At 32.8% G+C, this 144,179-nt stretch overlaps 17 protein-coding genes, 2 long non-coding RNA genes and 1 other non-coding gene across 22 annotated transcripts; 14 read left to right on the forward strand and 6 right to left on the reverse strand.

The window, feature by feature from the left end:
* The first annotated feature begins 367 nt into the window (after positions 1-367).
* Positions 368-474, forward strand: LOC125578717. Its single transcript, XR_007316800.1, has one exon. It is a non-coding gene; the product is annotated as a small nucleolar RNA R71 (small nucleolar RNA).
* A 9,307-nt stretch (positions 475-9,781) lies between these two features.
* LOC106367407 lies at positions 9,782-12,206 on the reverse strand. Its single transcript, XR_001273848.3, has 2 exons — positions 10,795-12,206; positions 9,782-10,201 (listed from the first exon to the last, which is right to left on the reverse strand). It is a non-coding gene; the product is annotated as an uncharacterized LOC106367407 (long non-coding RNA).
* Positions 12,207-13,715: 1,509 nt separating this feature from the next.
* On the forward strand, positions 13,716-14,153 carry BNAA09G54110D. The gene has a single exon (XM_013803035.1). The coding sequence runs from the start codon at positions 13,716-13,718 to the stop codon at positions 14,151-14,153; it is 438 nt and encodes a 145-aa protein (XP_013658489.1).
* Positions 14,154-17,812: 3,659 nt separating this feature from the next.
* On the forward strand, positions 17,813-20,854 carry BNAA09G54120D (O-fucosyltransferase 8). Its single transcript, XM_013807171.3, has 10 exons — positions 17,813-17,955; positions 18,228-18,630; positions 18,719-18,796; positions 18,878-19,054; positions 19,140-19,228; positions 19,308-19,425; positions 19,527-19,670; positions 19,751-20,076; positions 20,149-20,389; positions 20,458-20,854. The coding sequence occupies exons 2-10, from the start codon at positions 18,262-18,264 to the stop codon at positions 20,761-20,763; spliced, it is 1,848 nt and encodes a 615-aa protein (XP_013662625.1). The 5' UTR covers positions 17,813-17,955; positions 18,228-18,261; the 3' UTR covers positions 20,764-20,854.
* Positions 20,748-22,960, reverse strand: LOC106367409 (SAP30-binding protein). Its single transcript, XM_013807172.3, has 6 exons — positions 22,419-22,960; positions 21,948-22,149; positions 21,554-21,685; positions 21,342-21,436; positions 21,151-21,245; positions 20,748-20,988 (listed from the first exon to the last, which is right to left on the reverse strand). Exons 1-6 carry the CDS (start codon positions 22,788-22,790, stop codon positions 20,922-20,924), a joined length of 963 nt encoding a protein of 320 aa, XP_013662626.1. The 5' UTR covers positions 22,791-22,960; the 3' UTR covers positions 20,748-20,921.
* A 2,426-nt stretch (positions 22,961-25,386) lies between these two features.
* BNAA09G54140D (uncharacterized protein At2g34160) lies at positions 25,387-26,606 on the reverse strand. The gene is made up of 5 exons (XM_013804221.3): positions 26,385-26,606; positions 26,165-26,213; positions 25,942-26,004; positions 25,789-25,853; positions 25,387-25,671 (listed from the first exon to the last, which is right to left on the reverse strand). The coding sequence occupies exons 1-5, from the start codon at positions 26,502-26,504 to the stop codon at positions 25,576-25,578; spliced, it is 393 nt and encodes a 130-aa protein (XP_013659675.1). The 5' UTR covers positions 26,505-26,606; the 3' UTR covers positions 25,387-25,575.
* A 185-nt stretch (positions 26,607-26,791) lies between these two features.
* Positions 26,792-27,745, forward strand: LOC106367410 (peroxisome biogenesis protein 7-like). Its single transcript, NM_001316114.1, is given in 1 exon segment — positions 26,792-27,745. A coding segment is annotated over 1 exon segment (954 nt).
* A 10,760-nt stretch (positions 27,746-38,505) lies between these two features.
* LOC106363262 lies at positions 38,506-41,717 on the forward strand. The gene is made up of 2 exons (XM_048740090.1): positions 38,506-39,745; positions 39,837-41,717. The coding sequence occupies exons 1-2, from the start codon at positions 39,096-39,098 to the stop codon at positions 40,159-40,161; spliced, it is 975 nt and encodes a 324-aa protein (XP_048596047.1). The 5' UTR covers positions 38,506-39,095; the 3' UTR covers positions 40,162-41,717.
* Positions 41,579-42,844, forward strand: LOC106363263. Its single transcript, XM_048740489.1, has 3 exons — positions 41,579-41,635; positions 41,711-42,456; positions 42,529-42,844. The coding sequence occupies exons 1-3, from the start codon at positions 41,579-41,581 to the stop codon at positions 42,842-42,844; spliced, it is 1,119 nt and encodes a 372-aa protein (XP_048596446.1).
* Positions 42,845-46,254: 3,410 nt separating this feature from the next.
* LOC106367411 (protein BPS1, chloroplastic-like) lies at positions 46,255-47,732 on the forward strand. The gene is made up of 2 exons (XM_013807175.3): positions 46,255-46,427; positions 46,562-47,732. Exon 2 carries the CDS (start codon positions 46,567-46,569, stop codon positions 47,650-47,652), a length of 1,086 nt encoding a protein of 361 aa, XP_013662629.1. The 5' UTR covers positions 46,255-46,427; positions 46,562-46,566; the 3' UTR covers positions 47,653-47,732.
* Positions 47,733-64,066: 16,334 nt separating this feature from the next.
* LOC106364698 (dof zinc finger protein DOF1.5) lies at positions 64,067-65,075 on the forward strand. The gene has a single exon (XM_013804222.3). It carries the CDS (start codon positions 64,259-64,261, stop codon positions 64,784-64,786), a length of 528 nt encoding a protein of 175 aa, XP_013659676.1. The 5' UTR covers positions 64,067-64,258; the 3' UTR covers positions 64,787-65,075.
* Positions 65,076-68,831: 3,756 nt separating this feature from the next.
* LOC106367412 (26S proteasome non-ATPase regulatory subunit 11 homolog) lies at positions 68,832-70,868 on the reverse strand. 3 transcript variants are annotated; one of them, XM_013807176.2, is made up of 2 exons: positions 70,751-70,868; positions 68,832-70,315 (listed from the first exon to the last, which is right to left on the reverse strand). In XM_013807176.2, the coding sequence occupies exon 2, from the start codon at positions 70,303-70,305 to the stop codon at positions 69,046-69,048; it is 1,260 nt and encodes a 419-aa protein (XP_013662630.1). In that variant the 5' UTR covers positions 70,306-70,315; positions 70,751-70,868; the 3' UTR covers positions 68,832-69,045. The 3 variants fall into 3 exon arrangements, with proteins under 3 accessions (XP_013662630.1, XP_022548382.1, XP_022548383.1); XM_022692661.2 differs by having other exon boundaries at positions 70,694-70,803; XM_022692662.2 differs by having other exon boundaries at positions 70,560-70,761.
* An 830-nt stretch (positions 70,869-71,698) lies between these two features.
* LOC106364700 (pollen-specific protein-like At4g18596) lies at positions 71,699-73,037 on the reverse strand. The gene is made up of 2 exons (XM_013804223.2): positions 72,740-73,037; positions 71,699-72,187 (listed from the first exon to the last, which is right to left on the reverse strand). Exons 1-2 carry the CDS (start codon positions 72,906-72,908, stop codon positions 71,841-71,843), a joined length of 516 nt encoding a protein of 171 aa, XP_013659677.1. The 5' UTR covers positions 72,909-73,037; the 3' UTR covers positions 71,699-71,840.
* Positions 73,038-90,238: 17,201 nt separating this feature from the next.
* Positions 90,239-91,732, forward strand: LOC106364701 (ervatamin-B-like). Its single transcript, XM_013804224.3, has 2 exons — positions 90,239-90,791; positions 91,030-91,732. The coding sequence occupies exons 1-2, from the start codon at positions 90,347-90,349 to the stop codon at positions 91,614-91,616; spliced, it is 1,032 nt and encodes a 343-aa protein (XP_013659678.1). The 5' UTR covers positions 90,239-90,346; the 3' UTR covers positions 91,617-91,732.
* Positions 91,733-93,601: 1,869 nt separating this feature from the next.
* On the forward strand, positions 93,602-96,078 carry LOC125577931 (ervatamin-B-like). Its single transcript, XM_048740093.1, has 2 exons — positions 93,602-95,077; positions 95,169-96,078. The coding sequence occupies exons 1-2, from the start codon at positions 94,621-94,623 to the stop codon at positions 95,753-95,755; spliced, it is 1,044 nt and encodes a 347-aa protein (XP_048596050.1). The 5' UTR covers positions 93,602-94,620; the 3' UTR covers positions 95,756-96,078.
* A 172-nt stretch (positions 96,079-96,250) lies between these two features.
* LOC106364742 (ervatamin-B-like) lies at positions 96,251-100,183 on the forward strand. The gene is made up of 2 exons (XM_048740092.1): positions 96,251-97,955; positions 98,119-100,183. Exons 1-2 carry the CDS (start codon positions 97,490-97,492, stop codon positions 98,700-98,702), a joined length of 1,050 nt encoding a protein of 349 aa, XP_048596049.1. The 5' UTR covers positions 96,251-97,489; the 3' UTR covers positions 98,703-100,183.
* Positions 100,184-127,391: 27,208 nt separating this feature from the next.
* On the reverse strand, positions 127,392-128,682 carry LOC125577932. Its single transcript, XR_007316304.1, has 2 exons — positions 127,738-128,682; positions 127,392-127,675 (listed from the first exon to the last, which is right to left on the reverse strand). It is a non-coding gene; the product is annotated as an uncharacterized LOC125577932 (long non-coding RNA).
* Positions 128,683-130,642: 1,960 nt separating this feature from the next.
* LOC125578161 lies at positions 130,643-130,999 on the forward strand. The gene has a single exon (XM_048740490.1). The coding sequence runs from the start codon at positions 130,643-130,645 to the stop codon at positions 130,997-130,999; it is 357 nt and encodes a 118-aa protein (XP_048596447.1).
* Positions 131,000-137,730: 6,731 nt separating this feature from the next.
* On the forward strand, positions 137,731-139,195 carry LOC125577933 (ervatamin-B-like). The gene is made up of 2 exons (XM_048740094.1): positions 137,731-138,264; positions 138,504-139,195. Exons 1-2 carry the CDS (start codon positions 137,820-137,822, stop codon positions 139,088-139,090), a joined length of 1,032 nt encoding a protein of 343 aa, XP_048596051.1. The 5' UTR covers positions 137,731-137,819; the 3' UTR covers positions 139,091-139,195.
* Positions 139,196-142,392: 3,197 nt separating this feature from the next.
* On the forward strand, positions 142,393-143,939 carry LOC106364702 (ervatamin-B-like). The gene is made up of 2 exons (XM_013804225.3): positions 142,393-143,099; positions 143,191-143,939. Exons 1-2 carry the CDS (start codon positions 142,643-142,645, stop codon positions 143,775-143,777), a joined length of 1,044 nt encoding a protein of 347 aa, XP_013659679.2. The 5' UTR covers positions 142,393-142,642; the 3' UTR covers positions 143,778-143,939.
* Positions 143,940-144,179: the final 240 nt, after the last annotated feature.

Genomic DNA, 144,179 nt, shown 5'->3' on the forward strand with positions numbered 1-144,179 from the left:
ATCTGGTTGATTGTTCCCGTTAGCTGGAATAGCTTGCTGATTGCTCTGCGGTTGTCGCTTGTTCTGGTTCTGAATATGCCCTGCCGTAGCTTGCTCCATGCTGAAGACGTGCCCTTGGTTGTTTTTCAGTAGCTGATCAACCTTGGCAGTCAGCTCATCTATTTTCTGGGCGTCAGAACTGTTCCCTTTCATGGAGCAATCACTCTCCTCTTTCTTATTAGCTGAGCTAGCAGACATGTTCTCAATCAGCTTAAACGCTCCAGCAGTGGTTTGAGTCATGAAATCTCCATTGCTCGCGGAGTTTAGAGCACCTTGGTATTTCCAGTCCACTCCATCATAGAAAATGTCCAGGAGATAATCATCATCAAATCCATGGTGAGGACATTCTCTGCGATAGTCATTGAAGCGCTCCCATGCATCGCAGAAAGGCTCATCAGTGAGCTGTTTGAAGGAGGTGATCTTGTTCCTCAATGCAGCTGTTCTCGCCTTAGAGTAGAAATGGCTTAGAAAAGCTGATCGGACCTGTTCCCATGAAGTGAGAGAGCCAGTAGGGAGAGAGTTCAACCACCGTGCAGCTTTTCCGTCAAGAGAGAATGGGAATAACATGCACCTGATGTAATCTGGTGGAACACCATTCGCGCGAGTGAAACTGCAGACTTTTTCGAAGCTCTCAATATGCTCCATTGGAATTTCTGTAGAGAGACCAGAGAACACCTTTCTCTGTACTAGACCAATCAAAAAAGGCTTGATCTCGAAGTCCTGCCTGGTGCAGGGTGGAGGAACAATGGCAGAGCGCGTAGTAGGGATGTTGCAAGGAAGGTTTCTTTGCCCGATTGGAACAGTCTGCGCCTGTTGTTCCTGCCGCGCGAGAGCAGTCTGTTCAGCAGCATCCTGCTGAGCTTGGATGGTCTGCTGCATTTGAAACATCTGTTGTTGCATCTGTTGCAACTGAGCAGTGAGTTGCTCTTGATTGGCGTGATCACCCATAGTGGTGTCGGTTTGCCTTGGCTGTTGACGATTTGTTCTTTCTAACCTTGCTAGCTCCTGGTTGGTAAATGTAGCTAACTCTTCTTGTGCGTTTCTCCGAGTATGTCTACTGGTCATGCACCTGGAACATTAGCTGAAACAAAAAGGATAAGGCAAGTTAGAGGTCTTAGACTAAATAAATAACCGAAAAATAAAGGTAAAAAGATGGTCCCCGGCAACGGCGCCAATTTGATATTACGTGTATACGCACACCAAATAACCTAATGTGCACACTACCACAATCGAATGGTATGTCGATGTAGCACTTTAGGATCGAATCCACAGAGACCAACGGTTACACTTTATCTTTATGGGATCAATACTTAGCTAAAACAATATGGGGGGTTTTAAGATTTGAGGGTTTCGTGAGAAACAAGTAACAAGATTAATTAAAGTATTCAAATAACTAAAATGCTAGCCTAGGGTGGTTTGATCGGGGGTTAAACAAGTGTGACCCAAACAATTATTCAAGTTTGATTAAAGACCAGTCTAGAACTCGGATCACTCAAGTAGAACAGCCCACTGTCGTGGAACTGCCCCCTATGCTGATCGATCTTGATACCTAAACTCTCGTTTGGATCAAGATGCGACAGCAAGCAATAGAGATCAAGTCCGATATGTTCACAAAACACCCTAATATCTACTTTCGCTGATTAGGGATGCAATGCTCATTCAAGTTATGTCTAGCAACCTATAACACTTTTGATGAATAGATTAAACCTAAAATCAGGCACTAAGTGGTTAACTTGATGCAAGCCTTAAGAACAACAGTGAATGAAGACAATCGATTTATAACTTATTTATGTCAAGCTCACAGATCTAACACCCTAACACCCTAGACTAAGCAAGCTGACTACTCAGCCATGGAGCAAGAAAACACAGAGATAACAGATGAAGAAAATATGCTGAATCACTAAAATAAAAGAGATAGGGTTCAGGATTCTTCTCAAGAGTGTAGAGATCCTTCTCCCTTTACAATAAGCAAATCCAACAATGGAGTTTTTGGGTCTGGTTCCTCTCTGTAAACTAGCGTAGAATGATCAGGAAAAACAGAAAAAGAAGATATATCAAAACCACAGGCGGCTGGGAGAGAAAATAGAGAGATTAGGGCAAATCCCGAAATAGGTTGTTGTTTCCTTAAAAATCTCTACCGCTGGAACACTCCCTCGGAACAGTCACTCGGGTTGCTCCGCTATCCAGAACAGTCATCAAGACTGTTCTGCGTGAAAATCACCAAATTGCACTGTTTTCTGCCTCTTTTGTTCCAGCTGGTTCATCTCCCATCCAATACAACTCCAGACCTGTAATGACAAAAGGACTAGGAAGACTCGATAAAGACTTGAAAACCAATTTAAAAGCATATATACAAGATGTATAAAATACCATATATCATCTACCTACAAGTGGCATTTCCCTACCTGTAAATCAGTAAGTGAACAAAATCATAGATTCAAAGTTTAAGACTTACGTAATTACATAACTAATAATTAAGTGATGAGCAGCCAATATCACATTTTATCCCAAAGGTAAAATAAAATACCACATTGTCGCAAGGAGAATGTGGTCTGGAGCAAGCTGGTCTGGTTCCCACAGGGTGTACCGCGGTTTGCTTTCATCACTTGGTTAGCTATCAGGAATCGACTCTCAACTGGCCATCGTACGAGTCAATGGGGCCATCCTCAAGGTTGTCTCTTCTGTGGTGAGCCTGACGAGACAAGAGATCACTTATTTTTTGCGTGTCCCTACACTTTCACGCTCTGGATTAAGGTGGTTGGGAACCTGTTTGGACAAGAACCTGATCCCGACTGGGATACAACTATGGCGCTTCTTCTCACGGGATCTTTTGACAGGTTGACGTTCATACTGCTGCGGCTTGTGTTGCAGGTTACGATCTACTATATATGGCGCGAGCGGAATGACCGCAAGCACAATAACTCAGCCCGCCCTGTCAATCATGTTTCTAAACTGATTGATAAAACGGTCAGGAACCGTATCACTTCCACTGGATATGCTCTGAAGCCAAGGCTACAAGGTCTGATGAGAAGATGGTTTGAAGCACATATAATTTAATTTTTCTAAGTTTTGTCTCTATTCTTTAAAACCTAAAAAGCTTTAGGTCTTGTACATACATTCTTTTGCGATGATCAATAAATTTAAAATTTCATCAAAAAAAAAATAAAAAAAATAAATAAAATACCACCTTCTACATTGATTCAAATAAGAAGAGATATTGTTTATCCAAAAAGGCAAAAAGACAAAGCGGTGATCTCCACATCTCCATGCATAAAATATCACCTTCTACATTGATTCAACAATGTCTCCTGACCAAAAAAAAGAAGAACAAAAAATAACATCAACCAATGTCCGTACGAAGACAAGAAAAAAGGAATTTCTAAATTGTAGATTGTGTGAAAATATTGGTGCAGAAGAATTACCGGTCAAATCTCCTTTGGCAGAGAACTCACTACAAATCAATGCACAAAGAGATGCAAAGATCTAAGTAATGGTTTCCTGCCAATAGAGATCTTGCCCTGTAATGCATTTCCACCTTTGATATACTCTTTACATTTGTAACCTACAAATTTTATGTTAGTATATATACAATTTTGACTACAAGCATATTCCATGGTACAATGCTATACTGCATTGTAAATAAGACTGAGGTTTTCGTCTGAGAATGGTCTCTTCTCCGTATAATTTCTAAGGAATAATCTTCCCTACCACACGAATTGTGCTTAGACATTCCTAAATAAAGTGCATCACCACTTTTTCTTACGGTATCCGAATCCTCGGGGACATCTTCTCTATAAACACAACAAATTAAAAATTCGTCCTGGGCATATAAACCGGAACCGAAGAACCGAACCGGAACCGATCCGAAATCTCCGGTTTGGTTCGGTTTCGGTATCAGCTGAAATACCTATTGGATCATTAATATAGGGTCCATGGGTAATGGTTCGGTTCTGGTTTTTACCCGAAAACCAAATACCTGACCCGAATACCCGATTCTCCTAAGCTACTCTAATAAATCCCTAACTACTAACTAGACTACTAAAGACTAAAGTACTACGCGTGACTTGTGTCGGGGCGATTCCACTTCTCTACCTCCTTGATTTTTCTTTCGAGACTCGAGGGAGACAGACTCTTCGTTCCTCGATGCTTCTTCTTCTATATATTTTCTTCTAGCATAACTGAAATCGCAAACCTGGAATCTCACTCCCACCATAGCCGCCGTCGAGTGTCTTCGCCGGCTCCATCCGCTGCATCAAGGATTCAATCAGAGGTATGTTTCTTCTCCATGGATCTTCCATGATTAATCTATGATTTGATTTTGGGTTTCTTTTTGGTTGTAAAACCTGTAAATGAACGTATGATTCGATTTAAGGTTTTTTGTTGTGGTAATTTGTGAGCTTGAAATTTATTTAGGGGTTTTCTATTTCTTCCCCATCAATGTGAAATTGTTAATTAAGAACACATTAGGGATTTGTAGTTTTGTACTCAGTTTTTCTAGAATGGTTAAGAACATATATGGTTTGCTATCATTTCTGAATCAATCGTATTGCTATACATTTTTCTGCAGATGGCTTCTACTCAGGATCCAGTTAACATACCAGAAGATGGAGAAGACATTGATGCTGAAGATATAATTGAGGAGACAGATGATGAAGTAGAGAGTCCGAAAGTTTTTTCAGGCACAGAGTATGATGTTCTGTCATGGTGGAAGGTTAATGCTCAGAAATATCCTGTTCTTTCACAAGTAGCGAAGGATGTGCTAGCAATGCAAATTTCAAGTGTTGCGTCCGAGTCTGCATTCAGCACAAGTGGTCGCATTTTGGATTCAACTCGGAGTTGTTTAACACATTACACTATTGAAGTGTTAATGTGTACAGAGCAATGGTTGAAGTGTGAGATACGAATGAATAACCGAGGATCAATTACCATTGAACAACTTCTCGAAGACATTGAAGACCAAGATGAACTCGAAAGAGGTAACTCTAACTTCTAATTATCTTTGAGTTTTTTGTTTACGTCTGTTAATATGTTTGAGTTCATGTTTATAATTTAAAACTTCTAATCATTTAACTGCAGAATTTGGAGAAATCAATTTGGAAGAAGAATGAGTCTGCAACTCTGCATTATTGGTATTTGGTAACATGTAAGTTGATACTTACCTCGTTTAAGTTCTATTTCAATTTCCCATTTCTGAGTTGTGACTTGTGAGATTGTGATATAAGCATGATAAGTTTTTGAATTAGTTTCTATCTTTGTTGCAGTTTTTGAAGTATTTCTTCGGATCACAAGTCATCAAGAACTTGTTTTAGTGTCTTTGATTGTGTTATGTAATCGGATTAGACTTTAAGCGTTAAGATTGTGTTGTTTTTTTTATTTCGGGTAACTTTTTTTTGAACTTTTGCATTTCGGATAATTAATGGTTTTTTAATTATGTATCCAAACCGAACCGGAACCGACAAGAACCGAACCGGAACCAAACCAAAAAAATTAAAAGACCTATTGGATCCTAAATTTTAGAACCGAAATATCCGGAACCGATCGGTTCTTACCCGGAACCGAACCGAATACCCGAATGCCCAGGACGATTAAAAATAATCATCTCTAGCTTCTCACCTAAAGAGTCAATACCAATTTATATTACATAGTATGTGGTGGAACTTGTTGTAAAACATTGTCAACCAATAAAGTTATAGTCTTACAGACATTAAAGCTCTAGTTTTATTCCACTATATAACATACTAGGTTAAGACCCGCGCCTTGCGCAGGATGAACATTATATATATAAATTATTTTATATATTATATGTTTATAACATATTATGAAATAATAAATATATATTTAATAATTAAAAAATTATTATCTACTACTTATATAATTAAAATGGTGCGAACATATAAATAAATTTTATAAATCGAAAAAAATATTTTTTCTATTTGATATGATATATAATTAAATTTAAATGATAGTAACATATATATGGTATATTTTAATATTAATATTTATTAGATGACGCTTTTTGCTCATATTTTTTCTTATCATTTGTATCTGTTATAGCAAAAAAATCTAAATTAGTGATAACAAAATTTTCATTGTGTGATTAATGGTTTAAGTAATTTATAATATTTTAAAAGATTAAGTTGTCAATATTTTTTTCAAATTTGTTTTTAAAAAAATGTTCAAAGTAAATTTCAAAATTAAGATATTTATGTATTTTTATATGGCATATAGTTTAATTTAAAATGATACATATATTTATATATTTTTTTATTTTTGATACTTATTAAATGAGACTTTCAACTTATATTATTTTTTAATTATTTGTATCATGTCATAACAAAAGTTTTAAATCATAGATCACAAAATTTGAATGTGAAACTTTTAACAGTTTTAGTAATTTATACTCGTTTTTAAAAATTCAAAATATAATATATAAATAATTTTTTAATTTTTATTATATGGTTACTATGATTGTTTAATTTATTTTAATAGCTTAAAATTAAAAAAATATAATTATAATACACACTTATTTTTATCAAATCTTTATTATTCAAAATCATTAATTGTGATATATACTTTAGCCACATTAGGCAATTTCGTAGTTTTATTTAAGGAAATAATGAAGCACATTAATAATGTATTTATTGTGGTTTAATAAAAAACTTATTATATATTTAGATGGACCAACCTATTTTTCTAAGGTTTCTAAGAATCATTTTAGTGATGACACATGGCTACAAAAAATGTTGCAATGCTTCTCAAATAATATATAGGAGATACCATTTGTTATATTTAGAACTCCCAACCTTATTATTCTTCTTCTTTTGGCTTATTTGAAAGACTAACTCATATTAAAAATGATAGTATATATTAAATATAAAACTAATAATTGGGATGATTCAGACTTAATAAAATGGGTTTGAGACGTACTTGTTTATAAATTTTATACAAAGTAATGCTAAGAAAATAAAATAACGCTACATGTGGAAAAGAAAAAAGGGTGGTAAATAATTAGCTATATAAAATAAAAAGTGATTCTTGAAACGGAAGATCCGTAGGAATGTTCTTGTAACATATATTAAGCTTCCAACCAGCTTTCAAAAGAAAAAAAACATATTAAGCTTCCACACTAAGACGTATAAAATGTAGAACCTCGAAACTGCAATTTATCTACGCAATTAGAATATTTTATACATATATACAAATATGTTCTGCCACTCAATAGAGATATTTAACTTTGAAAAGACCAAAAAAATGGTGTTTCAAAAAAAAGTGTTTCAAAGAAAAAAGAAAAGACCAAAAAATAAACTTCCAAAAGGCTGAAGTTCGAATTTTACAACGTCAAGTTTATATTAATAAAAGTACTTGACTTTATATATATGGAGTCATTACGTTAGATTTTTCTTATAGAAAAGAAGCTAGGCCTAATAAAACTGGCATACTTTGTATCATATTCGCGTATCACTTTTTAAGATTTGAGATTTTGTTTGAACAATGACTCGACAGAAAGTTCTTCGTAGCAGGTACGTACAGGATATTCTCGAGGATATCCAAGTATACCGAAGATTAGAACACTCATGCAGAAAAACAAAATACTAAGGGCATGGTTCAAACACAACGGTTGTGGTTGCGGTTGCGGGAGTTTACGGATGCATGTGGTGCGGTTTCTAATGATTTTAAGAGATTTGTACGATCGGTTCTACGGTTAAAAATTGGTGCGTTTACAGGATATTTATGACTGGTTAATTACCAAATACAATAACAGTTAAATAATAAATTAATAATATTTATATTTTATATAATTATAAAATATCAAAAATCATAATATTATAATAAATATAAAAATTATATTTAGAAAGTTATATTTTTAAAAATTTAAAAATTCTAGAAAATATTTTTATTTTTAAAATTTATAATATTAATTAAAATATAATATCAATATTTTAGTATTTTATAACTCCAATTTAAATTTTTATTGAATATCTTTTTATTTTTGTATTTATATTATTAAAAAAAAGATTATCCTCCCACAGTCGCAAACGCTAGCTGGAACCAGCTTTTGAACTTACGACGTTTACAGCGGTTTGAAACGGTTTAAAATGGTTTGAGTGATTGTTGCAAAACGTCAACAACCGCAACCAACCGCAAAAGCTGCGTTTGCGGGTGATAGCGGAAAACCAGTCATACCTTTAGTCATAATTAATTTATTTCTAACCATACCGACTATATAAAGTAGTTAACATTACATACTAAGTGATCAAGACTATTTAACAATAAAGTTTGTTTAAAAAGACTATTTTACAATAGTAATGTATTGCTCCAATAGTAATGTATTGGAGATAGTAATGTATATACTAATTAGTAAAGACTATTTTACAATAGTAATGTATTGCTCCAATATACTAATTAGTAAGTAGATCAAACTACAAAATATATAAATATTGACATATAAATGTAATTGATTTTCTCTACACTATGGAATAGGCTCTTTGATGCAGCGGACAACTAGGTTGAACGGTCGATCAAGGAACCTTTAGGGTTCTTAGAGACATGTTCTTGGATCGATCAAGAGTTTCTTTCGATAGCTTTTTAGACCAACTTTCTGAATAAGATAAATTTAATCGAATCTTGTTCAAGGCAATTCAAAATAGATGAATTGAATCAAATCTTTTTTAAAGTAATAAGCAAAAACTCTATTATTAATTATCAAAGTCTAAATACAACTTTAGGCTTGAATGCCTATATAATAAATCTTTAAATCTAGAAAACCCTAATTTTAATTAAAATAGAAAAACCAATAAAATATGGAAAATACAAATGAAAGTAAATATCTTAATTGATTCCAAATAATAAAGTAAATAATAAGATATTTGGATATATTCCAAATACTTATCTGTATCACTCTTCCACGCTTTCATATTAATTAGCAGATTACAGTGACCCCTAAAGAAGAATGCTTAAATAGACGACGTTTTGGAGATAAAATGGCATTTCGTCATGCTGCATGTACATCAATACTAGAAGAAAACTTTACGCGCAGTGAAATTTGTTGTCATGCGGTTTACCTTCATCTATATGACTATATTAAGTGTTACCATAATTATCACTTGTGGTTACTGGTCTGTGTTATATATGTATGGTCTGACGGATTGACAGAAGCACAAAATGTAGCTTAAATAGTTACTGTGACACATTGCTAACATATTTTGTACGAAGTTCCGAGCTGGAGTTGACGTACAAGGAGAAGGTCCCGTTAAATTGCGTTTAGGATACTTGCATACATGTGCTCTATGAAACATGGGATGTGCCACCGAATATGCTAATATCTAAGACATACGTGCATGAAATGAAACCACATACATACACTCTATATATAGTACTATTGCAATGGTTGAACTTAAGCTATTACTCAAAATAATTTGAAATAAGTATAGAATGATCAATAGTTTGAAAGAAGAAGATGCATGGTTGGGTTACAGGACAAATACTCCATTGGCAGATAATTTCCGCTACATATATATATATATATATATATATATATATATATATATATATATATATATATATATATATATATATATCATTTGAATATTAGAGCATCATTATCCCAAAGACCCATTTAGAGTCTCTTATTCTTTTTTTAATACTTTTAAGTAGTAAATGTGAGTTAAGAGATAACATTAAGAGACTCTAACATTTATATGCTCCAATGCAAGTCTCTTAATTTAGAGTTCTTAAAAAAAAATTATCAAACATTTTTTTTTATAGAACTCAACTTCACTTCAAAACTCTTTCACTACCATACACAACATCTTCATAAAAACTCTAATTCATGTCTTCAATTCTTTAGATTCACTGCTAAACCTCAACAACTTCAATTAACACACACATGAAACATATCAAGCAACACTGCATCCTTGATCCTTCTCCTTAAGCGACTAAAAAGTACAAGTCTAAACAGGTGCTAAATTCAAAAAACTAATCCACATATACCTGCAGTCATGGCGTAGATTGCGAACCAAAAGACTGGTCGGGAGGTCCGCACTACGACCTCCATAACAGACTCCTCTAGGGCTTGGGCTTGTTCGACCCCTCCTCCCATAACCCCTTGGTGGTGACGGAGTGTAGCTCCTTCCCCTCATTGCAGCAAGCTACAACATCCACCCTGCATCAAACCAAAATAGCAGCTTAATAATAGAAGCTTATGATACAAAAACCGTGTCTCTTGTATTCTTTGATAGAGAAAAACATGCCACGTATAAGTTAAGAGAAATCAATAAACAAATGGATGCATCACTCTGCATATCTATGCTTACTTACTTTACACTGATTACTATCAAACATAATCAAACCAAGCATCAAAGAAGAGAGCACTGTCACTGCAAAAATAATGAAGCTGAATACTCTAATAAACACCCTATAACTCGAAGACCTCTTGCAAAACTAACTTCATCTTCCCTGGAATGACAGCATAAGCCTTTCCACAACTAAAATATAAAGTTTCTGTTTTTCTATGCCCAAGGAACAAAAGGATAGAAGCAAAAAACTCATCCCACATGTATTTCGTTTTACAGGAACTAAACAAGCCTATGCTCAGAATCAGTTAAGCAGCTGAACTCAAGCACAAAGCGAGGCAGAAATCTCTTCTAATACGATTCTCTAAAAACAAACTTGAATTACTGAACTCTCCTCTGTCAACCACCAACCAAAACTATGATTCAATCAATGCAAAAAATACACAGATACTCAAAAACGTACCTCGTCTTCAGGCTCGCTCAGATTACTATCTTCAATGATCGGACGACTCCTCACTCTCAATAGAAATCACTCTTCTTGGCACGATGGATTCTTTGTGGTGGTCGGAGACGATTTGCTCCGGAGCTCCAGACTCGCTAGAAGCCACCGTTGATTTGCTTGTCTTCGAGAGAAAGAGAAATGCGAACCAAAGCGAACCAAAGAAACACACGCTCCTCCTCTCTCCTCTCATTTTGCCAACACGTGGCCTCAAATACGGTCTCTTCTTGTCCCCAAATTAAAGACGTCTCTTATGTTTATTAACTTTTTTGATTTATTTTTAATGCCTAATTAACTTAAGAGACCGGCTAAAGACGCCGATAAAGATGGTCTTAGTTGCCTGATATATATGTATGAAAGAAACAATTTACTGCCAAAGGAGATTTTCCCCGCAATCCATCCCATGCAAAAGAACTACATACAAGAATCATCTTGCAAAACACATAATAAAGCTGGTACGGTAAATATTTTAGTGTCGTAATGTTTAGTATGGAAATATTTTAGTGACGTTCGAGTGAGTTTCAATAGTTGACTAAAGATGTCATTGGCTCTTCGACTATCACAGCATCTCTAGTCTCTACAGAGCGCGTGAGTAACGCGTTCGTCATGGGTCCAGCTTCAGTCTTCGGATATTATTTGTTACTAGTTTACTACTAACCAATAGAAGGTAATAGTAATGTTATGGGATTTGTTTTTGTTTTTGTAAAATAGGTCAATACAGCCAAATAAAGAATTTACTATATACTTTGAATTTTCCGAAAACCAGATGTAATAAACACTTGCGTTCTCGACGACACAAATAACACTTATGTCTTAACCTATTTAATAAACATGTTTGTTACTTTAAAAAAATATATTTATTTATTAATTTGATTTTAAAATGGCAGACAAAATTACATATATCAAAAATTTATCACTATGTATTTTAATAAAATAAATCATAAATTATATATTCTTCTCTTAATCTTTCCAAAAAAAAATAAATCAAATTATGTGCGCAAATTTTTATAAAAAATATTGAAAATCAGATTTTTAATACAGAAATATATTTATTGTTACATAGCCAACATGACTTAACTATTGAAAGTTGTCATTTTAGCATTTTATTCGTCATTATTTTGTCTTTTTTACCTCGAAAAAATGTTCAAATTTTAGTCCTTTTACCTTAGCTCAATATGAATCATGATGAAAATCCCCCATGTTATTTTTCAAAAAAATAAAAATCTCCGATGTTTAAAATAGTAACCTGACAACAAAACCAACATATTATGTTAAATATGTATTAAAATTTGGAAAATATCATGGTGTGTAGAAAACTATAGAGAGTAAGTTGGTTATATTATTTTATCTGACATAATTTATTAATAAACTAATATGATTATGTGGAAAAAAAAACTGTTTTGTGAGAACATAAAACAGCATTTTTAATTATATTTCAATCGATAGGTTTTTTTTGTCAAATCGATAGGTTAGATAATTTTATCTGACATAATTTATTAATAAAATAATATAATAATGTGAAATAAAATAAAAAAATTTCAGAACGTAAAACAACATTTTTAATTATATTTCAATCGATAGGTCAATAGTTTAGTTATTGTTGTAAAAAAATTATATTTCTACCACTTGATTATTTACCAAGATAGATTAATACCATATACAATGGTAATAACACCCACTTCATTTTTAACACCCTATTTTTCATCTTTTAACTTTCCACATCATCTTTTCTCTTTTTTACTTCATTTATTCAGCACCTACTTCATCTTAACTCTTTACAATGGTTTGTTTTAAAAATTTCAACACCCTACCCTACTATTTTAATTTATATATTTATCCTTTACAACATAATATTTACATATTAATAATTTGATTGTAATTATCTTGAAAACTAAAATAACATATAAAGATTATTTTTGGGATCTATTTAACAAAAAAAGGTTTAAACACACAAAAATAGTTGATTATAATAAATATAATATTTTTTTATGTATCCAAATAAAATGAAAATAATCTCTATTTATAGATAAAAAAGAAATCTTGAATTTTGATATAATTTTTATATTTTTAAATTTTTTTTATTATATATAAATGCTTTCGAATTATTGAGTGAAAATAAAAATCAAAAGAAATCTGCACAACTAATGAGAAGTTTTCTGTCCAACTATTAAGCGACATGTTGGGCCACAATTTTTTTGTTTCAACAGTTGAAATTCTTCAATACTTGTTGAATCCATGTAGATATACATAATATTTCAACACCCTCATTGGAAGGCTTTTAACAGTTGAAACTCATTTTCAACACACCCACTGTGGGTGGTTTAATAAACAAAAATCCATGGGTTGTTAGCTAATTTCTTCTTAGACCATCATTAATTTCAGTCTCTTAATTGGGGTTTTTAATCTCGCGTAAGAGACGGTTCTTAACTTTTTTTAGATTTTAACTAAGAAAAATTAAGAACCGTCTCTTAAATATATAAGAGCCGTCTTTTAGCTGAAAAATATAAAAAAAAGTGTCAAATCATAAGTTAAGAACCCTGACTAAGAGACCGGGGTTAATCGTTCCCTTAAAACTATTTTTCTATTCGGATTTACTGTTCCACATCCGTGTGCCTATTACACCTACAAATTTGACTTCCCCTACGTGTAGATGTGTAATATGAACAAGACTCGTACTAATTATATTTTAATCTTCCTTTCGTGACCTGTTCAGATATATTTATATAAAATAGTTTGAGAATCCAAATGAAAAACGTGAATTTTGAAAGGCTAGTAAGTCATAACCACACGTCAATATCTATTTACATACAAGTTACATTCTCTGTCTCACACAATCTGAATAACAAAAGTTTTCTGAAGCTCTTCGATTCTTGAAGGCTCGAGAGATGGAAACAAGCAAGAGCTCAGAAAATACCTTTAAACAAAACCAAGATTTCAAGACCGAAGGAAAAGTGCTGGAGGCCCGGAGAACCAGAGGAGGAAGAAGGAGGAGTGAGAGTGTGTCTGATTTAGAAGCTGAGGAGACCAAAGGGTTTATAGATTTAGGTTTTGTTTTCACCGAAGAAGACTTGAATTCGGAGTTGCCTGAGATACTTCCGGGACTGCAGACGTTTCTCCATCGGGAAGAACAGAGTAAGACAGACTCTTCCGTTCCGAGACCTTACTTGTCGGAGGCATGGGAACTTCACAGCAATAAATGGAGTGAAAGAGCAAAGAAAGATTCAATTGTTTTAGACTTGAGAATGGCTAAGATATGTAGTGAGACGAACATGAAGGATTGTCTCAAATGGTGGGCTCGTTCTGTAGCTTCTAGTCTCAAATGAGATCCAATTTTATTTACTAATTCTTCATTAACCATTGGTGGCATTTCTATTCTACTTCAACCTGATCTCTGAGCTGAGAGCCGAGTATCCTACCAACTATACTACATCAATTTTTTTTCTTTTGAACAACATACTACAACAAATTATAAACCTTTCATAACATACAAGCAGTGACGGCCCAACATAGTAAATTTTGTTTATTTGGTTTTTTTTTTTTTTGCTAAATTGTGAATATTCATAAAATGAAAATTTTTAGGTTTACAAGCCTAGTTTTGTGCTATCTTGGCAAAAAAGTTAAAAACAAGTATAACACGTGAGTTTAATTTTGATGACTAAGTCATCTAATCTATACTGACATTAGGGATGTGAATTTTCTCCTATGCCTTCTCGCCGTAATGGTATTACGAACGTCGCGGTCGACTGCTTTGAAAGTGATATCCGTTGGGGTGAAACCGCTGAGATGAATTGCTGCATTACGTTGTCTCCAGATATTGTATACGGTTGACTGAGTGACTAGCTTCCTAAGGGTTGATGGAGCAGAAACTGTCGAAGCTCTAGTCCAGGAGAGGAGTTCATCCCAGGTTAGGAGACGACGATGTGGGTCCAGTCGGGCGAAGCTTTTGTTCCAGATAGAGACGCTGTAGGGACACGATAAGAATAGGTGTTCTCTGTTTTACTCATGACCGTTGCAGAAGCAGCAAGTTGTTTGCACATTTAGACCCCATGACGCGAGCCTCATTTTTGTTGGGAGCCTGTTTAGAGTTGCAAGCCACATGGTGAAGGCTTGCCTGGGAATTGCACCACTGAACCAAACTGATTTAGTCCATTGTTTTGGAGAGGACCTTGGTCTGAGGGCCTCCCAAGTCTTCAACGAAGAGAATCCATTACAGATTTTGGTGTTGACGGACATTTGTTTATTTGGTTATTGCTTGTTGTATTTTAACGGATTTGAAAATCCGAACTAAATCTAGTATTATTGGTTCTATGATTTTCAAATTTGTATTAAAATCAAGTGTTATTGGTTTAATGATTCATAAATTATATATCAAACCAAGTGTTATTCAATCGTACGGATTTACTAATAAATTTGATTTTATAATGGATTTGTTTGAATTTTTTTTGTTAAAAATACAAAGATTCAAATCCGGGAGAAAACTTTTGGATTTGTAAATACTAATCTGAAATTTTTTAAAATCTGTATATTTTACTTGAATTTATAAATACTACATAGATTTCTAAATTAATCAAAATATATAAACTAATAACACCTCCACGTGTGTATATTCTACTATATAAAAGGGACTAAATTCAAGGCTTTTGAGACTATCCACCTCAGCCAAAATATTCTCATCTAAAAAGAATTAAAAATAAATATTATTTAGAAAATCATTAACTAACATACAACTTTTGATATTTCTAAAAATTTCAAATTTGTAACTGCTAATTTATTAATAGAATCATATATCATATTGAATTATGTTATATTTTAATCGTTAGACTTTAAGGGTAAATAAATTATTAATTTATAATATATATAATTTATAACTTTATATTGTAGTTATAAATAAAGAGAAAATAACCGGGAAGGATGAAGAAGCTCATGTAAAATTATGTAATTAAAATGGTAAAATGGTGAGTATGATGAGGTGAATCTAAGAAAATTTGTAGTACAAATTATGGTGCTTTATTCGTCCACTATAATGATTTAAAATAAAATATATATTCACATAAATAAGTCAATATTTGTTGTTTTTTTTTTTGGTAAGATGTTAAGATTATTATTTTCTAAAAGGTAACACTGTTGTTTTTAAACAACTTATTACATCAAGGAAACAAAAACAACCAACAACAACTCAAAGTAAAAAAAGCCTTAAGGAAGTCTTATACAAGAAATATAAAAAGAAGTAGAGAAGATGAGAAAGAAGAACTTACCGGGTAAGAGAGGAGACGGTCACGCATCATACGGTCGAAAGAGGCAAGGATGACTGATGAAGGTGAGGAGACAGCTGTGAACACACGAGCATTACGCTCTTTTCACAACAGGTAGATGGCTGACTGAAAGTAGAGCTTGATGACTGGAGTAGCATGTGCATCTACGTTGACGCGAGGTTGATTGATCTAGGCTGCAACAGAGTGTAGATCAGCCGGAGGAGAAATCCAAACTTCAGCAGCAAAAGGCTCCCATATCAAGCGAGAGAAAGAGCACTCAAAGAAGAGATGATGGTGAGTCTCTATTTCCAGATTACAAAGGACGCACGTTCCTGAGACATTTAATCCCCAACGCCTCAATCGATCCTTGGTTGGCAGTCTTCTCCGCAAAGCCAGCCATGATATAAACGCATTACGTGGAATATGTTCCTTGAACCAAATATTCTTGTGCCAATATTTATTGTTGATAGTGTTTATATTCTTTTCTGACATTAGTATCCATATTTTTTGATAAACTGATCCAAAGAGATTAGTTTGTGGAGCTAACCAAACGAGGATTATAGTGTTTACTTTGGAAAAAGTAATAGGTTGAATGATAGATGGCGTGCGTGCCTTTTCACATGGAAATCTGCACATATATTAAAATTGTAAGTTTTGAATCATAGAGAAAATATAGTGTATATGACTGAAGTTGGTACATTCCGAAACTAAAGATGGCTAAAATTCTTCTTTGTCAAAATGCATAGATGTGAATCTTATATGAATAGAGTTCTACATTGCTTATAGCAGTGTAATAAACTCTGTGTGTAAAGGACAAAAAATGTTATATAAGTAAAAACAAAAATTATGATTTTTTTCTTGTGCCTATAGGCTCTTCGCAATTTGAAGAAGAAAGAACATATTGTCTGAAAATCTTTGGCTCGGTCAAATTTTATCCAGTTGTTTATAAAACTGTTGTTATCTGATTCATGTAATTTTTCAGTGTTGATTTAAAAGCCCAAAAAACCCATCTATACTGACTTTTTGATATTTTTTCTGTGATTTGAATTTAAAAAGAAATAAAACTTTCGATAAGTTATGTAAACTCAGAACAAGTATTTAGCTTTAGAAATCATTTACATGTTTCAAACTTATAATATATACATATATAATGTTTAAAATTATGCATATAAAACCTGTGTAAAATGTGTCTGAATATGTTTCTCTTCTTTAATGTGTTAATCATACTATATATAACATTATTTTAAAATTTCAAAAAGTTTATGTCACTCTCACATACAAAAAACCATCAATAAAAAATATAATTCTCCATCTACGACAAAAAAAATAAAAATTATTAACATATAAATTTAAATTAAGAAAAACTAATATTGGAAAAACAAGAAGTTAATATAAAAGAAAAAAAATTAACAAATAATATTATAAATAAAATAAATTTATAAGACACAATCCGCGCGAAGCGCGGAAAAAAATCTCTAGTATAAACAATAAACAACGAAAACATGGATTTTTAATCTAAGTGCCTTGATCAGCCGTTTATGTCTGCATAATACAAGGACTAAATAATATTATTTAATACAAACGGAAAATAGAGCAAATGTTGCATCACGTGATTCTCGGATCCATGCTTAAACAACAAAATGGGGTTGAAAATGGAAAAAATAAAATCAAGGGGCAGGTTCTTTAGATTCCTGACAGATTTCTTCGATTTGGGTATTTATTAAAGCTTCAAACACACGCAAAAAAAAAAAGCATTTAAAGTCATGGAGATCGGCAACGACAGAAGAACTAGAAAGCAGAAGAACAGAAGCTTTCTGTTCTGGTTTAATTTGTTGTCATGCAGCTATCGCCATACCTAATCTTTTTCATTGAGGTTTACGTCGTGGCCCTTCTCATCCCAATACAAATTTATTTATATAGCAATCTTTTTACGTTTACCCTATTTCTTGCCTTGCGTTTTACTCTTTCCTTATAAAAATTCAGACATTTCTCAACAAACTCTTCTAGCTTCACTTAGAATTAATATGTTCTGTTTTGTATTTCCCCGGACCTTTTTGTTACCCATTTTTCATATTTTATTGTTAGAAATTTCTGGCTTCATTGATTCTTAATCTAGCTCTGTTCCTGATTGTTTCCATTACATAGTTTATGAGCTGAGAGAGAGAGAGAGATAAGATCAATGGGTAAACAAGGATTACCGAGAAGTCCTCGACCTGAAACGAGAGATAAAGAAGAGAAGAGTGGGAGAAGAAGTTTGGATTCTTTAACAGGAAACGATCTCTTCATTGGTAGAAGAATATTTGGAAGTGAAGTATCCAAGGCTCAAGGATCTAAACATGATCAAAGCTGTGGCAGTAGCAACAAGTTCAGTTACTCTTGGAAGCAGCAACATTCATGGCTTCGTAGGAACTTCAAGTCGATTCTTGTGATGATCTCTGTCACCAGTTTCATCTTCTTTATGGATTCCATTATGGTTTCGATCTTTCATTCGGATAGAAGCTCCGTGATGCAGGACATTTCAAGGTTGAGCAATGACACTCTACATAAGGTTTGAAAAAAATATCTTTTTACTAATTATTCATACTCTTCCATTTTTATTGGTTCTTATTGTTGTATTTTTATGTATGTAAACTAAGAATGGATCATCTCAAGATGCTTCACCGGTGCAAATGTATAGCCGTTTACTATACTTAGCTTCAAATTCTCTTGCAAAGGTTAGTGAAAACTTACAAAACTGTTTTTCCTTTTCTGTGTTTTTGAAACGTTAGTAATCTTGTTTTTCATTGTGCTACAAGAACGTATTCCAACCCGATACACCGACTTTTCAAGAGGAAAGATCTTCAAAGTCATCACAGTGGAAGCCTTGTGCTGATAATAACAAACAAGCTGAGGCATTAGAGAAGTCTAGAGAAATGAACAACGGTTACATTATGGTTAGTGCAAATGGTGGCCTTAATCAGCAGCGCGTGGCTGTAAGTATATACCAAACTAATCAATAACGATCTTTGATTCATCAAGAAAATATGTATGTACAGTGATTGCGTTATTTTCTTGCAGATCTGCAACGCTGTTGCGGTTGCTTCTCTGCTTAACGCTACTCTAGTGCTCCCTCGGTTTCTTTACAGCAATGTCTGGAAAGATCCTAGGTATTTTACCTACCCGAGACTTGGTACTTATTACGAAGATAATGGTTTGTTGATGTCTGAGAAAATGCGTAAACTGCAGCCAATTTGGTGATATATACCATGAGGAACGTTTCATCGAGTACCTGAAAGATGAGGTGCATATAGTGAAGGATCTTCCTCAACATCTAAAACATATTGATAACAAGAATCTCAGCTTGGTGTGTTCTTTTTGCATTCTCTTATTTCTTTTTTTTAATCTTGTTTATTTTCTTGGAGTTGAAAAACTCATAAATCATAATGTGTTGTTAATTTTTCATAGGTTACTGATGCAGAGCTTGTAAAAGAGGCAAAGCCGGATGATTACATCAAACATGTTCTTCCTTTGTTAAAGAAGTATGGAATGGTTCATCTTTTTGGATACGGGAATCGTCTCGGTTTTGATCCGTTGCCTTTTGATGTTCAGGTGCACAAATATATAAGAGGATGCATAACTAGTTTATTCAGTTTGGTTCTTGGAAATGATAAGGGTTGTTGAATTTACAGAGATTACGATGTAAGTGCAATTTTCACGCGTTGAAATTCGCTCCCAAGATTCAAGAAGCAGGATCGCTGCTGGTTAAACGGATTAGACGATATGAAACTTCGCGGAGCAAACTGGAGGAAGCATTGCTTGGTGAATCCATGGTGAAATATTCAGCAAAAGAAGATCAAGAACCGTTGAAGTATCTTGCTTTACATCTAAGGTTTGAAGAGGACATGGTTGCTTACTCTCTATGCGATTTTGGAGGAGGAGAAACCGAACGTAAAGAGCTTCAAGCTTACCGAGAAGATCATTTCCCTCTTCTCCTCGAACGTTTGAAGGAATCAAAGTACATATAACATTTCCCACTTCAATGTCTTTAAAATGAATCTTGTTCACTTTTTTCTCTGGGTCTTCTCAGGGCTGTTTCTCCAGAAGAGTTGAGGAAAACAGGAAGGTGTCCATTGACACCAGAGGAAGCAACTCTAGTTCTTGCTGGTCTTGGATTCAAAAGAGGAACATATATATACTTAGCTGGATCCCAAATCTATGGAGGTTCTTCTCGTATGCTTCCTTTAACAACTCTTTACCCGAATCTTGTGACTAAAGAAACGCTTCTTACACCACAAGAACTCGCACCATTCAAGAACTTCTCTTCTCAGGTAAAAACTCATCATAAGTAGTGGTAGCCATACAAACCGAACTCAATGGTTTGAACTCTGTTTTGCAGCTAGCTGCATTGGATTTCATAGCTTGTGCAGCTTCAGATGTGTTTGCAATGACTGATTCTGGTAGTCAACTATCGTCCTTAGTCTCTGGATTTAGAACATACTATGGCAACGGTCACGCGCCAACACTGAGACCTAACAAGAAGAGGCTTGCAGCGATCTTATCAGAGAGTGAAACAATAAAGTGGAAGACTTTTGAGAATCGTGTGAAGAAAATGATAGAGGAAGGTCACAAAGTTCGGCTTAGGCCTTATGGACGCAGTATCTATAGACAACCGAAATGCCCAGAATGTATGTGTAAATTTTGATTCTTGCAACGTAAAACATTACTCTTCTGACAATTTTGATGTTTCGTTAGTACAAAATAGAATAAAGACATTGTATATCATTGATTCTAGGTTTGTGATCACTATAAAACATTGAAAGATGTTGAACAAGAACCTCTTTAGAATCTCTTACTATTGTCTCAACTTCTTCTCTCCAGTTTCCTCTCCGAAGATTTTCTTCCTTCCACCTCTCGCCTCCGTTGTTGCCTGTATGGTTGAGACAAAACCACATACTTAGATTCCTCAGTAAAAGGACATGATGAACTTGGAAAACGAAAGTTTCCAAAAAGATGTGTTCCTAGAGAACATTGCAAAACCCGGACAATCAGATCATGACTCAAGATTCCATAATTTAATACTACAACTTACGCAAAAGCTGAGTATCCAGAACCAGCACTTGCACTAGATACAGGAGCTGCATTAGTCCCAGCTGCTAGAGGTGGATTCTTCACATCCCCATCAACCTGATTTAACAAAAAAAAAAACGAAGTCAATGAAGAACTAAACATGCCAGAATCTTCTGATAATCTCATTCTAGACATTTGTATCTGATAAAATACCTTATCCCATTTGGATTTCTTGTTCGGTCTACCATCACGAGCAGCGATATCAGTTGGTACAGAGGGCAATCCAGTAGTAGCTAAAGCTGGAACACCTGAGATTTACCAAACTCCTATTATCCATTAAATCTCGCAGAGATGTAGCTGAGATATATAAAGAACCAAACCGACAACTTTTTTTTTTCTCTAACTCCCTGCGACTTAAAACACACCTGGGATGGGGATGTTAGGCTTTTGAGCAGCGAATACCGCCCCAGGTTGAGTGCCAACAGAAACAAAGTCAAGCCTTTGGTTCTTCTTGCTTTCCTGTTCCTTCCTTTCCCTCTCATGCTTCATGTCAAGTTCTGTAATTAACACATAAAAAAGGATCAACAAATATTGTAACATACGTACAACGCAGATAATGGTTATAACTAGCAACTAGCGATTCAAATGGGTGCATGACATTGAACAGAGTATCAAAAACATGGAACAAGATAGCAAAGATGTTTCTTACTCGGACAAAACTGGGACAAAAGTCAAAACAACAGAAGAAATATATGCAACTTATTCTTACAACGAAAGAAAAAAAAGAAGGAAGAAGCCATTAGAAGGTGGGAGTGTTACCTATTGCATCACAGAAGTCACTCGGATCATAACCATTAGGATCAAAAACGTCTTTACTGAAGCAAGAACCAGTCTGATCAATATCTTGATAACTGACAGCATGCAACAAGAAGTCAGGATTCCTATATTCCTTTCTATTACGCACTTCGTTATTGAAGCTCTTCCCCATCTTCTTCAAGCTCAAAAACTTATCTATTTTCCTCTGCAGTTACATCCACAAACTTGTCAAGTAAAATCACAAAAAAAATGTATCAGACCAAGCTCTAACTAATCAGACCTTAGAGAGATATGCTATCTCTAATCAAAAAGATCTAAACAACACGCTAAAAGTTCTTGCCTTGCCTACATTCATGTCTATAAACCACTTGAAAACATTCCAATCTAGTCCAAGAATCATTGCAAATCGACTCAAAGTTCAAAAGCATCAAACATGATTGTTCAAGATTATAACATTTGAAGCATCAAGCTTACTTGCAGGTCCTCGGAGCACTTGTCTTTGGGTCGTGGAGGAAGGAACTGATCCAACAACGTATCGTTACTTTCCCCAGAGGTATCATCTAGTGCTCTCTCAGACTCGAAATTCATTGGACTACTCCAATCGGGTTCGTCGTTGTCGAGAGAACGAGGCGTCGCCTGAGCGCTGGAAGCTCCACCATCGATGACCACCTTAGGCGTTCCAGAATCTTCTTGTCCTCTCTTTTTCTCCTCGTCCATGAAGTTAGCCTCTTCTTTAGTTCGTTCGGCTTCTTCCTCTTCCTCGGCGTCTTCCATCTCTTCGTCATCTTCGTCACTGTAAACGGACAGTAAGGCGATTCCTTCAGAGTGCTTCTTCTTCGACGCCATGATAAACTGCCTCAGCTCAATTCGGTGGAATTTAAATCGGATTGCAAGAACAGATCAGATTTGGGGGGAACGGAAACGAAGAATCTAGGGTTCGTCCCAAATTGAAATCGCAACCCCAACTTTTAGATCCACCGAATTCAAAGAACAACACATTATGTCTTTCCAACTGAAACGACGCAGTTTTATATATTGGAGCGTTTACTAAATGCTCCAATTACTACTACTTGGACTTGAATTAGTTTTGTTAAATCTAAGGCCCATTTAATAAGATTATGTTATGAAATGCTGTAGAGATTGATTGTTTCTAGTTTTTAGAATAGTTTTTGGTTTTTGTTTTTCCAAAAACCATTTTTTATCCAGCTTTTTATCAAAATGGCTTTCCTAAAATTCAAGGAAACTAGTTTTTAGAATAATTGTCAATTTCCAAACAAAAACCAAAAACCAGTTTTTTCTAGTTTTTTTGCTTAAAGTTTTTATTATTACAAATTTAACTTACCTAAAGCACTTTTTGGTGTAATACGTACGTAAGACATTATGGTACTACGATATAGATAATATGTAAGGCACTTTACCTAAGGCATTCTTGATTGCTAATAATAATCCACTAGGTTAAGATCCGCGCGGGATGAACATTATATATATAAATTATTTTATATATTATATGTTTATAACATATTATAAAATAATAAATATATATTGAATAATTAAAAAGTCATTATCTACTACTTATATAATTAAACTGATGCGAACATATAAATAAATTTTATAAATCGAAAAAATATTTTTTCTATTTGATAAGATATATAATTAAATTTAAATGATAGTAACATATATATGATATATTTTAATATTAATATATTAGATGATGTTTTTTGCTCTTTTTTTGTCATTTGTATCTGTTATAGCAAAAAATCTAAATTAGTGATACAAAATTTTCACTATGGAATTAATGGTTTAAGTAATTTATAATATTTTAAAAAAATTAAGTTGTCGATATTTTTTCAAATTTTTTATCAAAAAAATGTTCAAAGTAAATTTCAAAATTAAAATACTTATGTATTTTTATATGGCATATATTTTAATTAAAAATGATACATATATTTATATATCTTTTATTTTGATACTTATTAAATGAGACTTTCAACTTATATTATTTTTTAATTATTTGTATCATGTCATAACAAAAGTTTTAAATCATAGATCACAAAATTTGAATGTGAAACTTTTAACAGTTTTAGTAATTTATACTCGTTTTTTAAAATTCAAAATATAATATATTTTTTTTTAATTTTTATTATATGGTTACTATGATTGTTTAATTTATTTTAATAGCTTAAAATTAAACAAATATAATTATAATACACACTTATTTTTATCAAATCTTTATTATTCAAAATCATTAATTGTCATATATACTTTAGCCACATTAGGCAATTCCGTAATCTTAGTTAAGGAAATAATGAAACACATTAACAATGTATTTATTATGGTTTAATAAAAAGTTTATTATATATTTAGATGGACTAACCTATTTCTCTAAGGATTCTAAAAATCATTCTAGTGATGACACATGGGTACAAAAAAATGTTGCAATGCTTCTCAAATAATATATAAGGGATGATCACATCTATATAATACGGCACATTCTTTAAGATCATGGAATAAATAGGGTGGGTAGGCACAACCACCACACTACACGTATAGACGCAAAATACCTATGGCACATCTAAAGCATATTTCATCTACTGCAAAACCAAAAACCAAAAACCAAAATTCAAAAAACCAAAAGGTAAAAACTAAAAACTGAATACCAAAAACTAAAAACTAACGAAACAATCATCACCTTAGAATTGTTTGTTCTACAACTTTTATATTAGTTCAAATAATTGGGACTATTGCCTTTGGTGCTAAGAATGGCTGAGAACCAAAGTGGCTAGTTGGTGAAAAATATCCTTACTGCACACAAAACGGCCAAGTGTCCGAATGGAGGAGCGGGACAACTGTAGTTCTCCTGCACATTCAATTCTTCCGCACTGCATTCACCATTCAGTGTCTGAATGGAGGAGCAGGACAAGTGCAGTTCTCTTGCACATGCAGTTCTCCCGCACTGCATTCACCATTTACTATTTTCTGTTTGCAAAAGCAGTTCAAGCGGAAAATCTGCATGCAGTTCAATACTTTTTGTCTTTTAGTGAAAAAAACATCTCACCCGCCAACATTTGGTGGTGTTGATCTTCTTTTTTTAGTTTGGTCAATAAATAACTTTGTTTTACCAAATGTTGGCGGGTGAGATAAAGTTATTTATTGACCAAACTTAAAAAAAGCAGATCAACACCACCAAATGTTGGCAGGTGAGATCTTTTTTTTATAAAAAAAACAAAAAATATTTAACTGCATACAAATCTCCTGTTTGAACTGTTTTTGCAAACAGAAAAGAGTTAATGGCAAATGCAATGCGGAAGAACTGCATATACAGGAGATCTGCACTTGTCCCGCTCCTCCATTCGGAGGAGTCTTCCATTTTTCGCAGACCAGATTCTAAATCTTTCAAAATTAGTTATTTTACGGAAAACAAAAGATTTCAAAATCTGAGAAGTAACATTTTGAAACAACTTTTTTGGGTATACTTTTATGGTTCATATTTCGAAAACCGTTATGCAACATAATCTCTTCTACACCTATTACGCTAAATAAATCAAAATCAAAGTGTTTTAACAATAAGCAGCGAGCTACAGAACAAAGAAATCGGATCTTCGACAGAAATACAGACCAAAAGAAGAAGAAATCAGTTCTGCTCTTGAGCTTCTGCAGCCTCCTTCTCCTCATTGGCCGCAGCCATTAACTCGTCAAACTTGTCAGACTTAGCGAGCGTTATCTCAATCTACAAGTTGTCAAGTCATGGAACTCAAGTTTCACACAAGAATAATAATCATGGAACACAAGATTGATATCTACCACAACCTAAACAAAAGGAAACCATATTGTTGAGAAATATAACCTTGGCTTTCTGCACAGGACGTCCTCTTGAATCGTCCTTGATATCCACAGTCATAGTCATGATCTCTACAAGAAGAAACAATAAGCAAAACTTAGTCCCAGTAATCTTTGAAAATCTCTTGTAAAACAATTTGGTTATTCAAGATCTTCTTACTCTTTTCAACAGCAAAACCATTATTCTTCAATATCTCAGCAACGGTAACAACAGTAGCAATAGCTGCACAGTTCAAAATATTCAATAAGAAACCAGAACAATCTTTTCAAATAAAGCAAGTTCAGATTCTAAATCTCATGATAATAAATGGAAAAATTGCTATTATGGAAACAAATTTTGAGTTTAATAAACTCAGTTACATTGCTTAAAAGCCACACATTACCCATTCCAAGTGCAGACAACTCCACATCTGCGTACTGCTGCATGTACCTCTGTTAATGTCAACAAAATAAACATGTTAACAACACAGAGCACCACCAAATAACACATTCAAATGTTACAATAGATAGATACTCACATCAGTAATTACATGATAGATAGTAACTCAATAACAAACAGCAGGTAGAGTCCCTAGGTTTCAAACTTAAAAGGGGATTTAGTACCTTGGCGAGATTGACGTAGAAGAACAATGGTTTCTTAGTGTTGGAAACCTGAATCCGATTCTTCTTCTGGGTATCAACGCCCAAGCTCATGTTGTTCACTCCTTCAGTGATCCCTTCCATTAATTCTAACTATTGAAATAAACACTTATGTCCTCTTTTCTCTCCCACTCTGTCTCACAAACTGATAGAAAGAGACGATGAAGCTTCTCCGTTGTAACCAAACCCTCCCAAAAAACCCTAACTCGGTCACCGAAACGACATCGTTTAGATATATTACAATGGGCCGGTTTAAGGCCCAAACGGTAGAGAATATAATATAATTATCTATTTTTGAACATTATTGAAAATTATTTTATCCGATCAGATTGAGAGACTCTTCAATTGAATCAACACTCGCCGGAGAAGCCATGCCGATGTTCAAGGCGCCGTTCAACGGCTACTCAGTGAAATTCAGCCCTTTCTACGAGTCCCGCCTCGCCGTCGCCACAGCTCAGAACTTCGGTATCCTCGGAAACGGCCGGATCCACGTCCTCGAGCTCTCTCCCGGAGGTCCCGGTGTCACGGAGTCCATCGCCTTCGACACAGCCGACGCAGTCTACGACGTCTGCTGGTCAGAATCTCACGACTCCGTACTCATCGCCGCCATCGGCGACGGCTCCGTCAAGATCTACGACACAGCGCTCCCGCCTCCCTCCAATCCCATCCGATCGTTCCAAGAACACGCGCGTGAGGTTCACTCGGTTGATTACAACCCCACGCGCCGTGACTCCTTCGTCACGGCGTCGTGGGACGATACCGTGAAGCTGTGGGCCATGGATCGTCCCGCGAGCATCAGGACCTTCAAGGAGCACGCGTATTGCGTTTACCAAGCGGTGTGGAACCCTAAGCATGGAGACGTCTTCGCCTCTGCTTCCGGCGACTGCACCCTGAGGATATGGGATGTGAGAGAGCCTGGCTCCACCATGATCATCCCTGCGCATGACCTCGAGATACTGTCGTGTGATTGGAACAAGTATGATGATTGTGTTTTAGCGACTTGTTCGGTGGATAAGACGATTAAGGTGTGGGATGTGAGGAGTTACAGAGCTCCTTTGGCTGTGCTGAACGGGCATGGGTATGCGGTGAGGAAGGTGAAGTTCTCGCCGCATAGGAGGAACTTGATTGCTTCTTGCTCGTATGATATGAGTGTGTGCCTTTGGGACTATATGGTGGAGGATGCTTTGGTGGGGAGGTATGATCATCACACTGAGTTTGCTGTTGGGATTGATATGAGTGTTCTTGTTGAAGGTTTGATGGCGAGTACTGGTTGGGACGAGCTCGTTTATGTTTGGCAGCAAGGGATGGATCCAAGAGCGAGTTGAAACAAGTTTAAGTCTCTGTGTTTCCTCTTTATTTATTATGGAATAATAAAGTTGGGATCTTTCATAAAAAATGCCATGTCACTGATGGAATATTCATACATAGATGAACTTGTTTGTGGACGCTTTACAAGAAATGACTATACTCGCTCATGTTCTAGTGGATACATTATATTAGCTTGTTGTTCGAAACACTTGATTATTTCTTTGTGGACTCGAGATGGTTTATATTTGAAGGTATGGAAAACAAACAAAGTTGAAATCTTGGTAATTACTAGCACGTTTTTAAAAAAAAGAGAGTTAGTTTTACCATCTTAACTTCTCTTATATACAAGAGCAAAGCTCGAGGTAGTGAACCTTGGGAAAGGGCTGTTTTTGACAGTCTTTTTACATATTCTTCCCTCTATAACCATCTTCAAAATGATAGACTTTGATTGTGGTCAGAAATGCAACCTATGCTTCTTTTTCTCTCTCCTCTTTTTTATTTCTACTTTGTTTTGTCATAATCAATATTCAAAAAATCACTAGATGGTAATTAGGCGCTCGGCTGAAGATCAGCACCTACACGGATTATTTAGAGCCTAGACATTAACAAATCATTGATTTATTACAAACCTTATTACTTAATTTAACATACTAATACTAATTTAAATTGATTTAAACAGATTTAAACCGTTTAAAAATGGTTTGAACTGATTAATGTTAGTTGGCAAATTTTCAATGCTGTTATACATAATTATTTATATTAATTAATTATATAAATTACAGAAAGCAAAAAAAATTGTTTCATTGATTCTTTTTATAATCAACTTTGTATTCATAAATTATATACGATACAAATTAAAATACAAGTTATATAAATGATAATATATTATAATTCTTATATAAAGTATAATCCTATAATTTTTATTCATAAAATAACTCTATTTAATTGTATTAATTTGATTGATTGTGATAATAAAAATAAAGTTTTGCAATAAAAATAAATGTGAAAATTTGATTTAAGAACATAAAATTGAAGGACAAAACAGAACTCATTCCAACATTTTCCATCTTTGAACATTAAAAAGGAATCATCTTAAGAACAAAGTAAAAAATTGATATAATACAAATTTATATACAAAATATTAATGTATTCAAAGAATGTACAGTTATAAAAAAAGTTATATCAAAGAGACAATATCATTTATACAAGTTTTAGATTGTAATCTAATCTATTAAAACTGAAGTACAATTAGAAATTAACTCTAACTTTTTTGAATATTTACTATACCATGCCACTGGCTTTAAATACCATTTTTTAGAACATTGCTAAACTATTGTAATTAAACTACCCTAAATACCGATGTTTTAAGATTGTTTATTCATTGTTTCTTTTTCTTGAATTTTTCTGGATATTTTTTTTTCTTGGATATTATCGACTGAAATGAAAATTATCTCTTTTATTTGAACTTGGCAGAGGCAGATGACTGAATCATGATATTGATGAATAATAAAATTGTATGTACGTGAGAATTCGTGAATCTGTGGATTCATCATTTCATTTTGTCGTATTGTAACACTTTCATCTGTTTGATACTTGGATCAAGTAGAAAATGATAGTCATAATGCTAAATTAGGAAAACGCGTTAATTATATATAAATTATGAATATTTCTATTCAAAATAACCAATAAAAGCTAATGGAACAATATAATCACGTAGATGTCATTAGTATAGGAGATATTCAAAAAAATTATATATTTTTATGATTAGATCACTAACAATATTCTTTACTCTCTAAAATCATTCATAATATTTATAACATGGTTAATGAATACTATCGAATTCCTATAATTTAGCTATATGTTAAACATAAAATATTGTAATCTTTTACTTACCACAAAAAAATATAATATATATATATATATATATATATATATATCAGAATATTCCAATACTAATAGAATAAATATTTACAAACACGCTATGACATACACTAATTAATAATAGAATCGATAATAGGAAATGAAAATAACTTGGACACCTTTTCTAAACCTTATATGTACGGTTTGTATATTATGTACTTTCTAAATTTTATACATACACTTAGTATATTCTGCAAATAGAAAATGAAAATAATTTGGTATACATTTACTCGTGAGTGATTTTATTTTCTGATATTATATAAATCCATATGTTATATAAAATTTTTTATTTTCAGATATTTTCTCTGTTTTAACAAATGGAGATAATTGATCATCAAAATATTCTTTATGGTATTATAGTCCACTCCTCCTTATTTATTAATAATAACTAAAACTTTACAATCCATGTACATAGCCAATTTTGTAAAAAATATGTTAAATAAAAATGGAAGTTTACATTTTTTATTTCATGCATATTTTTATATAAATATATGCCAATGTAAATTGCATAAGACATATATATATATATATATATATATATATATATATATATATATATATATATATAAACAACTAATCCAATTGACGGTTTGATACAAAAAATAAAATTACTCTATATAACAAAACAACAACAAATTATGTACATACATATTATATTAAATTAATATTTAATACCGATTAATGTCAAAAATACACACTACCAAAAAACTATAAAAAATATTGAGATAACACTCAAACGGGTGCGCAGATCAAAAACTAGTTATTACTAACATTATAGTACAATCTACTTGCTTTAAAAAAAATTGAACACAAATTGTTTTAAAAAATTGGTATTTTAGTTATATAAAATTTTAATCCAAATAAAAATTTAATGTATGCAAAAATATTCATGATATTTCTATTAATAAATACATAGTTAATGTATAAATTAACATAAATTAATGGTTTAAAATTCATAAAAATTATCTTATAAATTAAGATAATTGTTGGATTAATGAGGAAAGCTCACCGACTCAGGTATATTTCATTAAAAAAAACTGTACACTCGCATTATATTTCTGAGGGATTATTAAAATCCTTCACTCTGCTCTCATCTTTATAATTATCACTTCTAAAATTTTTCTGATTGTTAATGGTTTACTAATTGATCAATGTTCTATTGCCGAATATATGTTTATACAAATCAAATACATTCCAAATTGAAATGGTTATCTACATGACTCAGTTAGAATTTCAGCTGATGCCATGCTGTTAAAGATTCATGATTGTTCTATTTTGAAAGAAGGTTGTTTAAACAAAGATGCCACATATGACATCATACCTTTTTTTAATTATAAGTTTTCAAGTAAATTGCAATAATCATTGTTTGTCTTTTTAAGTTGTGTTTCCAGTGTGATCATAAAAACAAAGTACTAAAGATTCAACATTTGAATATATGGGCCCATCTTCCTCATAGTTACATCCGAGCATTTTATAATTTATCCAAACCCGATTGGATATCATACATGTCTTTCATTTTATTTTAATAACTATTTATTTATTTAAATTAGTTTGTATCTGATAGTACTTGAGACAAGATCATATGCCAGAATAATCCCAAAGTTATAAATATTATATCTGAAAGCCTGATTCAAAACCTATTATAATATTTTTTTTTTTTATTTTTTTTTTTTTTTTTTTTATTTTCTTGCTGTCAAAAAAAAAAAAAAAAAAAATTATAATAGGTTTTGAATCAGGCTTTCAGTTATATAGTTTCAGATAAACTTTCAAAATTCTAGACACATTTCAGTTTATTCTCGTGTATTCATTCATGATTTTAGATCTTCACATATAATTTGGATATTAGATACTTGGATTGAACTATATCCAAAACATATTAGGTATTAAATGGTTATAATAATAATTGTGACCTAAACCGATTTGGAACCGATAGAAACCAATCCAAAACCAAGCAAACTTTTTGATAAACAAATAAACAAAAAATTATCAATTTACTTGTGAGATTCTAACGCCGCGAGATTGATCTATGAATATAAAACCAACAAAGATGAAGTAGTTTGGTACAACTTTATTCCCACAACCTAGATAAACAATCTGATTAAATAAACAAACAAAAAGAGCAATCAACAAAAAGAATTAAATAAAACATAGCATAGATAATGTGTTGGACTCACAGGTAAGACACAGACGTCGAGCGTGTGGACTTTTCTATTCCTTTAAATTGGGAGAGAAACTATTTTCTTTGGTTTCTGAAGTGAGATGTATCCGTTCAAACTGATTTTATATCCTCCACTAGCATAAACTATAAATGAAAACAATAAAAAATTAGTCAATATATAAATATAAAACAATATGCACAAATTTATCTCGCTTACTTTCGCCATCATTTCCAACCGGAAAACTGTCCACTGCCAACAATACAACATCCAACCGACATTGTGCTTTAGCTCGCTTATGAACATAGGTTACAAGAATGCTACTTTGATTTTTTGCCAAATGGCAAAAATCCTTTAACATAAAATTATCCAACGACTAAAACATCAATTCTAAGGAACAAAATCCAACCATTCCAATTTCAGCAACACTATTTAGAAATCATGCTACTATTTTAGATGGAATGATGTATCTGCCAACATAAAAAAAATGCAAGTGTTAGCAAAAAACTCTAAACATTTAAAAACATATTGAAAATTTACTAAACATTCTGTCTATTCACAACAGCCTGGAAAGAGACTCGATTGACATTACTTCCGCTCAACACCAGACTGCCACTGTTACCATTGTTCATGGCCGCATCAACTTGTAAAACATGCAAGGTGGTTAAGCTGTGAGAATAAAAAGCAGTATTAATTCTTGAAATTACTCTCTTCGTGACACAAATAGTACTACCACCTGAAAACAATTACAAGTCAATATACAAAATATGCAATAAATGTAATCAGCTTTAGGAAGCATACCTAAATGTATGACCCTAAAAATCAACATTCTAATTTGATTTCTTAAAACTGAAGTTAGGAAGAAATACCTATTTTCCAACTTCATCATATTAGACATCTGTTCATGTAATGACAACATAGCAAAACAACCAAATACACTAATATAACAACAAAACAAAACATAAGCATAATTATTTAACAACAATCATTATACACATAATATAATGGCAAACAAAATATTTTTTCACAAGTTCGATCTTATAAAAAGAAGTAAAAAAGATTTGACAGCAATCATCACTAATCAACCCTAAAGATAAACATTCAAACATGATTCTTAAAACTAATGTTACGAAGAAACGTCTTTTTCCAGACTCCATCATATTACACATGTGTTCATGTAATAACAACATAGAAAAACAACCAAACATACTATTAAAGCCATAAATCAAAACATAAGCGTATTTCTTTAACAGCCATAAGTTGAATATTCAAAAGATAAGAAAGTAAGATCTGGCCAAAATCATCACTAATCAACCCTAAAGCTCAACATTATAACATGATTTATTAAAACTGAAGTTAGAAAAACGTTCATTTTCAGACTTCATCATATTAGACATGTATTCATGTATTGACAACATAGCAAAACAACCAAACACACTATTAAAGTCACAGATTAAATCATAAGCCTAATTTTTTAACAACAATCATCAGACATGTAGTATAATGGCAAACAAAACATTTTATTTTGCACAAGATGATATTCTAAAGAGAAACAAATAAGATCTGACAGCAACCATCACTAATCAACCATAAAGATCAACAATAGAAAAAAACAACAACCAAACACACTATTAAAGCCATATATCAAAACATAAGCATAATTATTTAACAACAATCATTAAACACATAGTATAATGGCAAACAAAACATTTCATATTCCACAAGTTCAATCTTCTAAATAGAAACAAATAAAATGTGACAGCAATCATTACTAATCAATCCTAAAAATCAACATTCTAACAAGCTTTCTTAAAACTGAAGTTAGAAAGAAATCTCATTTCCAGATTTCATCATATTAGACATGTGTTCATGTAATGACAATAGAGCAAAACAACCAAACACACTATTAAAGCTATAGATCAAAACATAAACATAATTTTTAAGAGACACCAATGTGTATCTCACTGATGTTGATTCTCTATTGTGATTAGTTTCTCAAAGAAGATACATTGCTATTATTGTATTTATATAATAATATTTTTTTTTTACGTAATTAAATTTAATCTTAAATTTTTTGGGGCCAGTTAAAATGTGCCAAATGACATATGGATTCCTCTGAATTGTGTCAGAATCTTCTCTTCAAGAAGCAATTCTTCCTTTTATACTTACTCTCTCTCTCAACTTCTTAGTTGTTTAATATTATTTTTTTTAAGAAACTCTAACATTTTAGAGCCAATGCGGATGCTCTTACAATGTCAATGACTCGTTTAAAACAAACCACTAATTTATAATGGGTATAACCCGTTGATCAATAACATATATGTATGATATATCTATCGGCAAAACCTAGCTATTAAAATATACAAACAACTACAATTGTTAGGAAATCAAATATTATATAATATAATCTAAAATGCCATCAAACCATAATATAAGTTCTATTTCTAAACCCACCATCAACTCTTAATATTTTCAATATAATAGAAAAACTTTTTTTTCTCTTCACTAGTTAATTATAATATATATTAAAAACTAGAGCTGAGAAAGCATCTAGGAATGTATATCAGGCATCACCATAGTGGTTGCAAAAGAATATTTGAAATCATAGATTTATTGTTTATTTTTAACTAGATGTTGAAGAAGCAGAATATCTTTTTTTGTTTAATTTCATATTTATAAATCTTCCAAAATATGTTACACTGCAAAATTTGCAAAATAGATGAAACTGTGTTATTCTCCCCAATTTTTTTTAATATCAAAATAGGGTAAGTTTAATTCTGTAGAACGATATCAGCTTAAATCTTGCAGCTTTCGAATTCTATATGTTAGACAAATAGCCAATAAATAGTATGCCGTACGTCCTTTCTGATTCGTGATTGGAAATATAATATGCTAGGGTATAAACAATAGAAAAAAATCTTTTTATATGAATGTTTGTTAAATATCAAATAATAGTTGAGCAATAAATTTTATTCTAAAACAATCTTCTTTATTTCAGATCTATATTGTAAATGTTAGTAAGCATTTTAAGTAATATATCACTTTGAGTTAAAAATAACATTAACCTTCATTATTTTTTTGTTAGAGATTACAGAATTATCCTACCATTAAAAATTTGAAAAACTTTTAACGGTTATATTTTTTGTATTTTATTGACTTTATTCGTTTGTAAAAAATTAAATAATAATATACAATAAAAAGTATGTACAATATAAGTTATTTTATTGTATTGTTTTATTGACATAGTAAAAAAGGTTAATCTATAATTAAAATAATTACTATTCTATTTGTTTTCAAGAGGTTCAATTTTAAATATTTTTCCACTGATTAATTTATTAACAATAATGAAACACAATTTGATAAAATAAGATAAATTTAAATTTTAAAATACTATATAAATAATATATACCCAGGTTAAGGGGTTCGAATCCCAGACTATGCAATTTATTGCAGATTACAGGAAATCCAGGTTACAAGTCCCGGAGAGAGCTGTTTATTAAACAATTATGCAGACTACAGAAGAAAAGCTTACAAGGGATCTTCAACATGGTGCAAGTAAATCTCGTCAGACGTGGATCTTCATAGGACGGCTCAAGTGATGCAGTTAGGTGTAGGTCTTCATAAGGCAGGTAGTCTTGTCGGTTGTTAAAATCGTCTATGTAATTTTTCTCATATCATAATTGTAATATCATAATAAATCAGCGTTAAAAAAAAGTAGAGTTGTTTAAGAGATTAGACTCATTAATTTCATTTAAAAAATACTATATAAATAATTCAGCAGTACATAATAATAAACATATTTTATTAACTGAAATTTCTTTTGTTTAAATTCAAATTATAGTTTTAATTTTTAGTAAATTTCAATTAATATAATTTTCTAATATTTATGTGTTGAAAATTATTTTAGTATTTATTGAACTTCTTCGTATACCAAAATTATCTGTTGAAATTTTTCCCATGCTATTTTAAATTATTCTTACAAATTAATAATTTTATCCATTAAAATTTTTTACATATCTGAAAATATTTTATTTATATTCAATATTGAATATTTTATTCAAAAATGTTCAGAGTGATCGGAATTTCAGTTAAACCAAAATGTTATTAAATGTAACCAAACTATCATAATCTGAAAATCAGGATGAACCAAACCATAATGTGAAAATCAATAGGAAAATTGCTAAAACTACCTCATTCCTAATACCACCTTTCATGTTTAATTTAACCACTTTTACCCTACTTTTTAAAGATGTAAAAAAATAATACTAATAACCTAGAGTTAACTAATTTATTCATGGTATATTAGGAAACTATAATAGTATTTTCACGGTTGTATTAATAACGTAAAATCAATCATAATGGCATGATTGATAATCACAGAATAATAATAGTTAACAGAGATACTAGGAAACTTGTATAGAAAACACACTTAATTACATTCTTCACGTTAATACAAATTGATATTTCGTTTGTCAATCTTTTTGAATTGGTCAATATTGGGTTAGTCATAATTTCCACTGAGATGGAATGAAACTATACGTAACAGAAAGAAAAGAGTTATTTTTGACAAACTTTTGTTCATACCATATAAAGGTGGTTTTTTTTCTCCATAGGAGGGGAAAATGCCACCTGTCACACCTTATTTTTTCCACATTTTAAACTTTTACGCATTACTGTCTCGGAATTAAGTTTTTAATTAGGCTATAATTAATTTATTAACAACTTAATAACCTTGTTATTTTTTCATGTTTTTTATTATATCAGGCCCAACCCAAATCTAATCAGAAACAAAACTTTGTTACTTGGAATTCGAGAGGCTATCAACGCTCTGCGACACCATAACCGTACCGCTTCACCTCACCTTGCAAGAGTAACGTTTTGTAGTTATGGCATTCAATCGAGAAAATCCACTATGAAAGTGCAAAACGGGTCTAATACAGAGAGTAAAATATACAAGTACAATGCTATTTTTTATTTCACAAAGTACTACAACAGGATAACAATGAAAGAACATAATTAAACATTTTTTTCGTACGTTTAGTTTATATATTTTGATTGTTTTAATATTTTTTTTATTAAATTTAATAATTCTGAAATCTAATTTGACTATTTACCCGGTTCTTGGTCAAACCAACTATTGGTTCAACTACCAAGTCGGTCGGAGTTTTAAAAAAAACTTGGAAAACCGAACCAAATTCGATCCGAAAAGGTAATACCGAATCTAAACTGAAATTGGTTAGTCATCTGAACGGATACAACATTTTGGTATCTAGAAAACCAGAATTAAATCTGACACGAACCGAAATATTTTGGATATCCAAATATATCTAAATCAGATTTGTATACTTAAATATATTAATTATTTTTAGATTTAAGATCCAAAAATATCTAAAATATATAAGATAGGTTGAAGTTTTCCAAAATACTTTAAAATATATATAAATAGTCAAAACTAAATGTCAAAAATAGCTAAACGATACTCCAAATAGTAAAAATTCTTGAAATATCTATCGATTTTATATCTAAATATTTAAACCAAACCAATTTTTATCTTAAGTTTAGGTAGTTTTGCATATATTATTCAAATTTATATGTTATATATTATTTCCTATTATTAATTTTGAGAAATTTAAAGCATATATGAATTTTAGTTTTCCGAAAAATAATTTAAACAGGTTATTCGGACTCACAAGGATCTGAACCAAAATATATAAATATACGAATGAATTTAAATTTTTAAGCTCGAAAACCCAAAATCTGAATAGACCTAAACCAAACTTGAATGGATATCCAAACGCCCACCCCTATATTAGAAAGAAGTAGCCATTTAGATTTGAAGAATGAACATGGAAAAACCTACAAAAATTGTGGACACAATTACCAATTGCAAATTTTAAGTTACAACATAAAAAAAATTAAAATTTAATTACATAGATTTATGTAAATATATCATGTGCTTTTTTTAACTGCAATTTTTTAACTTCTGTACTTCTTTTATCATAGTACAATGTGGTGTTTCACCGACCAAGAAACTTGATCTCCAGAGTCGTTTTCAGTTGACTAAAAAAGGCAACAAGTCTATGGTTCAATACCTTTAAGAAATCAAGTCTTTTCTGAAAGTCAACAATACTATGGCCAACAAGTCCTATTCTCTAACGGTTCGAACTAGACGGATTATTTGGAGCTTAGACACTAACAATCATTGATTTATTTTATATATGTAATACATTTATATAAGATATTTTTAAAAAATTTAATTATAAAATTATGGTAATGAATTATAAAATTATAAAGTTAGAGTTATTAATATCGTTTATACGCTAATAATTATTTTTATAATTAAAAACAAAATTTAAGTTAATAATATTAGATTTATCTGTTACATTAGATAATTCTTATATATATTGTATTGTTATATGAAAATAATAGTTTTATGTTAAAAAGTTAAAAATTAAGATATAAAACAACTTATAACTAAATATTAATCAAACAAATATATGTGTATAAAGATATTTTCTAAAATATTTCTAATATGTGAATATTTTTAAATTTAGCACTATAATAAGCATATATATTTTTACGAAAAAAATTCATATATAAATACTTTTATGTTTGATTAATTTTTTTAAAAAACATAAATAATAACTTATTATATTGGTTTTTTGAATTAATAAGATATTAAACTAATAAATATTTGTAAAAAGTTTATGTTCGCATGTGCATATAAAAATGAGATTTAAAATTATTTTTAAAAGTCAAAATATGGCATATAAAGAAGTAAATCTGTATTTGGCCTTTCTGATTTCTTTCTTTAGACAGGAGAATCCGATAAATTAATCAATTTATCCACAAATGGAAAGAGGAATAAAAAAAAAAGTTGGTGTCCAAATCAAATAATTCTCCTGGTTAACTTGAAGATGATAGACATTCGCCTCGTTCGTCAACATAACTTAAGTTTATTGTGTGTGTGTAGAGACTATCTCATCAATGTCTCACCTTCTTCTCTCCCGACTCTCCGACCTCTCTTTCAGGCGCTACTCGCTCGTAAGCTTTCTTCTCGTACGATTTAATAAGACTTTAGCTGCTTAAAAGTATTAGTAGTTTATTTTACCGAATAGATGATATGAACCATTCGCTTAGTCATTGCGTAGCGACGAGATAGTTTATTAGCTTATTTATTTATTATCTACTGTGACAGTTGCACAAGACCATTCGCTTGTTTTCATCGTCTTCCTCCAGCCCCTGTTTTCCGCTTAGCGTCGAGGAGAAAGACTCGTCGGGAGACGGCGGAATGGTCGGAGACGTCCACTTGTTCGATGCGGCCACGGAAGGGTTAGTCACAGTCGCTGACAAAACTATACCCGTAGAGCTCGTTAACGGCGGTATTGTGGTCGGAGCTTCTCATGGATGGTTATTTTTCAAAGACCGGCACGATCATTCCGTATCTATGACCGACTTTTACAACTCTTTGGCTTTAAAAAAAAACGCAACGATGGTTCCTATGCCTACATTTACTGCACTCCACCATTGCCAAACTGAAGTTGTCTGGAATGTGGCAATGTCGACTTCTCCTGGTCAGCAAGAAGATGAAGATGATTGGGTAGTTGGTATCAAGTTCTTGGGTAACCAGCTGAGTTTCTGCAGGCCCCGTCGTGACCTGCGGTGGACCAACGTCTCAGCTCCTTTTAAAATATTCAACAACTCAAATCTCATGTTCTCAAAGAGAGATAAAACATTTAAGTTGCCTGCTCCCGTAGGCAACTACTTGTGCTCCTGGGATATCCAGTTCCACAAGGACGAATACCCTGCCCCTAAGCTCCATAAGCTGCTTTTTCACAACCTTCCCCAGTTGCCCCTGTCCATGTGGGAGCTCTTGGATTCGTGTCCGAGAGAGGATCACTGGGTGGAGTCACCATCGGGGGAATCCTTCCTCGTAAAATGGTACATATTACTTTAAGAGATTTATGCTAACCTTGCCAATTGTTATGCATCATTTCTAACACCCTTTGGCTCTTATGTTATGTCTTTGTAGGTACTCCCGTGTCTCACTGTCCCCTAGCTTGTCTACATTGCCGATAGTTATGGTGTTCAGAGAGGAAGACAGAAAGGATGGAATAATAAAGATGTGTTACACAGAGGACATTGGAGATATTTGCGTCTTCCTTTCAAAGAGTGAGGCCTTCTGCGTCCCGGCTAGTTCTTGCCCTGGTCTCAAGCCTAACTCCATTTATGTCGCTGACCGTGTATTTTCTGTGTACGATCTCACCACCAAAACCTTCAATCATTTTAAATACCCCATAGATGCACCAGAGAAGATTTCCCGCGTCCCTTGTTGGCTTCCACCCGTTTCAGTCTAAGTTTCTATGGTCCTGTGTTTGGTTCATTAGTGTTATGGTCTGGTATTTTCAAGCAAGCCAGCCTATTTTATTGAACTTCTCACTTTGTTTGTTTGTTTGTTTGTTGAAACGCACTAAACTCAGGTGAAGTCTAGCCCTCTTTGTTTTTAATTTGTTCACTTGATGAATTTTGTTTTTTTTTTTGTAAACTGTGAAATTTTCTTTTACTCACCCTCTCTTTACCTTTTTACTTGTGTTTACATGTTAACACTGATATAGTGAAAATATTTTTCTATATGTTATATTGTTTTTTTCTCTCTATATAATGTGGATTTGTTTCTGTATAGTTACAGAAACAAATTTATAATTTGGATTTGTTTCTGTATAGTTACAGAAACTTTGAACTGAAAACAAAATATTTGCAAAATTGACAATCAAATTAAAAGAAGAAACAAAATTAGTCTAACAATGGTTTTAATCATTATATGCATCTCAATTTATTCATACATTATTTTTTTTTTTTTTGTCATCAACAAAACATATTCATACTGACTATATAAACCAAATTGGGAGCTCCGTATCCATGTAAACGACAAAAAACTGTTGTTTCCTGACATTACGTGCTAGACTATCCGCTTTAAATTCTACTTTCGTTGTACATGAATGATCTAGTTTTCTTTCAATTTATTCATACATTATAGTTGAAGGTTATTGATCTTCGTGCACAAAAAAAAGGTTATTGATCTTCTAATTAAGTTTCATCTACTTTTCTCTACGAGAAGTTTAAAAAGCAAAATAACATTTTATGTATAATTATTCATCCAAAAGTTGTTAATATTAAAAATGATCATAAAATATGAGGTATCGTTGTGTAGAGATATTCTGATAACGAACGTAGTGTTATAAATTAATTTGATCTAACTAATAATTTTTTTGTATATAATAATGGTTTATAACATATATTATTTGTTTTATGTGATTTGCATGTTTTTCAAAACAAAAAAAATTAAAACGAATTGTTGTTAATATCATTACAAAATTCAGTTATACTAGTTTACTTTTATACTATTTAGTATTAGCAGTTGTACATAACTGTATGCTGTAAGTTAATTTAAATTAATGTTTTGGGGTATTTAGATTAAGTGACTCAGTTTTTTAACAACTCATTTTTTCCTCCTAGTCAAAGTTGTGATTGTGCAGATTCTTGGAACAACATATTCTTAATGGATTGTCTTCATCATGAATTGATGCGATATACTGTAACGATTTCTTTCCATATTATTTTGATTTGTTTCTGTATACAATTTATTTCAAGAGAGAGTGAAAATATCTTTACATATGTGAAAAACATTAAAAGGATTTCTTCTTCTTGTGTTTAGAAAACAAGTAATTATAAATAAAAAATTGAATTCAAATAATATTGTGGAATATTTCGTCAATGTCTCAGCTTCTCCTCCAACGACTCTCCAAATCCTCTTCCCGTAACATTTCACTCGTAAGATTCTTCACTCTCTAGAATTTACTCTTTTTTTTTAAAGAAAACAATTCTAATTAGTCATTGATTTGAAAGATTCATGAGAAGGCTAGGAGGGTGTTGTCATCGTCAGCAGCCACCAACCCGTATGTATCACTGGAGATAAGTGCTGATTTGAATGAGGGTGGAGGAACAATCATTGGAAGTGTCCTCCTGTTCGACGCAGCTAAGCATGATGTGCTCACGGTGGAGAAAACAATACCAGAAGAGATGATCGTTGAGGGGAAAGGAGTCGGAGCTTCCCACGGATGGTTATTTATGGAAGATCAACGCGATCGTTCTCTTAGTGTCACTGACGTTTTAAACCCTTTACCTTGCAAGAGAGAAACGACAGTGATTCCTCTGCCTCCGCTTGCTTCTTTGCAACTTTGCCAATCTAAGGTTGGCTGGAATGTGGCAATGTCCACTTCTCCCGACCAAGACGATGAGGATGATTGGGTGGTTGCTATCAAGTTCTTAGGTGGACAGCTTAGTCTCTGTAGGCCCCGTCGTGACCTCCGTTGGACTAATATTCAAACCCCTTTATTAGGCTACTTAGATAACTCAAATCTCATGTATTCCAAGAGAGACCAATGCTTCTACTTGCCTTCTCCTGGAGGTCACCACTTGTTCTCCTATGATATAAAAGACAAGGATCATCCCAATCCCAAGTTCCATGTGTTGCAGTTTCGTGACCTGCCCGAGTTGCCTCAATCCGAATGGGAGATTTTGGTGGGTTCGTGTTACAGGACAGAATATCTGGTGGAGTCAGCCTCCACTGGTGAACATTTCCTCGTCAAACGGTATTTATACCTTTCTTTAACTCTGCTAGCTACTTTTGTTATCAACTTTGTGACTGAAACATCATTCTTCAGGTACATCCAGACGTATCTCAAGAACGGGCAGGACTACAAAACGAAGCAGTTCATGGTATTTAGAGAGGAGGAGACGTTGGAAGGAGGAAGATACATGTGTTACACTGACAACATTGGCGATGTGTGCATCTTTCTTTCAAGTAGTGAGGCTTTCTGCGTCCAAGCGAGCTCGTTCCCTGGTCTCAAGCCTAACTCCATCTACTATATAGGCCAAGGATTTGGTATTTACGATATTACCACCGGAACCTCCACTCCTTTTCACGGTGCACCGGCCAAGCTCTCCGCCTCTTTCTGGCTTCCCCCATTTTCTATCTAGTGGCTTGGTGTATCCTGTTTTCATTTGTAGGAGATGATTATCCTAAACCTCTTGGTATCCTACTATTTAAATAAATGATTTTTTCTTATAATCGGAGACGCCAGTGTAATAAGCAACTTGTTTCACGAAATTTGAAATGTTTCAAAGATTTTTTTTTTTTGACATATGTTTCAAAGATTCAATACTGTTTTTTTCTTTGAAACAAGGGTTAAGACTCATTATTGTTTTAGACAAATTGTAAACAATTGATTATTTATGGGCTTGAAATTCACATTTTTGGCTAAAATAGCCCATGGGCTTGAATCAAAAATAGAGATAATACGAGTAGTTGCTCAAAAAAACCAATAATACGACTATACTCTTGTTGCCTTTTAGAGAAGACTTGGACGTCAAAAAAAAAAAAAAAAAAAAAAAAGAGAAGACTTGATTTCTTAAAGGTATGTGTTAATCGGTACGAGGATTGGATAATCATACACGTCATTACTGACACGCGTTGCTAGTTCTTTATAGTCGGCGCCTGAAATTCGGTGTGTTCGAAATGCAGTGCCGTGCGAAGAGTTTTAAGGGTCTAAGGCAAGTTTTAAAAATAAATTTATTTACAACCGTGATAAAAATAATTTTCTAATATGATATATTATTTTCACCATATACACAAGTCTAATATTGTAAAAGAATAAGTTTATAACGTAAATATGTTATATTATGTCATATAGAAAAAAATACATGAATTCAAAAAATAAATTAATTAATTTTTGTAGAAATGTTTTTTTTTAATAAGTCTAAACCACTATACTAGAAATTATTTTAAATTTTAGAGCCCTAAAAACAGTCATATTAATCGGGGGCCTGAGGCGAATGCCTTTTTTAATACACTGTAGGCACGCCTGGAACCATAAAATCTGATACTAAATTATATAAAAAATATAAATTAAGAGATTTAAAGATCGATTACATAGAGAGAAGCTATGACATCGTAAGAGAATAATAAACTTGAGTACAAAAATAAGGTGAAATTATGAAAACGCTAATTCTTGTGTGCCGATTACGACCTGATTGCGAATATCTCTCTTTGCAAGTTCTTTGTTATTTCTAAAAACTTTCACTGATTCATTTTTTTTTGCTTTAAGCCGACTTTGCTTTCCGTCTTTCTTTTTCGTTGCACCTAGTTCAATTATATTGTTGGGCTTTGGACTTTGTCCAGAGATATATTTTCTAGTCCAACAAAAATATTTATATATTGTAATTTATCTTATAAAAGTATAAGTTAGTTCTCATATATAAATGTCAAAAAAAGTTGTAAGCTAATGCTTAGTTGGATATGAGGCATGTCTCATCTAACTTTCTCAAACTTTATGGTTGTTTCAACCATACATTCTATGTTTTTTAGTATTTTAATTTGAAAGCTTTTTACAAAAAAAAAAAAAAAAAAAAGTTGTACGAAATGTTTAGATGATATGCATGTGCCAAGGAAATGGAATTATTACACAATGTTTCAAGAGTTTACATGTTGTTTCCATCGACAAATATAGAGGTGGGCGTTCGGGAATCTATTCGGGTTCGGTTCGGGTCTATTCGGATTTTAAGTTTTCGGGGTCAAAGATTTCAACTCCATTCAGATATTTCTAAATTTCGATTTGGTTTTGGTGCGGATATTTACGGGTTCGAATAACCCATTAAAATTATTTTAAAAATTTTAAAATTCACTATATACTTTAAATTTCTCAAAATCTATAAATGAAATAATACATTACATGCAAATTTGAAAAATATATGACAAAATACCTAAACTTAACATATAATTTTATTTGGTTTGAATATTTGGATAGATAATCAATAGATATTTCAAATATTTTCGGTGTTTTGGATATATTTCAACTATTTTAGACATTTACTTTTGATTTTTTGTATATATTTTCAAGTATTTTGGACAATTTAAAAATATCTTATATATTTTGATGTTTTTAATAGACATTAAATCTAAAATATATTTATATAAGGGAGTATAGAAATCAATTTCGGATATCCCGAATACTTCGGTAGAGTCGGATTCGGTTCCGGTTCTTTAGATACCAAAATTTTGAACACGTTCGAATATTTAATCAATTTTGGTTCAGATTCGATACTACTTCTTCGGTTCGGATTCCGTTTGGTTCTTTGGACTTGGATTTTTTGCCCGGCCCTAAACAAATAGCTACATATCAGTTGACTAAAAAGTTAAAATATTAAATAATATAACAAAATTATAACATTAAAATTCCAGTTAAATCAATCTCCTAAACTATATTTTCGAAGTGATTTTGCCACGTATCCTCTCTACTATCATTTTTATAAAAAAAATGATGACATGACTAACAAGATTGATGACATGGCTTATAGTTAATATGACATGACTTATAGTTAATATGACATGGACAATCACATTTATTACTCATATATATTTTTGGTAAACTTTATAGAATATAACAATACCTGACACATTATATTTAATATTAATTTATATTTTTGGTAAACTTCTTAAAATATGGTAGTAACTCATAAATTATCACTAAAATAAATATATTGAAATATGCATTATAAATTTCGAAATATTATTTAGTTTTACTTTTATAATTATATAATTTTTATTACTAATATTTTTAAATTTTCTACATCTTTTTAAAAAATTAATAAATTGTTAATCTTAATTTCATCAGTTTCTTTTAGATATTTACAAATTTTATAAATATTGTATAGATTTAACTTTTAATAACTATACAATTTTATATGATTTTTTTAGTAATTTTATACAAGTTGATTTAATACATTCAACTAAAATAAATAGATAATTTTTTTTATCTAAGATTTGAATTCTAAATATATTATATTATTAAATATTATTTAAAATAAACAGAAAACTTTTTTTCTTAATTTTATACTTAAATAATCAATTTTATATTAAATATCAGTCAAAATAGTAAAATATATAATATTAATAAATTTCATTTTAAATATATTTTAATTTTAAAAAAATTTATCCCCGCATATGATGCAGGTAAAACACCTAGTTTTTTATAATTTGAAATACACCCCGAGATTAACCCATTGTTTTGTGAAGGAACCAGAACTTTCCAGCCGTTGGATTGAGAAAATTCCGCTGCACTTTCTTATTTATTTTCGCGCACAGAAGTCAACTAACAAGTGGCGACACCAGAGTCAGCAAAATCGATCTGTATTAAACTAGTCACTACAACCACACGCGTGTTTATCACGCTATATGCTTCGTCGCTGCCGCGTAGCTGAAACTAACCGCACTGCTTTTACAACTAGCAAAGGCAAAACCAACGTGAGAGTAACTTTGCTTCCCGTGTTGCGTTGATCTGCAGAACACGGCAAGAATTGTTTGATTCCTCTCTTATAAGAACGCGTGTTTCAACACTTGTGTTTCCTGGAACACACACCCCATCTCTCCTCCTATATATACACTTTCTCTCCTAAACGGTTTACTAATTAAACTGTAATTTATTCTTTCTTCCTTCCCTCTCATTTTCTTTTGAGGCCAACATTGAAGTAAGCGCTAACACTTCCCAAGAATCTCTCTCTCCAGGTGAGTAATAATTTAGATTCACAACAATGATGTCTGGATAAAATCATTTTAGTTCCAAAAAAAATAAAACAATAGTTTGGATTTTCTTTCTTATTTTCTGATATGTAACTTTTTTTTCTTTGTGTGTGTAACAGTTAATATGAGCCACCGTATAAAAGATCATCCACCAAGAGTGTTCTTCCGCTGTGGAAACCCATTCAAGAATCTATTTCCCAAGACCAACAATGCACGCATATCCCCAAATCTTCTCTCACTGTTGAACAGTTTCGAGACAAGCTTGATGTTATCGATTAGAGAACTTATACCAAAGGACGATGGGAATGCTATTCTCACTGTTTCTTGGATGAAGGAAGCAATGGCATCTCTTTGTGAAACACACAAGAGTATCAGGACACTCGTGACCGATCTAGAGCTTCATGTCTCGGACTTGGAAGAAAACTTTATTTATATCTACTCTGACATTAGCTCGAAGCTGCTTGAACTCTGCAACTCCTTCACCTCAGAGCTCGACCGTGTCAACCACGGAAACATGTTACTCAAGTTTACTTTTAGTAAGCTGGAGACTAGCAGTTGTTCTGAGGAAATTTCTTTGTTGCATCTTGAGAGTTGGAGGCAGCACATGGCTTCCAAGAACCCGAGGATCGAAAACTGCGGCGCGATTTTGAGTAGTCTTGTTGAATCGTTGAAACATCACCACCATAGTCTCTCCAAGAAGAAACTATCTGGAAAAGGAAAAGTCCTCCTACGAGCTCTATACGGTGTCAAGGTCAAGACTTTGTACATAACCACCGTGTTTGCTGCAGTGTTTTCTGGTTCTTCGAACAATCTCTTGTATCTAACCATTCCAAAGGAGATGGAGGAGGTTCCATGGGCCCAAGGTTTCATGGAACTGCAGAACATGGTTAACCCGGAGATCAAAAACGCATTCTTATCAGACAGGTTCACGGTTATTAAAGATTTAGAGGCAGTTGAATTAGGTGTAAAGAAGCTTCACACAGCGGTCCAAGAAGGGTCGGACACTAATGTATTGGTGGAGGTATTGAAGAAATCAGTGATGGAACTCTCGGAAAGGTTTGATCTTGTCTCCAAGGAAACAGGTTGCTTGGTTAAGACAGTGATCTCTTCTCGAGACGCATTGGTGGAGAGGCTGTGGACCAAATATGAAGACGAGTTAGGAGTTAAATTGCCCATGATGATAAGTGTTAAGAGACTTGTTTGTGAATAGTGTGAGTGTTTTGTTTCATGTTCAGTAACAATAACAATGTAATTAAATAAAATGAACAATAATAGCAAAATTTATAATCAGAGCAAGTGTGTACAAAAGATCATGTTGCAGATACTCTCTTCTCGCAAATTTGGATTGGCAAATAGGGTGAACGAATTGATTAACTTGAGAATAGAGTTATGCCTCACCGAGTAAACAATAATTTGTCTCTAACTTAGTTCCACTAGTTTTATCTTTTATGTAACTACAAACTAATTCTTAGATTTTGAAAATTAAGAACCGAGCTCGGTAATATTAAGATTGTCCGAATCATACATTTATAATGTTACTTTACTGTCCGAGTAAACAAATTTGTTTTTCATAAACATTGGTATATTGTAAAAGTTCATATAATCACAATTCTTTGATTATTTAAAAGTCTATATGATGTTGTGTTAAACAATTTTTGTCTCCTCTGCAAGTCCATGACTAACCAGGCATGTCGATAGCAATGGTGAACCTTCTTCTCTAGAGGTTGAAGCAGAGTGTGGTTGTGTGGCCGTAAACCTTTTATACCTCCAGAATCCTGTTGAGCCTTTACCACGGCAATGTCCACCTGTGCAATGAATTGTTTCTAAGACAGCCTAAAAAGCATCTGACAACACAAGAACGCAGTCCCTACAACTACAAGACTCTCAGGTTCTCTTTTAAGAAGCATTTTTTTTATCAACTAAGAAGCATATTTCATTGTCTATAATCAACAAAGAAGAGCCTAAGACTGTGACATCTGTGCTCCTAAGCCAGAAATTAGGGTACACAGAAGTATTCTACTCTTTTCGTCCCACTTTAGTATACGACTGTGTGGGTCATTTCCATATTCCAGCAATTGTTTTCGATATATATTTCATATTACGAAATATTAACAAGCATATGTTCTCATAGGTCCATGTGAAGAATGATGTCAGTGAGCACAGACAAAATGCCAACGAAAAAGAGACTGGAGCTGTAGACTTGAAACAAATCAGAACACAAGTGAGTGCAGTGGATTCTTTTTGTTTATTGTTCTAATCACAAGAATATGAACTCAAAAGATCAATAAGAATCACTCTTATTAGCTTATAAGAAATTTCCTCAAAACTTAAACTCACACACAAAATCTCTCAAACTCGTAAGTTATGTCACAAGTTGACATCTCCTTATATAGATTTATTTATTTCCTAAACACATTAAACAAAGCTTATCTAGATAACTCCTAGATAATATGTATTTCCTATTTCAATTAGAATTAGGTTAGCTTGGTAGTCAAGCTCACTTCAAGATTATCTTCAACGTTCTCCCTCTTAATCTTGAAATCAAAGTTCTTCACATCTTGAACTCCAACAAGCTCCCTCATCTCCTTGAACTTGATTCTAGTGCTTTGGTTAAAGCAAAGTGTCCGAGCAGGTTGAAGCAAAGTGTCCCAATTTATCACATCTAAAGCATGTAATCTTGTACATGTCAAAGTATCGATATGTCCTTCCACGTCCTCTTCCTATACCATAGAAACGTCCACCTCGGCCTTTGTTTCTATAATCTCTGTTTTCATCACGATTTGGTTGAGCATCCATATTTGCGTACATGAGTTTACTCTGCGCGTCTTGCCCGTCCTCTTCCTCTTCTCGTACTCTTTCTTCATAGGTTTTGAGTCGATCTATAATGTCTTCGAAACTAGTAGTCTTGAGATCCAAGAATTGCTCGAGTGAAGCCACTATATGTATATACTTCTTCCGGGGCAGACTTTTGAGAAATTTTTTAACCATGTTAGTTTCTTCAATATTTTCACCCAAGGCAGCTGATTTTGATGATAATTCCGATAGCTTGCCGACAAAGTCATTGATCGTGTCGGTGTCTTTCATCTTCAAGCGATCAAATTCAGCCATCAGAGTTTGTAGACGAGCCTCTCGTACTCTGTCTGCTCCAAGGGCATGACGAGCCTTAATGGCATCCCATACCTGTTTTGCAGTCTCAAGTTCACCTACTTGCAGGATAAGGGCTTCCGGAATAGATTGAAAGATAAGGGAGATAGCCATGTAGTTTTTTTCCCCATCGGTCGACTCTGTTTCCGTGATGTCCCAGACTTTGTGTACACGAAGAAGAATTTTCATCCTAATTGCCCACACTGTATAGTTTGCTGAGTTCAACATAGGACCATTTATTGATGATGTTCCTCCTTCTTTGACCTTCGGGGAAACAGTTGTAATGTCTCCCATTCTCCCTCGATTTATAGTTTTTGCTCTGATACCAATTATTGTTTTAATCACAAGAATATGAACTCAAAAGATCAATAAGAATCACTCTTATTATCTTAAGAAAATTCCTCAAAACTTAAGCTCTCACACAAGATCTCCCAAACTCATAAGTTACGTTACAAGTTGACATCTCCTTATATAGATCTATTTATTTCCTAAACACATTAAACAAAGCTTATCTAGATAACTCCTTGATAATATGTGTTTCCTATTTCAATTAGAATTAGGTTAGCTTGGAAATCAAGCTAACTTCAAGATTATTTTCAACAAGTGAGCACAAACAAAATGCCAACGAAAAAGAGACTGGAGCTGTAGACTTGCAACAAATCAGAACACAAGTGAGTGCAGTGGATTCTTTTTGTGAAAAAGTTATGTTCCACTTCTTGATACATTTTATCAATCTTTGTGTACATACTTGATTTCTTATATATTGTAACCATCAATTTAATCTGAGACATGTGGTTACCACACCGACGTTATCTGCAGCCGCTGCAACAACTGACGCTATGATAAACACTAAGATCAGCGTGATTTTGAAGAAAGCAAACCCAATACGCCAGGTTTTTATCCTTTATATATCAACATATGTCGAATCTTTGGTTCAGAATCTTATTTATTTTGTTCTAATTCCAACACGTGATTTATCTATCATTCACTCACTTTCTCTCTTTCTATTTTCCTTTTCTGGATGTAGCTAGCGACGATGGAGATGAAAGTGATACATGGAGTGATACGTAAATACCCTTTTCATCAAAGATTCCAATCCACATTTGTAATTTACTTTCTGCAAGCATTTTTATTGTACCATAACTAATGTGTGGTTTCTGTAGATGATACGTAAATTTGTATTGTATAGCGTATACATTATACGTTTTGATTGTATCTTCAAGAAATAAAAAATGGTTCAAGAAAGAAATATACATAAAGTATACGGAGCAGTAAGCATATCAATCACAAATCACAATGATTAGGCTTGAAAACGTACGCTTTTTTCAACAAGTTTAGGTGCTATGAGGAGCCTTAGGGTCTGTTCGTTTTTCCAACCAGATAATCCATTTGGATGGAAATGAGAGTTTTTTGGTTTAGGCACTAAAAGTGCAACTCATCTAAATGGATCATCCAGACAATTTTCAAAAATTTAGGCTTAATTTTGAAAATCAGGTGGCTGATCCAAATTGAACCATCTGAATAGAGATGGATCAATCAAAATGATATAATTTCTATTATACCCCTGATACAATTCATAAATTACCAACCAAAACATCAGTCATATAATTTTCTATTATACCCCTTATAGCATCAAATCCGAACATCAGTCAGTGTAATCGATTCTCTTACTGGAAAAAGTATGCTCGATGCTTGATGTGTTATATCATCTTTAACGACATTCTTGATATCTTTCGATCCATATTATAAACATCAATTCAACTAGAGACACGTGGTGTCACAACGATGACCCTACTAGGCTACTACCATAAACACGACGATCATCTTCGTTTTCACAAATCGAAAACTCCGTAAGTTATGTCCTTTAATCCTCTTAGGCTGTTCGTTTGTACATCTAAAGATGCATCCAGATGGTCCATCTAAATGCTTTATTCAGATGCTCCATCTTGACGTTGTTTGTTTCTGTATTTCATCTAAGCATCCAAACAAATTATCTCAATACAACTATATTTGTTTGTTTTTTATATTTTTAAATTGCATCTAAATCCAGGTGGACTTGTTAATAAAATGACTAAAATATATTTGTTTTTCGTTTTAGCAGAAAATAGAGTTTTACGGTTTTGGTGGAAAATTGTGTTTTTGTAGTTTTGATGAAAAATAACTTTTTATGGTTTTACGAAAAATGTGTTATTACAATTTTGCAAGAAAACTGTGTTTTTACGGTTTTGGCGGAAAACTGTGTTTCTGTGGTTTTTGATGGAAATTTGCGTTTTGCTGTTTTGGCCGAAAAGTGCATTTTTTGCGGTTTTGACATGTTTTGGCGAAAAATTGCGTATTACGGGTTTGGCCGAAAGCTGCATTTTTGCAGTTTTGGTGGAAAATATTTTTTGCGGTTTTGGCAGAAAAAGTGTTTTTGACGAAAAATGCGTTTTTGCGATTTTGGCGGGAAAATATTTTTTCATGGTTTTGGCAGAAAATACATTTTTTTTGCGTTTTAACGGGAAATACTTTTTGCGGTTTTGATGAAAAATGTGTTTTTGACGAAAAAGTGTGTTTTGCGTTTTCGCGGGAATTTTTTTTTTTGCGGTTTTGGCAAAAAAATGTATTTTTGCAGTTTTGGCGGGAAAATACGTTTTGCAGTTTTGACGAAAAATATGTTTTTCGCGATTAAAGCGGGAAAATGCGTTTTTACGATTTGGCGGGAAAATACATTTTTTGTTGTTAAAGCAGGAAAGTGCGTTTCTTGGTTTTGACGAAAAATTTATATGCAAAAAAAATAAGATTCTTGGTTTGAAAAAAAATATATTTGATTTTAAAAGATTATTTTTGTCATTTATCATTTTGGAGTGAAGTAGATGCATCTGCTTCATCGATTTGCATCTTCACCCTCACCCAGCTGCACATTGATTTGCATCTTAACCCTCGTTTATGTATTGAACTATGGTAGAGATATATAAAATTAGTTGATGTGATTTGGTGTTAGTTTATCTCCGTTATTGACATTTTATTACAATGATCTTTTACTTTTGGTTTATTTTGTATTTGAAGTTTAATTTATTATTTAATTAGACATTTAAATATTAATAAATTTTATGTCTTGATTTTTTAGATGTCGTAAATCTTACTTTGTTGGAGAAATTTTTAAATAGTCTAAACTACTTTTTGATATTTTGTATGTCAAATGAAATAAAAATATAAAAATTAAAGTTAAGTATTTTCTAAAAGTTTTTAAACAAAAAATATATACATATCCAAACTATTATTATATGTTTTAAAAAACATTTAGAAATTTTAAACTTTAGTTTCTATATTTTTATTTTACATAGCTGATATATTATTATATAATAAAATTTATTTATTTATTAACCCGCGGTCGACCCAGTAACCCAGCAACCCGGTAAGTCGTTCGGTTCAGTGTCAGGGTCGGGTTTAAAAACATTGCTTTATACTATACCCAGTGTTTTGAAACCCGACCCGGATCCGCGGTTGAACCGGTAAACCCGGTGACCCAGAAAAAATCCGGTTTGGATTTTATGGAAAATCCAATATTTAAAAATCCGCAAAAACCCGTAAAAATCCAGTAAAACCCGGAATCCGATACCAGTTGAACCACCGGTCGAACCAATAAATAACTTTTACTTCATTTTTTTAAATTTTTTGATTAAGTTTTTAGATTATATTTTATATTCTAAGTTTACAATTAAGAAGTTAGGTGCTCACAAAAAAAGTTAGGTTTTTCTTTTTCAGTTTTATATTTGTGATTTTTAGATTTTGATGAAGATTTCAGGTTCACTATGCTACCTGAAGAAAATGAAGTGAACGATGGTAGAGATAACTAAAATTAGTTGATGTGATTTGGTGTTAGTTTATTTCCGTTATTGACATTTTATTACAATGATCTTTTACTTTTGGTTTATTTTGTATTTGAAATTTAATTTATTATTCAATTAGACATTTAAATATTTATAAATTTTATGTCTTGATTTTTTAGATGTTGTAAATTTTACTTTGTTGGAGAAAATTTTAAATAGTCTAAACTACTTTTTGATATTTTGTATGTCAAATGAAAATAAAAATATAAAAATTAAAGTTAAGTATTTTTTAGAAGTTTTTAAACATAAAATATATACATATCCAAATTATTATTTTATGTTTTAAAAAACATTTAGAAAATTTAAACTTTAGTTTCTATATTTTTATTTTACATAGCTGATATATTATTATATAATAAAATTAATTTATTTATTAACCTGCAGTTCACCCGCGGTCGATCCAGTAACTTAGTAATCCGGTAAATCGTCCGGTTCAGTGTCAGGTCAGGTTTAAAATCATTGACTGTACCAAAGAACCTCAGGTTTGTGTCAGCTGTGCTATTGATTCCGTAAGCAACCGCAATCAAAAAGGCAGAAAGAGAAAATAGTGTAGTGTATATATATTTCTAAGAGATTAATAAATGGTTTTGCTAAGAAAACTTCAAAAGAAAAATCAAAATTTGAGTTGGCAAGTAGAGAGGCTTCAAAGAAGACAACGTTTTCGAAAGCATTTAGGCCATGAAGTCACTCTTCTTATAATCTATAGACAAGATCAAGACACTGAGAACGGTGTTCAACGTTCAACGTTCAACGCTCATGTAAAGCTAGTGCATCGAGTACGACAATTCCAGCTCACTCCCCTGCCGCTCGGATCAAAAGATTACATAACAGAGATTATCTCCTTATGTGTACAGTACTATTTTCTTTCTAGTTAAACATGTTATCTACATTATCTTAAATGTCTGTCTCACATTTAGTTAACATCGAGTATTAAATCTTATAAATTTGATTGTGGCTTATAGACATGTGACGCGAAAATGAACTTTTTCGGAAACAATATTATGCATTCATCTGGTGTTGCTTCTTGGACTATACAAGTATGGGTGACAGAAATATAATCTCAACTAGATGATAGAAATATATATACAACATGATGGTGTCTACACACCTTTCTGCTTGATGATTGATTAAGAAATTAGTATCTTACATTAGGTTTTAGGTGGAAAGTCCTATGACAAAGCAACACATTATAAGGTCTTTAAAAGAATATTATCATTTTTGTCAACAGAACATATAAAAGGAATAATTTAACGAAATAGCCTATAATTTTTTAATCATATGTCTGTTCTTTTCTAACTAATCTCATCTAAAATGATTTTTTTTTCTACAGAGAAACTCTCACCATTATAATTGAAATTTATCACCAGAAAAATGAAGGGGCAATTGTCAATAATAGCACCTTTTGAAGTTTATGTCTCAAAAAGAGCACTAGAAGGAGAAAGTCACAAAAATGACATTCATTAAAGGATAAAATGTCCCTACTATCCTTGGTTTAAATTAAATAAACAAACAAAAATAAATAAAAAAATAAAAAAAATAAAAAAAAATAAAATTTTTTTTTATAGTTTCAGATTATATGTTTTCAGATTCGAAATTTTTATAATTTTTTAAAAAAAAAACAATTTGAATTTTTTTTATTTTTTTTTCAAATTTTCTTTTTATAGTTTAAAAATAATTTTTGAAACTGTTTTATAAATTTTTATTTTTTATTTTAGTATTTATTTTTTATAAAATTTTAAACCCTAATTCCAAAACCCCACCCCCTTAACTCTAAACCCTAAGGTTTTGACTAATTAACCCAAGGGGTATAAGTGTATATTTACCTCTTTAATGAAACCTATTTTTGTGACTTTGAGCCCTGAGTGCTACTTTGGGAACAAAAACTTGGTTTGGTGCTATCCTAGTCTTTTTCTCAAAATGAATTGCAATAGGAACTAATTATTACGGACATTTGATTTTTTTTTACAACTATTTTGTTTATATAAAATGTAATATTATACATAAAATAATAAATATATAAACAAATACAATTTTAAGATAAAAGATAATATTACAATACATAGAATTAAAATCCGAAGAAGAAAGTTCTTCTGAACCTTCTTAATGCAATTTTCATGTCTGAATATTGACCATGCGATGAAACTCCAAACTTGTTACGGATATTTGATATTTTGAATTAGTTCACTTTTTGTTAAGGAACCCTGTTAAGTAAATACAAAAAAAAACATTATTCCCGAAAAAAAATTTTATAAGAAAGATAATCAAGCTTGTTTTGTATAGATCATATTCATATATTATTCATAAATGTAATTGTGTTTGTTCATTTTATCTTGTGCAATTTTGAATGTGCAATCGCTATTGTACGAATTTATGTCATCAACATAAATAACAGAGGAATTATTGAAAATATATTACATGTAAATATTTCTGTTTTCAGTGTGGTTTTTATCAAATGTAGTTGTATGTTTAAGTGTTAATTATATAACACGATGTATGATAGATGAAGAATTGCAAATAAAAGTTTACATTGAGAGATTCATTGTAAATAATCTAAGAATTTTGGATAGAAAAATCTAAATCACCAATAGACTACATAAGAAACCTAAAAAAACATAAATGATAAAGAGAAAATTCAGGTTTAAAAAGACAAAAACAAACACATTGCATTACAATTTTCAGTTTAATAATTTAAAGGAATCAGATTTTTTATAAGTTACACTTAATACAAGTTATTCAGTCAAAAATTTTAATTCATACAAATAATTCGATTAATGTATGACCTAAACTTAAAATACAAGTATAATCGTAAGGAAATTAATATCTAAGTTAATATTAAATTGAAAAAAATTTGTCGTAAATATCACATAATGTAAAGTTTTAGTTAATGCTTATGTTTCAATAAGAAAGATATCACTAATAATTTGAAATGATAAATTAAATTACTGCATGTAAACTATAAAATTATTGTGTTTGAAAATATTATATTAAACTATTAGTTATACGATAAACATTAAAATTATATACCAGTAATCACGTAAATCAAATATTTATATGTATAAAAATGAAAATAATCACCCGCATGCGGATCAAGATCTAGTTCATTTTAAAATACAGCTCGATTCAATATATATGAGCATATATCCCACAAGTTGAGATACAAATGGATAATTTGTCATTTTATTCTGTAAAAGCTCAATAAAGTACAAGTCATATCTATAATCTCTATAATATTATTTGAGAAGTCAGTTTTCTATGTGTCGCTCTCACGTTAACTCTCACGGTGGTTAATTACACTGATATCCTTAATGAATTAACTTACATTTAAAATACTATTATTTATTATTTTATTTAGTTTTCTTTTAAAAAATTTCCAAAAAATATACACATATAATAAAAAGGAAATTTTTTTATAAAGTTAAAAAAAAGAATTGAAAACAAAAATATATGTATATATAATCTGATTTATTAAAAAGAAGGAAAGTTCACAAAATATTTATATTACATTTAAAAAATATTTTTAAAAAACATAAAATATAATTTTCAACTAATAAAATACTTTCTTCATATCTATATTTTCTTAGATGAAAATTATAAATCTCTACATAATGTGGTTTCATTAAATACAACTTACACATATAATCTTGATATTAGAAACAAAAATATTATTTCTTTTAAAATATAATTTACACAATACAAAAAAATCAAAGTAATAAAAAAAAATTTATATACCCATATATTTTCTTAGACGATTACATAAAATAATTAAGTAACATAAACTGATATATGTTTAATTGTCTAAAAATATTTTTATAATTATTAATATTGAAATGTTTTATTTATTTTTCATAAATTTAGTTGACTATAATGTCTTTCAATTACAGCAAAAAAAATCAATAAATTATATTTTACTTATATAATATTATTTTTAAATACAATCACAATTTTTTACTGCTTATTTTTAAGAGTTTCATAAATTTAGTTGACTATAATATCTTTCAATTACATCAAAAAAATATCGATAAATTATATTTTACTTATATAATATTATTTTTAAATACAATCATAATATTTTTACTGCTTATTTTAAGAGATATAAAAAGAACTAAAAATGAAATTTTAAAATAAACATCTTTTGATCAAACAGTTACAAAATAGTTTAATGAGGTAGATATATTATATTTTATCATTATTAAAGTTACTTTTTCTTAATATTAAATATGCTTTTAAATTTTATTTTTTTATGTTTGTGGAACTTAATATAACCATAATCAAAATACCAAAGCAAATCTGAATTCTCATTTTTAAGATTATTTAAAATAAATTTTAGTTTCTATTCAATAAATCAAAGGCATAAAGTTATTTAGAATTTTTAAAATATTTTAATTATTGTAAATATTGATATGTGTACACGAGCTTTTAAAAATGTATCAGCTACTTACGCATGTAACTTCATATTGATCATCGTTTTATTTTCTAATATTTTTTTCAAAAAACATCAACATATAATTTGATAAATATCATGAAAATACATGCACATTTGACTTAATTATAATTAAAAATAATTATACTTCATTTTGAATTTGAAAGAATATATGTAACTCAACTCAAAACATATTAAAAATGAAAATAAATATTAACCAACTGTTACAATTTAGTTTTTTTGTAAAATTTGTATATATGTATGAGACTTCAGAATATTATCGTTTCGTTATATTAATTTATGTAATTTGGAATGAGACACTTTAGTTTATTTTTTTATTTCATTCTAAGCACAATATATCTTAAGTTATACATAATCTTCATAAAATATATTTACATATCTAAGATAACAACCACCTAAATGCAAATAAAAAATTAATCAAAATTTTAATATATAGAATAAAAATATTATAGTTGAATTGATATATGCAATCTAATTTACCCAAATGATAACTAAATCGACTGAAAAACAACAAAACTGATTAGATATAACCTACATAAAATCATATGTATAATTAAAGAAATATAATATTATTAATATAAATGATGCATATAAATTATAAATTAATTTAAAATTAAAAGTAAGTAGCAATAAATTATTATAATATATTTACTTTACAAATATTTATACCCGTGTATGAGCACGGGAAAATCACCTAGTAGTCATTAAAGAGAGAAAGTAATAGTTTCCGTTCTTTATTCGTCTAATTAATTTTAAATCACTTTATTAAAGATATGATTAAAGTACAAAACCCATACAAAAGATTTGCTTTTCTTAAAAAAAAAAGAGCCTTTGTTATAAAGTAAATTTTCCGATCCTAAAAGAAGCACATACTGAAAGGATTAAGATTTGAAAGGAAAAAATTAAAAAAGGGGCAACCAACAAAAGTTAGTCACCAAATCCATTGAAACCCCCAAAAAAAAAAAAAAGAAGAAAAAAAGGCCTAAGAAAAGATAATCCACCTTTACAACTTACAACTAATTATATGTGTCCATCCATATACACGCATATATATATATATATATATATATATATATTTTTTTATCAATGCGGACTAAACTTCCTTTGTTTATATATATATCTTGAAAGCTCCTTTGTTTTTATATTGCATATTGTATCAGAAATATAGCATGCAATGCAATAGGTATTATTATTTCTTTGAGAGAATGTATTATTACGTACTTCATATTCGTCGAACACGTAATCACAATTCTAGAATGAAGAACCGTAAAAAAGTTATATATAGATATGTGTATAATTTAAGTTTTATATTACAAAGCTATAATTAACATATTAAACTAACTTAGCTTAATTGCTTTAAATTCGATTTGGCTATAATATATAAACTTAAATCCAATCACCTTGAGAGGATTATGAATGCAGTTGTAGTAATCAGAATACGTTTGTTATATTAGAGCATCTCCAATGTATTACCCTATTTTTTACTTCAAAATGGTGCAACACCAAAATGGAGTAAGGTTTTACTCCAATGTATTACTCCATTTTCTACTCCAAAAATAATATTTCTTAAATAATTTCATTTTTATTTTATTAATAATTGCAAATAAAATCTTATACTTATAAAAATTTACCAATTAACCCCAATTATTTTATGTTTACGATAATAATTAAAATATAAATTATTTAAATTAAATATTTATTATTAAAAAGTACAAGAAATCATTAAAAAGACAACATATATATAGGTTCAACAATGAGCAATAGAATATTTTTCCCACAAATGATCAACTAATGCATTTCGTAATGAAAAATGAGCGTCTTTATTTTTGATATTCCTAAATCGAGCAAGAAAATTTTAAAATCGGACATTTTCATCTTCTTGAATTTCAATATCTGGAGGTGGAGCTTCTCTTCCAAGTTCAATTGGTGCATCAAGTTCACGCTCATTTTCATCTTCTGCAATTTCATGTTATTGTATCATTTTAAATATTATTTAAGTAAAAAATAGAAACATTAAAAATTCAAAGGACAATTTTATAAATAAAAAAAGTTCAACTCCAAAATGGAGTAATGGATAAGATTACTCCATAAATGGAGTAACCCTAACCATTAGAGCATCTCCAATGTATTACCCCATTTTTTACTCCAAAATGGTGCAACACCAAAATAGAGTAAGGTTTTACTCCAATGTATTACTCCATTTTCTACTCCAAAAATAATATTTCTTAAATAATTTCATTTTTATTTTATTAATAATTGCAAATAAAATCTTATACTTATAAAAATTTACCAATTAACCCCAATTATTTTATGTTTACGATAATAACTAAAATATAAATTATTTGAATTAAATATTTATTATTAAAAAGTACAAGAAATCATTAAAAAAGACAACATATATATAGGTTCAACAATGAGCATTAGAATATTTTTCCCACAAATGATCAACTAATGCATTTCGTAATGAAAAATGAGCTTCTTTATTTTTGATATTCCTAAATCGAGCAAGAAAATTTTGAAATCGGACATTTTCATCTTCTGCAATTTCGATATCTGGAGGTGGAGCTTCTCTTCCAAGTTCACTTGGTGCATCAAGTTCACGCTCATCTTCAATTATCATGTTATGTAAAATTATACATGTAGTCATAATGTCATGTAAAATTATAACCGACCTTAGTGGATCCGGAACAGATTTTCCAGATTATTAAATTACTTATTTTATGTTATTTTTATTTTTATTTTAATTATTTATTTTTTCTGTTATTTTATGCATTTATTTAAAATTATTAAATAATTTTTTATGGAATATACTATTTTCATGTTATTATATCATTTTAAATATTATTTAAGTAAAAAATAGAAACATTAAAGATTCAAAGGACCATTTTATAAATAAAAAAAGTTCAACTCCAAAATGGAGTAATAGGCAAGATTACTCTATAAATGGAGTAACCCTAGCCATTACTCCATTTTCAACTCCAAAATGGAGTGGGGTTGGAGAAGATTTTACTCCATAATGATGTTTGGAGTTGAAAATGGAGTAGGGTTGGAGATGCCCTTACTCCATTTTTAACTCCAAAATGGAGTGGGGTTGGAGAAGATTTTACTCCATAATGATGTTTGGAGTTGAAAATGGAGTGGGGTTGGAGAAGATTTTACTCCATAATGATTTTACTCCATAATGATGTAACTCAAAGGTAATACTACATTATTTTTTGTTAAAGGGTTGTATATTATATATATATATATAAGCATAAAAGCGAAATGGACGAAATTATTCATATATATACGTATATTTACAGTTGTTCAAAAAAAAATACACGTATTTTACACACATTTATATTCCCTTTTTGAATAAGTCTATTAAAATTTTCTTTAATTCATATTTACCGGAAAAGTCGATCTCTTTTTAAAGTACTTGTAGTGTAACCGGAAAAGTCGATCTCTTTTAAAAGTACTTGTAGTGTAAAGGTTCCAGTGAGAAAACATATATATAGTATAAAAGTTGGAATCTGAGAACACAAGAGAAACATGAACATCGATTAGTGCCATCCTTTTTCTTTTTCGTCTTCTCTTCTTTTTCCCTTACTCTCATCTTTAACACTTTCTTTTTCGTTTTATAACATACGTGAATATGTTCATTAAAATGAAATACTTCTAAAATGTGCTTTGTCCAACTTTATTTTTATTTTCTTTTCATTTATGATAAACAAGTACTTTTTTCCAAGGCAATATCTCCTCGACCATTCTATTAATCGACAAATAAAATTGTTGACACTATTCACTACCGATAAGAAGGGATATTAATGATGTAAATCGATCCATTTTGGGTTGCTAAAATTGAACCGAACTAAACAAACATCTAAATACAAATTATATATTCCGTTTGGTTTAAACTCATTAAGATCAGAATTAGATGTTTGATACCAACATACATGAACCCTTGTGGCTTACATAATCTTAATACACCTCGGGAATGAATCATTTTAATGTTAACATAATTTGGAAATTCTGCTTTCAAAAACAAAAAAGAATAATTTGGAAATTATTTAGTCGTTCTGCAATTTCATTATTTAAGAGAAAAATAGATCATTTACATCAATTTATACGACAAAACCATTGCATCGATTGAAATAATATACGTTACACATCCTTAGGGCATCTCCATCCCTACTCTATTTTTTCTTCTAAAATAAAGTAAAAATAAATATGGAGTAAGGAATTCTCCAACCCAACTCTATATCTCATTCCATAATAAAATTTACTCCATAAATGGAGTAATCTATTTTTTGTTTATTCATCACCTTATTATGGATTGGGAAATAGAATAGAGTTGAAATTATTTTATTTTATTTTCAATTTTACTCCATTTTGGAAGAAAAAATGAAGTTTTATATTGGAGATGCTCTTAGAACGTTATTGAGTTTTTTTTTTACTTTTCATAACGTTAATAACAACAATATAATCTTCGTCGGATGAAATTTAAATCTCTCAGCAAAGAATAAATAAAACGAATGAAGAAAATGGAAGGATGACCAGGAACACCTGGAAATAGAGAAACACCTGGAAATAGAGGGCCACAAGATGATGTGTGCCTTTGAATTGAAAGCTGATTCCATATTTACTATCTAGGCTATTTTCATCACTTCTCCTTTTCTACGCAACACACTCTACTCTCTTTCTCTTAGGCGACTTTTTCCAACTCCAAATCCTTTTCACTTATAAGATTCAATGAAATATTAATGTAAGGTATTCGCATCGCATGTAACCATAATACTTCAAATTAGATCATATTAACACTACTAAAAACCGTCTCTAAAATGGGATGATAAAGAAATATAAAAATACAAGATATAGGTTAATAGTCGTACTAACGACTGATATATATATATATAAACATTAATAACTTTAACAAATGTATGGTGGCCTAGTGATAATTCAAAGTGGGACTGGTTTTTTCTTTGCTGTAAATTCAAATCTTTTTGGTATATGAATTTTTTTCCTAAATCAACTATTTAAAGATTGATTTCTAGCACTAGAGATTATGGATCGCCAGTCTAGAACTTCCATAGTTCTTAAAATGCAAGTTAATATGTTTTGTATTTTCTTGATTTGTTACTCATTATTTCTGAATTTCAAAGAAATTATCTTATATAATCATAAAATTTTGCATTTTAATTTCTTTTTTTTTTGTGCAAAACGATTTCATTAAACTTAAAGGGGGTTACATGCAATGCATGTAACATCAACTTGAATTTTAATTTCATATTGAAGAATTGGCATCAAACAACTGTGGTCGAATCCTACTCAATTTGCTGTCGACTCATGTTTCCAAAGATAGAATCATCTTAAAATGGTAGTCAACTACTATGAAAATAAGAAGTAATGGATGATTGATTCTTTCTGCTAATTTTAAATAACTCTGATATATATCGATATGGAGAATAGTGAGGTTTTAGTTAGCAAACAAAGGGATAATTAGGTTTTGAATGTTGAATTATATATTTTATTTTTTTGGTGACACAATCTCAATTCAGAAATACATATTAAAAAATAATGCCCTTGCACGCACACAAACATCTTTTAAAAACTTTTCTGGATAAAATCGAAACAATATTGAATGAGTTAGTTTATCTATAAAACCCATTTTTATCCAAGAAAATGAAACCAGTTATAACACTAATCTTAGTCACCGTAGTTCTAATTATTCTAACTGATTGCACTTGTCAAAGCATCTCAAACTCCGTTTCATAATTTACTGCAAAATTGAATAATGGAAAAACAAAAAGAGATTATGGAATGATTTTTTATCTTTTGTTTATATTCTATTTTCTATTCCATTTTTAAAATAAATTATGGAGCAGAGATAGAAATGCCTTTATATTTCTATACCGCTTGTTTGACGTTCATGTTCCAAGCTTTATAAGAAACTTATTTAATGTCACTATTCTAAAAAATTTGATAAAAAGTCATGAAAAGTTAAACAGCATTATTCCAGAAACCTTTTTGATAAAATATACGGAGACTGTACTGAATAGTGTATACACATTTTTGAAGAAAAAAGGAAAAAGAATACGCACAATTTGTAAGCTGATATGGATCGATGTATCACATATCTTTGAATGCAGTAAGCAATAAATGTGCCTAACATATTCTTTCATACTATATGTATTCTCCCTACTAACAAGACTATTGCTTTTCTCTTCTTTCCCACGAAAACGATATAATAATAACGTTTTCATAAATCTTTTTAGAAAGTGAAAGAAAAAAAATCTTCATCCTATAAACGTCTCTCCTCTCTTTCATTACTGCAAGAAACTTATTCACAACTCTCCTTCTCTATCTCTCTTCTCGTTTTAATGGCCTCCCACAATTCCCAAGGGATTAAACTCTTCGGCAAAACCATAACATTCAACGCTAATAATCTCACACATACGATTAAAAAAGAAGAGCAGCAACAACAGCCAGAGATACAAACAAAATCAGCCGTTGGATCACCATCGTCATCATCAGATCTAACGGCCGAAAAGCGTCCAGACAAGATCATAGCATGTCCGAGATGCAAGAGCATGGAGACAAAGTTCTGTTACTTCAATAACTACAACGTTAATCAACCAAGACACTTCTGCAAAGGTTGTCAGCGTTACTGGACCGCCGGTGGGGCTCTCCGGAATGTTCCCGTCGGCGCCGGTCGTCGGAAAGCCAAGCCTCCGGGTCGTGTCGGTGGGTTCGAAGAGTTGCTTGGTGCTGCGACTGGAACCGGTGATCAGGTCGAGCTTGACGCTTTGCTAGTGGAAGAGTGGCGAGCAGCGGCTTCTCACGGTGGTTTCCGGCATGATTTTCCGGCGAAGAGACTCCGTTGCTATACCGATGGTCAATCTTGTTAATTTTCTTTTCGTATCATTGGTTCTTGTTTCGGGTTTGGGTTTGGGTTTTGGATTTAACCCGGTAGAAAGAACGTGGTTATGTTTGCTTTTGATTTGCTTACTGGATACGTACAGGCTAGCAACAAAAATTAACTAGTTAATTAATTAATTAATTAGGAGGTTTAAGTACTTGCTTCTCTACTTAACAGCTGTCGCTTTTCTTTTTTAATTTTTCTTGTTGAAAACTTTAGTTGTAAATTCAAGCTCGTGGGATTTTTCTGCTATAAAAGAAAGACGGTGTTGTTGACCATTAATTCTTTTAAACTGCTTATTTCAAGATCTGAATAGTATAATTAATTAACGCCGATCAGATTAGCTTCAAGGATAGTATTATTGCTCATCAATCTCTTTTTGTCAACTTTTACTCATCTCATTAACCAATAAAAAGTATACTTTTCTGATCTATGTACATTTCAATTAGTTTAAGTGTACGTAAAGTTAATCGAAGATTTTGGACATTAGTCTAGTAGTATAATTTTAAACCAAGAAACCTCATTCAATTGGGCATTTAAGTTTTCACTTTTTCAACAACAAACAAACAATCACTGACCTACAAAAATAGCAGTATATAGTTTGTTTTTTTTTAACTGTGAATGAAGATATAATGAACAAAAGTGGGACATTTCTAAATGTTGTATTTCCATCAAGACCACTAACGACTAGAAAAAAAGAGAGAGAGTAAAATGCATTCAGAAGAATAGCAAAAAGTAGTACATAACTTTTTGAATAGTGAAAAAAACATCTATAGTGAAGTATAAATAGGAAATGACCCTCACTTCATTTTACTATTTTCAATTCTCTGGTGCCACTGGATTTAATTAAATGGATTTTGTTAATTTGGTGATAGTGTATTGTGTTTTTTCCATCAATTTAATGGGCCTTCGTTTTGTTTTGAACTTAAATAGACTTAAATGACTTATATCTAACCATTTCTAATCTCTACTCTAACATAAATTTGGACTCATATTCATACTCATATTACACATAACCACAAACTTAATAAACACATGAAATTCTTTAAAACGAAATCGTAACAAGAGTTTATTTAATCCATTGCCAAATTCACTTTTGAATAACTTGAAAACCAAAACTAATATATGACTTTAATATTGTAACTCTAAAAATATTTATAAACCGGACTTTGTCTATTACATTAAATATCCCGAAGGTTTGTTTAATCTATTGCTAAATTCACTTTCGATTAGAAACCATTCGGTTTGCCTATTTATTAAATTATAAACATTAAATGTAGGGGATTATTATGTTAAGTAATATAGATATTTAGATAAGAACTAAATTTTCAAGCAAAAAATCGAAATTTATAAAGATTGGGAAAATTGCCAAAAAAGAACAAAAAACAAGGTTGTTGTCCCCTTAGTATAAAACCAACATAAAGTTGTCTCAATAGTATAATTTTTTTCATAATCTCAAAACTAACCTTATATTTAATCTAATTAAACACAATGTAAAAGTTAATTCGAATTTTTCTAAAAAAGTTAATGGAAAAAAGGAAAAAAAACATTTGAAAGGCAATCGTAAAAAAAAAAAAAGAAAAAGGGACAAGAGTTTGTGAGAAGAATCAAAAGAAAAACTATGGAAAAACCATAGATTGATGAAGAAGAGAAGGAAGAATCGTTTTTTTTAAATTTTTTCAAATAAAATCGACCATAACACGTTTTAGGAAGTTATAATATTTTTAGGAGATTTTTAGAATATTTCTTTAACTGAAATTTCATTAATTTTCGCAAAAAAATCAGATGTTCTTATCCGTAGAAGGCGACTTCTAAAAGTTTAGAAGAATGATAAAAATTCTGAATACACTTTCTACTTTGAGTAGACGTAAGAGTACATTGTAGAAAATACATTCTCCGAAATTTAGAATACTTTATAAAAGTAGAAGATGCATTCGAAAGGAAAGTGGATACCTTTACGATTAGTAGAATGCACATTCCTCTTTTTTTGAAATTTAGTAAATAGTAAAATGGGCTTTCTAAAAGAAGTAGATAATTGTGTTTATTTTAGAAATCGTTTTCTACTATACCATTTTTCATAGAAGACACATTCTATTTATAGTAGAATGTATTTTAAAAATCTTATTTACCAAGTTTTTGAACAAAAGAAAATTACCAGCTTGTGTATATAGATGTTTTATTAATTGTTTATATTTTTAATAATTTTTTTGATTAACAAAATTATTTATTTCATTAGGTTTCAGAAATACAAAGGGTAAAAAGGAGAAAAAATTGGTTTTATACCCAAGGGACAACAACCTTATTTTTTTGTTCTATTTTAGCAATTTTCCCAAGATTTGATGCAATTTTCTTTGCACCTATCATTAAAACAATATATCGGATAATATCAATTCCAAACTATTAAGAAAACAACTAATTATTCCTTAAATCTTTAAATATCTTAATTACTTAACATAATACTCCCATACATTTAAGGTCTCACATTTATGATAAATATCAAAATACTTCCTAACACAGTTTTTATTATGATTATATAATTTATTTGATATTATAGATATTTTTTTTCATTTACAGATTCTACAACCTATGAAAAAAAAGATTCAGGGTTTTTGCCTAAAATACATAAGAAAAAGTTTTGCTTTATTTTTTTGCTATAGCTTTAAAAGTAAAGGTAAAGCATGATTGGTAAAACTAAATAAAAACTTGATGTAGACTTTAATTTTTAAAAGTAAAGCTACAACATGATTGGTAAAATTTAGTGGTTTAAAAATAAATAAAGCTAAAGTAGGGAGATAAAACTCAACCAATCATCCCCAATGTAGCTCTATAACCTTACATTTACCTAACTAGACAATCAAAATTTAACCACAAAAATCTTTCACAAATATTCCAAACATTAAGTATATTTCTTATGTTCATCAGATTTTCTATTGCATGAACATATTTTAAAAATTTGAATTCAAATTTACAAATATACATAAATTTTCTAATACTATTTTTGATCTGTAACTCAATAATGTTAATAATCTAATATGGACTTATGCATTTTCTAAATATATACACAAAATATATTAAAATATGTAAGTGAATGAGTATAAAAATATATCAAATATTACTTTTATGGCTATAAAATTAAAAAAACTACCACAGACAAACTATATGATTAACAAAAATCTTTTCCGACCATTTAGATATAAATAACTAATGTAATTCCTTATTTAAAATTTTCTTTTTTAACTTCTAACATCTTATTAATGATATTGTGAACATACATAGTCTTGATGCAAAGATGAAGTTATAAACATTGGAACATAATTAAAACTTTGAAACGTAATTCTTGGTTGAAGTAAACCCTTTGCCAATTTGTCTGCAACCATATTTGCTTGTCAATTATTTACTTTTATATAACAATATAATATAAAATATTTAATATAACAATTAAATAACCTATAATAAATATTATAGCATTTCAAATCGAAAATAGAAACACCCGCGCGGACGCGCGGATCAAGGTCTAGTTAATTTTAAAACACCACTAGTTTTATATCTTACAGAAAACTCTAATCCGCAAAATATATATACCAAGATCAAACATTAAGATGGTAATAATATGCCACACATTCTAATGTTGGAATAAAATGAATGGCAAAGATGATCATCTCGGTACAAGCCTAAACTAGTAAGGTGGAAAAAAAAAATAGAATTATACATTAGATACGTTCTGCGCCGAGACTCTATAGACATAACTATGCCTGCTCATCCGGATTTCGATACAGTTTTTTGGTTTTTTTTTTTCAGCTATCAAAATTATCTATCATATTATAACCATATCTAATTTCGTTTGGTTTGGTTTATATATACTAAATCCAAACCACTTTTTCTGTTCAACAAAAGGTAACACAGTTCACAGATATTCAAAAGCACATTAAAGAATGCGACAAAACGAAGACTTGTGTGCAAGTCATGTCCTGCTTTGGTAAAAGAACTGGTGGGATCCTATGAATTTACTTCTTGGTTGGTCAGAAACATATAAATGCAGAGCAGTAAATAAACCATTCAAAGTTGAAAGAGAAGGAAACTGCAACATTCATACGTAAACAAATCCTAAGACTGTAAAGCAGTAAAGACAAATACATGCATCTGTAATGGGAACGATCCAAACAGTTTCACTTTCGAGTCCAAACGATTAACTAAGAAACCGAAAAAGGGAGTAAAGAAATAGATAGAACGACGAAGTCAATCACTCATTCAAGCCATGATTTTGGCAGACCGGACATAAAGGCTGTCAACGACCTTCTCCATGTTTGCAATGGTGTCAAGAGTAGCCGAGTAGATCGCATCCGCCTTTGGATCTTCAAATATGATGAGACACCCAGCTCCTTGGTCCAATGTACCTGCGAATTTCTTGTCAAGAATCATCTGAGACAGCTTCTTCTCCACATGGTCAACCGGCAATCCAATCAGCTCCGCAATGTGAGCTATCTCAACTCGTGAGAAGGGCTCAATCAAACGGCACAGGTTCTGCTCCAAAAGCGTATCATAAAGAGAAGAGAGATGCCTGTGGACAATTGGATCATCCTCCAGCTGCGCCTTGTAGTCACGTAGCGCATTCTCGAACAGCTTCAAGGACCTCTTCGAGTGTGCATCAGCCACCGCCTTCATGGCATCAAGATCAGGGCCAACGTACTGGAGTCCCGCCTTTGAGGAGATTATCCCTGCAACATCATCAGCTTGGCTGACCATGATCTTACACAACAACATGTACTTCAAACTGAAAACAGCTCTCGAATCTCCAAGAGCGTTGAAAGACTCAAAGGCTTCAAAGAAGTAGCTGTATCCCGTTTTGTAGTCCTTCTCCTCAGCGTGAAGGATCCCACTCTGCAGATCAATGGTCCCTTGCTGCGCCGGTGGAACATAGATAGCGTTAGCAGCAGTCCTCGCTGCGGTCAAAGCAGCTTTCGCCTTGGGTAAGTTTCTCAACGAGAAGTGAAGTTTGCTCTCAAGCAAGTCAATGTCAACAAGAAGAAGCTTATCATCTAACCTCCTAACCTCCTTCACAAGAGTAGTCAACAACGCCAACGCCTCAACATACTCCTTGTTCTCCATCAAAAGAGCAGCAAGCCTTGCCTCCACACGCTGCCTGAGGAAAGTACGCTTCTCGGCGCGGGTCCACGCCACCATCTCCTTGCAGAGAGTGATCTGGAGATGGGTCGTTCCGGGGATCTTGGCCAGGGCGTCGATGATCCCTCTGACGATTTTCGCGGTTTTGGCCTTGGGGATTAGAGAGAAGAAGGGTCTCAGCTTGGTCAACAGCGTCCGGAGATCCTCGCCTCTCTTCTCTTCGGTGAGACGTTCACAGAGGTTGGTGATGGCTTGCTCCTTGACACGGAGAGCCTCTGGAGATGAAGAAGGGTCTTCCAAGACCTGGTAGAGTATCTGAATAGCTTCTGAGCTGTTGGCTTCTAGAGCTACAGAGATTGTCTCTGTTGTAGCGGGAAACGAAACCATTGTGTGCGTTCTGCAACATAAAAACCATAGCCTTTCAGACATATTCCTACTCTAACAAGATTGTCTGATAAATCAACAAGACAAAGCTTAATCGAGGCAGCAACACAGTTTTAATAAGATGAAATCAGTGAAACATATACCGTTCAGTTCAATTTCATCTCTTTAAAATAAACATAACAAGAATCAATAAGAAAAGTACATCAAAAAGACAAGCTTAGTGGAGCAACAGGTAGAGGAGAACACAAATCAATTACCAAGGATACAGAACTGTGACCCTAACTTTACGTAATCACTGAGACATATTCTACTATTCAGTTCAATTTCGTCGTACTAATCAGATATAAACCCTAGAATCTACCCAACCAGATTTTGATTTCAAAGGACCCACAACTAAATTAGATCTGATAAGCAAACCCAACGTAGACCGATCCGGCAAGAAACTCACTTTTATGAATCGGCAGAATCGTCGTCGAAGATTATTATTCTGTCTTGGTTGGGAAGACAAAGGTATTGGTTTTTTTACGTAATTTCCAATTCTATTTAAGGCTACAATTGTCATTTCCTTCCAATTGGGGATTGAACGTTTATAAGTATTTAGCGTTTTAAAGAGAGGAAACGTACACTCCGACGTGGAAACGAACGTCATGAGATTCGAGCCCACTAGCCAAGACCCAATATAAAAACTTTGATATTTTATATTGCCTGCTTTAGGCTTTGTCTTTGTGCATATATGCTATGATTTTGGGTCGAACTAGTTTCATTTTGCCTTTCTTTTTTATCTGAATAGGGCTAGACAAAAAATCCGAATTCAAAAAACCAAATCGAATCCGATCCGTAAAAGTAATACCAAACTCGAATCGAAATTGATTAAATATTCGAACGGCTTCAAAATTTTGGTATCTAAAGAATCGAAACCGAATCCGATCCGAGCCGAGACCCGAGTGTATGTGAAATAGATTCATATATTTAAATATATTAATTATCTTTAGATTTAATGTATATTAAAAACATGTAAAATATACAAGATACTTTTAAATTGTTCAAAATAAATAAATAAATATATATATATATATATATATATAAATAGTATAAATATCTAAAATAGCTAAAATATATTCAAAACATCAAAAATACTTCGAAAAGTTTAATATTTTTAATGAAAGTAAGTTGTGTTTTAAAAAAAAGTGTGCAATGCTTTATTTTTGTGCCTTTAGCTTTTATTTCCGTATGATTCTTTCACGTTAAGCGACATGAAAATGAAGTTTGTTTTTTTTTTTTCTCTAAAAGTCATGCTTGTGTTCAAGTCATTCTAAAATAAGAACTCCCGAAAATTAAAATTTAAAAGGTAATCAAATCATTTTTGAAAAGGTTGTTGGAACACAAACACAAGATATGAAACAGAAGAAAACAGCGTTAGTTAAGTATCTTTTACCCATAACATGTGAAATCAAATATAAATGTTGTTATATACGAAATGTAAAGAGTTACAACAAAAATTAAAATTGTTCAGAGATCGATGTATATCGGTATTAAGCTTAGAAGATGACGTCAGGGACGATTCCAAGCTCCTTGAAAACTTGAGGACAATCGGCGAGAGGAGTCTTCCTCATGAACCCAAGTGGGTTAATGGTTCGAATCTCATTAGAGACAATGCCATCGTTAGCCGTGAGACTGATCCTTGCTGCGTTTCTTAGGAACTCTTCGTTGTTCACTTCGCCACACTCTGCGTCCGGTGATTGGACGAGGATGATCTCGCACAGTTCCTCTTCGTGGTCTCCCATAACTTCCATCTGGTATTTTCCGTCTTTGTCAGTCACAGCTTCTTTGGTCAGTGTCACTGTCTGGTTCACACGACTCTTGCACTCAAGCTTTACCTTTGCCCCTGTGAATACACAACGAATAATCTTATCGAACTAAAATAAGACATGTGAATAGCCAGCATGTCATGTCTAGATGTTTGAGAACGCTTATTTAAAACACTATGTTGGTATTTTCTTGCAACGATTAAAGAATACTAAATGATTTTTTTATAAGTAATCTGTAAACCTAAAGGAATTAAATGGAAAATAAAAATAAATGTAGAATGATTTAAGAGATGAAAAATACAGACACAAAATGTAAAATTGCAAACCCTTGACTAAACAGTGAGTAGATGCATATCACATTACGCATGTTGGTATATATTTCAATCACGCAAAATCACAATAATACTTGTTTTAATTAAAGATTAAAAATGTGAAACCACGAGTATATTTGTTCGAAGAATATTTAAAAAATAGATTTTCATTTTCAAAGCAAAACCATAATGTATCTTTCTTCATAATTCAAACCACTAAAAACCAAAAAAGGGATCTATTATATAAAGCAATAAATGTTCCTAGTGATTGTACTATCGATCCATAAATGAATTTGATAAGAGAACGTCCTTAATTACCTTCGAGGAATTTACTGAGGCGGGTAACGAATTGGACGCGGCATGTGTCGCAGTAGACGGAGCCCGTGATGTTGAAACGGTCAAAGTCGTCGGCATCAGCGGCCACCAAGTGAAGGAGGGTGGTGAAACATAGGGCAGAGGCAAGGAACACGATGAAGAATTTGGCCATTATGATGCCTTTTTTCTTGTAAGTCTTTGTCTTCTCCTCTCTTAGATTTTGGGAGCTTTATTTATAAACTAAAGTATTTAGGGTGAATTTTTTGTAAGCTTTCGTTGAGAGGAGACGGTATGATAAATCTACTCAAAGATCTCCTTTTATAGAGAATAAATAGACAAAACAACACAAACATGTCATCTTATATCTATTTTTAGATAGTGGTTATGGTTCTTAAGTTTTGTACGGATGTTGTATTCTTGGAACCCGATTTTTTCTCATTGCCATCTATTTTTTTTCTCAGTGGATTCAGTTAGACCATTTTCTGTTGTGGAAACTATTATGTTTATGTATGTTCATTAAAAGAATTTGGTGGGATTCTAGACCCAAATGGAAATGTAGCTAAGTATTAAATGGCTATTTGAACCACGCATGTAAGTTCTTGCTACAACGATTTTGAAAAAAAAAAGAATAAAACAAAATGGATAGAATCTTTCTATAAAGCTCGAAATGAATCTGTAATTTTGAAATGGAAACAAAATCTATAGAGACCTTTATCTATAACATCTATAAAGAGTGGTATCAACACCAAGATAATACAAGAAAATAATGTACATAATTGGATTGTACTTCCTTCCTATGATTGGCCAAAAAGAAATAATTAAGAATGTGAATTGTTGAAGAATTGAGTTCCGTCAATTCCGCTTCTGATCGATTTCGGTGAACTTCACAAATCAAGAACACACTCAATTGACCCGGTTCATGGTGTTAACCAACCGCTACATCCGGTTAGGATCTTTCGATCCCCAACTTATATAGATGAATCGGAAACCACCTCCGACGGATTTATACACGAAGATCACTCACCACCGATCACACTCTAATCGGTTTACAAGGTTAAGAGAATCCTAAAGAAGATACTACCTAATACCCCAAGAATATACAACCTCTCTGTGTACTCTCTCTCTCTCTCTATCTCTCTTGGTCTCTCTCTCTATCTCTCTTGAAGCTCCAACAAAGAAGACAATGACGTCGTTTCTCTCTCTTCTTCGCTCTCTTTTCTCTTTGACGAAGAAGACCTTTGCTGCCTTATATAGAGTCAGCTATTAGCAATTGCATGTGCATCTCACGTGCTCTTAATAACACTCTTTTAATAAGACCCTCTGGCTGAGCTAAAGTGTTTGCCACACTTGGCTACAACCGACATCTTCATACTCCAACCTTCAAGCTCTTCCTTATAACTTCATCAAGTTGGATCATCATCTGACATGAACGTGCTTGATCTGCATCAATCTCTCAGACTGTAAAGTTAAAAAAAAGAAAGAAAGACATGAATGGTTTAACTCTTGCGGCAGGCAGTAACTGGACACACAACATTAACCGGTTAAACATTCAAAGACTTACAGAGTCTACAAGCTGGCCTTGATGAACGTGATGACTCTTGCTGTTATATGCTATCTGCAACAACTCCAGCTCCTGCTTTGTAAAGTCTTTCACTTTTCACCTGATTACAAGACCCAAATTTCTTTTAATTTAGTTCATATCAGAAAGGATAAAACAGCTCCAACGTGAATATGTTGAAAGTTTACGTGAGCATTGTTATGAGCTAAGGCAGGCCAAAAGGTGGAGTGGAAGCTGACATCAACTTTCTTCCACCATAAAGTCTGCAGACCGCGAATACCTCCTCAAAATATTTAACCTGTTAATTTAGAGCAGTATTATTAACTAAGAATTTCTAAAAGTTTCTCACAACTATAATGTTAATATTTTCATATAAATTAATTATGTAACTGATAAAAATCTATAAATAAAATTACATCACAATTTAGTTTATGATCTTAGGTTATTAAACGCATGAAAAGTGTTTGATTAAATACATGAAAAACATATACGAGGAAGTTTTCTTAAACAAAGAAGGGGTTTTTGCCAAAACTAACCCACAACTTGATTTTAATCCCAAACTTATACCCAAACTTGAATCAAATGCAAAACTAACCTAAAAGCCTAGTGAAATTACAGCTCAGTCCTTTGTGACCAAACAAAAAAACAGAAGTCATTTTTACGAATATAGCCCCAGTAAATCGTCTGAGTCGTCTGAGATGTTGGAAGTCGTCTAGACGACTGAAGTGTAAGTCGTCTGGTACCAGTTTATTTTAAAAATAATTTATAAATCTTGTAAAAAAATATTTTGATGCGTAAAAAATAAAAATCAAGTAATTATAAACAGTTTAAACTGATATAAATTAAGATATGATAAAATTGATTTCTTTTGAAGATAGATAAGTGGAAGTAGTGAATCATGAAATACTTTGGTTTAGGAGTTTGGCAAACATATGTTGTAGTATTGTATATATTGTTAGGGTTAGATTTTGGAAAACTAAAATCTTTTTTTCAAAAATTAGTTTTCACTTTTATGTGTTTATTTCTGTGTATAGTAAACACTTTTCAAGTTTGATTTGGTTTTATGAAGTGTTTAATTAGATAATTAAGTTTAGGGGTTATGTTTAGGGTGTGGACGACTTATATTTCAGTCGTCTGTTGAATAATTTACCCGGACGACGAATATTTCAGTCGTCCAGACGACTTACTTGTAAGTCGTCTGGAAAGTCTTCTATTTTAGTTTCCCGCTAAAAATATTTAATTTCCCGATAAAAATATTAAACTCTTCTGGACGACTTACATGTAAGTCGTCTGTTTTAATTTCTTCACCAGACGACTGAAATGTAAGTCGTCTGAGTCAAAAATGTTTAACCTAATTGGATTTTTTGTCTCCCTATATAAAGAAAAATTTACACATTCTCTCTCCTCCTCTCAAATGGCTGCAACAAAAATGTAATGTTCATCATTCTAAAACTCTCCAACCTCTCTCTAATCTCTTTGACTTGAAAACACCAAACTTTATATGAATTTTTCAGTTTTGTCTCATGTATTTCTTACTAATCTATCTCTTTTGCAGGTTTTTAATCAAATGGTACTCATCTTCCACTAATTTAGAGGTAGATCTATTAATTTTAGATATGTATTTTTGTGTGTTCTATAAATGTAGATTTATCTAATCTTCCACTCATTTTCTCTATTTTTAAGTCATTTGAACGTTTTTGGATATGCAGGTTTTTCAGATCTGGATTTGATGTGCAGGTTTTTCAGATCTGGAAGACTTCTGGGACGACTTACCTGTTAGTCGTCTGGACTTCCAGGAAGTCGTCTGGACTTCCAGGAAGTCGTCTGGACTTCTAGGAAGTCGTCTCGATTTTTCTGAGCGTTTTGGTAAGTTCTTATGTCTGATTTTTCTTCATTTGGTAACTTCTTGTTGTATAAAGTTCTTACTTTTTTCCCAAACTAAAACTCTCCAAACCCACTCTAATCTCTTTGACTTGAAAACACCAAACTTTATATGAATTTTTCAATTTTGTCTCATGTCTATCTTACTAATCTTTTTTTTTTTGCAGGTTTTTAATTAGATGGTACTCATCTTCCACTAATTTGAAGGTAGATCTATTATTTTTAGATATATATTTTTGTGTGTTCTGTAAAGGTAGATTTATCTAATCTTCCACTCATTTTTTCTGTTTTTAAGCCATTTGAACGTTTTTAAATATGCAGGTTTTTCAGATCTGGATTTAATATGCAGGTTTTTCAGATCTGGAAGACTTCTGGGACGACTTACTTGTTAGTCGTCTGGAAGTCGTCTGGAAGTCGTCTGGACTTCCTAAAAGTCGTCTGGACTTCCTGTAAAGTCGTCTGGAAGTCGTCTGAACTTCCTAAAAATCTTCTGGCAAAGTCGTCTGAACTTCCTGGAAGTCGTCTGGACTTCTTAGAAGTCGTCTGGACTTCTTAAAAGTTGTCTGGTCTTGTCTACTCAAGTGGAATCCAAGCTTGTCTTTGTAGATGAATGATCTATAATAGTTTTGTTTGTGGTCTGTTTTGTGAATTGCATGTATACTCTTTTAGTTGTGAATTTTTTGTAAAATCAGTAATAATGTTTTCCAAGATGTATTAAATGTGCTAACAATGTGTTTACACATTTACAAATCAATGAAATAATAGACTTCAGTAGCCTTTTTCTTATCTTTGGATCTTTCATATGCAATAATAAACTCCAATGGCCTTTTTCTCATCATAATAAACAAGAATGTTGGTAAGAGATGGAAACAAACAATAGTAACTAGTCAAAGCATATCATATTTTTTATAAGTTTGCATTGAAAAACTTAGTCAAATTTAGTAAAACTAAGGGAGATAACATATTTTGTAAATATGAGTTTTACATATCTTGAAGTTACTTATCACTCTTAAAAATACAAGTTATTCAAAAACTAACGTAGAAGACTTAAAAACTAGTGGAGAAGACGCGGACGACTTCAATCTAAGTTGTCTAGACGACTAAACTATATATCGTCTGGTCAACGTAGATGTTATTTTTGCAATTGACTTTGAAATCTGTTATTTCGGACGACTGAAAGTTAAGTCGTCTACTATTGTTTGGTTAAAAAAAACTCCAAAAAAGCTAGACGACTTACATTTCAGTCGTCAGAGGTTAGTTTTGCATTTGACTGGATTATTTCAGAAGTTTGACTTTTTGGACGACTTACATTTCAGTCGTCTAGTGAAAATTAAAATAATAATATTTTTTTAAAAGTAGACGACTTAAAGTTAAGTCGTCATAGGTTAGTTTTGCAATTGAAAAAAAAACTTCAAGATTTAATTATACACAGACGACTTATAATTCAGTCGTCCACCAGACGACTGAAATGTAAGTCGTCCAGGATTTACGAGGTTTGACCAGAATCTCGGAAAAAAGTCCTGGACGACTTACAATTAAGTCGTCTGGTGGACGACTGAATCATAAGTCGTCTGTGTATAATTAAATCTTGAAGTTTTTTTTTTCAATTGCAAAACTAACCTATGACAACTTAACTTTAAGTCGTCTACTTTTAAAAAAATATTATTATTTTAATTTTCACTAGACGACTGAAATGTAAGTCGTCCAAAAAGTCAAACTTCTGAAATAATCCAGTCAAATGCAAAACTAACCTCTGACGACTGAAATGTAAGTCGTCTAGCTTCTTTGGAATTTTTTTTGAAACCAAACAATAGTAGACGACTTAATTTTCAGTCGTCTCAGGTTACAGATTTCAAAGTCAATTGCAAAAATAACCTCTGCGTTGACCAGACGACTTCCAGGTAAGTCGTCTACAGCCAGACGACTGAAAGGTAAGTCGTCTACAGCCAGACGACTTCCCAAGTAAGTCGTCTGACGAACAGATCTGGAAAAAAACTCGATGTCATACCTTAAATTGGTGAGATAAGTTCCTTAGCATACATAAGGCTTCTCCAAGCACACATAATCACAAACGAAAGTCACCCACCCATAATCGTTAGCTTCTATGACTCTATGAACCATAAAAATTTTAGAATCAAAATCTTGGGTTTTTTTAGCTCATTGTGGAGAGAAAGTGAGAGATATGTTGTGTTTAGTTCACAAGAATGGAAAAAGAAGAAGGGTAAATCGATTTTGGGAGCATTAAGAGCTTCAAATTGGTTGTTCATGGTGGTTGTGGTATTGATGACAATGGCAATCTTGTAATTACTTGAAGATGATGAGGGTGAGAGAGTAAAAATGTCATTTTCGAAAAAAAAAAAAAAAATTGATGGCATTTTCGTAAATTATATGAACTTGTGGGGTGAATAGGGCAAAACCAATTTTAAAAAGAAAAGGAGGTTAGTTTTGTGTTTGACTTTAAGTTGTAGGTCAATTTTGCAAAAATCCCAACAAAGAATAACACGTCGATGGGGACAAATTAACCGAACGGTTATGAAAGTGAATTTAGTCGCTAGCACAATTGAAAAGACAGAAAAACGAGAGGCTGTTGAAGCTGATATTTTTTGGCGTCAAATTTTGTTATCGCCATTTGTCGCAGCGACTGAAAAAGTATTTTGGTGTTGTTTTACCGGCGATGCATTTCCGATGGTAAAGGTGTAGTTTTTGATTGCTGCTGCTGCTGCCGTCAGCGTTTGAGAAAAGAACATGGCTATAGTGGTTACTTCCACCATAGTAGATTAACTATAAATAAAAAACGTTGCTTAACTATTTCTTTTATATATAATTTTCTATTTCTACATGCTTCTACATCAGTGACCAAAAAAAAAAACATGCTTCTATGTTCGTGGGGCTGTGATCCGTGTGAATCCTCCAGTGTGTAATGCTTCTTACTATACATTGAATTCTCGTGTGATTATATATAATTATGCTTAGTTTCAGAAATCCAACCAAACAATATTAATTTTCTTTGTTCTACATTATAACACAAATTTGTTGTAAAACAGTACTGATATATATATGTGGATTCAATCCGAATACTATTTTTATCGTGCATTTGTAGTAATTTTTTAGAGTTCAAATCTTATCTATCACCCGTGTGGCTTCATGTGTTCTTCGACTTAATTTTCTCTATTGTGTGTTTATTTTAGTGTGTTGTGATGATCCACTATGGTTGAGGATTTTTACATAGCAATGTATCAACAATGTTTCAAATGATCTAATATAATTTTCTAGATGAAAAGACATCTATTTAGAATACATAACGTTTAATCTATTCCTAGATACAATGGACCAGGTAAAATGACCAAATGTACAAAAGATATTAATGTAGTTCTCTATGATTTCCTAGAGGTTTGGAATGAGCATTCAAGAAACTCAGTTTGATCAAACCAGTGCTTAAGGCGGCGAACTACTCCCCCCATAATATAACATCTCCAATAGTTCTTCTAGAAAATTATGGTTTCCATCAAATATTTGTTCCATAAAACGTTTGGTTTTCGCCTGTCAAATGTTGATGGTAGAATTGTAGAGAAAAAGTGCCTACTAGAGATGAAATCTGACCAAAATCATAAAACTTCTGCAAATACATAGAAGTTTTAATTATCATCAGTAAGTTGATCGTAGTCCTTAATTATTTAATCAAAAACATTTATATTTATCTGGGACTTCTTTAAAACTGATATAAATCACATGGTATATGCGTCTGGTAAAATTACTGATATCCGAATCAAATATGATCCAAAAATGTTACCAAACCCAAAACCAACAAAATATCTGAACGGATTCTACTCTTATATCCGAAAATCGAAAACTGAATGAACAACCCAAATATTGTAAATACAATTATATTTACAAACATAAATTACTTTTAGATTTAAAATAACTCAATTCACAAATTTACAATTATAAAACGTGAAGTTATCAATTATTTTAAGAAAAACAAATCGAAATACCAAAAAGAACTGAAACTTCTGAAATACTTAACTATACTTGTCAAATTTAACCAAACTTTATACAAACTAACCAAATTTTTTGTTTTTCGAGAGTTTGGGCATCCAAACCTGACCCAAACTTAAATGAACCGAACCAAATTTAAATCAAAATTCTGAAGTACCCGAATAGATCCTAGACCTACAATATTGAAATATCTAAAATATGAAATAATCCATGTAATAGCGGATATTCAAATGCTTAGATTTAGTGCCGGTTTTCATATTTTCTTATAATGCTGCAACTGTGCTACGAGTACAAACAATTAGTATTTTAGTTAGTCAATATTAATATCCTTGTATACAGTGGGGATGCAGAATCATAATTAGATATTTAGATGGGGGCACAACATTTTATTTCATTACGTTTCATTATAGGATGATGAAAACTTTATTATATTAAAATTAATTACTAAAGGAAAATAAAAACTAGTTGGGGGCACGTGACCCCATTCTTCATCACTTCCGTCCGCCACTGCTTGTATATCACGATTTACTTTGTGAAAAGAACATAGATTTACTAAGCTAGATCCATGGCGGCTAGTGGTTCACTGGGTCCTCCACATCTTCGGAATACCACACTTCAAATCTGATATTCATGATAATGTAGTGTAGTCTTAACGAGTGCGTATGTTGCGGCGCGCATGAAAGACGTCCCAACTTGTAGATGGGAAAAGGTTCGCCGCCAATTACAGATTCAACGTTTATTAATTAGAGTTTCCACTATTAATATAGAAGTAAGTAGACTCGTGCTAGTAACCTAGTTTCTACGTAGCTCTAGCAGATAATATTCATATTTATAGGATCAGCTCATAAATACTTCATTTAATTTTTCAAATTATCTTTTTTTTTTTTTTTTTTTTGTAACTGAATTTTTCAAATTATCTTAACTTTGACGTTTGCGGAAAACCAACATATGTTGTAAGATTCGAGTATTTTTTTACCAAATTAATCATCCAAGATGAAGTTACTGAACAATGAGTATAGTATATGCTAGTGATTATTTTGGAAATTGAAACTAGTAGTGTTTACGGGGACAATTCAGAGTTGGGTGACGGCAAATGACAAATATTTCATATGCTTCATGATATATAATTCAGTTAAAAGATAAGAATTAAAAATCAACTTCATTTTAAATATCACTAAATATATAAATTTAAAATCATCAATATAATAATAAAAATTTAAAATATAATTGATTAATCACCTTTTAATTAAATTAAATGAATCTAAAATATTAAATTCGATTTTTACACGCATTTGAACACAATCGTCTTTTGTCGTTCAGAATATAAAAATGTCAGTTTTGTTTACAAAGTCAAAGTGTAGTCTGTTATATTGATAACAAAAAAAAAATATTTTAAATATCTTATATTTTAAAGCATAAGATTTTTTTATCAGGTGAATTATTATTCTCTTTTTTGAGAACTAGTTATTATTCTCTTTTGTTAAAAAACCGATTATTATTCGCTTTTTACCGATATTTTTCTGGCTTTGTCGTTTCAAATACGTAAAGATGTTCGACTCTTGCAAGTCAAGATCAGAGGCATGGATAATTTAAAATAAAACTAGTGGAATAAATATGAATTAACACCATTAGTAGCCCATGCATCATTGCTCATCCATTTCGATAATGGCAAATGTACTCATTGCAAATACTATAAGCAATTTTCTCTCTAGAACGAGGTACATAAATTGACAATATTTTCAATTTTTTTATCCTTATAACATAAAGTATTATTCTGCGGCTAAATTTGTATTGTATCTAAAATCTAACAATAATATAAAGAGAAACAATAAACCGGATAAAGCAAAGGAAACAGAGATGAACTTAATTGCCAGAATACCATGATACAGACATCAGCTATTCCGTCCAAAATCATTTGCGCGAGCTCTTTTTGTTTCTAACTCACAAGTTGACAGTTTTGTTTAATAATTTGTTTTTTTTTTTCTGCCAACACAAAGTCCATTAATTTGGGCCCTTGCTTTATGTATAACTGTTTTGGAAAAAACAATTTATTTGTGTAAATAACTTACTGGGAGATACGTGCACATGAACAAAACTAATGATTTAAGATTGTGGAAAATTATTGAGAAAAACTTGGGTTCACCAACCAATCAAAAAAATAGTATATTAAATATAGTCTTTTTCATAAAAGGAAACAAAATATTTTGAATTTACTTCTTAAAATAAATAGATAAAAATAAATAAAAATATTAGTAGTTGTAAAAAAAAAATATTTTTAAAAAAATTGTTAATGCTGTCCACCCTAAACCTTAAATCATAAACGCTAAATCTAAACCCTAAACACTAAACCCTAAATTCTTAGGTAAACCCTAAATCTTTATGTAAATCATAAATCTTTATGTAAATCATAAATCCTTAAGTAAATCATAAATACTAAACCCTAAATTCATAACCCTAAACACTAAACCCTAAGCCTTTGGATAAATTCTAAATTCTTGGATAAATCCTAAACCTTTGGGTAAAACCCTAAACCCAAAAGATTTTATTCAATGGTTTAAAATTTTCCCAAGGATTAAGATTTACCCAAGGATTTCAGATTTACCCAAGGGTTTAGGGTTTACCTTAACTTTTAGAGTTTAGTTTTTAGGGTTTATCTAAGAATTTATGATTTACACAAGGGTTTAGAGTTTATCTAAGAGTTTAGGGTTTAGTGTTTAGGGTTTAGGTTTAGTGTCTATGATTTAGGGTTTAAGATTTAGTGTGGAAGTTAACAACTTTTAGAAAAAATGTTTTTTTACAGCTACTAATATATATATATTTTCTTATCTATTTATTTTAAGAAGTAAATTCGAAATATTTTATTTCCTTTTACGAAAAAGACTACATGCAATATGCTAATTTTTGATTAGTTGGTGAACTTAAAGGTTCACCATAGGGGTGAACCCAAGTCTTTCTCAAAATTATTATAGGGATTGAAGTTCTAATATTTTTACCGCAGTTCACCTATACATTGGTTAACCAATGCATCTCGAACAGCAATAATACTCGGTTTTTCTAAATTTTATCGGTTTTCTACATATTTCATTAATCGGTTTTAGATATCATAGTTTAGATTCCTCAGATACTAAAGAATATAATAGTTACAAATCTTAATGTTAGATCATTGAGAATTACTCTTTCCTTTTCAAAAAAATAGATGTTTTGGAAAAAAAATTGTTTCACAAAGATATATATTTTGTGTTTTCTATGCAAAAATTGTAAATTTCAAGAAAATTAATTAATCTTATTGAATTATTATTGGTTAAAAGATGTTGAAAATTGAAAATTATAGAAAATGATACATTTATTATAGTGATTTAATGTGTTTTTTTCATATGTGTGAAAAATATAAAAAATCTATTTTTGTGAAATGGAGGGAATATCATTTTGTTCAACTCAATTTTTTAGTATTTACGATTTATTAGGCCATTAAGTTAAAAGTTATGGCAAAGTAAAGGTCAATAGACTCAATACTATTGTTGAATACAATGTTTGATTGCTTTTCTCTACATCCAATTACAATCTGGACATAATATCACACCAGAATTTCCATTTGATCTTTGTTCATACTTGTATCAGCTGTCCAAACACTTTGACGAAAACAAAAAAAAACTTCTGCGATAGAATCACAAGTAGGATGTAAAGGTTTCTCATCAGTTCAGTTAGAAAATGGGATTATGGGAAACATCGATCATTTCTAAATTTGAGCTTTTAATTATTACATAAAATTATTACTCCATCCTTTTCAAAAAAATAAATGTTTTAGAAAAAAAATATTTCACAAAAATATATATTTTGTGTTTTCTATGCAAAAATTGTAAACTTCAAAAAAAATTAATTAATCTTATTGAATTACTATTGGTTAAAAAATGTTAAAATTTGAAAATTGCAAAAAACGAAACATTTATTATAATGATTTAATGTTTTTTTAATATGTGTAAAAAAACTAAAAATTTTATTTTTGTGAAACGGAGGAAGTAGTAAATTTGCCATAACTTTTAATTATTACACAAAAGAATTTATGTTTGATCTTTGTTCATACTTGTATCAGCTGTCCAAACATTTGACAATAAAAACTTCCAGAAGGGCGATAGATTGCAAGTAGGAGACGACAAAAAAAATCGCAAGTAGGATATAAAGGTTTCTGAGTTCAGTTAGAAAATGGAAACATCGATCAGCTCTATAGTGGAGCATTTAATTATTACGCAAAAGTATTATTAATTTTTTTCCTTATGTTGTTGAACTTTATCCGTCCTGAGCTATATTAGGACTTGATCTGAGCGCCCCTCGAAATTGATTTTATTTTATTTATAAATTGTTTAGTAACATTTTAAGTATATAAATATAAGTTATTTAGATATTTTTAGGTTTCTACGAATCTATTGGACGTGGACGAATCTAATTCAAACCCATTCGGAAATTTACAATACGCTTTGTATACTTAGATATTTGTTGCCATGGTTTATACACAGATTTTGATTTTAAAATCCAAAAAAATCGATGCCCGAAAAATATCTATATACGAAAATGCCTATGTCTCTCTGATTACGTAACACATAATTATTTTTGTAAACCGGTTTGAACTCTTGTCACTAATGGAGCAATTTCCATTCAAACATGTGAAATTATTATGGTTAACACATAAAATAAATGACGTTGAAACATTATTGTAAATACAATTAGTGAAAGTAGTTTTGAAAACTGAAAAAATGAATGCTAAAGATGTAATAAAATACTTGAAATAAACAATTTCTGTTTTGTACTTTTATATTAAATGATGTCAAATTATTTAAATTATTTGGAAAATACAGTAAATGAAGTGTTCAAATTAGTTAAAAAGAAATGAAGAAGATGTAAAAAACTCACTTACAAATATATAAATATTATTTTGTGTTTCAGTTTTAATAGAATAGATACAACACATTTGACTGAATTAAAAATCAAAAGAAATGGATCGATATGCAGTTAATATGCTATAAAACATTAAACATAAGTTTATAGTTTTTTAGCATTAATTATATATAAATGCATATTAAGCTTAATATAAGTCTGTTTGAATAAATTAAATGACACACATAACTAAATCAAATGACTAAAATAATAGAGATACGAGAACTCGATCCGTGCAACCGCGCAGATTTTTGTTTTCATTTATTTTTATATAAATATTTTGCTTTCAATTATAAATTGGTATATATTATAATATATATGTGTCTATTAATTTTTAAAACATAACAAGTTTACGGTATATTTTTTCATTGAATAGATTGTTTCAGACTTTCACATGTATTTGTATCTTTTTTCTATATATATATATATATTCGGATTATTATTTCATTATTAATATCGTAACTATATATATAAAGATTAGTAAAATATTGTTTTATTATCATATTCAAAGATATTGTAACATTTCAAAAATTTAGAAAGTTTTTAAAAAATTAAAATTTTTGCTTCATAGATTTATATTATCGAGTAAATAATTAAATATTTAGTTTTTGTTTAATTTTTAAAATAAATTATATAGTTTAAAATTTGTTTTCATTGGTTTAAAGCAGTAAAGATTAATCATTGTTAGATAATAAGATTTTTGTTATTTAAAAAAGATCTTTATAATTTAAAAGTTAATATCGATAAATATTAAAATAATTAATATATGGAGGTATAGTATTACACCATTAAGTTATATCTATTTAATTTATACTATCTATAAATCCAATGGATCATTTATTATTTAAATCAAATTATGTTGATAGCCCAATAATTTTTTTTGATATGCCCACAATTTAAATGATAAGATTAAAAATTAAATATAATATAATTTTCTAGGAATAGGTCTATTAGATTTATTTTAAAAAAAAAATCACACATGAATTAAAGTTGTGTCTTCTGTTTTAATATATAAGATTTGTACTATCCGTAATTGAGTTAGAAACAGTTTATTTCCATAAAATATTATAATGAAACAATAGTATCATCTTAGGAGCCATAATTCTACTGATTTATTTTAAAGCTATCACTTTTTTCTTATTGTTTGGTTATAGTGTGGCACAATGGTCAATACTGGTGTATTTATAACAATTTTACATATGTTCATAGATTTATTTTTAATTTATCAATAATACATTTGAATATTTACATGAGATAGATGATTTCAATCCCTTATTTTTGTGGTAAATGTATAGTTTTATCTTCTATATCTTAGCTAGAAGATAATAAATCACGTCGGCTGGAAATCACGTATAGTTTGTGAAGAGTTTATTAGCTATCATTATATTTTGGCTGCAATAATATAATGATAATCCTATATTTTGCGGTAAATGTATAATGATAATTTAAAGAAATTATACGTGATTTATTATTTTCTAGCTAAGATATTGTTGTAGAATTTCATTATATTTAGGAAAACAAATATTTTTGTTACTGAATGTAGATTACAATCTTTAATTTTTTGAACTATCTTAAGTTTATGTCACTAAAAAATCTGTGATGCAAATGTAGGTTATTCACTTTAACGTCTAGTATCTAAATTATATATATTAACATACTGATTATTAAAATGTATAAAGCCTATAATTTGATGGTTTAGTCTTGTGGTGATAGTTTGGTTAATCTATTATATGTTACATGATTCATTAACTAAATAAGTGCCCACTTATGTGTTTCTTTTCTGCAAAAATAATTTATGTGTTTGTTCTCGTTTAGTTTATGTGTTAAATTTCTTGGTTTAGTTTGGCCAGACATAATTATTATTTATAGCTACTAATATATCAATTCAACGTTTGGTGGGAAACATAAGTGTTTGGTTTTGAACATTAATTTCCCGGTTTAGGCTATCCACGAATTTATGGCAGGAGATGTTTTACATATTAATGTTCATAGTGTTGATGTGCAATACGTGATTATAGATTTTATACATATTTTGTTGTTACTGAATATTGATTACAATCTTTAATTTTTTGAACTATCTTAAGTTTATGTCACTAAAAAATCTGTGATGCAAATGTAGGTTATTCACTTTAACGGTTACGGTATCAAAAAAAAAAATTAATATATATATATTAACATACTGATTATTAAAATGTATAAAACCTATAATTTCATGGTTTAGTCTTGTGGTGATAGTTTGGTTAATCTACTATATGTTATATGATTCATTAACTAAATAAGTGCCCACGAATTTATGTGTTTCTTTTCTGCTAAAAGAATTTATGTGTTTGTTCTCGTTATTTCATTTAAATTTCTTGGTTTAGTTTGGCCAGACATAATTATTATAGCTACTAATATATCAATTTAACGTTTGCTGGGAAAAATAAGTGTTTGGTTTTGAACATTAATTTCTCGGTTTAGGCTATCCACAAATTTATGGCAGGAGATGTTTTACATATTAATGTTCATAGTGTTGATGTGCAATACGTGATTATAGATTTTATATATATTTTGTTGTATATTCAATTTAGGAAATTATTTAATAAATTAGGAAAAGACAAAAAATAAAATATAAGGCTAGAGTCTATTATTTACATCAATGGCATAGGATTGTAAATAAATTGTAAGTCTAAAGGTCAATTTCAATTTATACTTCAATATTAATAGATTAGATTTGTATCGTATTATGCCTTACGTTTTATTATCAATACGTTATGCGATTTAAGTTTGGAATTTACAAGTACAAATATATAGTAGTGATCCACCCTTTTTGGTTGCAAGATTTTTTATCCATCTAAATGCTTTTACTTCCAAAGAAAAACATTAGAGATGTAAGTAACGTGAAGAAAATTTGCATCTTATCTCATCAAGTAATGTCTGCACTTTCTTTCTTCTGAAGAAATCATTCATATATACGTATATAAAGGTTGTGTTCTATATATACATATAGGCGTCAAGGGTCATGGAGTATGGACCAACGATTTCCATTGGGGTAGCTTTTTCGTGCAAGTAGGTTCTGATCTTTAAATTAAAGGCAAACAAAATTTGACCTATGAATCAGGCCTTTGTTGGTTTGTTTAAGAGATATAAGATAAATAAATTAGAATTTTGTTATAACTTATGACATTAATTAAATAAAATTATTAGGATTTGTTTAAAATTATAGTCTTATAAACACATATATTGAGGAAAATTATGTCAAATCGTCTAGAAAATAATTATTTCTGTAATCGGTTCAGTATTGCATATTTAGATATCTACTAAACTATAGTTGTGAATAGCAATTTCTTTGTCAAATCGGTTCATTATCAAAATTATGTCAAATCCTATAGAAAATTATGTCAAATCGTCAAAATAATTATTTCTATAATATATGACCAACTATTAAATAGAACCGTTGGTCAAACGTAATAGATGTGATAATGATTCCAATTATTTTTTGATAATGATTCCAAATACCTTACATAAACACCTTAATAAACATGGATAATTTTAAATAGTTAATGTATTAACCATAAATATAGGAATGGCATAGCATCGTAATTATGAAAGAAAATAAATAGTAATAATAGGAGTGATTCTGATTTAATAACATTGATTATGATGCGAATTAAATTTTGTTTCACTTGGCAACAAATATTTTGATTTTCAAAATTTAAGTACGTTGATTTGTGATGGATTGTAAACAATATTATTTAGTTTGATCAATAACTGAAAAAAAATTTAGTCCACATTAAATTTTAAAATTGAAGTTGCATGTTTTTAAGTTTAACTATTCATTCATAAAAAAAAAAAAAAAACTCCAGTACGTGGTTTTCACTATTTTGGAGATAATTTATCAGTTCTTCTTCTTTATTTTTGTTTTTTTAGAGGCCCCCCATGCAAGTGAAGCTAGAGTGACATGGCTGGCAGGCTTAAGCGAGCCACTAGACTATTTACCTTTACTTATCGTCACATATTTCCACTATTTTCATTGAACTGAGGTAAATATAAATGGACCCCAAATAAAAAGGAATTATCTTTGATTTCGGTCAGGACTTAATACTTTTGACTTTCAGAACTCAGTTGTTCCCAAAAGCTAATAATGTTGTCATGACAGTTTTGAGTCCGAAGTAATCTATATTTTAAAACTCACCATGACCGAGAACTTCAAAATACATTTGATTGGACCATGATTGCATTCAAACGCAAATGTATCTACCTAAACCCTAAGGTTACTAGTAAATATCGCTAGATCTTATCTCTATATTTTAAAATGATATGGTAATACATATATATCCCCTAGACTATATATGTGAAGTGATTTTCCCAAATGTCCTCTCTACCATCAATTTTACAAAACAAATATGACATGACTACTAAAATTGATGACATGGCTTCCGAGAAAATATGACATGGATAATTTCATTTAGTGTTGATTTATATTTTTGACAAACTTATTAGAATATGGTAATAATTCATATATTACATTTAATATTGATATTTCTTTTTGGTAAACTTTTTTAAAATATTGTAATAGCTCATACATCATCTATAAAAAAAATATATCCATAGATAACATTTCAAATTTTGAAATATTATTATTTTTGTATAATTATACAATTTGTATTACTAAAACTTTCAAAAAAAAAATTACCATTTTTAAAAAATTTAAATATCTAATCGTACGATTATTAGTTTCTTATGTATCAACAAATTTTATAAATACTTTTTAGGCTAATTTTTTTATAATTATACAATTTTATATCATTTTTATTAGTTTTATACAAATTGATTTAATTTATATCCAATATATATTAAATATTAGTAAGAAAATAGTAAAATCTATAACATTTAATAAAATTTCTTATTTTTAAATATTAAAAAATTTCTTACTGCAAATATAAGTAAGAAAACACCTAGTATATATATATATATATATATATTAGTTGTAATATATGTGCATATAGAAATGGGAAAGTTGTTCCTCCAAAGATCACGGCGCAAGTTAATGCAAACAACACCATAACCATTATAGAGTCAACTTGCAATTTGCTCTCATTTTTCAGTTAGACCATAACCAACTTCGAATCTTTTCTTTATAAATACCCTTTCTCCCCATCCTTACTTCTTCACTACAACACAACAGAAACACTTCACATACAAGAAAAAACTACAATTTCATTCTTTCATCTATTTTAATTTTTGTCATATTCATCAACAACAAAATGACATCGATAGTATTCCTTGTGTTTCTAACAATTATTTCCATGGGAAGCGTCTCCCAAGCCACATCTCGTGTCACCTTCAACAAGCCCTTAATTGCTGACCACCATCAACAATGGATGACTCGATTCTCCCGAGTTTATACCAACGAGCTTGAGAAAAAGATGAGGTTCGACGTGTTCAAGAAAAACCTGAAATTCATTGAGGAATTTAATAAGAAGGGAGATAAATCCTACAGGCTTGGTGTCAACGAGTTTGCGGATTGGACCGAAGAAGAGTTCATTGCCACACACACCGGTCTCAAGGGCATCAACAAAATTTCACCATCTGAATTTTACGATGAAATGATACCTTCTTGGAATTGGAACGTCAGTGATGTTGCCCGTGAGACCAAAGATTGGAGATCCGAAGGAGCTGTAACACCTGTTAGATACCAAGGCCAATGCGGTAAGCTTTCCAAAATTATATAAATTCAAAACAGTGGTCTCTACATATGTATGATATTCAAGATTTGAAATTCAATACGCTCAATAAATTTTAGTAAACCGCTGGATTAGTATTGAATTCCATGATTTCATAATGCCATTGTAAAAACTTAGGCCCCAAGTTAGAGTTACCTAACTAGGTTTACGTTATTACGGGAAAAAAGACTATACTTAATATATCTGGATGTATATTTGGACAGGAGGTTGTTGGGCGTTCTCAGCAGTCGCAGCGGTGGAAGGTGTGACAAAAATTGCCCGAGGCAACCTCGTATCTTTGTCTGAACAACAGCTTCTAGATTGCGACAGAGAGCATAATAACGGTTGTAGTGGCGGGATAATGTCAGATGCTTTCAGCTACATAATCAAAAACCGTGGCATTGCTTCAGAGCAAGCGTACCCTTTCCAAATGACAGAGGGGATCTGCCGTTACAATGGGAGACCCACCGCATCAATCAGAGGGTTCCGGACCGTCCCAAGCAACAACGAGCGTGCGTTGCTCGAGGCGGTTTCGAGACAGCCTGTCTCGGTTTCCATTGACGCAGATGGACCCGGTTTCATGCATTACTCAGGTGGAGTGTACGATGAGCCGTACTGCGGGACCAGTGTGAATCATGCAGTGACGTTCGTTGGGTACGGTACGAGCCCTGAAGGGATAAAGTATTGGCTGGCTAAAAATTCGTGGGGTGAGACTTGGGGAGAGAATGGTTACATCAGGATTCGTAGAGATGTAGAATGGCCTCAGGGCATGTGTGGTGTGGCTCAGTATGCTTTTTATCCGGTTGCGTAACTAAGTGGCAGATGACCTATTATTAAAGTGTGATAACTATACGACAACATTAAAATAACAAAAAATGTAACATTATTATATAGTCTGGCTTATCAATTGTTTAGTTGTGGTCTAAATCTGCATCGCAATGCTTGACCTATATGTTTAGCGACAACCAAAATGCATCACCTACTGGTATGTACGTATAAAATACAGTATAATGTAGTTTATATTTGGATGAAGGTAAATGCTTTACTAACTGAACAAAACAATGACAGCGTTTGTAACAATGAAGTTATTGAAGAAATAAATCATTAACGAGACCCATAAATAAAAATAAAACCACGTACGTTGTTACTTGTAAGACGGAAAAAGTAAACTCATCTGTTGCTAAACTGGTACCATCAAAATTTATCATATGGGTCATCTACACAACTAATAAGTTAGTGATTACACATGTAAGAAACTTTTTGGGGTTGGGCATTTATTTTTTCCAAAGGCTGTTTAGAGACGGGAAAAGTGCCAACTTCGACCCCAACAATTTTGGTCGTGCCAAAATACGACCCAAACAATTGATCAGTGTCATATACGATCTCAACTCAAATATAATTCGAAAAGATACCAAAATTTTTTAAAATGTGCTTAAATATACATTGACTCTAACAGAAGTTAGTCAATCGTTAACAAGATAAAACGACGTAATTTTGATATACGAGGAAAAGTGTCAATTTCGACCCCAACATTCTCAGTCGTGCCAAATAGGACCCGAACAAATGGTCAGTGCCAAAACCGACCTCAACTTTATTATAATTTAAGAAAAACTGCGTGAACTTCTTAAAACGTGCATAAATCTATATTGACTCTAACAAAAGTTAGTCAACTATTAACAAGATAAGACTACGTCCTTTTGATATATATATATATATATATATATATATATATATATATATATATATATATATATATATATATCTTTGAAAAAATAAATAAATAAATAAATATGTTCATTTTGGGACTCAAACCGTGTTGTGATATCCTTTTAAAGGGGCACACTAACAACTAGATAAAAGTAACTTTTTGAAATATTACTACAAATTTGAAATTATATGAACTACTATTTTTCTTCATTTTATCCAATTTAAAAATTTGGTGATAATTTTTCTGATTTATATAAATACATTAACATGTTTTTTATTTATCATATCTTTAATAAACTTCTATCTTACTAAAATATAAATAACAAAATATTTATTATTATGGGATCTTACATATACTTAAAACTTTGAATTATTTATAAAATTTTCTTATATAAATTATTTTTAATTTTTAAACTTAAGTGGACATTTTTCTGTTTTTCAAGGTTAATATTATGTATTTTTGATATTTTGTTCAAAAATGTTAAGAGGCCTTTTACCTTTCTTTCACTAAGATATCTTCTACAAAATATTAGACATATTAAGCAATAACTATAATATATAAAAGCAATCACCAAAGTTTTAAATTGGATAAGATGAAGAAGAATAGTGGTTTATACAATGGAGAATTTCAATTTGTAATAATATTTTAAAAAGTTACTTTAGTATAGTTGTTAGTGTGCTCCTTTAAAAGGGTATTCCGACATGGGTTTGAGTCCTGGAATGAATATATTTTTTTTAAATATATATATATATATATCAAAACAACGTCATCTTATCTTGTTAGCGGTTGACTAACTTCTGTCAGAGTCAATGTAGATTTATGCACGTTTTAAGAAGTTTGGATATTTTTTAAAAAGTTATAATTGAGTTGAGATTGGTTTTAGCACTGGCCATATGTTCGGATCATATTTGGCATGACTTAAATTGTTGAGGTCGAAATTAACATTTTTCCTCGTATATTACACGACGTCGGTTTTTCTTCTTAACAGTTGAATAACTTATGTTAGAGTCAACGTAGATTTAAGCACGTTTTAAGAAGTTCGGATAGTTTTTTTGAATTATAATTGAGTTGAAGTCGTATTTAGCATTGATCAATTGTTTGGGTCGTATTTGACACGACCAAAATTGTTGGGGTCGAAATTAGCACTTAATACAATTGTATATATTTCTAGATTTTAAAGAGACAGAGGAACACGACTAATGGAAAAGGTTCTCTATATATGTGTAAAATAATGTATCCATTGTCCTAAATACAAACGATTGTGGAATATTTACACTGATTTACATTGCGGATCTTTAGCTACTAATGGTTCATTAATAGATTGTTTGGTGGAAACCCTTTGATCTAGTGGTTTAACCAATGGTTCATTAATATTTCAACACCAAGAGATCTTGGTTTCAATTCTCCGAGAATGCCTGATTATCCAGAATATTGGAGAAAAGACTTACAAAAGATTTTCGATATGGCGCAAGACGTACCGTTAACACTTAGCAATGGATTTTATAAGCCGTTTCAAGGTGATGCAGTCAAACAGAAATCTTCATAAGACAAGTAGAATTGTCGCAGTATTATTGTCTATGTAACTTTTCTCATATTTTGTAATAACATAATTAATCGGTGTTTAAAAAAAAAGATTGTTTGAATCCAAAGCTGAACATATAGAGGATACAAATTAATATGATACGATATAAATTTAATAGATTTTATGTAATTATATATTCAAAAATGAAATATCAATGCGTTAACATGCTAAGAACTCAAAAAGATTATATCATTTAATTTCTCTATTATTTTTGATTCTTAAGTTCGTACAAATATATATATATGTATATATATATATATGCAAGATAAATAAACTATTTTTCTAAATAAGAGATTTCTATGAGATGGCAAAATAAATACATGATATTTCGTAGTAAACACTAGTAATGTTAATCATATCAATCAACGCGATTGATATCTCAACACGTAAACATTAATAATGTTAATCATGCTAAAAAGGAGTGGAAAGGAATTAATTCCGTCAAAGATATAAAAAGAAACAAGGTCATTTTGAATACATATACCGTTCTCTCAATTTTAACATCTTCACCACACCACATCAAAAATGGTCTTGCGAGTGTCATATGTTTTGGTGGTTCTAACCATTCTTTCCATGGATCATAGAATCTCTCAAGCCACATCCCGTGTTGCGTTTCAGGAGCCATCCATTGCTCATCACTTCCAACAATGGATGATCAAGTTCTCTCGAGTTTATAGCAATGAACCCGAGAAACAGATGAGGCTGGAAGTGTTCAAGAAAAACTTTGAATTCATTGAGAATTTTAATAGTAAGGCGAACCAAAGCTACAAACTTGGTGTCAACGAGTTCACGGATCGGACTAAGGAGGAGTTCCTAGCCACCCACACCGGTCTCACTAGAGGCATTAATGTAACTTCATCATCCGAAGCGGTTGATGAAACTATGTCATCTTGGAATTGGAACGTCAGTAATATCGTCGGCCAGAGCAAAGACTGGAGAATGGAAGGTGCTGTAACACCTGTCAAACTGCAAGGACAATGTTGTAAGTTTTCTTCACATACTAAAACTTAATACCCAAGTCAGGGTGATAATTCTAGGTTTTAACAATGAAAGTAATCAATATATACATGCAGCTAGTTGCTGGGCTTTCTCGGCGATTGCAGCAGTGGAAGGTCTGACAAAGATTGCCGGAGGAAACCTCATATCACTGTCCGAACAGCAACTTATAGATTGTGACGGAGCGCCTAACGAAGGTTGCAGGGGAGGAACAATGGAAGAAGCTTTCACCTACATAGCACAAAACGGAGGCATTTCTTCAGAAGACGCATACCCTTACCAAGAGAGAGATGGGACTTGCCAGTCCCAGGCCGAACCCGCCATGCAGATCAGAGGTTTCCAATACGTTCCACGCAACAACGAGCGTGCATTGCTCGAAGCTGTATCGATGCAGCCCGTCTCGGTAAGCATTGCCGGGTTGGCTGAAAGTTTCAGCCATTACTCAAGCGGAGTGTACAGTGATCCGGCCTGTGGGATCGCCACGACTCATGCAGTGACGTTGGTTGGGTACGGGATGAGCCCGGAAGGGATTAAGTACTGGCTGGCTAAGAACTCTTGGGGTGAGACTTGGGGAGAGAATGGTTACATTAGACTCCGTAGAGATGTGGAGTGGCCTCAAGGCATGTGTGGTCTAGCTCAGTATGGTTGTTATCCGGTTGCTTGACTAGCTTATCCGGTGATATGATAAACTGAAATGATCAAACATTATGTCGTTTGGTCTATTTTATGATTTCTTTAAAAAACTATATCGCAACTTACGCTTGACCATAAGCATTATAATGTTTCATTCTGTTGCTCCATATAATAAATGCAACATTTAGTTTTCACTCCATCCCTTCGAAATGTATTTTGAAAATTTTCTACACATACTAAGAAAGTATATTAAAATTTCCTACTATACCTTAATTCACAATATAATTTTATATTTCTATTAATAGATTAAATAAGTAAGATTGAACCTGACGTTTTGTTTAAAACCCTTGCGTTGAAAATCCAAGAGAATAATATGAAAAACAAAGACAATCCTCACGAAATTTATTTTACCCAAGTCAGGGTGATATAAACCACACTCACCTACGAGGCCGAATAAATAAACTAATAGTATACATTTATTTTATATGTTTAATTTACTTTGATATTAATGTTTTAAAAACTATATTGAATAGTTTTGGTTTAAAGTTTTATAAAGTAAAAATTATACTGTTAGTTAAAATATAAAATATTTTAATATTCATTTATTAACCCCAACCGCAAACGCTAGTGGAAAACAGATATAATGAAGTTTAGAGCTGTTGCAAATACTACGTTTGCGGATGGTAACAAAAAACTAGTCATACCCTTAATAAAGTGAGATGAGCTGTCTTTATAGTTATATTTTAAGTTTTTATAATTTAAATTAAGATAATTTAATTGTTTATATATTTAAATTAGACCAAGTTATCTACAAGTTACCAAGTTATCTATAAGATTTATTTGTTTGCTGGGAAATAGATATTAGATTGTTCTAGGATTAGTTTTCACTTATATACATATATGTATAACTTTTGGTATTACACTTTCAGATCATAACTGAATAAATTAAAATATCAGCAACCAATCAAATTAAAACAATTTATGAAACTTCACATATAAATGACATGTAGGCAAAAATAATTTAAGTAATATTTTTAGTAGGATAGATACTAATATATTAAGGGATTTATTGTTACATATCCTTCTATTTATTTTTATTTTTTATCTTTCTATATATTGTTATTTCTTATCCTTCTATATATGGGGTCAAAATCCTTCTATATATTGTTATTTTTATCTACTTATATTATGAATGAAATCATGATGATATACAGTTCCTCTATTTACAAAGAGTGTTATTTTATCACATTTCACACTATTAGAAATTGCAAAAAACACTAATCTCCAATTTTAATGTATAATTAATAAAATAAAAATGATGTAAAGTAGAATTTTGTTGGTTATTTAAAAGGACAAAAATATGTAAATCCATATTTTAAATGTAAAATGACATTTAAAATAACAAAAAAAAATCATAGAGTGACATTTTTTATGAACATAATGAGTACATATTATATTAGTAGGCTAATAGCAATACGAGGAAAGTAAACTTGTTAAAAAACAAATTAAGGAAAGTTGTTTCTCCAAAGATTTCGAAGCAAGCAGTTCAAACTACCATCACCACCTAGAGTCAACTTCCACTGCTTTCCAAATAACAACACTTATCCGTCACTCTATAAATACTCTTTCTTCCTGTTTTCACTTCCTCACCACAGCAGAACAAGCCATATACACACATATACATATAATTCAAGACAAGGAAAACACATTCATACGTTTTTGTGTAAACTTGGAATTCTTATTTATCGGATCCATAATAGTCAAAATGGTCTTGCGAGTGTCGTATGTTTTGGTGGTTCTAACCATTCTTTCCATGGATCATAGGATCTCTCAAGCCACATCCCGTGTTGCCTTTCAAAAGCTATCCTATATTTCTGATTTCTTCGAAGAATGGATGATCGAGTTCTCTCGAGTTTACACCAATTCACTCGAGAAACAGATGAGGCTGGAAGTGTTCACGAAAAACTTGGAATACATTGAGAACTTCAATCGTAAGGCGAATCAAACCTACAAACTTGGTATCGACGAGTTCACGGATCGAACTAAGGAGGAGTTCATAGCCACCCACTCCGGTTTCAGTGACATTGATGTAACTTCATCATCCGAAGTGGTTGATGAATCGATGTCATCTTGGAAATGGAACGCCAGTAATATCATTGGATTCTATTCCAAGAGCAAAGACTGGAGAATGGAAGGAGCTGTAACACCTGTCAAAAACCAAAGATATTGTGGTAAGCTCGCTGGAATTATATATATATATATATATATTATAAACAGTCTCTACAGATTAGAAATAAAATGTAGTAATTAAACTCCACATAAAAGCTTAATACCCAAGTCAGGGTGATCATTCTAGGTTTCTAACAATGAAGTAATCATTATATGCGCATGCAGAAGGTTGTTGGGCGTTCTCGGCGATTGCAGCGGTGGAAGGTCTGACAAAGATTACCCGAGGAAAGCTCGAATCACTGTCCGAACAGCAACTTCTAGATTGTGACAAAGCTAACCATGGTTGCAAGGGAGGAAGAATGGACAAAGCTTTCGACTACATAGCAAAAAAAGGAATTACTGGAGATGACGAATACGTTTTCCAAGGGGACACTGATGGGGTATGCCTGTTGGAGGATGAACCCCTCTTTAAGATCAGAGGTTACGATTGCGTTCAACGCAACAACGAGCGTGCTTTGCTCGAGGCAGTATCGAGACAGCCCGTCTCCGTTGGAATTGTTGGGGATATAGAAAGTATCATCCGTTACTCAAGCGGAGTGTACGATGAGCCTGACTGTGGTATCACCATGACACATGCGGTGACTATTGTAGGGTACGGGACGAGCCGTGAAGGGACCGAGTATTGGCTGGTTAAGAACTCTTGGGGTACGAGTTGGGGAGAGAATGGTTACATTAGACTCCGTAGAAATGTGGCGTGGAAAGAAGGCATGTGTGGTCTGGCTCAGTTTGCTTGTTATCCGGTTGCTTGACAAGCTTATTCGATGATATGATAAACTGAAATGATCAAACATTATGTAGTTTGGTCTATTTTATGATTTATTTAAATGTGATCTTAAACTATTCGCAAATTACGGTTGACCGTAAGCTTTATAATGCTCATATTATTGCTCAACATAATAAAAGCAACAATTAGTTGTCACTCAATCCGATGTCAGGAAAAAGAAAGTTGTCACTCCATTTTAGGCCTGGGCATTCGGAGCGTCGGATCAGGTTCGGATCGGATCCTTTCGGGTCCGGATCTTTCGGGTCTAAGAGTTTAGAATCCAATAGGGTAATTTCAAATTCTTGGTTCCGGGTCGGTTCGGATCGTGCCGGGTCCGGATCGGGTCCGGGTCTTAGATAATTGGATCCATTCGGGTAACTAGAATTTATCGATTTGGATTCGGTTCTGTTTCGGGTCGGATTCGGTTCGGTTTCGATCTAAAAAAGACCTAAAATACAAATAAATATCTGAAAATATTTATATATCCAAAAATATTCGAAATTTTATTCAAAATTTGTGTTTTTATTATATTAAAATGTGTATATATATAAAACTATGCGAGATACAACAACAATTCGTTGTCTCCTAGTGGTTGACCCCCATGTTCTCTAGACAAATAACCCGTCTTCGATGCCTCCTTGATGCATTTTATTTAATTTACATTATTAATTCGGGTACCCATCGGGTTTCGGGTTTGAGTCGGATCGGGTCCAAGATCCGCGGGTCCTCTGCAACAAGACCCGAAAGGGTAATTAGATCGGATCAGTTCCTACCCGAACCGGGTTTTTAAGGGTCGATTTCGGGTCGAGTCTTCGGGTCCGGGTAAAATGCCCAGCCTAATCCATCCCTTCGAAATGTATTTTGAAAATTTTCTATACATACCCTTTTTTTTGTCAACATACTTTCATTAAAGGGCTAATTGGCGAAATAGCTAAGTCTGGGAGAGAAATTAAGTATATGAACATGATTTTGACATAATTAAATGGGTAACAATTGTCTCTCACCTCATCCGGTTCTACCCTCCACGCTTACAAGTCTTCGGTGAAAGAGAGATAAATGACGTTTTGCAAATTAAATAGATGACGATGTGATAGAGAAAGAGATGACGTTGCGGGAAGGAGGAATTGATGATATTCACCATGCACTGTGCAGATCTTAAGGACAGAGTACAAGCCACGTCCTCATGAAAATAACCGCATGCTATTTACTGAGTTTAGTAAATATGTGGATGAGAATAGACCACCCTCAGAAAGTATCTAGTATTCCATATATTTTGACAGTCTGTCCATCTCGTTGTTAAGTAAGAAAAAGACATTGACGAAGGTGAAAGCAGAGAACGAGTTAATGCTCAGCAGATTCGAACAGGTAATCATCAATAACAACCAACTAATCCTTGTATTTATCTGTATTTGTAGTTGATGATCATTATAGTATTTAATATGTATGATTGTCTCAATATGAAATGGACCATTCGAACCCAAAGCCGACTGCAAAATCAAACTTGCAATACATGTTATAAACCGGAAGTTCCATTTCAAGACCACTCGTTCAAGCCCTTCCATACTACTTGCACAATGCGTTGGTGATGCATGCCCATGGCGCGTGTATGCGGTCTTGTTAGATGCAAGTGGGAACTTCCAAGTCAGACAAGCTAACCTAGTTCACTCTTGCACCGTTGACGACCGTAGAAACTACCACAAACTTGCAACGACTGTCGTGATTGGCCAGATATTGCAATCTCGTTTTGTTGGTATTAAGAAGGGCCCCACTGCCGCCGTAATAAGGAAAATATTGCTAGATGAATTTCATGTCAACGTTTCATACTGGAAAGCTTGGAGAGCTAGAGAGATGGCGATGGAGCATGCAATGGGGACAATGGTTGGAAGTTATGCACTGATACCTCCATATTTGGCACTCCTTCAGTCTTCTAATGTAGAAACCGTATGCTACCTGGAAAGTACGGATGAAGAAGAAGGTGGAACACGGTTTCAATACTGTTTTGTTGCTTATGGAGCATCGGTGGCAGGGTATTCGTCTATGCGGAAAGTTATTGTTGTTGATGGGACGTCGCTTAAAGGAAAGTATGGTGGGTGTCTACTTTCAGCCTCAGCACAAGATGGGAATTTCCAAATATTTTTCCTTGCGTTTGCTGTTGTTAATAGCGAAAACGACGATGCTTGGAAATGGTTTTTCCAGAGGCTACAAACTTTTGTTCTGGATACCCCGGGCTTGGTTTTCATCTCTGATCGCCATGCAAGTATCGCCACTACACTGAGGAAGGTAAATAACCGGACAATCTTCATTGAACATTAAAGTTAGCACATTCCATTTTTTCCAACTATACTATATGTAACGTTCACTGACTATATACTATATTTGTACTTGTACATGTCTACAACCATGCTCAGCATGTCATATGTGTTGTCCATCTGTGGAGAAATGTGATGGCATAATACAAGAATAGCAGACTCGCCAACCTTATGTCCGCTGCTGCAAGAGCTTTCACCGTGACTGAATTTAATAAGAAGTTTATTGAAATTCAGAAAATCAGCCCAAATTGCGCGGCTTACTTGGTTGATATAGGTAACGATTATATCTGATATTATATAATATCCGACGATACTATACTATATTGCTTTATTTCTATTCTATCTTATACAATAAAGTATTAAATATAAAACTGCCCACTACTTATTAATGTTGTTAACAGGGTTCGATCAGTGGACTAGGGTTCATTTCAGGGGAATAGGTTCAACATTATGGATTCAAACATAGCTGAATCCTGGAATTGGGTGCTTAAGGAAGCACGTGAATATCCCCTCATTACCATGTTTGAGTACATATGTACAACAGTTATGTCTTGGTTCGCATTGCGTCGAGCGAAATCAACCCGGGAGCAAGGAACTATCACCCCAAATGTCAGGAAACTCGTGGAGGAAAACTTTGATCTCTCCACCGCTATGGCTGTACGTGATATAGCCGATCTTGAATACCAAGTGCAGGATCCCACCGGGGAGTGCTTCACAGTTTTATTGGGTCCCGGTACTTGCACATGTGGTGAGTATCAACTAATAGGGATACCCTGTATGCATGCGCTTGCTTGTTCAACCAGGGTTGTATTTCCATCTGATGCGCTGTTGGCACCGGCTTACCGTGTACCAACATGGCGCCAAGGCTTCATCGGAAAAATATATCCGGTCCCATCTGTTGGTGGATTAGAACTCGGATCTGGAACTAGAGCTCCATTACTTCCACAGACAGTACGCCGCCCACCTAGGCGTCCTAGGAAAGTCCGCATCCTATCACGTGGGGAGTACAAGGTAATCTACTCTACCATTTATAAAATTTGTAATCAATGAACGGAATAGTTAGATCAACTTATGGAATAGTCAGGCAGAGTAGGTAATTGTTCAAATGGACTAAATATAAAGTACAATATGTAAATATTGTCGTAATACCTATTAATATGGAACGTTATATATTCTACATTTAGGCAAGAATGATATCTGTTTAAATTTGGTTTGTAGAAAGGAGGAAGCTCGTCAAACAAGAAATGCCAACGTTGTGACCGTTCGGGACACAACAGGGCATCCTGCCGCAACCCAATATGATAAGCTATAACTATGGAGAAGGCAGAAGAAGGCAGTTCGATGAAATCTTTTGGGAACTGGGTGATTATGCAGTAGCCAGTGTCGTCTAAAGACCGGGCATGTACAGGAAGTGGAAAGGGGCGAAAACAGTGTTTTAACCAAATAGAATGGTATATGCCTTACAGTGATATATCTATCTATTTGGTATGTACATATTATGTTATATAGACTCCTTTAAATCACAACTCTTGTGGTTGTTGTACGGAACATCCCAGACCTTCTCTTTTGTCTAATATTAATAATGCCGTTCTCCACTATTTGCTCACACCTTATAAGCCTTAAGCGTTTAGGTTGTTGTTTCTATACTATTTATGATTAGTACTATACTATTACTAATACCTTTAAACCGTTAACAATAGAAATCCTAAACACAACATCTCCACTCTTACGAAAAACTAAATTCTAAATCCAATACAATAACACCTTTTAATAATACAAAACCTAAACATCAACGCCCCCACCCTTATTGAAAACTAAACCCAAACACCCCCCCCCCCCTCCCCCCCCGTAACCCTATACACATTACCATTACCCCTTCTAACGTGATATTATAAATCGTCATACATGGAATAGACACATAAATCCAACATCCAACCCCCAACACCCCAAACAACCCTTCATCAACACTAAACCCAATAACTTTACACACGTTAACATTTCCACCTAAGCACAACAAACCAACCCGTAAGGAAAACTAAACCCAAACCTCCACCCCACCCCCATAAACCCTAAACCCAATACAATGCCCCCTTTTAATAATACAAAAACCTAAACAAAAACACCACCACCCTTATTGAAAACTAAACCCAACCCCCCCCCCCCCTCCCCACCCCTTAATCCTATACACAATACCCGTTTTCATGATGTAACGTGATTTTAGAAACCGTCATATATGGAGTAGATAGTATCGGAAGATAATTTAAATTGTATGGATTATAAATAGAATGTCTGGTATTTATATAATATTTACGAGATGAAGATAAACTTGGGTATGACACAAGATAGACTGAGTTATGCTAACCTTCATTACACATATTATGTTATGTAGACCCTTTAAATCACAACTCTTGTGCTTGTTGTACGGAACACCGGTAGACCTTCTCTTTTGCATAATATTAATAATGCAGTTCAGTACTATGTCCACATATCTTACAAGCATTTCGTGTTTAGATTGTTTATTCTATACTATTTATTATCAGTACTATACTATAATTAGTCCTCTAATTCGTTAACAATCGAAATACTAAACATAACATCCACACGCTTACAGAAAACGAAACCCAAACCTCCCCCCCCCCCCCCCCCCCCCCCCCCCCCCCCCCAATAACCATAAACAACATCAATATCTTAGAAGTAACCCAAAAGATTCAACGTACTATACCATTTGTTCTAAGACTATACTATATTAAAGTTAATATGGTGAAGCTGAAATTCGCATACAAACCAATAACCATTACAAAAGGAACTCTATACAGTTAAAAGAAATTGCAAAACACCCCCTAAAAAGACACATAAACCCAACAATCCAACCCCAACAAACCAAAGAACACATCCTCAACACTAAACCCAATACCTTTACACTCACTAACAATAAAAAGAAAACTTAAACACAACAAACCAACCCGTAGGGAAAACTAAACCCAAACCCCCCACCCCACTCCCCCTAAACCCTAAACCCAATACAATACCCACTTGTATGATACAAAACGTAAACACCAACACCCCCACCCTTTTTGAAAACTAAACCCAAACCCTCCCCGACCCCTTAATCCTATAGACAGTACCATTACTCCTTGCAATGTGAATTTATCAACCGTCATATATGGAATAGATAGTATCGGAAGATTGGTCAAATAGTATGGAATATAGATGGAATGTGTAGAATTTACATAGGATTTTGTAGATGAACATAAACTTGGGTATGACTCAAGATAGACTGACTTAGCATAACCTTCGTTACACATGTTGTACAATCAGTACTCTAAACGGTAAACACTAACTGCTGAAAAATATACTATTTTAATTGCATGGAATAAAGTAACCTGGGACTGAGGACATCATAAGTTAAACATAAGAAATCATCGTTTGTTATTCTGAAGAAACAAAGTATCACATAGTAAAACATAAAGAGGTAGGAGAAAGGAAATTCAGCAACACAATGTGGATTACATCAAACACGAATGAACATAAAGTAGTACAGTTCTGAAAACGACTAAACTGCAGGATTATGGGGGACCACCTTAAACATACTCAGGGTAGAGATCGCATAGTTCTCCGCTACAACACGAACCTCCTCTTCAGTGAGAGCCAGATCAATCAAAGGCTTCCCCACGGCAGCGATCTCTAACAGAATCAGTGCCACAACCGCGGCGTACCCTAACAACAGGAAAATGATTATTAAAAATACTTCATGGAATGCTATACTGGTTCCCCCATATAGTATAGTACGGTATGCATATGGTATAGTTAGGTGTGATGGGGAAAAATTTAAAAGAGAGGCGACCAATACCTGGATGTTCAAGTAGAACTGGTATGTCTAAGCGAGATATGGGGAACGGAAGGTAATTACACTCACGAGGTCGGGAAGTTAGACAGAACCTCGAGATCATGTGAGGCATCATAATCGGTATTGGGTTGACGACATCTTTCACCACAGAAATAGGAGGACATGTCTGGTTCGCGTCCACCACATAGATGGCCCACATAGGCAAATCTACTATCATACCAATCTAGTGTCTGTCTTTAACCAGAATCAGAGTGTAGAGAAAGTCTACTTGTGTAAACCACTGTGGCCGGTGCATGAACTGACTGCGCAGAGACACCGGAAAAGTGAAGGCGGATTTATCTTGCATGGCTTCAAAAGCAGGATAACTTCGGATTAGATCTTTAAAGAAAGTTGGAGGGATGAAGTCAAATTTTGAAGATGGATTGCTGTCACTCCTATTTCTTATCCAACCTACAACACGATCCACAGCCTACAAAGTAGACATAAATAAGAAGGAAAACACATAGACAAAATTTATGCGAAGCAGTAAGGATTAAAACGTACCTCATACGAACAAACACCGGTGAAATTGAACACATCATCCAAAGAAGCAATGGAAATGATTGACCCGAGGGATGATGCATTTGATCTGAAGGAAAGTGGTAATACAGTTAGTTGTTTATTTCATGACTATACCATATTATATCATCTGGAATGTATAGTTTTCAAATGGAGTAGCAGTCATGAAATGCTTTCCACTTACTTTGCCTCCGCCATTGTCTTCAGGAAGGCCTCTCTTGCAGCTGGGATTGGCGGAGTAAATGGGGAGAAGCCACCTATAAATGTGTGTTTTTTCTTGAGGATGAGGCTTTGGGTTACTTGGCTCAGCCGCCACATTTTTAACCCGTTTAGGAGGTGGAGGATTATCATCAGTTTGACGTGCCACTTTCTTGTTTCCCTCTTTCTTACGGACGGCGGGTAAAGGAGGAGTGTAGTGTTTCGTACTTGTATGCATATGTCTACTAAAACGTCTGCCACCATCGGCTTGACCACCGGCTGCATCAGTGTTCACTCGTCCAGCCTATTAACATAAACTTATCACCTCTGCAAACACACTTTACATACGAGATGGGAAGAAGCTAAAGCATTATACCTGAACTTTAGTAATTGTAACATCATCTTCATCCACATCCTCACCCTTATTCCCAACAGCAGCCTCACCGCGATCGTCATGCACACCATCAAGACCCACTTTCTCCGGATTGACATCTGATGATGTCTGAGATACATCAGTTCCAGAACCAGTGGAGGGTCGGACCGGGTTCTGGCAATGTAAAGCACATAGAATGGAACCCATTGAAAAATGGAGTAGTTATATAGATTTATATATGCAAATATAGTATAGACAACTTACTTTATCAATGCCCGCTTCTGATAGAATTTTATTAACGACGCCAGACACTGGGTCATCAACGCGGCGTTCCGATGATACATTCACTTGGTCCTAGATAGATTAACCACATTTGTCAATTTACTGAGCCAATATACATTATTATAATATTAAGACAAAGCCGACAATTTTACTGCTTATCAGGTTTCTACTCATTCTTACCACATCAACTCGAGATGGAGGATTGACGGCATCAGAATTGTCAGGGGATGCGACGTTTACCGAAGGCGAGGGATTCTAAATTAAAATAGTATGGAAATGTCAGTGACAAATATCAATATGGAAAGGATCTACTGGCATCAACTGCATAGAATGGTATAAAACACAACATAATTTAAAGGACAAACTTCCACGTTTATGGGGTCATGTCCAATGTCAGCATCTCCCCCATGCTCGCCCCCTGTCTCAGCTCTAAATTCGGCTCCATCAGTTCAGTCGGTCTGTTTACCCGGAGATTGTCCTCCACCCCTTTCTCCTTCATCCAGATTATGTCCCAAACCAACCGAGGCGGTCCCTGTTGTAGCAACATCCTCTCCATCTCACTGTGTTGACTGGAGAATAATACAAACAAGTAATAAGATATGGAATAGTCTGGTGAGATTATGGAATGACATACTATAGAAGAATAATTTCATTGTATTGAGATTTACCTCGGGAGCACCAGTATGTGTAGTGGGTCGATCGGGATTAACCTCTGTATAGTTGAAATCATCATTCTGACCTGGGAATGGTGACGAATGTCTCCCAAGACTGAACCCATACGTTGCTCCCATATCCGCACCTCTAAGCCTGGACTTCAGTAACTGATTGATCTTATCAACCTCCCCTGTGACCTTAGTTTCCAAATGGGCAATCGCGGATGTAGCTGCTTGTAAGTCGGTTCGAAGGCCTCCCACTTCAGAATTAAAATGGCCCTTCAAACTCAGAATATAGCCCTCAAACATTGCAATTACCTTATCCTCGTATACGTCAGCTGCACGCCTAAGTAATGTTTCGACATCAACATGGAAACTCTCACCACCATGCGGGGCACCCGAGGGGTTAGCTGATGATTGCCCTCTCGGATCTCCAGGGTAACCACCACTCTCTACGCCACCATGATGAGCATTATCCTTTTCAACCGGTTCTGGAACATTTTCATCACTTGACTCCGAAGTTTGTGCATGACCCTTCTTCAGTTTAACATCATCCGCTTTCACACCACCTGACCAAGTGTTATGCTCAAATGGAAAATCATCGTCAATCAAAGCAACCATGGTATCAACACTCGTATCTTCCTTATCTCCCAACCCACGATAAAGATCCTCCCCCACTTCATCTGTGCTAATCAAAGACCGTACATATGCCTGCAACACAAATACACGATAGAGAAAGTCATGAAATAGTAAGTAAGTAGTGTGGTCAAATAAAGTTAAGTGTAGGTCCATGAAAAGGAAATAGTATGGTTTCAATTGACATATGAAATGACATATTTATGAAATAGACAAATACATTGACTAACCTGTCCCAGTTGATCAACCGTCTTGGCCGAGACAATGTTGACTACCACCTTTCTATCAACAACTCTCCTGATAATCTCTTCGCTGGACAAGCTGGAATCTGCTAGAGGATCCGCACCGCCAGTCTTAATAATGATAGAAGGACATGCAGTCACAGTAACCAATACCATAGCATGGGTAAATCCTTGAATGGCCATTGTATCCTTCACATAATTAACTGCAGATCTTGCTTTTGTACTTCTAACCGTCAGTAAAAATGACTCCCTGCCCCATGGATACTTCAGGAAAGCGTCAAGATCACCAAGCATGCTCACTATTTCGGCTCTGATTTTTGTTGTCCCACAAGTTGGACACAGAATTCCTTCCACCAATACCAACAACGAAAGCCGCAAACGGGTTAGCCGATCCTTGTATTTTTTACCTCTCACAAGCCGCTCCATGATCCATCCAGGTGTGGGCTTCTCCTCCCCACGATATAAATCATCCCATATTGACATAGATGATTTTCCTTTACCGGACGCCTTCCCTCGCCCGATACCTTTCTCGGGGGGTTCTCCAGTTAATCCAACCCCGTCGCCACAGTTCAGTCCGGTGACCATAGCAAAGTCTTGTATGGCCTAGCGTATCGGCTTCCCAACGAAGATCCACCAAAGTTCATACTCTTTTGCAGTTACCAACTGGCGTGAGAGGCAGTAATGGAGGAACATTACTGAAAAAGTATGCGAACCCATCTGCAAAACTCTCCGGAACTGCGACTCATTCAACATTTCCAAGTCTTCTTCCTCTAGTGCACTCTTTATGATGTCAATCCACCGTAGGTTGAAGTAGTTATTAACCCGTTTCCGCCCTGATGGTTCTGAACCCGCCTCAAATATTCTCAGAGGAATACCTAATTCGTCCATTTGGGCACTGCCAAGCATGAAAACAATGCAACCCGTAAGAGTGACGGAGACAGTAAATAGAGTAGCTACTTGCAATACTATTCCATATACATATAGAATGCAATTCCAGTGACTGAGATGGTCTACTATGTGCACAAATATGAAGTAGACGATTCTGCAAACCTAACAAAAATTAATTACAATTCAAGATAGTCATATAGTCATATATTGTACAGATAATTACGGATCCAAACAAAGAAACCCAAAAAATGAAAACGATAGACAGTGAAATGGGTTTCATAATCCTCATTCTAGTATTGATTTCCGTGTCTATCTGATACTGAATATCTATCCCTACCGAGATGGCAATAACATACTGTATAGAATGAAAACAATACCACACATAAAAAAGAGATTCACAGTAAATGGAATAGCATACAGCATCACTATATTATTCACATACTATATTACAATTGAAAAACGGAAATAGTCTAGTATGGTCAGATTTATGAAATATCCTAAGTCCCGGATTGAACAATAAAACCACTTAAATATTCAAAATCCTATTTTCGTGTTTAGATAATGACGGTTGAAAACCAAACAAACAGATATCCGAAAGCGACCACACAGAAATCACAGTTACAACATTCCAAACAAAGGCACTGACTCGATTTTTGTTTCTATCTGCAAAATTTACTACCACGTGCAAAGACCAGTAAATCGATACAGTACAGAAAAGAAATAGACAATTAAAGCTCTCGTATAGTTGAAAAGAACAAAGAAACGGACAACAAGACTCAATTCCGGTCGGAGTAACTGGAAATTTCAAGAAAATAGAAAAGTAAATTCGAACTCACAAGAGTACCGAATGCTTTCTTGCCGGAAAAAGAACTGTAGAATGCCTTCCGTGTTCCGATTCGTCGGTCCGTGAAGTAATATCGCGGTGACGAGCAGTTTAAAGTCTGGCAAAACACGGCGTGAATTTGCGGTGGTGATGAAAGAGAAAAATAGTGCTTAGTTTACAGAGAAAGGTATGGTAAAGTAAAAAAGGATTATGTGGGTTAACGATGCGCCACGACAGTTGCGTGAACAGTTATTTTTTTTAGTTAATCTTTATTTTTTGTCCGTTACTCCCGGTTAATAAAGAGGGCAATATGGTAATATTTTATAAAAGGTGAGTCATATATCGGTGAGTTAGGGAAATTAGCCATCGAGTGAATTATGCGGTTATTGGACGTCATACAGTGCAATTCTCCTTCATTAAAACCCTTTAAGGGTATGATTTGATATTGGTAGAAGATGGTTTAGCTAAACCACATGCAAACATTTTAATAAGATCAACAAAATTAATGGAATCCACGTGTTGCATAAAAGTGGTTTGCAAAAGGACTCTAGAAGTCTCCTCCGCCTTTGACCTTGTCGGAACCGATCTTGACTTTCCATGAGTCTTCTTCTCCGGTGGTTTGATTTAATGATTGATACTAGATTTTGATTCGCGCTTCGAAAGCGCGGATTTTATAGGTTATATACGAAGTTAAAAATGTGATAGTGTTTTGAGTATATTGTGTATTATTATGTTATAAAGTCGTATTATATCGAATACATAAATTTGTTTAAAATTATATAACTTATGTATAAGTTTATTCGGGATTTTTTTATATCCACTCTTATGTAAATCTTTCTTAAGTATGAACATTTTACCTAAATTTGATAAACGAACCTAACCAATATGAAATACATGTTGAGGTTCGGGATTGGGAAAAAGTTACCTATTAGATTTTTTTGGATATGTGGGTCTCTGTCGGGTACCTAAAGTACCCATAATATTTTGTTCATATTATGTATTTTTGAGTAATTCATATATGTTTTCAGTATAAAAATATTATTGTAAAATTTGGATTCACAGAAATCTGTTATAGTTTCAGGTTTTGGGTAAAATTTTAAAATATATTTAAAATATTGGATATTTTTGGTTTGTGGGTAAGATTTTGGTCTTTTAGATATTTAGTTATTTCTGGTATTATTTTTTTTGGGTATTTTTCATGTTTTGATTTTTTGACTTTTCAGATTCTTTAAATCTTTTTGTGTGAAATACTCGAACCGAGCTAGACTCATTACGTAGCCAAATTACATAGTAAATTTTATAGATACTTGAATTATTGACTCAAACTGACCTGAAACTAAAAAGAACCGATCTTAACAAAAATCATTCAAATACCTAGTTGGATATAAATGCCCAAGACCCAAAGAACTTGGATCTGAAAGAAACCGATTTATATTTGACCCGAAGATCCGAATGACCAAATCTAACATTTCATTATATTTTTGTGCATTTTATAAAAGTTACATTTGTTCAGTTGGTGAAACTTAAGATTTACTTGAGAGGTTTTTGACTAATTTAATAGTATAGATTTGTAGGTTTTTTGTTGAGCAGTAAAAAAAGATTTGTTTGGTTTTTGATAATTTAAGCTTATCTTAAATATTAAATTGTTATTTATCAATAAAATAAAATTAACATAATATATAATTTTTAAACTTATCTTAATTATGAAGTTAATGAGACATATTTAGAGAAGAGTATAATAAAGTGTATGTGATATTATATTTTCGTGAACCAAATTTATGTGGTAGTATATATATGGTATAATCTTTTCGTTTACAAAAATATATGGGTCCAATAAATGAAAGCTTTGACTAAATGATTGTTAGATAAATTTAAGGTAACATATTGTTTGTCCAAATCAAAGAAAGACCAAAATATTATTAGTTAATAAAAGGGTCCAAACAACTTTTTTAACTAGATTTATTAAAACTCCTTCTCTTTTAATAGTATTGATTTTAAAAGTGTTGATGTTTACGCTTAGGAAACTCCAAAGATTCCTTTAGTCGAAGATGTACAAAGCTAGTCTCCTTGCTGATGATGACCAAAAGAAGCTTAAAGGCATACGATTTCAACGGTAGTTGAGTCCTCCACTGATTGGCTCATCATAACGCGACGAAAAGCTCCTAATCGCCGTACTCTGCTCCGATCAACAGCATCGTCTTGAACCTTCACCCAAGGAGAACCTATATGCTCAAATGGTCAATCTATATGACAAAACAAGGATTTACACACACTTGAAAGATGGAACAAGTGGCTGGTAAAGATAGAACACCTTCAATCTTTCAGTGCTAAACTTTATGAACAGAGTAAAGAAGATTTACAGAAATATACAATAAACAATAAAATAAAAGTCCGAATATATGAATTTACAGTCGGACCAGGCCAAAAATGAAACCGACCATAAGTCGAAGAAACAAAAAACAAAAGAGATGGCGACCGATGGCACTAAGGCCACCGGCCCCAGAGCTCAATTTCTTTTTTGAAACTTTTATTGACAAGTTGGAGCTAGAGAGAGAACGATGAATGTCCCTATACATACTTAAAACACCTGCATCGTCTTTGTTTCATGAGTATCTTCCAAAAATAAAATTCCAAAATAGCCAAAGCATGAGAGAGAGAGAACAGAAAAGACGAGAATCATCTCGATATGAAGAAGCGCTTCAGAAAAATTGAGAGAGGACAATGACAATATGGAATTCTATTAGTGATACACATATCTTTTAGATTTCAAATTTAATTATTTAAATTTAACCATTTTAAAATAAGTAAGATTAAAACTGAAGTTTTGTTTAAACTCTGCATTGAAAATTCAAAACAATAATCTGACAAACAAAGACAATCCTCAATAAATATTTTTTTTCCGAAAAAGATAGATATATATTTAATACACATATATTTTTTCAGTTTTATTTTCGGTTTTAACTCTCCCCCCCCCCCCCCCCCCCCCCAATAAAAAATAAATTACATGTAGTGCTAAAACAACTTTAACTAAGAAATGATATGTATTTAACATAATTATACAAAATTTATACAAATAATATTTATTTATGGGTATGGTAATATCCTTGCTAAACTATATGCCATTACCATATAGTTGATATATCTGTTTGTCTGAAAATAAATAAAACAAAATCTTTACCCAACTAATGTTGAAATAAACTATTTAATTTATTACACATTTCACATAGGAGATAAGAATGATGACAATTTTGATAAGTAATATGGGATGATATCTACTTTTTAAACTATATTTCCGATGATAAATCTACTGACATAAAAGTAGAGAATAGAAAATGTTAATAAGATCAGAAAAGTTACTTTCTGATCAAGAATAGCAATGTAAACTAAAATCTAAATTTAGTCATTACATAGAAATATACTAGGTGACTCTCCCGTGCACATGCACATATATAAATATTAAACTTCAAAAATCATAATAGTTGATCAACATTTTCCTTACTTTTGTGTATAAGTTATAAGTGTTTTATACCTTTTATGCATAAAAATAAATAAAATATTTTATATTGACATGTGATTTTGTTTATAATAAATCTGACTGGTTCGATTATTTTTGGGTATTAGATTGCATTTTCCTCTTTTAAATTGAACTGTAATTGTTTTATTTTATATTCTAAGTAGGCTAAATCAGACTAATTTTATTAGTTGCTTTTTGTTTGCTTTAGGGAAATTGGCACACATATACATAACCAACAACAAAATTAATTCTCTACACATAACAACTCTTAAGCTATGATATTTGTGTAATAATTGCCATATTACCTTTTACCACATTTACTTGAACATTTTTTTTTGATTTTTCTTCTTCTTACAAATATGTTTCTCCCTTCTCTTTTTAATTGATTTCAACTTCTGATATAACACTTATTAACCTTTGTATTTTACATATTAAAAACATAGATTTTTTTCTTCACATAAAATGTTTTGAAACTTTCAAAACAGATTTATATTTTATAAATTTTATAAGATATTTCATTAACGCGATTTTAATTATATACTATCATAAACATATAGTATAGATTCATCTATCTCTCTCTCTATATCTCTCTCTCTCTCCCCGTCTCCCTCTCCCTCTGACTCTTTCTCTCTCTCTCCCTTTGGGTAAAACCCTAAATTAAGATTTTATTCAATGATTTAAAATTTTCCCAAGGATTAAGATTTACCCAAGGATTTCAGATTTACCCAAGGGTTTAGGGTTTACCTTAACTTTTAGAGTTTAGTTTTTAGGGTTTATCTAAGAATTTATGATTTACACAAGGGTTTATAGTTTATCTAAGAGTTTAGGGTTTAGTGTTTAAGGTTTAGGTTTAGTGTCTATGATTTAGGGTTTAAGATTTAGTGTGGATTTAACAACTTTTAGAAAAAATGTTTTTTTACAGCTACTAATATATATATATTTTTTTATCTATTTATTTTAAGAAGTAAATTCGAAATATTTTGTTTCCTTTTACGAAAAAGACTACATGCAATATGCTAATTTTTGATTAGTTGGTGAACTTAAAGGTTCACCATAGGGGTGAACCCAAGTCTTTCTCAAAATTATCATAGGGATTGAAGTTCTAATATTTTTACCGCAGTTCACCTATACATTGGTTAACCAATGCATCTCGAACAGCAATAATACTCGGTTTTTCTAAATTTTATCGGTTTTCTACATATTTCATTAATCGGTTTTAGATATCATAGTTTTGATTCCTCAGATACTAAAGAATATAATAGTTACAAATCTTAATGTTAGATCATTGAGAATTACTCTTTCCTTTTCAAAAAAATAGATGTTTTGGAAAAAGAATTATTTCACAAAGATATATATTTTGTGTTTTCTATGCAAAAATTGTAAATTTCAAGAAAATTAATTAATCTTATTGAATTATTATTGGTTAAAAGATGTTGAAAATTGAAAATTATAGAAAATGATACATTTATTATAGTGATTTAATGTGTTTTTTTCATATGTGTGAAAAATATAAAAAATCTATTTTTGTGAAATGGAGGAAATATCATTTTGTTCAACTCAATTTTTTAGTATTTACGATTTATTACACCATTAAGTTAAAAGTTATGGCAAAGTAAAGGTCAATAGACTCAATACTATTGTTGAATACAATGTTTGATTGCTTTTCTCTACATCCAATTACAATCTGGACATAATATCACACCAGAATTTCCATTTGATCTTTGTTCATACTTGTATCAGCTGTCCAAACACTTTGACGAAAACAAAAAAAACTTCTGCGATAGAATCACAAGTAGGATGTAAAGGTTTCTCATCAGTTCAGTTAGAAAATGGGATTATGGGAAACATCGATCATTTCTAAATTTGAGCTTTTAATTATTACATAAAATTATTACTCCATCCTTTTCAAAAAAATATTTCACAAAAATATATATTTTGTGTTTTCTATGCAAAAATTGTAAACTTCAAAAAAATTAATTAATCTTATTGAATTACTATTGGTTAAAAAATGTTAAAATTTGAAAATTGCAAAAAACGAAACATTTATTATAATGATTTAATGTTTTTTTAATATGTGTAAAAAAACTAAAAATTTTATTTTTGTGAAACGGAGGAAGTAGTAAATTTGCCATAACTTTTAATTATTACACAAAAGAATTTCTGTTTGATCTTTGTTCATACTTGTATCAGCTGTCCAAACATTTGACAATAAAAACTTCCAGAAGGGCGATAGATTGCAAGTAGGAGACGACAAAAAAAAATCGCAAGTAGGATATAAAGGTTTCTGAGTTCAGTTAGAAAATGGAAACATCGATCAGCTCTATAGTGGAGCATTTAATTATTACACAAAAGTATTATTAATTTTTTTCCTTATGTTGTTGAACTTTATCCGTCCTGAGCTATATTAGGACTTGATCTGAGCGCCCCTCGAAATTGATTTTATTTTATTTATAAATTGTTTAGTAACATTTTAAGTATACTAGGTGTTTTGCCCGCACTTGCGGGCTTAATAATTTTATAAAATTTTATAAAGAAATATATTATCAATTCAAAAAATTTGAATAAGTTATTTTCATGTTTTTTAAATATTTAATAATTAATTTAATATTAAATTTTCTATATGCGCTAAAGTTTTTTATTTTAATAAAATATCTATTATTATGTAAAATAATCCTCAAAACATTTATATATACATAAAAATATACATAAAACTATATACATGAGTTTATATTTATTTTAATATAATATAGTAAAAGATAGAAGATTTATGGGGTTTTAACGTTAAAACCTCTCAACTAAATTTTTTTTATATTGATATGTAATAAAAATTATAAAAAAATTATTTATTAAAATTAATAATTGAGTATAAAATATGATTAATATTTTTTGAATAATATTAAGTTATATGTTTTCTGTGTGTTTTTAGTTTTAATTTTTTAGTATTTAAATTTTTATTAAAATATGTTTTCGGATAACAACACAAAATATATAGGAATTATCTTTTATTTTAAAATATATCTTTCAGATTTTGGATAAGTTTTTTTTATTATTAATAATAAATTATCTAACCAAATAGTTTTAAATTCGTTTTTATGTTTTAGTTAATTTATAGATTTTATTCATTAAGGGTATAAACGATATTAACCACTCTAACTTTTAACGTGAGAGCTCGATTCCAAAAATTTACTTCGCAAATAATAGTATAGATAAATATAAGTTATTTAGATATTTTTAAGTTTCTACGAATCTATTGGACGTGGACGAATCTAATTCAGACCCATTCGGAAATTTACAATACGCTTTGTATACTTAGATATTTGTTGCCATGGTTTATACACAGATTTTGATTTTAAAATCCAAAAAAATCGATGCCCGAAAAATATCTATATACGAAAATGCCTATGTCTCTCTGATTACGTAACAAATAATTATTTTTGTAAACCGGTTTGAACTCTTGTCACTAATGGAGCAATTTCCATTCAAACATGTGAAATTATTATGGTTAACACATAAAATAAATGACGTTGAAATATTATCTATATATATATATAAATATGTTTGTGTCTCTCAAATGATGCCAGCTCATTAAGTCGTTTTACGACGTGTTGACACGTGTCGAAGTCATTCTCTACGCACCGTATCATTAAACAATGGCGTCATGTGCTTTTCTGTTTAATGTTTTATTGGGTCTGGCCCAAAAACCCACAACGTTGTCTCCCTCCTAACCCTAATATGACAGACGAAAACTCCTCTTCGTACGGCGGGAGGCTGTGACGACGCTTCTTCTCATGACTGAAAAGGACTGTTGGTGCAACAGTTAAATGGTGTGTTAGGAGATGGGTTAGTAAGAACGACGTCTGCACTGGATAATACAACTACAAATGAAATTTGGTTTATGAATGCATAGGAAGAACTAATAGAAATGTTCAGAGTGTTCGATGTGACAGTTTCATATCTGCACTTGAGGTAATATTATTTTCAAATTCTTCTTTTTAAGTGTCATACCATGTATATGTAGTTCCTTATTATTTTTAACCAGGGAAGCTTGAAGATCATCAACCACCATCCCTATTTCAAATGGAGTTACAGACATAGACAGATTCTCAGGTATTGATTGCTTAAACCTCCTCCTCAATTCATTTTCATTCATTTTATTAGCTGTGAATTTTTATTTGTTTTGTTCCTATGTGTCAGAAAGTAGTCGTCACACGTGCATGAGGAGGTCAGAGGTCGAGAGATCAGCTGGAGAAGAAAGAGAGAGATCTAGGTTTGTCGAGTCATAGTGAGAGGAGACAGCCTGTTGTGAAGAGAGGTTCTTTTTTTTTTTGATGAAACAACAATTGTAGCTATATTTTGTTTGCTAATGGGTTTGGTCTGAAATTTTAAATAATACTAGAGGCACTGTCAAATTAAGTTCTCCTTTGAAATGGGTTGCTTGAAGCTCCTATTATTGTTTCGTTATGTATTCCTCTGTTCTTGAGACATCAAGAAAGTACATGATGCAACTTCCAGACATTGTAATTCATTTTGCCCGTCATTTATCAATGTATGTTGGCGAGTCATTCCTTGCATGTCATCAGGAAAGAGAACACATCCTCAAATTCCTTTTAGGCTGGTCATTGGCGCATTTGAGTGAGATCCTTAGACTTTGGAAGCAATGCAGCAAAGTTTGAGCTAAAACAGAGGAATTATCAATAAGTGATTTAATATTTTTTTCTTAACCTTTCTGTTTTGTTTAATTTTTTTTTTACTTTTGTCATATTTTAAGTGAGGGACATTTACGAGGATCATTGTACCTTCAGGTTTGAGGAATATATTTAATTTTCTTTTTGATTGAAATTCAAACCTAAATATGTCAGAAGTAACACAAGGTGAATTTTTTTACAAGTAACATGATTTTCACAGATGAGCACTGGTAATACCATTTAATCTACATATGTACTAACAAAGATCACACATTAGATCAAATGTAAGTAAACAAACTGAGCACATTAGCTCCTCGCACAAAATAAGATCACACTATAGACACATTAGTCTCATTTCAACCACTATATAGGAAAAATGGTTAGACGCGTACGATAATGACTATGTGTTTCTATCTAAAAAGAAAACACAACAGAACGGATGACAATATTTAAAAAAAAAAAAGTATCACAAACATATTTGATAACAAATAAAAGCTAAATCATGTAATATCCAAAATATGTAGTATTTAGATATAAAAATAAATATATTAAATATATAATCAAAATTAATATTTAAAAAGAAACTTCGGGCGTAGCCCGGGCCTACCCTAGTTGTAAATACAATTAGTGAAAGTAGTTTTGAAAACTGAAAAAATGAATGCTAAAGATGTAATAAAATACTTGAAATAAACAATTTATGTTTTGTACTTTTATATTAAATGATGTCAAATTATTTAAATTATTTGGAAAATACAGTAAATGAAGTGTTCAAATTAGTTAAAAAGAAATGATGAAGATGTAAAAAACTCACTTACAAATATATAAATATTATTTTGTGTTTCAGTTTTAATAGAATAGATACAACACATAAAAAAATCTAGCGTACCCTAGCAAGGAGATCAGAAAGGCGACACAGCATGGCGGCTCCTCAGATCACGATCTTCATTGAGATTTTGATCTTCCCCTGATCTATATGCTCCTTGGCGTTAGATCACCCGTCTCTCTCCCTCCGTTTGTCTTGCTACTCGATTTTGATTCGTTCCCCGTCGTCAATCTCGTTGTCTTCTACCCCAAGTCACCGGTTTCTATTTCACCTTGACGTTAGAAACTCTCTTGTTTACGATCTACCATTCCAAGGGTTAGAAAAGCCATAACATTGTATGGGTTCTTCAAATCGTTTCAGATCTACTCCTATGGTAGATCTCAAAGGGAAAGGAATTCTCTATGAAGAAGATGATGAACCAATCCTCTTGTTTGATGAAGATGATGCGCACACAATACGAGAGTACCGTATGTCTCTTATTGGAAAGGTTCTAAACCCTAAGAAGCAAAATGTGGAGAAGCTAATCCAGTATATGCCTACTCAATGGAAGATGCAAGATCGAATCACGGCAAACGATCTTGGTAATGGGAAATTTCTTTTCAACTTTGCATCTGAGGAGGATCTTCAAGCTGTTCTTAAGCAGGGGCCCTTCCATTATAATTTCTGTATGTTTGTGTTGGTGCGGTGGGAACCGATAGTTCACGATGACTACCCGTGGATCATACCATTTTGGGTGGAGATATCTGGAATTCCATTGCATCTTTGGACAGTGAAAAATTTAAAAAACATTGGCAGAAAGCTCGGCCATGTTGATACTATTGAGCTTGAGGCTGGCCGGCTTCTGATTGATGTTGACACAAGGAAGCCTCTTGTGTTTAAGAAGAAAGTGCAATCCCCAGTTGGAGAGGAAGTCACCATCACGATCAAGTATGACTTACTGTTTAAACACTGTACGGTATGTGGCCTGCTTACCCATGAAGAGCCTTATTGCTCAAAGAAGGTGGAGATGATGAAGGCGCAAACAGTTAAGGTTGGAGTCTTTGATCGTGTTCAGTTACCAGAAAACAACACAGTGCGACAGCCAATAATGGATGGGTCTAAGGACCGTATGTTATCTAGGCCATACCATTATGGGGCTGACTCTACAGCACATAGGTCTAAGGATTACTATTCACATCGCATTGAAAGAGAGCTCAAATACAAGAGTTCTATTGCTCATGAAGGCTATAATCGTGACAGACGTTATGATAACCGTGAGAGGAATGGACGTCGGTCAGATGATAGTCGTGTGATGGGAAAGACTAATGCAGCTAGATATGGTCGCCGGTTTGCTCCCTATGAGCATAGTGCGACTTCTCAGTGGAGGGAGAAGCAATCCAAGTCTGGTGGCCTTCACACGTCTGGTAGGTCGTTAGAAATTAATGAAGGAGCATCGAAATCCTCTGCTGCACAAGAATATGTTCGTGATCAAGACGTGGTGGTGGCCTCAAGATCTGAAAATGTGAGACACAGTAGTGGGAAGAAACTGGCTAGTGCTATTGTCACGCCATCACGTATCGCTCTTGATGATACGAACGTTACGGTTCGGGGACATGAAATTGTACGATCAATGACTTTCTCCCCTACGGAGAAGGCAATGCAACAATCCCCCAAAGGTGATGATCTGGTTATAGATGCACTAAAGGATATGGACATTGCGGGTATTGGCGAGAAAGATCAACATGCTATGACGATGGATTGTGATGAAGATGATTTGTTGGGAGCGGAACTGGAGATGATGGAAGGTGTGGAATGCGTTCCAGAATCATCATCACGCTCTGCTGCTAGGATGGATCGCCCAAGAGCTCGGTCCTCAAGGAGTCGTTCAAGAAGTAGAGTTCCGCTGGGTTTGCAAAGCACAAAGGCACGACTTTTGAGCAAGGGTTCTCCAATGAAAAGGCAACATTCCTCGTCCAGGTTTTCTTCTTATGAGAGAACCGCACATAATAAGAATCGCCTTAGCGAATCGAAAAAATCAAAAGCTAGTTCTCATTTGGGAAACGGTTTGGAGGGGTCCAAAAAACCCCCAAAAAATTATCAATGAAGACAATCAGTTGGAACTGTCGAGGGATAGGGAGCGACCTCACAGTTCGACACCTTACGGAGATGTGTCAGAAGCATCGCCCAGGACTTGTGTTCCTTTCTGAGACGAAGAATAGAAGGCTGCTGTTGCAAAACATTCAAGCCAACTTAGGATTTGATCATTTGTTTACTGTTGAGCCACTTGGACTCAGCGGAGGTTTAGCTTTATTTTTTGTGGATGAATTTCAAGTTAATGTTTTATTTTCGAATAACCGTATGATTGACATTGAGGCAGTCATAGATGGAATAAAAGTCTATATGACATTTGTTTATGGAGACCCTGTACTAGAAAGACGTGACGAAGTTTGGGAGCGTCTTACGCGCTTCTCAACAACAAGAAATGGACCTTGGTTCATGATTGGAGATTTTAATGAAATAATATGTCACAATGAGAAAGAAGGAGGAAGACGACGCCCTGATAGTTCATTCCTCCCTTTTAAGCATATGCTTCATGATTGTGGGATGCTAGAGTTTCCTTTCACGGGGGACATGCTCTCTTGGGTGGGGAAGCGAGCAGGCGGATCAACTGTTCGATGTCGCTTAGACAGAGCATTAGGAAATGCAGATTGGCATGAAAAGTTTCCTCACTCGGCGGTGAAGTATATGCGGTTATGGGGATCGGATCATCGTCCGATTCTGGCAGACATTCTTATAAAGCCGATGAGAAGATCAAAAAAGTTCAAGTTTGACAAAAGATGGCTGGATAATGAGGAGCTACGGCAAGTTATCCTTGAGGGATGGAAATCTCCTGATCTTCCTCCCAATGCAACGATTATGGAACATATTTCCAGTTGCAGAAAAGCTTTGAGTGAGTGGCGGAAGCAACATAATGTCAACTCGGCGAAATTAGTGGAGGAGCTTAAAGAAAAAGTGGAGGGTTTATATGCAGATGATAATGCCACAACTGAAGAAATTGCAGCAGCTTTGAAGGAACTCTCTGATGCTCTTAAAGCCGAAGAAATGTTCTGGAAGCAGAAAAGTCGGGTGTTCTGGCTGAGAGAAGGAGATAGAAACACAAAATTCTTTCATGCCTTGACAAAGCAGAGAAGGGCAAGAAATAAGATCACACAGCTCTTAGATGAGAATGGGAATATTGTTGAGGATGAAGAAGGACTAGTTGCCATTGCTACTAGTTACTTTAGACAGATTTTTGAATCATCAAATCCAGAGGACATTGAAGAGGCGCTAGCTCAAGTTCCTTCCACGATCACTGGTGCAATGAATGACAATCTTATCGCCCCGGTCACTGAATGGGAGGTCAAATTAGCGCTTTTTGCTATGCATCCAGAAAAGGCCCCTGGACCAGATGGGATGACTGCGCTTTTCTATCAAAAATTTTGGGATATAGTAAAGGAGGATTTAACTCTTATGGTTAATCAATTCCTTTTTGAGGGAACAATGGCGAGTGGACTGAATGATACAAATATATGCCTCATCCCGAAGATAACAAAGCCTAATGCGATGGCTCAGTTCAGGCCCATTAGTTTGTGTAACGTCAGCTACAAGATAATCTCTAAGGTCTTATGTCAAAGATTAAAGAAAGTGTTACCAGGCCTGATATCGGAAACCCAGTCAGCCTTTGTTGCTGGGAGACAGATCTCAGACAACATTATGATCGCACAAGAGATGTTCCACGCTCTGAGGACTAAACCAAGTGGGCGCAATAAGAGGATGGCCATTAAAACAGACATGAGAAAAGCATATGATAGGATGGAATGGTCTTTTATTGAAGCTGTCATGCGCAAGATGGGCTTCTCAGAAATTTGGATCGCCTGGATAATGAGATGCATTTCGTCGGTGAAATATAAGGTCCTCATGAATGGAGAGCCAAGGGGAAATATTGTTCCAGGCAGAGGTCTACGTCAAGGAGATCCTTTGTCTCCTTTCATTTTTATTCTATGCACGGAAGCGCTCGCTAGCCTTCTCAATCATGCAGAGAGCCAAGGGAAGATAACGGGGATGCGTGTTACACGCGCGTGTCCATCGGTGTCCCACCTTCTTTTTGCTGATGATAGCCTTTTCTTCTGTAAGGCGGAGCCCCGTGAATGTGAAGAAGTAATGAAAGTAGTCAGGAAATATGGCAAAGCGTCAGGCCAATGTATCAACTTTGATAAATCGTCCTTACTCTTTGGTAAGCGGATTACTGCAACAAGTAGACAAGAGATTAAAGATGTGTTGGGAATTCAAAACGAAGGTGGAATGGGTACTTATCTAGGGATCCCGGAAGACATCAGTGGCTCTAAGTGCAAACTTTTTGCGTTTCTGAAGGATAAGCTGATGCATAGAGTGAACGGATGGACAGGTAGATGGCTCTCAAAAGGAGGAAAAGAAGTGTTGATTAAATCTATTCTTCTAGCTCTTCCGACATACGTAATGTCTACTTTCCTGCTCCCTTTGGAGATATGTGAAAATCTTGCAAGTGCCATTGCTAAATTCTGGTGGAGTTCAAACCCACCAAAAAGAGGGATCCACTCGGCGAAATGGGAAAAAGTCTGTTTACCAAGGGAAGAGGGTGGAATGGGATTTCGTATGATCCATGAGTTCAACTTGGCATTATTGGCAAAACAATTATGGAGACTAGTTCAATTCCCAGACTCATTGGTGGCCAGGGTTCTAAGGGGAAGATACTACAAGATGAGCTCACCTCTCAGAGTAATCTCTGCTAGTAACCCATCGTATGTGTGGTCTAGCATTAGTGCTGCGCGAAAGTTGCTTCTAACGGGAATTAGACAGAAGATACATTCAGGCTATGAAGTCAAGGTATGGGAAGATCCATGGATTCCAACGATCCCAGCAAGACCAGCTCTCCCTATAGCGCCGGTAATGCATCCTAATATGAGAGTTAGTGATTTCATTGATCCGGAAACGAAAGAGTGGGATGTGGATCTTTTGGAGAGTTATGTCAATCCAGAGGACATACCACTTATAAGGAGTTTGGCCACAAGTTCAGCACATCGTCGTGATACATTCTGTTGGAATTACACAAGGAATGGCCAATACACGGTTAAATCTGGATATTGGGTGGCTCAGAATGTGTTAATGACAGAGGGGGAAAAGGAAGTCCTAGAACCGAGTATCACAAAGCTTCAAGCCTTTGCTTGGAAGATAAAAGCACCTTCGAAGATATGTCATCTTATATGGCAGCTATTAACTGGTTATGTGGCAGTAACGAGGAATTTAGCAAGACGTAATATGAGATGTGATAACTACTGCCCAAGATATGGAGAGCTAGAAGAATCTGTAACACATGCTATTTTCGAGTGTCCGCCAGCTCTACAAGTCTGGTCCTTATCATCAACTCCGTCTAGCCCAGGTCTATTTCCAGTACCAAGTATTTACGCAAATATGGATTACCTATTTTGGAGAAAAAACAGCATTATCGAGCCGGAGCAGGACAGGGATCCTTATCCCTGGATAATTTGGTACATTTGGAAGGCTAGGAACGAGAAACTTTTCAGGGGAATAGACAGAGATCCTTTGGAGCTGGTTCGACATGCAGAGAGTGAATGTCAAGCCTGGTTTAATGCGAATGAAGTGGCACGAATCGTGGTACAAGAAGGCCTTCCTGAGGAGCCCCAAGTCATAAGCTTGGGTAATATTTGCTTGGTAGATGGATCTTGGACAGCCTCTGCTCAGTATAGTGGATGTGGATGGGTCTGGTTCGATAGTGGAGGAAACATTCAATTGTTGGGGACAAGAAATTTCGATCGACGGGAATCAGCTCTGCATTCGGAAGTTGAAGCACTGCGGTGGGCAATGGAGAACATGCTTCAACACTCAACTTGCCAGAATTTTGGGACAGATTGCAAGGAGCTGATAGCAATGATAAAGGATCCTCATGCCTGGCCTAGCTTTGCGACAGAATTGGAAAGGATAGAGACGCTGCTGATTTGCTTTCCGGACTTCGACATCATTCATGTTCCACGAGCGCGCAATCAGTTTTCAGATTTTTTAGCTAAGACTGCTAGATCCTTCCATAGGAAGTTACATTTTATTGGTTGTTCTGTTCCGGTCTGGTTACCCAGTCCACCTCAAGTTTGAGTAATAGAATGACCGTTTGACGTCAAAAAAAAAAAAAAAAAAAAAGATACAACACATTTGACTGAATTAAAAATCAAAAGAAATGGATCGATATGTAGTTAATATGCTATAAAACATTAAACATAAGTTTATAGTTTTTCAGCATTAATTATATATAAATGCATATTAAGCTTAATATAAGTCTGTTTGAATAAATTAAATGACACACATAACTAAATCAAATGACTAAAATAATAGAGATACGAGATCTCGATCCGTTCAACCGCGCAGATTTTTGTTTTCATTTATTTTTATATAAATATTTTGCTTTCAATTATAAATTGGTATATATTATAATATATATGTGTCTATTAATTTTTAAAACATAACAAGTTTACGGTATATTTTTCATTGAATAGATTGTTTCAGACTTTCACATGTATTTGTATCTTTTTCTATATATATATATATATATATCCGGATTATTATTTCATTATTAATATCGTAACTATATATATAAAGATTAGTAAAATATTGTTTTATTATCATATTCAAAGATATTGTAACATTTCAAAAATTTAGAAAGTTTTTAAAAAATTAAAATTTTTGCTTCATAAATTTATATTATCGAGCAAATAATTAAATATTTAGTTTTTGTTTAATTTTTAAAATAAATTATATAGTTTAAAATTTGTTTTCATTGGTTTAAAGCAGTAAAGATTAATCATTGTTAGATAATATGATTTTTGTTATTTAAAAAAGATCTTTATAATTTAAAAGTTAATATCGATAAATATTAAAATAATTAACATATGGAGGTATAGTATTACAACATTAAATTATATCTATTTAATTTATACTATCTATAAATCCAATGGATCATTTATTATTTAAATCCAATTATGTTGATAGCCCAATAAATTTTTTTGATATGCCCACAATTTAAATGATAAGATTAAAAATTAAATATATAATTTTCTAGGAATAGGTCCATTAGATTCATTTTAAAAAAAAATCACACATGAATCAAAATTGTGACTTCTGTTTTAATATATAAGATTTGTACTATCCGTAATTGAGTTAGTAACAGTTTATTTCCATAAAATATTATAATGAAACAATAGTATCATCTTAGGAGCCATAAATCTACTGATTTATTTTAAAGCTATCACTTTTTTCTTATTGTTTGGTTATAGTTTGGCACAATGGTCAATACTGGTGTATTTATAACAATTTTACATATGTTCATAGATTTATTTTTAATTTATCAATAATACATTTGAATATTTACATGAGATAGATGATTTCAATCCCTTATTTTTGTGGTAAATGTATAGTTTTATCTTCTATATCTTAGCTAGAAGATAATAAATCACGTCGGCTGGAAATCACGTATAGTTTGTGAAGAGTTTATTAGCTGTCATTATATTTTGGCTGCAATAATATAATGATAATTCTATATTTTGTGGTAAATGTATAATGATAATTTAAAGAAATTATACGTGATTTATTATTTTCTAGCTAAGATATTGTTGTAGAATTTCATTATATTTAGGAAAACAAATATTTTTGTTACTGAATGTAGATTACAATCTTTAATTTTTTGAACTATCTTAAGTTTATGTCACTAAAAAATCTGTGATGCAAATGTAGGTTATTCACTTTAACGCCTAGTATCTAAATTATATATATTAACATACTGATTATTAAAATGTATAAAGCCTATAATTTGATGGTTTAGTCTTGTGGTGATAGTTTGGTTAATCTATTATATGTTACATGATTCATTAACTAAATAAGTGCCCACTTATGTGTTTCTTTTCTGCAAAAATAATTTATGTGTTTGTTCTCGTTTAGTTTATGTGTTAAATTTCTTGGTTTAGTTTGGCCAGACATAATTATTATAGCTACTAATATATCAATTCAACGTTTGGTGGGAAACATAAGTGTTTAGTTTTGAACATTAATTTCCCGGTTTAGGCTATCCACGAATTTATGGCAGGAGATGTTTTACATATTAATGTTCATAGTGTTGATGTGCAATACGTGATTATAGATTTTATACATATTTTGTTGTTACTGAATATTGATTACAATCTTTAATTTTTTGAACTATCTTAAGTTTATGTCACTAAAAAATCTGTGATGCAAATGTAGGTTATTCACTTTAACGGTTACGGTATCAAAAAAAAAAATAATATATATATACATTAACATACTGATTATTAAAATGTATAAAACCTATAATTTCATGGTTTAGTCTTGTGGTGATAGTTTGGTTAATCTACTATATGTTACATGATTCATTAACTAAATAAGTGCCCACGAATTTATGTGTTTCTTTTCTGCTAAAAGAATTTATGTGTTTGTTCTCGTTATTTCATTTAAATTTCTTGGTTTAGTTTGGCCAGACATAATTATTATAGCTACTAATATATCAATTCAACGTTTGGTGGGAAAAATAAGTGTTTGGTTTTGAACATTAATTTCCCGGTTTAGGCTATCCACAAATTTATGGCAGGAGATGTTTTACATATTAATGTTCATAGTGTTGATGTGCAATACGTGATTATAGATTTTATACATACTAGAGTCCGTGTCCGCGCTTCGCGCGGATTATATGTTTAATTAAAAAACAGTTTAATTAAAATTGGAAGTTTTAAAGTTTCTGAAAGTGTAAGTTAAGTTTTGTTTCTTTTATAATGCGAAGACGTTGGAAGCGGTGATCACTTTTTTTTATAAACTAAAGTAAGTTTGAATAATAAATTATGTTGATGAATTTAATATTCGTAAGAGAAAATAGTATTTGAGTGTGCCTATTTAATTGACGTAGAAAGCTGTAACGTAAATTTTAAAAAAGTTGACTGGTGTCGTTTGCTATGAGGCTTAGGATAGACATTTATTCCTCTTTTGGAAGCGTTGTATGATATCAATATTGTTGTCAAAGTAGAAGCGTGATCCAGGTGTGGTTGTGAGTGATAGTTTCCCTGAAAAAATGAAATATTTGTAAGAATTTAGTTTGACATAAACTTTATGTTTAGTTTATTACCTTCATGTAACCGTAGAATGATACTTGTGATGATTACGATTTAGTTTTTTCTGGTAGATATGCGATTTTACTCCCTGAAATTAGACGTCTCCTTGTCCCACAAAGTTAAACGTACCAGTTATCTACAAATAATTATTGTATTATATTTCAAATTTTTTATATTTTCTATATATCTAGGGTATTAGGGTCATTTTGGGCATTTTGCTACATGTCATCTCTACAATTAAAAAAATAAACATGAGACGGATAATTTTATTTAATGTTGGTAATATCTTATGCATCATCTATAAAATAAATATATATTCATATATACCATTCCAGATTTAGTAATATTATTATTTTTATATAATTATACAATTTGTATTACTAAAGCTTTTAAAAATATGCAATTCTTAAACATCTAATATCTAATCGTATGATATTTAGTTTCTTATATATCTACAAAATTTTAAAAATATTGTTTAGGCCAAATGTTTGATAATTATACAATTTTATATCATTTTTATTAGTTTATATAATTTGATATAATATATATCAAATCTATATTAAATTTTATTAAGATAATAGTAAAATCTATAACATTTAATAAAATTTATTTTTAAATATAAGTTAGAACAACACTAAGAACCTCAATTGAAATAGTATAATAATGGGATGCGTGAGAAGCTTTGTGATTCAACACGCCTCCGGTCACTGTGGCGAAAGACTAAACAAAAGCATGTAATTTCATAAAATAGAATGAGCTTCTTAGTTTCTTGGTATCATATACCGTAAATGGATATTGGGCTGACTTCAGTATTGACTGGGATTTAAATAAATTGTTTGGGCTTCGTAATTGACATGGATATCAGCCCAGTTTAAGATGAGCTGTTAGATTGATTGGCCAGGAATTTTTTGCATATGTGGCACACTTTAGAAGCCTTTAAAATAGCTCCTTTTATATAGTAGGATTTTGTTGTATATTCAATTTAGGAAATTATTTAATAAATTAGGAAAAGACAAAAAATAAAATATAAGGTTAGAGTCTATTATTTACATCAATGGCATAGGATTGTAAATAAATTGTAAGTCTAAAGGTCAATTTCAATTTATACTTCAATATTAATAGATTAGATTTGTATCGTATTATGCCTTACGTTTTATTATCAATACGTTATGCGATTTAAGTTTGGAATTTACAAGTACAAATATATAGTAGTGATCCACCCTTTTTGGTTGCAAGATTTTTTATCCATCTAAATGCTTTTACTTCCAAAGAAAAACATTAGAGATCTAAGTAACGTGAAGAAAATTTGCATCTTATCTCATCAAGTAATGTCTGCAGTTTCTTTCTTCTGAAGAAATCATTCATATATACGTATATAAAGGTTGTGTTCTATATATACATATAGGCGTCAAGGGTCATGGAGTATGGACCAACGATTTCCATTGGGGTAGCTTTTTCGTGCAAGTAGGTTCTGATCTTTAAATTAAAGGCAAACAAAATTTGACCTATGAATCAGGCCTTTGTTGGTTTGTTTAAGAGATATAAGATAAATAAATTAGAATTTTGTTATAACTTATGACATTAATTAAATAAAATTATTAGGATTTGTTTAAAATTATAGTCTTATAAACACATATGTTGAGGAAAATTATGTCAAATCGTCTAGAAAATAATTATTTCTGTAATCGGTTCAGTATTGCATATTTAGATATCTACTAAACTATAGTTGTGAATAGCAATATCTTTGTCAAATCGGTTCATTATCAAAATTATGTCAAATCGTATAGAAAATTATGTCAAATCGTCAAAATAATTATTTCTATAATATATGACCAACTATTAAATAGAACCGTTGGTCAAACGTAATAGATGTGATAATGATTCCAATTATTTTTTGATAATGATTCCAAATACCTTACATAAACACCTTAATAAACATGGATGATTTTAAATAGTTAATGTATTAACCATAAATATAGGAATGGCATAGCATCGTAATTATGAAAGAAAATAAATAGTAATAATAGGAGTGATTCTGATTTAATAACATTGATTATGATGCGAATTAAATTTTGTTTCACTTGGCAACAAATATTTTGATTTTCAAAATTTAAGTACGTTTGTGGAGTATTGTCACATTAGGCGTTGGGCCACTAACGGGCCTAGAATAAAAACGCAATGAGACCGCACGGCCCAAGTTTATAGATAACGGGAGAAGGTAAGGTTGTTACGCCTAACGGCCATAACAACTTGTTCATCGTCTATCTCGAAACAAAGGAGAGGATAGAGAAAGCGAAGAACAGAGAGCAGAGTTACAGAGATCGAGAGAAGAGAGATAAGGGAGATAGTACGAGAGCGGAAGGAGAAACTGATCAAGAACAGGAGATCCAGTAGTGATCACAGCTCTTGCGATCGAGGCGTTTCTCCGGTTCATTCTACGCGTCTTCGTCATCGGAGGTGTCGGAGGTTGATAGCGAGTCATCTCCATCGTAGTCACTCTCGTAATCTTCTCCGAAGAGTTCTCGGTACATTCTTTTGTAGTACCTGCACATAAACAAGATCAGGTGAGATCTTGAGCTGTTGTATCACCATTGATCGATAGTGAAGTGCATGAGAGTTTTGTTCTCTCCCCAGTCAGTAGGAAACGAAGACTGGGTAAACAATTGCTTGTGTTGTTTGCGTTGATTCGATTAACAGGTTCATCACTAGTTAAGGTCAAGGTTGAATTGATAATCAACTAGGTGAACTGGATCAAGATCGAAATCGAACCTAGTCTGATACCTTAACAAGTGGTATCAGAGCCAGGTTCTCTGGTAAAGAGAACTAGGTTCACGCAGCGGTGAAGCTGTGATTCAAGCGAAGGTTGGTTGCTGTGTGATTTGGTGTGTGTGGGAAGTGTGATTGTTTGCAGAGGCGATCATGGAATCGGTTCACGGGAAGTTTGAGATGGAGAAGTTTGATGGATCTGGTGACTTCGGTATGTGGAAGTTTAAGATGCAAATGCAGCTGGAGCTGCAAGGGCTGGGACACATCTTGACTGAAGCAGCTAGTTCTACGAAAGTAGAAACTACAGATGACAGTGACGAAGTCACTGATAAGGAAGTTAAGGTAGATCCTCTGGCTAAAGAAAAGGATACTCGAGCCAGAAACCTTATCTGCTCAAGCCTCACCAACATGGTACTAAGAAAAGTAATGAGAGAAGCAACCGCCATGGGGTTTGGAGAGCACTTGAAGCAGATTATCAAACAAAGACCTTGCCTAACAGGATCTACTTGAAGCAGTTTTGCGAGCTACAGGATGATTGAAAGTAAAAGCATTGAAGAGAATCTAGATGTTTTCTTGAAACTGGTGGATGATCTTGCGAGCCTGAACATTCAAGTCTCTGACGAAGATCAAGCCATACAGATTCTAACCAGTCTGCCACCACAGTATGACTCTCTTGTTCACACTCTAAAGTATGGAAATGGCAAAGAAACATTGACGATAAAAGAAGTTACTACGTCAGCTTATGCAAAGGAAGCGGAGCTAAAAGAGAAAGGATTGTTAAAACGCTCCAAGATTGATGCAGAAGGACTTGTAGTTTCCAGAGAAAGAACTGACAAGAGATCAGGAAAAGGTGGGAGGTTTAGATCGAAAAGCAAAGATTTTAGATCAAAGTCTAAAGGAAAAGGTCAACAGAAGACTAGAGAGTGTTGGATCTGTGGCAAAGAAGATCATTTCGAAAGAGAATGCCCTGAGAGAAAAGATCAGAGATCTCAGAATGCGGCAAATGTGGCTCAGGACAAAGAGTATCCTATGGTACTAACTGCAAGTGTCCATGACACGAAGTCTGAGTGGATTTTAGACTCGGGATGCACATTTCACATCACACCGAATCGAGAAGTGTTATTTGATTTTGTAGAAGAAAATGGAGGCAGAGTGTTAATGGGTAACAATACGTTCAGTGAAGTTCATGGGTATGGAAAGCTGAAGATTGTAAACCCAGACAAGTCTACGGTGATTCTAACTGAAGTTAGGTACATGCCTACCATGGGGCGAAACCTCATATCGTACGGTCAGCTTGAGAAGTGTGGCTGCACTTATAGGGGAGAAGGTTTTAAAGTCGTGTTCTTTAAAGATGGAAAACGAGTTCTTTCAGGGAGCTACAAAGACGGGCTCTATTATCTTGATGGTACAGTTGATAAGGCTGAAGCTAATGTAGCAAGAACCAAAGAGAATCTGACAAATCTTTGGCACTCAAGATTGGGACATATGAGCTTAAAGAATATGAATTTTCTGGTGAAGAATGGGTATTTGAAAGAGAAGGAGGTTCACACATTGGATTTCTGTGAGAACTGTGTTCTTGGAAAAACTCATAAGTTACCTTTCCCTACAGCTAGACACGCTACAACAGAGACGCTTGCTTATGTTCATAGTGATCTGTGGGGTTCAGTGTCTAATACAGAAAGATTATCAGGTTGTAAGTACTTCCTAACGTTGATAGATGATTTCTCAAAGAAAGTTTGGATCAGGTTCTTAAGGACTAAGGATGAAACGTATGAGAACATTTCTGAATGGAAGAAGCTTGTTGAGACTCAGACAGGAAAGAAAGTTAAGTGTTTACGCACAGACAATGGTCTGGAGTTCTGCAACAACCTGATGGATACTATGTGTAAGGAAGCTGGAATCAAGAGACATCGAACGTGCGCTTACACTCTACAGCAAAACGGAGTAGCAGAAAGAATGAACAGAACGATAGCAGATAAGATTCGTTGTATGCTAGCAGAATCAGGGCTTGAGAAAAAGTTTTGGGAAGAAGCAGCTGCTACATCAGTCTACTTGATAAACCGTACTCCTAGTGCTTCAATCGAGTTTAAAATTCCCGAAGAAGTGTGGTCTGGAGTTAAAGTGGAGTTTTGTCATCTCAAGAGGTTTGGTTGTGTGGCTTACGTTCATACTGTACAAGATAAGATGAGTCCAAGAGCGTTGAAAGGTATTTTCATGGGTTATCCTCAAGGCACGAAAGGATATCGTGTGTGGTTAATAGAGGAAGGAAAATCTACAATCAGTAGAAATGTTGTGTTTGATGAGAAAACACTGTATAAAGAATATAAAGGAAAAGGAGTGGCGAGCGACCCCAAGGCAAGAAAAGTGACGTTCAAAGCTGATTTGATTCAGGGTCCTACTCAGAAAAGTTCTACCTTTGAAGTGGGATCATCTTCAGAATCAGGAAACACCGGTGAAGGTGGAGTTACTTCAGGTCAGAGAAGAAACTCAGATTCAGATGAAAGTGAAGATGAATCAGAAGGCCAGGAGGAATCTCTAGATGACTATCTACTTGCAAGAGATCGTGTAAGGAGACAGACTAAGCCTCCAGCTATGTTTGAGAGTGGAGACTTCGTGGCTTATGCGTTAACATGCGCTGATGACATTATAACGAATGAGCCTAAGTCATTAGCTGAAGCGAAACAAAGCAAAGACTGGGATAAGTGGAATGCTTCTATGAAAGAAGAAAAGGCTTCTTTAGACAAGAATCACATTTGGGATATCGTTGACAGACCTCTTAGACAAAGAGTCATTGGGTGCAAATGGATTCACAAGCTAAAGGAAGGTATTCCAGGGGTTGAAGATCCTAGATACAAGTCTAGATTGGTTGCGAAAGGTTTCACTCAGGTGGAAGGGGTTGACTACAATGAGATTTTTGCGCCTGTGGTCAAGCATGTGTCTATAAGGATCATCCTATCCTATGTGGTAAACGTTGATGCTGAGCTAGAGCAAATGGATGTCAAAACGGCATTTCTCCATGGAAACCTAGATGAAACAATCTACATGGAACAACCAGAAGGGTTTATTAAGAAGGGGGATGAAGGAAAAGTGTGCCTTCTAAGAAAGTCCCTATACGGGTTAAAGCAATCTCCCAGACAGTGGAACTTAAGGTTTGACTCGTTCATCAAGACACTTGGGTTTATAAGGTGTGTTAAAGACCATTGCGTGTACATGAAGAAGTTGAAGACAGGAGATTGCATCTATCTACTTTTATACGTGGATGATATGTTGATTGCTGCTAAGAACAAGAAGAACATTCAGGTTTTAAAGAAGAGTTTGAGCACTGAATTTGAAATGAAAGATCTTGGAGCAGCTTCAAGGATTCTTGGAATGGATATTGTAAGGGACAGAGAGAAGGGACTACTGAAACTGACACAGAATAGATACATTGGTCAAGTGCTTAAAACGTTCGGAATGGAGTTCTGCAAGCCGGTGATCACTCCCACAAACTCTCAGTTTAAACTGAAGAGTTTAACAGATAAGGAGTGGCTTATTGAGTCGAAGACTATGGATTCTGTTCCCTATGCGAGTGCAGTTGGGAGTCTAATGTATGCTATGGTTGGTTCTAGGCCTGATCTTGCTTTCGCAGTTGATTTAGTCAGCAGGTTTATGTCCAAACCAAGCAGAGAGCATTGGGAAGCCGTGAAGTGGATACTAAGATATCTACAAGGAGCTAAAGATGTTTGTCTAACATTTAAAAGGGCAGGGAGTTTTGATGTTGAAGGCTTCTGTGATTCGGATTACTCTACTGATCTCGATAAGCGAAGATCAGTCACTGGTTACGTGTTTAAAGTGGGTGGCAACACTGTGAGTTGGAGATCTACACTACAGCATGTAGTGGCTTTGTCAACTACAGAGGCTGAGTATATGGCTCTGTCAGAGGCTACAAAGGAGGGTTTGTGGTTAAGGGAATTCTGCGATGAGTTAGGATTTGATTCAGAGTTTTTCAACCTACATTGTGATTCTCAAAGTGCAATTTGCCTAGCTAAAAATCCGGTTCATCATGATCGTACTAAACACATTGCCAGGAAAATTCACTTTATCAGAGATATCATTGAGATGGGTCTAGTAAAGGTCCTAAAGATTCACACTAGTTTAAATCCTGCAGATATGTTGACAAAGACGTTACCTGGAAGTGCGTTCGAGAAGTGCCTTGAAACGCTGGGGGTCATTGCCTGAGCGACTCGAAATGTACTCTGAGATGGCACTGTTGTTTGGTCATCTCAACAAGGTGGAGTACATGTTACAACAGAGGGCAAACTTTGTTAGTGGTTTGTTTTCGGTCAAACAACGGAGTTAACTAACGGAAAAGTTTTAAAGGGAATACTGAGGTACTTACGCAGGAGTTGCGGGTTTGTCGCCGAAGACATTCAGGTGCTGGTTAACTGTAAAAGGTAGTTCAGTTGGTGTTTCTGAGACTAAAGATATGTACTTGAAGTGTCAGAGGCTTACAGTATTCGAGATTTGACAGTCTTCGTGGTTGAAGATCAGCTGGCTCAGTTGGAGTTGAAGTCGGTTCAGGCTCAGGGTCTTGTGGTATTGGAACAGGAACAGAGTCGGGGATTTTGAAGTCAGCTGGGAGAGTAAGCGTTGGAGAGCTTACGAGTTCAGGGTTGTAAAACAGAGGGTCAGGACTGTTTACAGGTTCCACGAGGATGTGGAAAGGGTCTTCTTCAGTTTTGGGGTAGCTGTTTGAACCTGATTGACTGGATTGAGAATTCTCGGTCATGGCTAGGTTTTGGTCTCGGCGTAGTGAGGGTTGCGTTACGGCGGAGGAATGGTGTTGTGCCCTAATCGACAAAGGTGGAGATTTGTGGAGTATTGTCACATTAGGCGTTGGGCCACTAACGGGCCTAGAATAAAAACGCAATGAGACCGCACGGCCCAAGTTTATAGATAACGGGAGAAGGTAAGGTTGTTACGCCTAACGGCCATAACAACTTGTTCATCGTCTATCTCGAAACAGAGGAGAGGAGAGAGAAAGCGAAGAACAGAGAGCAGAGTTACAGAGATCGAGAGAGGAGAGATAAGGGAGAGAGTACGAGAGCGGAAGGAGAAACAGATCAAGAACAGAGAGATCCAGTAGTGATCACAGCTCTTGCGATCGAGGCGTTTCTCCGGTTCATTCTACGCGTCTTCGTCATCGGAGGTGTCGGAGGTTGATAGCGAGTCATCTCCATCGTAGTCACTCTCGTAATCTTCTCCGAAGAGTTCTCGGTACATTCTTTTGTAGTACCTGCACATAAACAAGATCAGGTGAGATCTTGAGCTGTTGTATCACCATTGATCGATAGTGAAGTGCATGAGAGTTTTGTTTTCTCCCCAGTCAGTAGGAAACAAAGACTGGGTAAACAATTGCTTGTGTTGTTTGTGTTGATTCGATTAACAGGTTCATCACTAGTTAAGGTCAAGGTTGAATTGATAATCAACTAGGTGAACTGGATCAAGATCGAAATCGAACCTAGTCTGATACCTTAACAACGTTGATTTGTGATGGATTGTAAACAATATTATTTAGTTTGATCAATAAGTGAAAAAAAATTTAGTCCACATTAAATTTTAAAATTGAAGTTGCATGTTTTTAAGTTTAACTATTCATTCATAAAAAAAAAAAACTCCAGTACGTGGTTTTCACTATTTTGGAGATAATTTATCAGTTCTTCTTCTTTATTTTTGTTTTTTTAGAGGCCCCCATGCAAGTGAAGCTAGAGTGACATGGCTGGCAGGCTTAAGCGAGCCACTAGACTATTTACCTTTACTTATCGTCACATATTTCCACTATTTTCATTGAACTGAGGTAAATATAAATGGACCCCAAATAAAAAGGAATTATCTTTGATTTCGGTCAGGACTTAATACTTTTGACTTTCAGAACTCAGTTGTTCCCAAAAGCTAATAATGTTGTCATGACAGTTTTGAGTCCGAAGTAATCTATATTTTAAAACTCACCATGACCGAGAACTTCAAAATACATTTGATTGGACCATGATTGCATTCAAACGCAAATGTATCTACCTAAACCCTAAGGTAACTAGTAAATATCGCTAGATCTTATCTCTATATTTAAAATGATATGGTAATACATATATATCCCCTAGACTATATATGTGAAGTGATTTTGCCAGATGTCCTATCTACCATCAATTTCACAAAACAAATATGACATGACTACTAAAATTGATGACATGGCTTCCGAGAAAATATGACATGGATAATTTCATTTAGTGTTGATTTATATTTTTGACAAACTTATTAGAATATGGTAATAATTCATATATTACATTTAATATTGATATTTCTTTTTGGTAAACTTTTTTAAAATATTGTAATAGCTCATACATCATCTATAAAAAAAAATATATCCATAGATAACATTTCAAATTTTGAAATATTATTATTTTTGTATAATTATACAATTTGTATTACTAAAACTTTCAAAAAAAAATTACCATTTTGAAAAAATTTAAATATCTAATTGTACGATTATTAGTTTCTTATGTATCAACAAATTTTATAAATATTTTTTAGGCTAATTTTTTTATAATTATACAATTTTATATCATTTTTATTAGTTTTATACAAATTGATTTAATTTATATCCAATATATATTAAATATTAGTAAGAAAGTAGTAAAATCTATAACATTTAATAAAATTTCTTATTTTTAAATATTAAAAAATTTCTTACTGCAAATATAAGTAAGAAAACACCTAGTATATATATATATATTAGTTGTAATATATGTGCATATAGAAATGGGAAAGTTGTTCCTCCAAAGATCACGGCGCAAGTTAATGCAAACAACACCATAACCATTATAGAGGGGGTGATTGGTAGTTGCTGTAGGTGCTGTCCACAGCCCTATTTATTTCCACAGCACCAAATTCAGAGCAATCAAGCTTTAAATTTTTTTTTGAAACCACAGCTCTTAAAATATCCTACAGCTGTACAAGTGCTCTGCAGAGCCAAATATCCAAAGCAATTTTTTAGTGCTTCAATAAAATTCTACAGCAATAAAATCTAAAGCCACAGCAAAAAGTCTACAGATTTTTTTCTACAGCAAAATATTTAAAGCTACAGCCATTACCAATCGGACCCAGAGTCAACTTGCAATTTGCTCTCATTTTTCAGTTAGACCATAACCAACTTCGAATCTTTTCTTTATAAATACCCTTTCTCCCCATCCTTACTTCTTCACTACAACACAACAGAAACACTTCACATACAAGAAAAAACTACAATTTCATTCTTTCATCTATTTTAATTTTTGTCATATTCATCAACGACAAAATGACATCGATAGTATTCCTTGTGTTTCTAACAATTATTTCCATGGGAAGCGTCTCCCAAGCCACATCTCGTGTCACCTTCAACAAGCCCTTAATTGCTGACCACCATCAACAATGGATGACTCGATTCTCCCGAGTTTATACCAATGAGCTTGAGGAAAAGATGAGGTTCGACGTGTTCAAGAAAAACCTGAAATTCATTGAGGAATTTAATAAGAAGGGAGATAAATCCTACAGGCTTGGTGTCAACGAGTTTGCGGATTGGACCGAAGAAGAGTTCATTGCCACACACACCGGTCTCAAGGGCATCAACAAAATTTCACCATCTGAATTTTACGACGAAATGATACCTTCTTGGAATTGGAACGTCAGTGATGTTGCCCGTGAGACCAAAGATTGGAGATCCGAAGGAGCTGTAACACCTGTTAGATACCAAGGCCAATGCGGTAAGCTTTCCAAAATTATATAAATTCAAAACAGTGGTCTCTACATATGTATGATATTCAAGATTTGAAATTCAATACGCTCAATAAATTTTAGTAAACCGCTGGATTAGTATTGAATTCCATGATTTCATAATGCCATTGTAAAAACTTAGGCCCCAAGTTAGAGTTACCTAACTAGGTTTACGTTATTACGGAGAAAAAAAACTATACTCAATATATCTGGATGTATATTTGGACAGGAGGTTGTTGGGCGTTCTCAGCAGTCGCAGCGGTGGAAGGTGTGACAAAAATTGCCCGAGGCAACCTCGTATCTTTGTCTGAACAACAGCTTCTAGATTGCGACAGAGAGCATAATAACGGTTGTAGTGGCGGGATAATGTCAGATGCTTTCAGCTACATAATCAAAAACCGTGGCATTGCTTCAGAGCAAGCGTACCCTTTCCAAATGAAAGAGGGGATCTGCCGTTACAATGGGAGACCCACCGCATCAATCAGAGGGTTCCAGACCGTCCCAAGCAACAACGAGCGTGCGTTGCTCGAGGCGGTTTCGAGACAGCCTGTCTCGGTTTCCATTGACGCAGATGGACCCGGTTTCATGCATTACTCAGGTGGAGTGTACGATGAGCCGTACTGCGGGACCAGTGTGAATCATGCAGTGACGTTCGTTGGGTACGGTACGAGCCCTGAAGGGATAAAGTATTGGCTGGCTAAAAATTCGTGGGGTGAGACTTGGGGAGAGAATGGTTACATCAGGATTCGTAGAGATGTAGAATGGCCTCAGGGCATGTGTGGTGTGGCTCAGTATGCTTTTTATCCGGTTGCGTAACTAAGTGGCAGATGACTTATTATTAAAGTGTGATAACTATACGACAACATTATAATAACAAAAAATGTAACACTATCATATAATCTGGCTTATCAATTGTTTAGTTGTGGTCTAAATCTGCATCGCAATGCTTGACCTATATGTTTAGCGTCAACCAAAATGCATCACCTACTGGTATATATGTACGTATAAAATACAGTATAATGTAGTTTATATTATATTTTCCTGGATGAAGGTAAATGCTTTACTAACTGAACAAAACAATGACAGCGTTTGTAACAATGAAGTTAAAGAAGAAATAAATCATTAACGAGACCCATAAATAAAAATAAAACCACGTACGTTGTTACTTGTAAGACGGAAAAAGTAACCTCATCTGTTGCTAAACTGGTACCATCAAAATTTATCATATGGGTCATCTACACAACTAATAAGTTAGTGATTACAAATGTAAGAAACTTTTTGGGGTTGGGCCTTTATTTTTTCCAAAGGCTGTTTAAAGACGGGAAAAGTGCCAACTTCGACCCCAACAATTTTGGTCGTTACGACCCAAACAATTGATCAGTATCATATACGATCTCAACTCAATTATAATTTGAAAAGGTACCAAAACTTCTTAAAACGTGCTTAAATATACATTGACTCTAACATAAGTTAGTCAATCGTTAACAAGATAAAACGACGTCGTTTTGATATACGAGGAAAAGTGTCAATTTCGATCCCAACACTCTCAGTCGTGCCAAATAGGACCCGAAAAAATGGTCAGTGCCAAAACCGAGCTCAACTTTATTATAATTTAAGAAAAAATGCGTGAACTTCTTAAAACGTGCATAAATCTATATTGACTCTAACAAAAGTTAGTCAACCATTAACAAGATAAGATTACATCCTTTTGATATATATATATATCTTTGAAAAAATAAATAAATAAACAATTATGTTCATTTTGGGACTCAAACCGTGTTGTGATATCTTTTTAAAGAGGCACACTAACAACTAGATAAAAGTAACTTTTTGAAATATTACTACAAATTTGAAATTATATAAACTACTATTTTTCTTCATTTTATCCAATTTAAAAATTTGGTGATAATTTTTCTGATTTATATAAATACATTAACATGTTTTTTATTTATCATATATTTAATAAACTTCTATCTTACTAAAATATAAATAACAAAATATTTATTATTATGGGATCTTACATATACTTAAAACTTTGAATTATTTATAAACTTTTCTTATATAAATTATTTTTAATTATTAAACTTAAGTGGACATTTTTCTGTTTTTCAAGGTTAATATTATGTATTTTTGATATTTTGTTCAAAAATGTTAAGAGGCCTTTTACCTTTCTTTCACTAAGATATCTTCTACAAAATATTAGACATATTAAACAGTAACTATAATATATAAAAGCAATCACCAAAGTTTTAAATTGGATAAGATGAAGAAGAATAGTGGTTTATATAATGGAGAATTTCAACTTGTAATAATATTTTTAAAAGTTACTTTAGTATAGTTGTTAGTAGGCCTGGGCAAAATAACCGGAACCGAAGAACCGAACCGAAACCGAACCGAAGTATCCGAAACCGGAACCGGACCAATACCCTCAAATACCCGAACGGTTCCTATATTTTTATATCCGAAATAACCGAACCGAACCGGAACCGAACCGAGAACCGAACGGGTACCCGAATATATAAAAATATTAATTATATATACATATAACATAACTAAATATATATTTTTAATTTAAAATTCTATAAAAAGTATCTGAAAATAGTTGAAGATAACTAAATTATTATAAAGTATCCGAACTACCCGAAGGTATCCGAAACTATCCGGATAGTTTTTTCCAAAATATCCAAAGTAATCCGAAATATCCTAAATTTTTATCTAAATCATCCTAATTATTTGATATTTTACTCTAAATAACCGGTATTTTATCCAAATTATCCGAACTATCCGAACCCGAACCGGATCCAAATGAGAACCGAATTTTTTCTGGATATTTTCCGGTTCCTACATTTACTATCCGAACCGAACCGAATCCGAAACTATCCAAACCGAACCGATACCCGAAATGCCCAGACCTAGTTGTTAGTGTGCTCCTTTAAAAGGGTATTCCAACATGGGTTTGAGTCCTGGAATGAATATATATTTTTTTAAATATATATATATATCAAAACAACGTCATCTTATCTTGTTAGTGGTTGACTAACTTCTGTCAGAGTCAATGTAGATTTATGCACGTTTTAAGAAGTTTGGATATTTTTAAAAAAATTATAATTGAGTTGAGGCTGTTTTTAGCACTAGCCATATGTTCGGATCCTATTTGGCATGACTTAAATTGTTGAGGTCGAAATTAACATTTTTCTTCGTATATTACACGATGTCGTTTTTTCTTCTTAACAGTTGAATAACTTATGTTAGAGTCAACGTATATTTAAGCACGTTTTAAGAAGTTCGAATAGTTTTTTTGAATTATAATTGAGTTGAAGTCGTATTTAGCACTGATCAATTGTTCGGGTCGTATTTGGCACGACCAAAATTGTTGGGGTCGAAATTGGCACTTTTCCCGTTTAGAGACAATACAATTGTATATATTTCTAGATTTTAAAGAGACAGAGGAACACGACTAATGGAGAAGGTTCTCTGTATATGTGTAAAATAATGTATCCATTGTCCTAAATACAAACGATTGTGGAATATTTACATTGATTTACATTGCGGATCTTTAGCTACTAATGGTTCATTAATAGATTGTTTGGTGGAAACCCCTTTGATCTAGTGGTTTAACCAATGGTTCATTAATATTTCAACACCAAGAGATCGTGGTTTCACTCTTGGTTTCAATTCTCTGAGAATGCTGATTATCCAGAATATTGGAGAAAAGACTTACAAGACATTTTCGATATGGCGCAAGGCGTACCGTTAGCACTTAGCAATAGATCTCATAGGCCGGCTCAAGGTGATGCAGTCAAACAGAAATCTTCATAAGACAAGTAGAATTGTCGCAGTATTATTGTCTATGTAACTTTTCTTATAATAACATAATTAATCGGTGTTTAAAAAAAAGATTGTTTGAATCCAAAGCTGAACATATAGAGGATACAAATTAATACGATACGATATAAATTTAATAGATTTTATGTAATTATATATTCAAAAATGAAATATCAATGCGTTAACATGCTAAGAACTCAAAAAGATTATATCATTTAATTTCTCTATTATTTTTGATTCTTAAGTTCGTACAAATATATGTATATATATATATATATACAAGATAAATAAACTATTTTCCTAAATAAGAGATTTCTATGAGATGGCAAAATAAATACATGATATTTCGTAGTAAACACTAGTAATGTTAATCATATCAATCAACGCGATTGATATCTCAACACGTAAACATTAATAATGTTAATCATGCTAAAAAGGAGTGGAAAGGAATTAATTCCGTCAAAGATATAAAAAGAAACAAGGTCATTTTGAATACATATACCGTTCTCTCAATTTTAACATCTTCACCACACCACATCAAAAATGGTCTTGCGAGTGTCATATGTTTTGGTGGTTCTAACCATTCTTTCCATGGATCATAGAATCTCTCAAGCCACATCCCGTGTTGCGTTTCAGGAGCCATCCATTGCTCATCACTTCCAACAATGGATGATCAAGTTCTCTCGAGTTTATAGCAATGAACCCGAGAAACAGATGAGGCTGGAAGTGTTCAAGAAAAACTTTGAATTCATTGAGAATTTTAATAGTAAGGCGAACCAAAGCTACAAACTTGGTGTCAACGAGTTCACGGATCGGACTAAGGAGGAGTTCCTAGCCACCCACACCGGTCTCACTAGAGGCATTAATGTAACTTCATCATCCGAAGCGGTTGATGAAACTATGTCATCTTGGAATTGGAACGTCAGTAATATCGTCGGCCAGAGCAAAGACTGGAGAATGGAAGGTGCTGTAACACCTGTCAAACTGCAAGGACAATGTTGTAAGTTTTCTTCACATACTAAAACTTAATACCCAAGTCAGGGTGATAATTCTAGGTTTTAACAATGAAAGTAATCAATATATACATGCAGCTAGTTGCTGGGCTTTCTCGGCGATTGCAGCAGTGGAAGGTCTGACAAAGATTGCCGGAGGAAACCTCATATCACTGTCCGAACAGCAACTTATAGATTGTGACGGAGCGCCTAACGAAGGTTGCAGGGGAGGAACAATGGAAGAAGCTTTCACCTACATAGCACAAAACGGAGGCATTTCTTCAGAAGACGCATACCCTTACCAAGAGAGAGATGGGACTTGCCAGTCCCAGGCCGAACCCGCCATGCAGATCAGAGGTTTCCAATATGTTCCACGCAACAACGAGCGTGCATTGCTCGAGGCTGTATCGATGCAGCCCGTCTCGGTAAGCATTGCCGGGTTGGCTGAAAGTTTCAGCCATTACTCAAGCGGAGTGTACAGTGATCCGGCCTGTGGGATCGCCACGACTCATGCAGTGACGTTGGTTGGGTACGGGACGAGCCCGGAAGGGATTAAGTACTGGCTGGCTAAGAACTCTTGGGGTGAGACTTGGGGAGAGAATGGTTACATTAGACTCCGTAGAGATGTGGAGTGGCCTCAAGGCATGTGTGGTCTAGCTCAGTATGGTTGTTATCCGGTTGCTTGACTAGCTTATCCGGTGATATGATAAACTGAAATGATCAAACATTATGTCGTTTGGTCTATTTTATGATTTCTTTAAAAAACTATATCGCAACTTACGCTTGACCATAAGCATTATAATGTTCATTCTGTTGCTCCATATAATAAATGCAACATTTAGTTTTCACACCATCCCTTCGAAATGTATTTTGAAAATTTTCTACACATACTAAGAAAGTATATTAAAATTTCCTACTGTACCTTAATTCACAATATAATTTTATATTTCTATTAATAGATTAAATAAGTAAGATTGAACCTGACGTTTTGTTTAAAACCCTTGCGTTAAAAATCCAAGAGAATAATATGAAAAACAAAGACAATCCTCACGAAATTTATTTTACCAAGTCAGGGTGATATAAACCAC

This window comes from Brassica napus, chromosome A9, assembly GCF_020379485.1.
Source record: "Brassica napus cultivar Da-Ae chromosome A9, Da-Ae, whole genome shotgun sequence".
Taxonomy (NCBI): Eukaryota; Viridiplantae; Streptophyta; class Magnoliopsida; order Brassicales; family Brassicaceae; genus Brassica; species Brassica napus.

Bases quoted from the DNA above. Each gene is read 5' to 3' on its own strand.
- BNAA09G54110D (XM_013803035.1), top strand. From the start codon at position 13,716: ATGGAAACAAGCAAGAGCTCAGAAAATACCTTTAAACAAAACCAAGAT.
- BNAA09G54120D (XM_013807171.3), top strand. From the start codon at position 18,262: ATGGGTAAACAAGGATTACCGAGAAGTCCTCGACCTGAAACGAGAGAT. The intron at 18,631-18,718 runs GTTTGAAAAAAA...ATGTAAACTAAG, and splicing joins GCAATGACACTCTACATAAG to AATGGATCATCTCAAGATGC. The intron at 19,671-19,750 runs GTGCACAAATAT...TTGAATTTACAG, and splicing joins CGTTGCCTTTTGATGTTCAG to AGATTACGATGTAAGTGCAA.
- LOC106367409 (XM_013807172.3), bottom strand. From the start codon at position 22,790: ATGGCGTCGAAGAAGAAGCACTCTGAAGGAATCGCCTTACTGTCCGTT. The intron at 21,686-21,947 runs GTAACACTCCCA...TGTTAATTACAG, and splicing joins TGACTTCTGTGATGCAATAG to AACTTGACATGAAGCATGAG. The intron at 21,246-21,341 runs GTATTTTATCAG...TTGTTAAATCAG, and splicing joins AGAAATCCAAATGGGATAAG to GTTGATGGGGATGTGAAGAA.
- BNAA09G54140D (XM_013804221.3), bottom strand. From the start codon at position 26,504: ATGGAAGGGATCACTGAAGGAGTGAACAACATGAGCTTGGGCGTTGAT. The intron at 25,854-25,941 runs GTAAGAAGATCT...TTCTTCTTGTAG, and splicing joins TGGTTTTGCTGTTGAAAAGA to AGATCATGACTATGACTGTG. The intron at 25,672-25,788 runs GTTATATTTCTC...GACAACTTGTAG, and splicing joins GTCCTGTGCAGAAAGCCAAG to ATTGAGATAACGCTCGCTAA.
- LOC106363262 (XM_048740090.1), top strand. From the start codon at position 39,096: ATGGTCGGAGACGTCCACTTGTTCGATGCGGCCACGGAAGGGTTAGTC. The intron at 39,746-39,836 runs GTACATATTACT...ATGTCTTTGTAG, and splicing joins GAATCCTTCCTCGTAAAATG to GTACTCCCGTGTCTCACTGT.
- LOC106363263 (XM_048740489.1), top strand. From the start codon at position 41,579: ATGTCTCAGCTTCTCCTCCAACGACTCTCCAAATCCTCTTCCCGTAAC. The intron at 41,636-41,710 runs GTAAGATTCTTC...TTGATTTGAAAG, and splicing joins CTTCCCGTAACATTTCACTC to ATTCATGAGAAGGCTAGGAG. The intron at 42,457-42,528 runs GTATTTATACCT...ATCATTCTTCAG, and splicing joins GAACATTTCCTCGTCAAACG to GTACATCCAGACGTATCTCA.
- LOC106367411 (XM_013807175.3), top strand. From the start codon at position 46,567: ATGAGCCACCGTATAAAAGATCATCCACCAAGAGTGTTCTTCCGCTGT.
- LOC106364698 (XM_013804222.3), top strand. From the start codon at position 64,259: ATGGCCTCCCACAATTCCCAAGGGATTAAACTCTTCGGCAAAACCATA.
- LOC106367412 (XM_013807176.2), bottom strand. From the start codon at position 70,305: ATGGTTTCGTTTCCCGCTACAACAGAGACAATCTCTGTAGCTCTAGAA.
- LOC106364700 (XM_013804223.2), bottom strand. From the start codon at position 72,908: ATGGCCAAATTCTTCATCGTGTTCCTTGCCTCTGCCCTATGTTTCACC. The intron at 72,188-72,739 runs GTAATTAAGGAC...GTGTATTCACAG, and splicing joins CCTCAGTAAATTCCTCGAAG to GGGCAAAGGTAAAGCTTGAG.
- LOC106364701 (XM_013804224.3), top strand. From the start codon at position 90,347: ATGACATCGATAGTATTCCTTGTGTTTCTAACAATTATTTCCATGGGA. The intron at 90,792-91,029 runs GTAAGCTTTCCA...ATATTTGGACAG, and splicing joins TAGATACCAAGGCCAATGCG to GAGGTTGTTGGGCGTTCTCA.
- LOC125577931 (XM_048740093.1), top strand. From the start codon at position 94,621: ATGGTCTTGCGAGTGTCATATGTTTTGGTGGTTCTAACCATTCTTTCC. The intron at 95,078-95,168 runs GTAAGTTTTCTT...ATATACATGCAG, and splicing joins CAAACTGCAAGGACAATGTT to CTAGTTGCTGGGCTTTCTCG.
- LOC106364742 (XM_048740092.1), top strand. From the start codon at position 97,490: ATGGTCTTGCGAGTGTCGTATGTTTTGGTGGTTCTAACCATTCTTTCC. The intron at 97,956-98,118 runs GTAAGCTCGCTG...ATGCGCATGCAG, and splicing joins CAAAAACCAAAGATATTGTG to AAGGTTGTTGGGCGTTCTCG.
- LOC125578161 (XM_048740490.1), top strand. From the start codon at position 130,643: ATGGAATCGGTTCACGGGAAGTTTGAGATGGAGAAGTTTGATGGATCT.
- LOC125577933 (XM_048740094.1), top strand. From the start codon at position 137,820: ATGACATCGATAGTATTCCTTGTGTTTCTAACAATTATTTCCATGGGA. The intron at 138,265-138,503 runs GTAAGCTTTCCA...ATATTTGGACAG, and splicing joins TAGATACCAAGGCCAATGCG to GAGGTTGTTGGGCGTTCTCA.
- LOC106364702 (XM_013804225.3), top strand. From the start codon at position 142,643: ATGGTCTTGCGAGTGTCATATGTTTTGGTGGTTCTAACCATTCTTTCC. The intron at 143,100-143,190 runs GTAAGTTTTCTT...ATATACATGCAG, and splicing joins CAAACTGCAAGGACAATGTT to CTAGTTGCTGGGCTTTCTCG.